Source organism: Telopea speciosissima, chromosome 4, assembly GCF_018873765.1.
Source record: "Telopea speciosissima isolate NSW1024214 ecotype Mountain lineage chromosome 4, Tspe_v1, whole genome shotgun sequence".
Taxonomy (NCBI): Eukaryota; Viridiplantae; Streptophyta; class Magnoliopsida; order Proteales; family Proteaceae; genus Telopea; species Telopea speciosissima.
In genome coordinates, this window is record NC_057919.1 from 27163884 (window position 1) to 27288633 (window position 124750).

Here is a 124750-nt window from a genome sequence, read left to right on the forward strand (position 1 = left end):
GAGACCGATTGTGTGTGCTAGTAGATGATGAGCTAAGGAATGCTATATTGAGTGAGGTACACTGCTCCCTATTCTATACATTCCAGTAGCACCAAGATGTATAAAGACTTGAAGAAGTTCTACTGGTGGAGGAGAATGAAAACAGATGTAGTCACTCACATGTCAAGATGCCTTACTTGTCAGAAGGTTAAAGCAAAAAGGCAGAGGCCGCATGGCTTATTACAATTATTATCTATTCCAGAATGGAAATGGGTGCATATTACCATGGACTTTGTCACTGGATTGCCTCAAACAGTTAAAGGTATGGATGCCATTTGGGTGATGAAGACAACTCATTTCATCCCTAAGAGAGTGACCTTTTCTATGGATAAGCTAGCAAATTTGTATATGGACAATGTAGTTCATCTCCATGGTGTTCCAGTCAACATTATATTTGATCAAAATCCCAGGTTCACATCAAAATTCTAGGGAGGTTTTCAGAAAGCCATGGGGACATTGCTAAACTTTAGCACAACTTTCCCCCCAGACCGATGGACAGCCTGAAAGGACAATTCAAACCTTAGAGGACATGCTCAGGGCTTGTGTCTTTGACCTGAGAGGCTGCTGGGATGGGCATCTTTCCTTTATCGAGTTTGCCTACAACAACAGCCATTAGGCAATCATCGGTATGGCACCTTTGAGGCATAGTATGGTAGGAAATGTCATATGCCATTATATTGGGATGAAGTTGGTGAGCACCATATTTTGGGTCCGAAATTGATTCAGGCCACATGTGAGAAGGTGGATATGATCAGGGAATGGATCAAGCCGGCATAGTCCAGATAAAAGAGCTTTAATGACTCGAGACCTAAGGATCTGGAGTTTCTTGTGGACAAAAAAGGTGTTCCTTCAAGTTTCTCCAACCAAGGGTGTGATGCGGTTCAACAATAAGAGCAAGTTGAGCCCCAGGTTTATTGGATCATATGATATTTTAACCCGGATCAGACCAGTGGCATATAAATTGGCATTGCTCCCAACTTTGGCAGGAGTTCATAATGTGTTCCATGTATAGATGTTGCGGAAGTACATTCACGACTAACGCATATCTCAACTCAGGAGCCACCTGACTTTGCTGCTAAAATGATGTATGAGGAACGAACTGAGGAGATTGTTGATTGTAAGGATCATATCCTCTGTAACCGTACTGTCTCCTTCATCAAAGTAGGGTGGAGTAATCATTCAACTGAGGAAGCATCTTGGGAACGAGAAGAGGAAATGAGGTTGAAGTATCCTCATCTATTTGACATCAAGTACGCTAAATTTTGAGGATGAGATTTCTTATAAGGTGGGGGGAAATGTTATACTCGTTCCCAAATCCATCATAATTTGAACTTAATGCATAGGTACTAACTCTAACATAATGTTGAGGTACCTGGAAGGCATTTGGACTATGGTAGATGGGTGAACTACTCCATAGCTGAGTGAATGGTCTGAAGAAAGCAGAAAGAGATATCTGAATACACTTGCGGGTGTCTGATCGTAGGTAATCATTCTCACTTAAAAGGTATAGTAGAGTATTGACAATATACGGTGCATAAACTCTCTCCCATGTGTCTAACTCATTCCGAGACCCACCTTTACCTTCGTACTCAATATGAAGCCATGGTGGTGGGCCCAGGAGGTCTAAATGGGAAATTAATCAGTTTAGACTGATTTAGGTGTGCAGGCAAACAGGCCTTAGTGGCCTAAAGGTATAAATGAGGTTTTGAACTTTTAAAGCTAGTAACCTCTCGACCAAAAACTGTGGAAGGGAGAAAAGAAAGGAAAATAAAGGAAAGGAAGAAGAAGAAGAAAGAGGAGACTGGACCCGCACCTGCTGTTGTCCCTGCTCAATCTCAAGTAAGGGTATTTGCTCCTAGGTTTAGGATTTTTCATTGGGTTTCAGTTGAAACCCAATGCTATGCATTGAGGCCAGCTGGAGTGTGGTTGTGTGAGGGTATTGCACCCTCTTGCATACTCCCAATCCCATTAAAATTTGTTTCTGTGAGGTTTGGGTGAAAGTAGCCCAAACCCTAACTTTAGGGTTTCAATTGGAGAATTGATCGTATGTCTGGTTTCTACCGATGAAACCCGATGTCGTTAGGCTCAAAGTGTAGGTAGAGTTATCCACTACAATCTATATGGAACATAAATGACCCCGACACGATGTTGGATGGAACCTGCACTGAAATCCAATTCTCCGACTGACTACAGATTGATCACTATCAACAAGAGTCCAAATCCATCGATGGGTTCTGCAGGTTGACAAGTTTATAGATCAGGAGCTACTGACTTGGTTACTGGTTGATCATTCAAGGATCCACCGATCAATCATGATCACCCGGTGGGTTTCTACTGATGAACAAGTTTGGGAAGTGAAACCACTGACTCAGGTATCGGCTGATCATTACTAAACCACCGGTCAATCAATTGATCAACCTATTACTTCTACCTGTGGGTTCCCCGAGTTGATTATTGCTCTTCCCTTTTAGGAATTCTTTAATCATTCCTTCTGCACTTTGATTGTTGTCAGAGACAAGTGTAACGGTGAGGCATATCGGGGATTTGATCGACTTTGATTTTGGGATTGAATCACCTAATCATTCGATAAGGTGAGTGGGTGTGGTTTGACCTATTTTTGGAGTATTTTACATTTAAATGTTGTATGATACATGCATAATATATCTCATTTTGTTTATAATCTTAATTATGCATGCTTCAGTTTCATAACTTCACTATGTATGCTTTAACTATTTTGAATCTTATGTGAACTATGATTGGGAAATAAGATCCGGTGTGGCTGAGGTGCATTCCGATACTGTGATCGCCACATTAATGATATGATTATGTGCATCATGTGCGTCATGTGCATTAGACATAGGCTTGGAAATGGGTTGCGGTGTGGCCTATGTATGATTCTTGTACAGTGTTTGCCATACTAACTATATTTAGAATTAAGACTATTGTACTAGAAATATGTGATGCACTAGGAATGAAAATGGGTTGCGGTATGGCCGAGGAATGATTTTGGTACCGTATTCGCCATATTTGTTGTATGTGTATGTCTATGCTTGAAGAAACGGGAGAACAGTGTGGCCGAGGTGGATTCCGGAACAGTGATCGTCGGCCTCAAGCATATGTATAATGCTACTTATACTGTACATGTAGAATGATTGGTTGTTAGGATGACCAACCCAATTGCTACAACACCTAGTCAACAAGGGGTTATGTGTTGGATGGACTTTTGTGGTATGTCTAACGAAGATTTTCCCGAATACCGCTTCCATGGTACAATGTGATCATTACTGGAGGCGGACCGAGCTGGGTGATCAATGGTAATTTTGAGACTGGCGGGGTCTAATCAGGGTTTGCTGGGAGACCCCGGACGCATTCAGGGACTAGCAAGCTCCCTTTCGCAACTAGGGTTGTATCGTTGGGTGACCTGTGTCGCATTCAAGGACTAGGGATACATCTAAATGTGTTTTGTAGTAGCATCTTACCTGAGACCTAGTTTTGTTGTTAGGTTATTGTAATAAAATGAACTCATGCACCGCATCATATATGGTTTGTGTATGCTTGCATGCCCCCATCCCTCATTGAGCTTAGTGAAGCTCACACCACGTGCGTGTTCCTTTTTAGCTATTGATGCAGATGACGATTTATTGATGGGTACGGATACCTCATTCTATGGCGATGTTGGTGAGATGGTCTAGTGGAACCCTAATGCTACAGAGCATGATTCAGGTTACGCTTGCAATGACTATGCCTACAATGTGTAGTGATTGTCTGATTGAGGACTCGGCTTCCCCATTCTCTTTTGATTATTTTGGTGTTACTAGGAATGTTTAAATGATATATTATTTATGTTTTGAGTACATATTGGAGAACAAAAATAAAACACAATTATGTAATAATTTTATCATTTTAGAATCCCAATACATGGATTGAATATGTATTATGTTCCACTGCTCTAATTTATTATTGTTTGAGTATGATTGTGATGATAAGATATTACGTCAGAGATCCTGGAAAGGCTGAGTAGGATGATGGTAAGCACCCTAGTCACATCTCCTAGGCTATAAGGAGCGGGGTATGACACACATCCTTTAATGCCCGACCACTGAAGAGGACTTATAGCCATTCGTCAAGGAACCATTTTTATTTATAAATCTTGCACGGAAGAAATAGCTCATGATGGAGTCGCCATTTTTTATTTGCCAAACCAGCTTGTTGAGGCAAGCTTTGTTGATGTCACACATCTGACGGATGCCGAGGTCACCCTTAGAAAAAGGCTGGTAGACATCATCCCACTTGACTGGGATCTTCTTGTTAGAGTCAACATCCCCGATCAAGATAAAATTCCTCATCCACATCTCAATGATTTAAACCATGGAATCAGGCCACCAGTAATCAAAAAATATGAATAGGCATACCTGAAATAACTGGTTCAACCAGCTACACCCTTCAAGAAATAGAAACCAACTTCCCTTTCCAACCCGACAAAGGACCTTTAATTGTATTCATCATGGGGAGAGGACACTGACTAGAGACCTGGCCTTTACAGATTTCAACCCCCAAGTAACGAGTAGGAAGAGAATAAGTAGGAACCTCTAACACAAATGATAGACGATGTCTTCAGGCAGGTGAAATGATCCAAAGAAAATGTTACTCTTCTCCAAATTTATACGTTGACCAAAGTAGTCATGGTACAGAGATAGAAAGTTCTATAAATTTTTCACATATCTAACTGATGCATTCATAAAAATAAAAATATCATCAGCGAAAAGTAAATGAGAAGGAACTCGCACACCTCTAGGGCCATGGAGGACTTTAATTTTATTGTCTCTGATTAGTTGGTTCAAACCTTAGCACAGAATTTCTTCAGCCAGGATGAAAAAGATTGGAGATAAGGGATCTACTTGCCATAATTCCCTTTCCACCCACAAGACCTTCGTTTAGAAGCATAGAAATTTTTGAAGAGGCTAGGATTTGATTTAACCATGAGATCTACTAGAGAGACCAAAGTTGTGAAGAACATCCAAAAGAAAAGACCAAGTGTGGGTACCGCAGTATGAATGGAGGATCGATTTTCGCTTGGTCCCTTAGCGAAAAGGAGGGTTGTTGATGTGGAGGGTTAGGATAATGCTTTATTGATCAAAATAAATGTAGTCACCACCTAGGATTCGGGCTTAGGACCCAATGGGTGTAGACCCATCCTAGGTTAGCGGAAAGGTCTACATGATTCCATATAGTCTAATCAAATATTCTAGGTAAGTGGTTAGGTTACGAGCATGGAAAGGTATTAGCACCCCATCTCGCCCGATTAAATTGATCCTTCTACTAGATGCTTGATGTTGAACATTTTCCCTTAATGATGTGTCCTATACCAACATGCAAGGCTAACTTGTGATGCATCAAACACATGAAAAATGTTCTAATCATAATGCTTGTAGTTAAAAATGTTGATATGCATATTAACATGAGTTGCTTTAATGGATGCAAAGTATACTAAAATGCTTTATGGAAACTAACACAAGAAGAGAAAAATTACATTTTGTAAATAAAACTTACTATTTACACTAAAGCAAGCTGCTTTAAGGATCTATATCATACCAAAAATAATAAGAAAGAGACGGATGTCTGTCACGAAATAAAAAGAAATAAAGGAAAATGTACCAAATACGAAATATACAATGTTCCACAGCTCAGGTGGAGATGAACAATCGGCTTGCCTCTCTTTTTTCGGATAGAGTAACAACTATATAAAATACATTCAAACTTAGGGCAGAATAACGGCTGAAAACAGGCTCAAATCTGGTCAAGAATGGTGAAAAGTGGGGTTTCGGGTGACTCAGGTTACAGACAGGGTAATGGGAGTGCAGGCTTTGAACCAAGATGAATGGGGGCTTAGAAGAAGGATCAAAAAGGGATTTTGGACACCAAAAACCAAGAAAACAGGGTAGAGGATGTGTTTCCTCGAGGCTGGGGTCTCCTCTTCTCCTCCTTACAAATGGGGGGCATCCCTATTTATAGGGGGATCCCGATCGTCCACAAAGCTATAGATGCAACCGTGGTGCCACGGTAAAAATCCTATGGCACCACGAATATATCAATATGATGACGATTAAGGTATGATACCCCTTAATTGTGGCACCATGGATGTCTCCTGCAATTTTTGCTTGGATTATGTCATTTTTTGGGATTTTCTCATTCTTCACCTATTATACTTCATACAAAATTTCTATTTTATTGTAGACGCTTAATTTTATCACCCCCCATTGATGATGACAACAAGACATGGGTAGACAGCAACATCTCTCTCAAAGAGGACTCTTGCACTTGCACTCAAGCCATATCATCCTCATATACCTAAACATGATTCAAAAGCCCTTTTCCAAATGTTATAGGAGGTATTATTCACCTTCCCAACCACGACATCGCAGTATCTCAACTGCAATGCCACAATATCCTCCCCGTGGTGTCGCAGAAAGTGGGGACTACACCGCAGACGTCAGCATAAGGACAAACCCGCGATGTCGCAATATTTTTATTACGACGTTTTAGCTTCCATTCAACATTTGAAAAAAAAAAAAAAAAGAGCTTTTGAATCATTTTTAGGGATGTGAGGATGATATGGCTTGGTTGCAAATGCAAGAGTTCTCTTTGAGAGAGATGCTGATGTCTATTCATGTCATGTTATCGTCATCATCGGGGGGTGACAAAATCTAGCATCTACACCATCGCGAAAGGGACTCGGCTCCTATCCAGCACCCTGCCCGGGTTGCACGTGTAGCACTGGACACAGTGAGGCATAAAAGACCACCTCACCCCTGCCTGAGCGCCTTGCCCGAGCAGGGGTGAGGCGGTCTTTTCACGCTTCACCAAGTCCGACACTGCACATGCAACCCGGGAATGGTGCTGGACAAAATCCTTTTGGATCACGAAAGGGCATGCAAAGAGGACATGATCAATTGTTTCCATAGTCTCTAGACATTGTATACCTTCCGTCTCCCATGGAATTTTTTGATGGGATATAGCTTCCGTCATTATTAGTCCATCCACACATGCACTCCAAAAGAATGATCTAATTTTTGGAAGAGTATGATTGGACCATATTTGATTCCACACATCCGATGGCATTGCTTTTCTTGAAGATGAAGATGATTCTAGAGAGATAAAGTATCAATCATATTTTTAGCACATTGAACATTATAAGCGGACTTCATACTATAGCAACCATTTGGGGCTCCTCCCCAAATTAAGGTATCATCCCTTCGAAATAAGAGTAGATGAATTTCAATGATTGCCTTAACGTCATTTGGGTGAAGGTAGGATTCCATAAAATGGTCCTTCCAACAGATATTATCCTCATCAATAAGATCAGATACAAAATGCAATGGATATGTATCCGGCCGAGGGTGTTGTACTTGAAGTTGAGTAGGCTTGGAACCCATTAATCATTTGGTCCCATTTCCCCCTTCACACTATAACTTTGTTTATATGCTTGAATCAATATATAATTTCTCATGGATATTGTGGAGTATTTTTGGGTAGATTTTGTTTCATTTGTTATGGGAAATAAAGGTTAGTATGAAAGGGCAGACTAAGTGGGTGGCATGTAGAACATTTTTTTAAAGTATAATACCACATATGATAAGAGTTCTGAGTAAGTTACACAGTCATAGTTAAAAACTTTCATTTTTCTTCTCAAACTTGATTTCACTTTCCTATCCTTTTAGTTGCAACCAGACAGAAGCTACAAGTATGTTGATTTTATCTGAGAAAATTATAAAATTGAACATTCTTCTTATCCATCAAATTTTCCAATTGATCAAACACTCTTATCGATCAAAGATTGAAAATCAAGCCTTCTTACGGAACATTCTTAATTGTTGATCAATCTTACATAGTCGATTAATTAGCGGACTGAATAAGATGTTTTGTACAATGTACATTAAAAAGGGAGTACTTAGTGCACTGGGGGATCAGGGGAGGGTCATAACGTACACAACCTTACCCATGCTTTTGTAGAGAGGCTGTTTTCATACTTGAACCCGTAACCACTTGGTCACAATGGAGCAACCTTACCATTGCACCAAGGCCCACCTTTTAATGTAAAAAATGAATTTAAAATGTACCCAAATTGGAGATCTTTTAAGAATATCATTAAAGGCTCCTACGCCAAACTTCCGAAATAAAGAAAATTTACCAAATAGATAGTAACACCTAAAGTAAATTTACGTATACCTTATTCACTTTAACTCCTACATACTAAAACCAAAAGTATATTTATTACACCCTCGTTAATACCATGGCCGCACTGTTATATATGTTAGAGAATGTTCAGATGTTTGAACAATGAAAAAAAGCCCCAAACAAGAGTTTGTGTACTATGCCTGCATGAGAAATTATGCAGCAAACCTTGGTGGCTATGTTGAGAATTCACCTAGAGGGGGGGTGAATAGGTGAATCTAGAGAATTATAAAAACTTATGCGAAAATTAAAATAAATCACCAAAGTAAAGACAAGCAATAAATAAAAGTGACACAAAGGATTTATAGTGGTTCGGCCAACACTTGCCTACATCCACTCCTCTCACCGTAGAGAGAATTTCACTATGTCAAATCTTGAGTAAGAGCAAGAGGACTCGTATAACTCTTGAAAAATGAGCAAGAGGACTCAACAACAACCAATCTTGATTATTGAGCAAGAGGACACATCCTACTCTTGATTCCGAGCAAGAGGACTCAAAACAACATATAAAATATAAATAAATACTAAGATTAAAGTTACCTCAACCTTAGTGAAGCTTTACTATCTTTCAAACTATGAAGCTTTATGCAAAATGAGTGAAGGAAGCTAAGTGAGACTTGAATGCTTTGAATGAGTGCTTAAATTCTCACTTGAGATTGACTTATGTTTGGAGGCTCTTAATTATGATTAGCAGTGATGTTTAGAGCCTTAAACAAGTGGGTATTTATAGGCTAAGTGGTTTGAATTAATTAGGAATCCAAGTAAGGATCGGATTCTACAAGCCATATATAATCCGGTATGCCGGATCACCTAATTTCTTTTTTTAAATAGAGGAATAACGGTCAAATAAAGCTCAGTAATACACTGATCCGGTATGCTGGATAGCCATCCGGTATGCCGGATCAGGATAATATATAGGCAGGCAGGATCTGGTATACTGGATCCTTATCCAGCTTGCTTAGGAGAGCTACTGTGACCATTTTCCTGAGATTCCCATTAATCTAATATGGTGGATGAGAATCCGATATGCCGGATTGGGCATTTTCAGGTAAAAAGTCCAATGTTAAAAAAGGGTTTGGTTTGGGAGGGTTCCAACACCAAAAAGTCAAATGTCTAAAGGGTCAATTTACCACCTAAGAACATTCTAAATGGATGTATGCATGCGTGTGTGCATTACATCAATTGTGACTTAAATATTACACATGTTTAATTACAAAGTCTTCAAATCTGCAATCTTCAAAAAGCTTAAAGCCTTTTAGTCTTCAAGGTTTGACTTCCATGTCTTTGAGATGTCTTTGAGCAATGTTCTTGTAATGTATACAATCTTGTGTATGTTCTTGTAATGTATTTGTATACGCTCCCCCTCACTTGGTGCTATGCTTCAAATCTAAATAACTTAAACACAAGCATTAGTCCAAGGATGGTCTTATTTGTTATCATCAAAACATCTATGTCATCGTGGAGATGACTTGGAGTGTATAGGGCCATTTTCATTTCCCTAAAACATGCCACAGACGGCTACCTAGCATTTTTTCTGATTTTTGATGGCTCCCATTGTGGGGCATGTAATTGCCACTAAAACTTCCACCAAAAGATAGTTGCGGTAAGAAGAGGTTGTGGTAATGATAGGAAGGGAGAGAGTAGCAGTCACACTGAGAAGGTTAAAACAGACAAGGTGGAAGTGAGTGAGGACAATGAAGAAGAGGAAGAATTGCAGGAGCTCATGGTAGCAAATCACCAATGGCAGCAACAATAGCATCAAGTGGTGCTACAAATGAGAAAGGGGAAGAGGCCAAGGACGAATTTCATGGAAGAGCATAGGCATTGGATTTTTTGCATTTGTAACAAGTCTTGGGTGGAGAATGAACAGAAATAGGTGGATGAGATCAACCAGTTCTGTCACACCCCATCCCTAGATCAGGGTAATGTGACGGGATTACCCATGTATTCCACACCGAACTACAGGATCGACACTTTGCTATGTCATGTACACCACCCGGGTTCTTATTCAAGAAATAAGAACAAAATTTAGAGTTACCGTGGAATTAAATACAGATGATAAATCCGAATACTGTAAGAATTTTAGATGATAATATATTTACATAATTAACAATTTTGATTCCATTCCATTGGTTAATCATCACATATATCAAGTACTAAATATCCAAAGTAAGAGAAGTAATAAGGTACCAAGAGTTATCGATTACAGTCATCCATAATGTTAACCAATAAAAGTGAAATAAAGTTCAAGTCACAAGGCCCCTAGCCTGGACTACTGTGCTTCATGAGGCACACTCTCCACAAAGATACTCAGATGCCGGCTCCATCTCTGGCTGGGCTCCACAAGCCTCATAGTCCTCGCTACCAAGGTACACTGGATCAACCCCAACTGGATCCCTTATCCCTGTATCCATATCTAAAACAAAGATTCTCGAGGGATGAGCTTATACAAGCCCAGCGAGCGATCAAACCATACACAATCATACAATAATAAATACACCATCAATACATGCTAAAATATGCACATCACATATGATCCATGGATGCATTTGTTCATTTTCCCCCTAACAAAGAGATTCTAAGTCGGGTCAAGTACTATAATAACATAGGTAGCATCGTCGGCAATGGTGCCATAAATCGGATGGCATTCCGACCATGTTAACCCCATGCTACGATGGAAACCTGCGAGATTGGACTCCCTCACCGAGTTGTCCGCAAGCCCCCGATTCAAACCTCGTCCTGGTGTTTAACCCAAAATATGATCAGTGACTTCTCAGTGGGCTACCCCAAAATACGGTCGAGACCCATGGGTTTGTCCGACACCTAAACCCCTGTCGGTGAGGGTCGTACTACTGGGTGAGTTACATCCTAACCAGCAAACAACTATTGAATGTATATATATATATATATATAATCTCACATGTGCGGGGGTAGCCTAGAGATCGAGTCCATAGTGCCTTAATCAGAGGCCAACTATCCTCTCGTCTCTCTAGCTTACACCCACACCAAGTATCATTACGGCCAGTGTGATACCGAAATAACGGTCGGCCGGTCACCACCCGAATCAAATCCATCAATCAAACATCATAAAGAATTTCACATTTAAAGTACCCTATACTAACCACTTCTCAGTCTCATATATAACATCATGCATAACTGATCATGTTTCATCGAGCTCAATATCAATTTATATTAATGGACAGAAATAAAGATGAATCAACATGCATATTACTCATACACATCAATATGCACAGCTTAGCTTGATGCCTAATGAGAAACACGCTGTAAAATAATTCAAATGCTCAATCCACTCACAAAGTCAAAGTATAGGTATCCCTAGCTCCCGCATGGTGCAAGCTCCTCCCATATGTGTACGCTAGCCTAACATGTCAATATACAAGTGTACAATAGGTGAGAAGGGGTCTGGTCAAAGGTCTAGAGCTCAAACTCCAAATCAGCAACAATTTGCATTAGACAGCTCATGACATCAGCCGCCAGCTGCATCAGCCGCTAGAGCCCGAAAACACAGGAAATAGCTTGGATTGCTCCAAAACTTTTATCAATGGCCAAGGGGCCTTCAAGGTCAATGTGAGTGGTATCAATGGCCTCTAGTGAAGCCATTAAACCAATGAGTTTGACCCCAATTAGGATCCAATAGGTTAGGACTTGATTCTTAAACCCAAAAACCTCTAAGATTGAAGATCTACAATGGGGTTTCATGGCATCTAAGCTAAAGGGCTGGGGATGGTCTGTCCTAGGGTTTCAATTGATGCTCTAGGCACCCAATTAAATAGATAAATCATTTAGAAAGAAAATCCCTAAGATTTGGTGTAAGATTGGATGGATTCCAATCCATTCCAAGTAGGAATAAGCTTAGAAATCACATAGGCCTGAGAGCTTACCAAAGGATTAGCTAGGACAGCCAAGGGAAGGTAATCTATGGTTGAAATGGAGCTCCAATCAGCTATTCCCACGTGCTCCAAGGTCCAAGAATGGAGGCAGCCAGCTAGGAGAATAAGGTGAGCTCAAATAGGTCTTCAATGGAGGTGGAACCTCACTTCTTCTCTCTCCCTTCTTCCTTCTTGCTCCTTCTCTCTTCCTTTCTTGCTCTCCACGTTTTTCTCCTTCCTTAGTGTTGTGAAATGAGAGAAATGAAGAGAGAGTAGGGTTTTGGCTGGGTTTAGCTAATTGTCTTAGGTCTTGTTTGGCATGGGGTAGATTTAAGGTCCATAAATGGGTTTGAGTCAAGGTGGAACCCAAATAGACCATAGGTCCATTGGCTTAGGGTTTAGTTAAGTCATTTGGGTCCCATGTGGTCTAATTCAAGTGAGGGTTAAACCCTAGGTTGGGTTTAGGTCAAGCCAAGCCAAATTTACCATCATAGAGACACCCTTCGTACCTAGCGGCTCATGTACTGGCGGCTCATGACATCAGCCGCCAGGCTTAGAGAGGGGCTTTTGAGGGTCTAAAAGGGGTGGGGCTTCTTTGAGGGGTCTAAACAAGTGAGGGGGTACTAATAGGCATTGAAAGTATACAATTGACTCCCGAGGGATACATCAAGTGTTGGTCATTCATCCATACAAGGGAGGACAAGTAATTAGATGAATTACATAAATTAGTGTTGCTACTCACCAGTCATGAGGTCTCGTACGAAGGTGGTCCAGTACGACTTGCTCGCACCCTCTCATACCCTTGACAGGTGCACGGGGGAAGGTCAAGTACTCTCCACCCGGCCACGAACCTCCCTCTATCTAGATCTAAGAATCTATCCTCAACAGGTATGCCAAAAGTACGATCGAAGATCCTGTATGTTGGTTTCATGGTGATAGCCCATAAGTCATGGACATTCTCGAACTCCGCACCTACATACAAATCTAACAATAGTAGGGTTTAGGCTATAGGTGTAACAAGTTCTGTCAGTAGATTGGGATGTCCAGGCATATTTTCAAGGTCTGGCTCCATAACCATAAGAATAACTGATGATTTTCAGTTGGGTAGGTGATCAGAGTAGTTGGGGATAGGATACCTTTGTTTTTCCAAGTTGACAATCGTATCAATAGTCTGTTATGTGGTAGATATGGCCTCTTGTATTTAACTTTTTTCATTTTTTTATGGAGAGTTAGTTTTTGCTTTGTTTGGTAGTCTACATGTAGGCTTGTATAGCCATGTCTTGTTTCTTCCCATTTTAGGTTCTTCTATGCAAAAAAAAAAAAATTTCCTTCCCATTTTAGCTTCATCTTTTAAAGTGGATTTCCACCATGTGTTTAACATTTTCTATTGAGAAGATCTGTTTGTAACCAAGCTAGTTACAATAGATTTCGAACCACTTTTTTTTTTTTTTTTATCGTTATCTATGAGACTACAATTTTTTTAAATGAGGATAATTTTGTAATTGGACTTGAAAGTTTGAGAGCCCTTCCAAAAAGTCAGATTCTATCTTAAAATCAAGCCAAAGTTAATTATGTAAATTCTCATTTGCAATTGCATAAGACAAACCCTGTGCTTTCGTTCAATTCTTCCGCAAATTACAATAAGAGTGACATGTTTGTGTCTTCATGACCATGGAGGAAGGAGATGGAGATCGATTCCAATAGCTAAACAAGGTATTACTTTTTTTTACTGGGAAGAATCAAACCATGGGAATGAATCTACATGGCTATTACCTTCTTTGGCGAGATCTTCCAACCTTTTCATAATTACAATTCACTACCCGCATAGGCTCTGAAATTAGCTAAAAAAGCTTAGCACGCATAGCAAAGAAAAACAAAACCTTTTCTATTAGGAAAAAAGTTTTCTTCTAACGTGCGTAATGGAAACACACTTCTCTAGGGCATTATTACTCCCACCTCTATTGTATGAAGTCGATAATAAACCCCTCCCCCTCCCCCCAGTGCTCTCCAGCACCCTTTGGACACCATCGGAACTCCTTGGTCAAAAGATTTTCCCTTGACCATGGGTGTGGGAAAACTTGACTACTAACTAGGATCTGAAGACTAGCTATCAACTGCTTGATCGTCTGTGATTGTTACAGATTTATCCCTAATAAGGGTATAGAATACACATGCTAACCCAATCATTTTGAGTCGAGAGGCTGTAGACCAAATGTACTACCTTGTGTTTGCTCTCATTCAGCAAAAGTACCACCCTACCCCCATGAAATTAAAAAGTACTTCTAAGTTGAAGCCCTTGACTACGCTCTCATTGGCCCCGTGTTGTAGGCGCTACACAACCAGACATTGATATCTTGCCCTATATTATAATTAAGTTGAGAGTAGAAATGTAAACAAATATTCAAAAATCCATATTCGATCCAAGTTCGTATCTATTTAGGAGAATCCGAATCCGTCCGAAACCAATCGGATACGAATATGATAATCCCCCTATCCGACTAATTATTATCCGATTTGTTTAGCAATCCAACGGTAATAAAATATCTGAAATATATCTCTATATCCGTCTATCCTTTTAAGTTAGCTTATTGGATTTTTTTGTCTTATTTTTATGATTTTATAAGTTAAGATAATGCGATTCTTTTTCTATATTTTCTTGGTTTATATATATTGTTTTATGCAATGTGATACCTGGAATCACATATCTATGTGAGAAAATCAATGACTAAGAATAGTAGAAGAAAGGGTAGTTGTTGAACTCTCAAGTCTCAACCCTAACCCTCACCATAACAACAATCAAAATGTCAAAGGATAGTTGAATATTCGTATTCGATCCACATTCATATCCATTTAAGAGAATCCATATTCAAAAAATCACTATCCGAAAACTATTCAAATCCATCCATAAAACGGTAGAATATTATTTGAATCCATCCATAAAACGGTAGAATATTATCTAAATCCGTCCGAATATAAATGGATACGACTATGATACTGCCACTATCCCACCGAATTCGATCTATTTACATCTCTAGTCGAGAGAAATAACTGTTACTATGGAAGACATGGCTTGATCAAGTTTGGTTCAATTCAAATGATACTGATTGAAACCACCCCTTCAAAAAGGCCTCCTTCCAAGTAACTGCTTTGATTTGAATCATTACAATCTTCCAGCATACCTAGGGTCTCTTTCGTTGCCCTTTATTCCAAAACAGAGCTTTTGAGAACCACTTTGAAAATGGTGCCCAAGACCATCGCTAAATTTTTAATGGGCCATCCTATAGCTCCTTCATGAGTTTGCTAATGAAAACCCTATTTGTTTAAGCTCCACGAAACAAATAAAGAAGTTTGTCAAGCTAATTTGATTCAAAAGATTATAATTTGGCCACCTATTACAGGTAAGCTGCATATGAGGACTACCGTGGATATCTATAAATACTTGGCACGACATAAGTGGTTCTAATGGAATCTGGTTCATCTATGTTTTGCCCCCAACAAATAAATCCGGTTTAGTTGCCAGGTTCCAATAACAGGATTAATACAAGCATCACAGCAGATCCAGGTTTTACAGACTAATACAAGCTCCCAGTTTCATTATCATGTGAAATGTGCAACACAGCATGCACTCATAATGAAGCTATAATCACTTACCGATCTCATTCACAATATTTCTCTACCATTTCAATTTTCTTTCCCCTTTAAAATCAGAAAACATCAAAAGACTCATGTGCAGTTCTATCGCTGGAATGAGATGGAATAGGATCCGGTGTTTGGATCTTGAACAGTTTTGAAGTTGTCGACGCTCATACCGAAGCGCCCTAATATGGAGTTCCCCACTTCTTTTAGCTTACCTGCTCACGAATTACAGACAAGTTAAAAACAATTGCCGTTTACTGAAGCAGTTTAGTTAAGTCAACAAGCATACAGTAACATGTACTCGGTACTCTGCAGACTAAAGAACATTTTCAACTACAATGTCTGTGCTTCATATAAAAATGATATGAATGTGTATATAGAAAAATGAACAAAGTTTCACTCCACCCATAGAGGACGGTTCACCTACCATCCTGTGGTTCACAAACCCCTCCAAGGGTTTGAGTATGTTCCAAAATATCCCCCCAATACCCATTCCTACCCTCTCCCGCCCCCCGGTGAATGGGATCCCATTCACCATGGGTGGAGGGAAACTCGGTCCTAGAAAAATGGTCAATTTTATGATTAAAATTACTTAACATAATAACATGTGGATATCATACAGCAATAACGAAGTAATTAAAGATGAAGGGTTGGGCCCACATATAAACAAATTCAAGGAACACAATGGTATTGTCAGAATGAGGGTACAGAAAAATGAGATTTGATTACTTTCAGGGAGGGATGTGTGAACCAGTAAAGAGGCCAGGGATCATAATGGACTAAAATAAACTGTAATAATTGTTGGGGAATTCTACCCCTACCTCCATAAGTGTTTTGATGATAACAAACATATTAGACATGATCTTGTATGCATCTTTATGTCAACAGGCCAATAAGTCACAAAACTAGAAGGCACAAAAGCAAGACAATCAAGACAAATCATTGAAGTTCGAGACCTTGAAGACGTGACAAAGCTTATCAAGTAAAGAAGATCTCAAAAGGATCTTTTGAAGATTGAAGAACGTCATGTGAAGAAAGAAAGACAAGATGCTCGTGTGCACATAGACACACGAACTGCATACTTGTAATTGCATTTGCATAAATTAAAATGAAAAATCATTTGCATCATTTAGAGACCTTAGGAGGTTGAAATTGAACCCCCCTTTTTACCATAAAATATGTTGGAATTTGTTGGAAAAAGTCCCGGACCAATCCCTGCAGTCAAACTGTCGAAATCATGCCTTGACTGGGATCCAATTTGTGATCCGGTCGACCGGATCACAGGATATGGATCGATCGGGAGACACAATGGCCTCACTGGTACATTCCCATAAATGATTCGATCGACCGGATCAAGTGGGACGATGATCCGATCGACCGGCCATCGACCGGATGCCACTTATGCCTTCAAACGGCTAGTTTATCCAATGGCTATGCTTCGGTCGACCGGATCAATCTTCAGGTCGACCGGATTGGTGAAAAATAGATCTGTTAGAACACATTTTGCACATGTTCTAAAGGCCATTAATGAGCCTATAAATAGAGAACATGTCAGACATTTTCACCTATCCACTACAGTCCAAAATCCAACTTTTGTGAAAGATGAAAAGTGAATTATTGCTCTCATTATTGAAGTCTACTTGTCCACATCTACATCACTCAAGGTTTGACTTCAAAGCTCAAAGGATCTTCACATGCTTGCACTCTAAAGAATAGTCTTAAAGAAGGTTTTCATTTGCAAGTATTCATTTGCATCATTTGGCACTTGCAAGGAGTACACATCACACTCCTTGCCTAGGTAATCTTTACCTTTACTCTCTTTTGTATTAGTTTATGCTTTTAAATTAATAAAGCATTGTTGCATTAGCCTAGACTGTACTTAGGTTTTGCAAGGATCCTCTTATCCTTAAAAGATTTGGATTCTCTTATCCTTAAAAGATTGGGATCCTCTTATCCCGTAAAAAAAATATTGTAAAGGTGTTCTTCCCACCTATTGTACTAAAAGGAAGTAACTAGTGAAATTCTCTCAAGATTGAGAGGAGTGGACGTAGGCTAAGTTTAGCCGAACCCCTATAAATTTTGTGTGTCCTCTATTTGCGCATTTTATCTCTCTCTATCTTATTTAATTTAAAGAAATTTTAAACATGAACAACATTTCACTAGTGATAACCTATTCACCCCCCCTCTAGGTTATCCCACAATAGCTGCCATTCCTGAACCATAATCACAAATCTCTATAACTTGAAGGGCAGATTAAAGAACGACAAGATCCTGACTACCAAACATTAAAATGAGAGAATCATGGTTGATCAGTTTGGGCTATGGATTGTCTCTATCTCCATCAGCTCATCAACACAGACCTTAAACGTTCAAATCTGGTAGATTGGGCAGTTGTTCTCCACTAGAAGCACATTTAGCGCTTATTTCTGTCTATAACAAGACAACACCTAATCAAATGACAGCTATACATTATATATGATAGATAGTGCATCCGAAACACTTTGTAGGTAGAAGGAGAAAAACTAAACTAAGACTAACATCCGATAAGGGATTAGTTGAGAATAAGATAATTAGAGAATGATTTTGGCTTGTCTAATATGACAGACGCCTTTCTTATTTTTAATGTAGAGACAGATTACAAAGGGAACAAATACGGTATGTAGTACCGTATGCAGTACAACTCCATACATGTTATGAAGTACTAGGCTAAGTAGTACACGACATGCTATCCTTATCCTATGATGTGGCATTCTTACCCTCAACACTCCCCCTCAAGTTGATGCATAGATATCTCTCATACCCAACTTGCATACAATAAGATGGAACACCTTACCATTTAAACCTTTTGTAAACACATCAGCTATCTGATTTTCAGAATTGACAAAGGGAATACAAATCGAGCCTTGATCAAGCTTCTCTTTGATGAAGTGTTTTTCAATCTCAATGTGCTTGGTCTTGTCATGTTGAACTGAGTAATGAGCTATACTAATTGATGCTTGCTGTCACAGTAGAGCCTCATAGGTTCTTCAGATATCACCCCTAGATCACCAAGTAATACTCTAAGCCATATAAGCTCACAAACACCTTGAGTCATTGCTCGATATTCTGCTTCTGCACTAGATCTAGATACCACTAGTTGCTTCTTGCTTCTTTCGGTAACCAGATTCCCTCCAAGGAGAGTACAATACGCGGAAGTAGACCGTCGATCATCTATAGAGACAGCCCAATCTACACCAATGAAGGCTTCTAACTTCAGATTGTTGTTGTTAGAGAATAAAAAATTCTCTTTCCAAGGGTGGATTTCAAGTATCTCAGAATTCGATTACCTCAAGATGTGGTCTGTGGATCATGTAGAAATCGGCTAACAACCCCTACAGCATAGGCAATATCTGTCCGAGTATGGAAGAGATATATCAAAATCATCTAACAAGCCTCTGATATCTCTACCTATCTACCTGAGCACCACCCTTACTGATAAGTTGATGATTGACTTCGATAAGGGAACCCGCAGGTTTAGATCTAGATACCACTGGTTACTTCTTGCTTCTCTAGGTAACCAGATTCCCTCCAAGGAGAGTACAATATGCGGAAGTAGACCGTCGATCATCTATAGAGACAGCCCAATCTACACCAATGAAGGCGCTTCTAACTTCAGATTGTTATTGTTAGAGAATAAAAAATTCTCTTTCCAAGGGTGGATTTCAAGTATCTCATAATTCGATTACCTCAAGATGTGTAGTCTGCGGATCATGTAGAAATCGGCTAACAACCCCCTACAGCATAGGCAATATCTGTCCGAGTACGGAAGAGATATATCAAAATCATCCAACAAGCCTCTGATATCTCTACCTATCTGCCTGAGCACCACCCTTACTGATAAGTTGATGATTGACTTCAATAGGGGAACCCGCAGGTTTACATCCGAGCATACTAGTCTCACTAAGAAGGTCAAGAACATACTTTCCTTGGGAAATAAAGATACCAATGTTGGATCTTGCTACCTCTAATCCCAGGAAGTATCTAAGAGGTCCCAAATCCTTGATTCGGCAACTGAGCTTTCAACTTGGATATTTGTGCCATCACTACCTATCATTATTATATCATCAATACAGACAATAAGAGCAGTAACCTTACTGTCATTTTTCTTTATGAACAAGGTATGATCGGAGTGCTTTCACCAAAAAAAGGTATGATCGGAGTGACTTTGTTGGTATTCTAACCTTTGCATGGCTTTCAGAAATTGGCCGAACCAAGCCCATGGTGACTATTTGAGGCCATATAAAGATTTCCTCAACTTGCACACCTTACCAGTTGTTGTAGGAGAGGAAAAACCCAGAGGGAAGAATTTTTTAACATCCAATTGTTGGAGACTCCATCCAAGATTGTCAGCACATAATAATAGTGCTTGAACCGAATTCATCTTGGCTACGGGAGCAAATGTATCTTGATAGTCGATACCAAAAGTCTGGGTAAAACCTTTTGCAGCCAACCTGGCTTTGTACCTTTCAATATTGGCATTTGCCTTCTGCTTTACGGTAAACACTCATTTACATCCACTGGTCTTTTTCTTGTTGAAGAGAAACAAGGTCCCAAGTGCCATTTTTCACTAGAACCTGCATTTCCTCTACTAAGCTTCCTTCTAGTTAGGATTAGAGATAGCGTCTTTCCAGCCCTTTGAAATAGACATAACTGGACATAGAAGAAACAAAGGCACGATAGGATGGGGACAGAGACTCATGGGAAACAAAGTTAGAAATAGGATGTTGAGTGTAAGCTCTTACTCCTTTCCTAACAACAATAGGAACACAAGAGTCATCAGTATCAATGGGAGGAACCTCAGTACTTGATTGGGATGAAGGAGGAAGATCAGGAAGTACTGATTGACATGGTAGGTCGGCAGTGCGCAGCCTTGTCTGTGTCTTCCACCGTGAGTATGTGAACAAGTCCAGTTTATGCGATTCCGGTATTGAAATGTCAGAACTCTCCCCCTCAATGCAATTCACTGATGTTCTCTCCCCCCCCCCCCTCCCCCAAATATAAACATTGTCAAATGTCAATGACGAAAGGAATTTCTGCCACAACACTCTCCCCTTGAAAAGATGACTAGAAGTAGGACTCAAACTCATGGAAAGTGACATCCATGATGATGAGTCGTCAGCGGGAAGGAGGGTGATAAAACTTGTAACCCTTCTGAAAGACAGGATGTCCAAGGAAGATACAACAGAATGATCTTGTATTGAGCTTAGATTTGGAAGGGGTGGAGTTGTGAGCAAAACAAACACAAATAAACACACTTGGAGGAAGATCGAAGGCAAGGGATGGTTCCAAAAGAAGACTAACAAGGGTCTGAAAATCAAGAATACTAGAAGGGACCCTGTTGAAGAGATAGGGCACAATTAGGAGAACATTCCCCCCCCCCCTCCCCAACCAATAAAATTTAGGATCATTCATAGAGAATAAAATAGAGCAGGTAACCTGAAGAAGATGGTGATTCTTCCGCTCAGGAATACCATTCTATTCCTAGGTGCGAACACAAGATGTTTGAGATATGATACCGTGATGATCTAGATATTGATGAAAGCTATTGTCAATATATTCGGTACCATTATCACTATGAAGAATCCAAATTTGGGCATTGAATTGTGTTAGGATCATGGCAAGAAATGAGCGGAAACAAGTAAAGGCCTCGGATTTAGTAAGGAGGAGATAAACCCAGGTTAGGCGAGTGCAGTTACCAATAAATGAAATAAAACACATTTGAAACCACCCGGAGCTATAGTGTGAGAGGGTCCCCACATATTTGAGTGAATAACAAAAAAGGAACATCACTTTTACTTGAACTTGGGGAATAAGAAGAACGAGTATGTTTGACCAACTCACAAGTGTCACAAACTTGTCCGGACTACATTGCTTTCCAAAGAAGGTAACACTAAACCCAAAGTACGAAAGCAAGGATGACCAAAACGTTGGCACCACCGATGCAATTGCTGAAGAGCACTATCTATCAAAAAGAGTATGAGAAAAAAACTTTGGAGGCATAGTAGTGAGATGTTGATCCAGATAGTACAACCCATCACATACCCCACCATATCCAATCATAGTTGTCGTCACCAGATCCTAAAAAACACAATGAGTGAAATAAAACAAGATGCAACAATATAGTTCAACTATGAGACGATATATAGAAAGTAAATTAGCACAGAGATTAGTCACATGGAGAAAAGAGGACAGGGATATAGTAGGAGAAAAACTAACATAACCTTTTCCAGAAATGGACGATAAGGTCCAAATGCAACTTGAACTTTATCCTTACCCGAACAAGGTATGAACATAACGAGTCTGCGGAACTAGTCATGTGATCTGAAGCTCCTGAATCGAAGAGCCAGGAAGGACTAGAACTAAAAGAGACATGGAAAATACCTGACTAGGCAAGATGAGAGGCAAGTGTAGTGGAAGTAGCCGAAGGAGAGGGAACCATACAAAGCTGAGACATCATGCCCTGGAGAGAAGCATGCTGATCCGACAAAAAAGGAGTCGTAGAGGCGGGGATAGGTGGTTGGGAACTGTCGGCGGCCTCAGAAAGATGTACATGGTAGCATAAACAGTCTTGTTTCCCACCACAGCCTCCTTTAGGACAACCATGAAGTTTCCAACATGTCTCCCGAGTATGGCGGGGCATGCCAATAATAGTAACACTTAACCGGTTCGCATGTCAGAGGACCAGGCTTAGTGGAAGAACCAGAATGATCTATGCTGGCAGTAGTGGTAAGAGCTGAACGATCAGGTACAATGGTAGGCAACATAACAGAGCGGCAACATTCTTTATGCTGAACCAAGTTATAGGCCTATAGTAGAGTAGGAAACTTATCTCTACCAAAGAACTGAACTCTGATCATATTCCGGATTCAACCCAGTAAGAATCTCATATGCCCATTCCATCTCACGCTCTAACTGAAAGATATACTAGCATCTGCAATACAGGCCATAGGAACAGGATGATAAAAATAGAACTATTGCCAGAGAGTATTAAGAGCAGAGTAGTATGCAATAAGCGACAAATCTTTCTGAGTTTTCTCACAAACTTGTCGACAGAGCTCATAGATGTGAGCATTAATGCTAGGTTGTGCATAAGTCTGCTAAACCACATCCCATAATTCTTTTACAGAGTTCAGAAGAACAAAGCTGGGTCTGATTGCAGGCTCCATAGAATTGAGAAGAAAGGACATAATAAGAGCATCATTGGCTAACCAAGTGCTTTTAGTGGTGCCCTCAATAGGCATCGGTGTGTCACCAATTAGATATTCCAAAAAATTATTTCCTCAAATAGTAAGGAGACAAGCTCTAGACTAGACCAAGTCAAGTAATTGGCCCCATTTAATTTACTAGGACTCGGCTGGAGGGATGGGTTATGGCCATGAGTCCCGATATGACTCACCACACGACCCTCAATTCCTCCTATGGAGATAACTATTGCTACTCTCCACCATAAAGCTGTTGGGTAACTACAACCAAAAAGAATGGTTTTTTAGGATTGATGACAAATGACTAGTGCTCAATAAAAAAAATAGTAGTTGGACGAATCCCTTTTCACCAAGCACTCACAGGTGAAGAGCTAGGCAAGGCAAGCAAGAGCATCAAGGGGCCAAGCAGTGCAGGAAGGGGCCTAAGCAAGGCCAGCAAACGGCGACAAGGGTGTCTTGGGCTGGTGGTAACCAACGGCAAGCAATAGGGGACTAGACAGACCAGGCGAGGCTTGCGGTGGTCGGCAGAGACATCATGGACTTGGTGGAGGTCGGCGATAGGGTAAGACGATGCTCGCAGAAGGCGTTGGGGCCAAGTGGAGGTCGATGGAGGGTATTGAGGCCAAGCGGGCCAGTGAGCTTAGGAGTTGGTAAGTGGTCAGGCATGGAGCGACATACCTCAAGGCATGTTCAGTCTACCATTGTTGCCAAGGTGGCAAGGTGACCCAAAGGCCAAGGCAGTGGAGGGGTGCCTAAGCGCTTAAGCGACCAAGGTGCACAAGTGTTGTCAACTCATCAAAATTCAACATTAAGTCACATCAAGTCATCAAAAATCATTATTAAGCCACATCAAGTCATCAAAAATCAACATAGAACTAGAAGATAGAAGACAGAAGAATTGAAGAAGCTAGCTATTGGAAGTTTAAAACAATCCAAACATACATTAGGTTAATACTATTCTTGGAATTGGTCATTGTCCTGGTATAGCTAGTCTCACATTTGGTTTATATTGTTCTTAGAAAATATGAAATTGCTCTTGATTTAGAGAAATATTTTTGTTCTCTAAGAAGTTTAACTTGTCATATGATTTGCCTATTTATGGATAATATCTTAATTAGATAAAACATTTGCCTAAATGATATTTTGGCATAAATAAGGATCGATAACACTAAGACGTTCAATACCACTAAGGCGGCAGTCGCCTAGTCCCCCAAAATTCCACCTGGACGCCTAGGCATGGCCTTGACAACTATGCAGTCTATCATGCTTGACCAAGTGAGGGAGGCCAAAGCCTTGATTGCTTAAGAGGTTGATCCCACTGGCAGTGGATTCAAAAGAACACCCGAAGTATTGGGCTCTGATACCAAGTTGAGAATAAGATGATTAGAGAATGATTTGGCTTGTCTAACATAACAGAGGTATTTCTTATTTATAATGTAGATACGGAGTACAAAGGGAACAAATATGGTATGTAGTACAACTCCATACATAGCATGGAGTACTAGGCTAGCTAGTACACGACATGCTATCCTTCTCCTATGATGTGGCATTCTTATCCTTAATAGGATTGAATCCCAACTAGTAGTACCTTGTAAAGTACTACTATATATGACTGATGAAAACCAAGAAATACAAAGTAATTTTCCCTACTCTTTTTCCCCATTCCAACCAGCAGGTTTTGACTAGGAGTTTTTCCAACCAGCAGATTTGGACTTGGGGAAGCCAGGACCAATTCTACACAGATTCAATTCAGTTTAGGCTCACATAAGTAAATCTCTGCAATAACTAACCAACCAAAGAACTTGGCGTACACTTTTGGTCCTGGAATATATTCAGTCATGCCAAACTACCTTAACTCAGAAACAAAAACATGAAAACCAAGACAAGTGATGTACTCTAGCAGCCAAGGATAAACAAAGTGCAATATATTGTATTAGCTATAAAACAATTCAATAACTTTGTAATCACTTTTAATCTTAGTTTAAAATAAGAGAAAAAACAGTGTAAATATGTTGAAAAGATTATTTTTCAGCCAAAATAACCAAAAGAAACAATATAAGAACAAATATTTAAACCAATGAGTCTTGATGACTTGGTTGTTCTCACTAAAATAGAACCCCAAAAAAATGAATTCTACAAGGCCTAATCTGATCCTTATCCAGGGCAAGCCTTCCGGATCAGGACCAGCAATCCCCATAAACCTGGCAAGCCCATATCTCTGCAGTCAATAATCCAAGCAAAGCAGAGCCAATCATGAGTCAATCCTGGTTTCTGTGCTGTGTCAATAAACCAACCAAAGCTGACCCAACCATGAGTCAATCCTGGCTTCAACTAAGCGGGCTGCTGGCTGAGCCCAAGCATGCTCATCATAGTTATCAAGGCGGGAAAGCGAGCATGGCGTTTTAGAGGGGCAAAATTCAAGGCGACACCGCCATGGCGGCAAGGCGCCCGCCATGGTGCCCAAAGCGTCCAAGGCGACCAAGGAGCCTGGATGCCATGGCGACGCCATGGCATTGCCTTGGCAACGCCTTGATAACTATGATGCTCATTCAGCTACAGAAGCTTAGGGGCAGCAATAGGCCTCTTTTTCTCACAAAATAAGATAAATTTTATTTGCATTCATAACTATAGCAATGTTGAAATGTTTTGGTGGTTCAGCTATGAGACACACCGTAACACAAAAAATCTGACAAAAGCTTCAGCAATCAAGAAAGATCAACCATATGATTGCTGATATGCGAGATATTGCAATTTGCATGTGACCAAAATATATTTGAAATGCCTTCAAATAACAAATCAATGATAGGATCCTTCAATCATGGAGTTCAGCTCATATCCATTAATGCTCTAAACAAATCTTTTTACTTCATAAAAATATTGTAAAAATACATGGGAAAAGAAATAAATAAATAAAAATGTTCTGTCGTATGAAATAAATCTTTGAAAAATAATGATTCAAAAAGAGGGGAACAAGAGGGGAAACTATTGTTTTACTCATTTCCCACCAACTAAATCAAATGACCAAAGACAATAATTTATTTAAAAATAAACAAAGATAAAATTAAGAAGAATATCCACCAAGAGAAAAAGTATTATGAAAATCAATAATGCAGCAAAAATTGCACAACAAAAAGCATACTCAGAACTTACCAATCATCTCTTCCTTCATTTTTTCTCGCTTCTCCACTGCCAATGGCTCCAAACGCCTTATGACTCTTCTAGCTTGATCATTTGAAGGATCCAATTCCAAGATTTTTTTCATGTCTACAGGGACAAATAAAAAAACATAAAAGTAAATATTATTACTATGACTGTACAAGAACTGACTCCCACATATAAGCACATGAAAATAACCCAATAAAAAAGAAAATAAAAAAAACTTGAAAAGATTGTGCAAAAACAGGTTTATATAACTTCAAGAAATGTTTTTGATAATTTCATTAAATAAAAGCTCTCCAAGATCATGGAAAGAGAACTCGGTCAAAACCAACCGAAACCAACGAGATATCTCGGTTTCGCAAGAAATGGAGACGAATTAAGGTGGGAGTTTAAAAAGTACAAGGTTTCTGTTGGTTTCGACTGGTTGCAGTCGAAACCAGTTGAACCAACCCAAACCGGCACTTTAAAATGACAAGTTTTGATCGAAACATACAGAGTCTCGGTGGTTTCGACACAGGGAGTGGGAGTTCGGCTCAAAAGAGTGGATTTCTTTGAGAGGTTTCTTCGTTTGGTGCATCTACAAGCTACATCAACTCTCTTAATCCAGTGTTTAAACCTCTCTTCTCAAAGGTAATAGTGTTTTCTAACTAAAAATCAAAATTTTAGTACAACACTGTTGAATAGATGGTAGAATTTGTTGAAATTTATATATGTTAGCATCAATGGCCTGATCTACGACTCTAAGGAGTCAGATTTTTTTTTATTTTGTAGGCCAATTATTTTTTTTATTTTCTGATTTATAAAAACCATTTCCATACAACATAATTTTGAAAAAAATATGATTTACATATGATGGATGAACACCAATTTAATATAAGTTGGACACTATTGGATCAACATCATATGCTGGGTATGGACCGTATGGTGGATATGTTGGTGGACCATCCTTCGAGAGCACCTGTTCATTTGTATGGAGTGGTCATACTACATCTGTTGCTACATATGGATATAAGGATGGATCAGGTGCTAGGTCATCCTTTGTCGACAGTATCTTCAAGTATCCATCCCAGCCATGTGTGTCGGCTCTAACTTCTTACAGTCACGGTGAGCCCTTCACTAGGTTGGGATATCTTATACAAGTTGATGATGGGCTTATAGATGGGCAGTTATGGACTATCAAGACAATTGGGCCCAAAGCATGTCATGGGATACATATGTGGTACATTCAGAGCAACTGCTCCGAAATATTCAGTGGTACGTAGCTCGTGGATTGGAGGCAAGAAACTCCACATGGAATTGAGAAAGGAGCACCTTAATGTTTTATTTGGATAACATGTATCATTCAGTGTTCTTGTACTTTAACTTTATGTGAACTAAGTATTTATAATACCATGTTTAGTTTATCCTTCAGCGTACACTAGTAAACTTGGGTCAATAACCACGAGTACCATTTTAAGGTGGGGTTTTTTTTTTTGTGTGAAAATAGTTCATGCATTGTGTTTAGAATGTCAAAAATAGGCTATGCATAAAAATCAGACCTGAAAAACCATTTTTGGGCCTCGAAACCATAGTCTCGACTTGGCTGAGAAAATGTACCAGGTTTCGATCTGTTTCGACCATATCTCGGTTTCGGGCTGGTCGAAACCCAAGATTTAGAACCTTGTCCAAGATTACCTTCAGTCTATCATAACAATGCATGGGTGTTGTCAAGATCTACTTTGAAAGGAAGCAATTCAAGTGGTAGAATCATGAGAACTAGTTTCAGGATATTAGAACAACAAAAAAATTCAGCCTTATCCCAACTACATGGGATCAGCTACATGGATCCTTACCCTCCAGTCAGCTCTATTCAAAGCCATACATGAACAAGGCCTAAGCTATGCATGTCTTTCCTCACCACTTCTCCCAGAGTTATTTTAGGTCTGCCCCTAGCTCTTTTGGGTCCTTCAATATGAATCATATCACTCCTCCATACTAGAGGCATCTAAAGGCCTCCGTTGTATATGGCCATGCCACCTTAAACGACTTTCTCACAGCTTATCATGTATCGGAGCTATTCCCAAATCATCTCTAATTTGATCATTCATTACTTTATCCTTCATAGTTTTACTACACATCCATCTCAGCTACACTCAGTTTATCTATATGATGTTTCTTAACTGCCCAACATTCACTGCCCAACATTCTGCACAATATATCATAGTCAATCGTATGACTATTCTATAAAATATTCTTTTAATTTTAAAAGAATCCATTGATCACACAACACTCCGGACGTACCTCTCCACTTCATCCATCTTATTTTAATTCTTTATGAAACATCATCCTCAATTTCTCCTTTTTTATTTATGATTGAGCCTAGATACCTAAAATAATCACTTTGTGGGATCTACCTATCATCAAAATCCATCACCTCGTTATCCATCCTAGTGTAACTAAAGTTACACACCATATACTCTGTTTTCATTCTACTTATCTTTAAACTATTTGATTCCAAGGTTGATCTCTATAGGTTCCAACTTGGCATTAATCCATGCTTTTGTTTCATCCACCAAAACAATATCATCAGCAAAAAGTATACACCAACAGACCTGATCTTGAATATCTCTAGTTATATCATCTATGCTAGGCGCAAATAAATAAGGGCTTAAAGTGATCCTTGATGTAACCCAATTGTAATTGGGAATTCACTATCTTCACCACCACCCCCAACCATTCTTACTCTAATCACCACACCATTATACATATCTTTAACTATGTCCACATATTTAATTGAAACACACATGTTCTCTAGTACATGCCAAATTAACTCTCCAAGGACTCTATCATAAGCTTTTTCTAGGTCAATAAAGACCATATAGAGATCCTTCTTTCAATCTCTAAATCTCTCCATGAGTACCCTAAGTAAATAGCTTATGTCATGGATCTTCTTAGCATAAAATCTATTTGGTTTTCCATTAGAAGAGTTTCTTGTCTCAGATGAGTTTCAATAACTCTCTCCCATAACTTCATAGTTGACTCATTAGTTTTATGCCTCTATATAGTTTTATGCCTCTAGAGTTATTACAACAATTGAGTATCACCTTTATTTTTATAAATCAAAACTACAATGCTTCTCCTCCATTCATCTAGCACCATAGTTGTAGCACCATAGTTGTCAAGGCGTCGCCTTGGCATCCAGGCACTTTTCTGGCACCTGGGCACCCACCATAGTTGTCATGGCGTCGCCATGGCGTCCTGGCGCTGGAGAAACTGGCATATCGACCTTCGACATGGCTCATGTATAAATATCGCCCGATATGGCGTACATGGCGTCGCCATGGACGCCATATCACAATATATGGGCATATCGGTTGATATAAGTGTAAAAAACTCAGGTTTTAAATTTTTTTTTTTAAAAGCTTAAATGCTTTTTCCTTCATTTGTATTGGTCACTTTAACATTAAAAATTAAAACCATTAAAGATTAAACAGTACACTTTAGTAGTATTCCCTAAATCCCTAATTGGAATTGCAATTTGGGGATTTTAGAAATCGCAAAGTTTGTCAAGACAGAAGAGAGACTTCGTGAGACGTCTGGAGACTGAAGGAGTCAAGAAGACGAAGAAGTGAGAAGAAGAAGAAGAAGAAGAAGAAGAAGAACTGAAGCTGCAAGTCTGCAACTCTCGGCAAGTTCGAACCCCTTCGGCAACCTCCAGGTAAGTAATTTTTTATTTTTTATTTATTTGGTTCTTCTTCTTCTTCTCCAATCTCCTCCCAGTCCTCCGTGAGTGCGACTCGATCCTTCTTCTTGATTCTTCTTCTTCTTCTTCTTCTTCTTCTTCTTCTTGATTCTTCTCACTTCTTCGTCTTCTTCACTTCCAGCAACTTTCTCCGTCGGTTCTTCTTCTTCTTCTTAACTTCTTCTTCTTACCTTGCAGTTGCGAGTTTGCACACTGATGGAGACCTCTCGTTTTTTTTTTTTTTTCCTTTTTTCTTCTTCTTGCCTTGTAGTTGCAGGCTTGCTTACGATCATGAGACCTCTCGTTTTTTTACTTTTTTCTTCTTCTTGCCTTGCGATTGCGAGGCTTCCACAATCATAGACCTCTCGGTTTTTTGTTTCTTCTTCTTGCCTTGTAGTTGCAGGCTTGCACATAGAAAGAGAAGGTGTTTTTTTTTTTATCTTCTTCTTGCCCTGCACACAGCCACACATACACAATTACACACACAGAGACAGGGAGAGAGTCGAGAGACAGAATGGGGGGGGGGGGGTGGAGGGATTTATTACAGCCAGTAGTTCTCTCAGGTTTTTTTTTTCCCCTTCTTGTTGCCTTGCAGTTGCAGGCTTGCACAGTCACAGAGATGGTGTTTTTTTATATTTCTTCTTCTTCTTACCTTGCACACAGGCACACAGGCACACATACACTGTTATTTGATAGGCTAATCTATGTTTTCATACTTTCATGTATACTAATGGATATTACACTTTCATGAATTAAACCATAGTATATTAGTAGTACACTTTCATACTGATTTTTTATGTTATAGGATATATACTATAGCATACTAAATGATATTAAAAATAGAGAAAATAAAAAACAAAACATGGTCGACATGATCGCCATGGCGGGCGACATGTCGATATATCGACGTGACACCCCTCCACCGACTTGGATCGCCGTGACGCCGTGACAACTATGGCACCCACTGCCATGTGTTAACTTAGAAAGCGCCTGCCTTGTTGGTCTGGGTAGCACCTAGGATGCCTATCTCAACTGGTCAGATGCCATATATGGCTAATGTCTTTTTTTTTTATGTATGTTATAAATAATGTTGTTACTAACAATGCTATTGGCTTGTGTACGCACTGTACAACATGTGAGAAGCATTAGGTCATCAAGTTGTTTGCTTTTTTTATAGATTTTATAAATAATGTTGTTGCTAACAATGTTATTGGCTTGTGTACACACAATACAATACATGAGAAGCATTAGATCATTAAGTTTTACTAATTTTTTTTTTAAAACAATCGTACAAGAGAAAGTGATGAGAGAAATCAATGTGAGAAAGAAAACCCTACCTGCGAAGAGACCTAAACCTGAACTGATGCAGAGCCTGATCTCTCCATTGGATTCTTCCTCTGAGAAAGATCTCTCTGGTGGCACCCTGTTGAATAATGTACACCAAAATACCATGGGGGTATTCTGGTCTTTTTGGGTGTTTATTTTATGTTCCATGTACTCCCTAGTAATGTCGGCTAAGCTAGGGGTACTTATGTCGTTTCCATGTAATTCTGATTTTATAAATACAAGGCTTGCTTGATCTCATTGATCATTCAAGCCATTCACTCAAATCGTGTTTTGCTAACATGGCATCAGACCCAATTCTGATCTAAGTTACAAAAACTTTCCCCCCTCCCACCCCATCGTTTCTCTCTTCTCCTCTTTCTCTCAGCTTCTTCTTCTTCTCCTTTTTTCTGTTTTTCTTCACTGCTGAAGGGGCAGCACTAATGAGGTGATGAAATGATATAGTTGCTGCCCACCATCTACCTCAATCGATGATATAAGGATTTTTTCTTCTCGGCAGTAGCTGCTGCCCTCTTTTATTTCTGCGATTTTTGGAGGCTCTCCCCCTTGAAGATCAAGTCTCATTCCTACTGGAGATTGGTTGTTCGCATTGGAGGTTCCATTCTAGCAGCTCTGGACAGCATCTATTGAAAGTCTACAACAACTACTGAAGCCCCCTTTCCTATATCGATCTCAATTTCAGGGTTTTCCAAAACCCTGACACTCATCGATTTTAGGGTTAGGGTTATCCTCCTTTGCTGATTTTTTTAGGGGAGTCTTATACATACCAAAGGAGTACTCGACCAGAATATCAGCCTCATCCTTGGAGTTTTTCTGCAAAAATTCAGGTTTCCAATTTCTGGGTTTTTTAAGACCCCAACTCCTATCGATATTTGGGTCTTCTCTTGTTGGATCGATTTTTTTTCTGGCTCTTCCATGGTCGATTGCTTCAATTTTTTGCGGAATTTATCTGTTGATTACCTGCAAGTATGACTGGGTCTGATATTACCACGGCTACCTCTGGAGGTGAAGGTCAGTCTAGGACTGAGTTCCTCCCTGACGTTGCTGCAATTAAATTGGATGGTACCAATTACTTAATGTGGGCCAGATCCCTCTCTCTCTCTCTGAGTGTGGCTGGAAGAGGACTCACTGGCCATCTTACTGGCACCTCTGTCCAGCCCCCTGAGGAAGGCCCTCTTCGGGATCGTTGGACTGCTAATGATGCGATGGTTATGTCATTCGTATTGAACTCTATGCAATCTGATCTCTCTAGTCAGTATCTTCTCCTTGACACAGCTACACAAATTTGGAATGCTGCCAAGGAAACGTATGGACAGTTGGGGAATGATGCTAAAGTTTATGAGATTCATAAGACTCTCCATACCACTACACAGAATGAGTTGTCTGTCTCTAAGTACTATGTTGCCTGCAAGAGTCTATGGCAACAATTGGATCACTACTCTCGTTTTCAGCCCTCTACTGCTGCGGACATTGCTGCCTATCGCAAATCTGTGGACCAGATTCGTACCTATGATTTTTTGTCTAGACTTAATGCTGAATATGATCCAATTTGGATTCAAGTTCTTGGTCGGGTACCTTTTCCAACCTTGGGGCAGGCCTTTGCTTTTGTTCACTCTGAACAGACCCATAGGGCTGCAATGTTACTTACTCCTACGGTTGAAAGATCAGCCTTACAAGCTGCTGGTTCTAGCCCTATTCCTCCATTTGAGGGTAATGCTTCGGCTCTTTCAGCAAAAAAGCCTGTCAAGTGTGAGCATTGCAACAAAAAAGGCTACTTGCTGGAAATTACATGGAAAGCCTGCTGATTTTAAGGCCAAACATGGTCGTGGTAAAACTAGAAACAAGGCTAATCACACGGAAAGTGTAGCTACTGCCCCCCACTGCTGAAAGTGGCCTCTCCCTGGAAGAATTACAAGCTTTCCGACGTACTTCCGCTGCCTCTACTACATCTCTTCCTGCCAATTACTCCACTCCGTCAGGTTCCCACTTTGTCCGTTCAGGTATTTTCTTTGCTGGTCATTGTGCATCGGTTGTCTTTACTCCATGTATCATAGACTCCGGTGCCACTGATCATATGACAGGTTCATCTAGCTTTTTTTATACTTATTCCCCTACTTCAAGCAAGGATAAAGTCAAAGTGGCTGATGGATCCCTCTCATCAATATTCGGGAAAGGATCCATTATATTTTATGACATATAATGTCTGTCCATCAAACCCAATTTAATTTGATTGAAATAATTAATTGCAGTTCATGATTATATGCTAGTTATGATTATCATTTCATATGCAACAGCCCAAAAGTTACCGTTTACAGTACTGGTTCACAACTATGGACAGAATTGGGCAGTCTATTCTAGGGTTGTTAAATTGTACATTCTCCCAATGGGGATTGGCAAGGAAATATAGATATGGGCACATTTGTGTGTCGCACATTGATCAGTTGATATTCCTGAATGGTTCACCACCAATTGTATTTGGCGACAGGTATGTCTTGTATTTGTTTTGTTCCTTCACCTGGGATCATAGTTATCAAGGCGGCAAGGTGTTGGAGAGAGTCCAAAATCAAGGCGAACCAAGGCGGACAAGGCACCTGCCTAAGGCAACCAAGGAGCCTGGACGCCTAGGCGTCGCCAAGGCATCACCCAGGCAACACCTTGATAACTATGCCTGAGATGCATTTACAATTGCATTTATGAGTTGTGTATATGTGGTGTACTCATGGTTGATGCCTACCGACAAGACTGGCAATATATTGGTCCACTTGTGTCCAAAGTATGAATGTGAATGGGGTTGACACTCAATATGGTTACCAATGCCCTTTTAGGGAAAACATCCAAGTGAGTTGTTTGACTGTGACTAGTCAAAATCCAAGGCCCAGTACATGTTTTGTAAAGAGCTTGCAAAAAGATTTTATTTTATATTATATTAAATAAATATTATTTGAAATGTGATTTTCAAACTTTTTGTGTCCACTGACTGGTCCTGATACTCATTTATTAATGTGCAATGGATCATGGTTTATGGCGGTGACTTAATTCCATACCTACAAGGTCCACCATGGATGTTGGTTGTATGGAGGAGAAAACGTCATGAAACTATGAAAGTTTTCAACCATTGGGTGTTTTCAAGTTACGTCATTGTAGTATTGCCCTTTTGTGCAATTAAGGATAATTTATTGACTACCCTTTAGGATCACACTTGGGATGATCGTGCCCATTAGAGTGTAATCTCTATCATTGGTTTTTGTTTAAAAGGCTAAGACTAAAACCCTAATTGCAGAACACAATAGAATTTTGTATTTGGAAAATAGAGAGTCTCTTCGTCTTCAAGCTTTTGGGTTAAGATCATTGGAGAAGGAGCAATCGATGAGGATCGTCTCCAAGTATTATTTTCCTTTGGAGGAACTCACCATTAATGAGTTCTAGGTAACCTTCTCTCCAAGTTATTGGATTACATTGGTAGTGTTTGTCTAGATCCGTTTGCTGGAAAAAAAATTATCCGGCACCAATAATGGCAAATCGCTTACGCAACCATCAGTAAATTGTAGAAATAATTTTCCATCTCTCTTTAATGTCCCCATCGCTTACTAGTACTTTATCATCCTCATTTTTAATGCATCTAACATGGTCAAAATCTCTACTCTTCTTTTCCCTCATTTAGCTATTGTATAGATACCTTTTTCTCCTTCCATTGTGCTCAAATTGTTATAGAGGCCATACCCAATGCACAAGACTCCCGCCACTGCGGGGTCTAAGGAGGATCATAATGTACGCAGCCTTACCCCCGCTTTATGGAGAGGCAGTTTCCCAACTCGAACCCACTACCACTTTGTCCTCAAATTCTTATAGAGATCCTACTATTTCTTCGCCCTTACTTTTCCTATAATCTTCTTAGCTTCATTTCTAGCAGTTTTATACCTTTTTAAATTACCTACAAGTCTACAACCTTAGTCCTTTGTCAAGTCTTAAAACTAACTCTCTTGGCCTTGATGGCTACTCGAACATCATCATCCTACCCCCCAGTCTCTCTATATGAACGACGTTTTCCTTCCGATTCACCTAGGACATCTTTAGCAACCTTCTTAATATAAGTAGTCATCTCGTTCCACATCGTATTAGTGTCTCCATCAAAGTCCCGTCTTCCTTGTTTGACCAATTACTCAATAAATGATTTCAAGCATGGTTTAAAGTATCGACCAATACGATACGATATGGACTGATACATATTGGTATTGATCGATACCGATACGATACATACCGGTACGTCTCCCTTTTTTTTAAAAAATGAACTATCTCGAATTGTATCGAAATGTATCGACCGATACAGGCTGATACGATACGATACGATCGATACGTCCAGTAAAGGGTTCTATGGGTGGTTTAATACGTATGTATCGATATGTATCTGTCGATATGGCTCGATACATACCGATACATTACTGATACATACCGATACATACCGATACGTACCGATACCATCGATACATTCCATAAAAAAAAACCATTTTCACTCACAAACTCTATACAACTCCTAATCTAACAAAAAAATGAAAGAAAACTCTCAACCAAGAGTCTAAAATCTTGCATTTAATCTTGGTTTTTCACACTTTTAAACTAAAAAAACGAATCAAAGAGTGCTACAACATCATCCAATACTCTTCATGGCTATAGACGATTACAACATGTAAGAAACATCATCTCTTATAACAATTTCAATTTAATGCACTTGTTTGGTTATACATTATTCACCATTTTAGGTTTTATGCATGGCACTTATTATATTGTTTTTTGTTCCAAAAGTGTATTTCCATGTGTATTTTGATCATTTTTATGCATAATTGTATTGTACGATACGTCTCTTAAAATCACCCGACCGATACGATACCCGATACCGATACTTTAAACCTTGATTTCAGGTTTCTCCTTTTAAGCTCCACCACCTTATCATAGGGAAAATAATCTCAACTTTCTTCCGGCTCGGCATAATGAGACACATATCCATGACCACTATTCTATGTTGAGTGGTTAGGCTCTCCTCGGTATAACCTTACACTCTTTCTATAACAAACTATCGGTCCTTTTAGTTAGAAAGAAATCTGTTTGGCTCCTATAACGCCAACTTTTGAAAGATACTAAATGATCTTCTCTTTTCAAAGTATATGTTTACTTAAATCATAAGCCACAGCAAAATCCAAAACTGAAGTCCTCTTCTCATTACTCTCCAAAATCATATCCTCCATGTACTCATTCATAGCCTCTATGATCTCTCCCAACATGTCCATTCAGTGATTCAGATCTTCCAACATATTCAGAAGCGTTAAATGTAAATTTGTAGCCACCTCTTTTAAGTTTTTTTGGGAATACTCTCCTCTACCCTTTTTTATTTTACTTAGTATATTTTCAAATACAATTTTTGCTGTCATCATATAGAGCTTTTTAGTGATCAAAGAAAAAAAAAATCAAGAGATGAAAGTCACTCTACAAATACAAAACTACATTATGCACTGGGAATACCGTAATTAGAGGAAAAGTAGATCCTTTTCTTTTCTTTTTTTCTTTTTTTTTCCTGGTTAAAATTCTGCATCTTGAACAGTGCATTGAATTTAAACTTAGATAAATCTTTAAAGTTCCAAACTACCTGCAATAGCCTCTTCAAAGTGTTCAAGCTTTTCGTGTGCCTCTGCCCTTCTAAGCAAAGCTTTCAGGTACGAAGGATTTAGCTCCAATGCTTTTGTGCATTCCTTGATTGTCTCATCATATTTACCCTGAAATATGCTAAATTTCAAATTCCAAGATCTAAAGAGTATTCAAAAAACCAATGTCATCAAATGCACAAAAGGACAGTTAAAAGGTTCTTTTAGATGGTAGGAATATTAAAAAATAAGGGGAGTGTGGCCCCTGCGCGTGTGGGGTCCAATGGGAGTGCGAGTGGAAGCATCTTGGGGGGTGGGATTTCCACCTTTCATAGGGGGCAGGGGCAGTCATTCCCCCTACCCCCCCCCCCCCAAAAAACTGTCTGGGTGTGGGCGGTCAACTCCCCCACAGACCAAAAAATAAATAAAGGGAATCGTAAGAGAGTTGAAACAAAAAAAAAAAAAAAAAGGTGCATTAAAGGATCATGACAGTCAACTGCAAGATTCTATACCATAACTCAAAAATGTGGCTAACAAACAGCCTAAAGGTTATGCAAGCATATAAAGGGAGAAAACATCAACCCACCATCTCTTAAAAGTTCAAATGCAAATTTCATTTAAAAGAAGCTACAGTGATAAGGCAGACTAATGCTGCTTTGGGATTTTAAATTTCATTTAGCCTCCATCAATTTTTATTTATAAACTTATATTGTGTTATTCTTTGGTACTTTCCATTATTTAACTCTACATAACAGAGAAGCACATTTTCATTTTGGCATGGTTGAGCAAGGGAATTAATCCAGCTATATGAGGGAGGTGGTGTTCCTCATTGGTGAAAATGGTATCATTGACCAAGAAGCTACCTTTTGTTTCTTTTTTTTGGGGGGGGGTGGACAACATCCAGAGTAATAAATTGAAGTAGCTTTCTAACCAGGATTGTTTTTGCCTTACTTCAATTGCATTTAGATAAGACAATTCGGTTTTTTCTAGGATTAACAATTTCCTCTTTGCTTTTAAGATGAATCATGCAAAATTGGAGCCAGAGAAAACAGTTCATGTGCACTGAAGCAGAAGTATAAGACATGCAGACATAATTGAATTACATATATTTTACATCTTTATTTTTCTTGTACGTAAAAGCCAATTTTATTATATGTCAAATGATGTCCATCAACAATATTGGAAGGCAATCCCAATACAGATTGGTCAATCCAGCCACATATCAGTTGATATTTGCAAAGTTGGACAAAGATCGGTGTATAGGCTGGATCAGTGGCCACCAATCCTGTTTTTGGGAATCTTGTGAAGGATAGACAATCAAAAGGTCATGTCATTATCTACAATTCAACACTCCTCCCCCTTGGGGGGGGGGGGCACCTAATTTCTCAACAAGAAACCCTATACTCCTATAGCTTCACATTCGGAAGCAATTAATGATGCAGTATCACTTGGCTGGTTGGACCAGCATGATAGGCTTTGGAGACCCAAACCCAGACAGAATTGGTCCAATGGTTTTTGGTCCAACAAGGGCTGGAAGTACTATATTAGTTTATTTATTTCACTCTTTTATTTGTTTTGGATTGACTATGTAGGAGTTAGATAGAATTTGAGTTTGAATTGCAAGTTATTTCAGTTTTGTAGTTAGAATTGCAGTCCTGTTACTTTCCCCTTTAAATACTTGCATTGTAACCAACGTGAGAACAGATTGAATAGTGAATTGAATAGAAATTTATAGGGTCTACTCTGCGAGGGTGTGTGATTGTGTGACCTTTTTCCCCTTCCCCTGCAACTTTTCCCTTCTCCTATCCAGCCCTCCACCAATTTGGTATCAAAGCCGAAGTATCCACCTCCTTTCCTGTCCATCTCTCTCATCTCATCTCATCTCATTCTCCTTCTTCCCTATTCTCCCTTTCTACTACAGTTCAACCAACACCAGCAAAATAAAACCCTGCGTATCACTGAAACCCAACACGCGGCAACCCCACCTTCTTTTTCCCTTCTACCGCAACCTTCTTCTCCCTTTGACTAACAAAAGAAAAAAAGAAAACCCCACTGTCGATTTCTAACGACAGTTCCCACTGCCCCTTTTTTCCCTCTGAAACTTCGATCGACCCCTTCTAGGATTCGACCCAATGAAAATAAAAAAGGTGAAGAAAAAAAAATTCGAGAAATAGAGAACCAAAGCAAGCAACGAAGGAATCATACCTAGTTTCAGAAGACCCCAACGCTGCTGGTTCGAATCTCCTTCGCTGGCGAACAGATTCTCTTTTGCGACCAGAACTCCTCAGTCAATCTTGATTATCGCTTGGCTCATTGTTGAAGACGAACTTTCCCAACCACTGGTTCGACTTGAGACCAAGGCCACTTGGACCATCGAATATTTGAAAAAAGATTGGCCCCGTATCCCAGCTCAAATGCAGCCCAAGGCCTAGCACTTAAGCTTGGCCCATAATGCAAAGCAAGCCCAAGACTAATATTTCTTAATCCTTAATATGCAATGCAAAGCTTTAGTCTCAGCCATAGAAGCTCAATGGGAATCAATGGTTGAGATATCGTAGGAACTTTTAGGATTTGATATGTGGAAAACTTTATAGTGGAAGATGATGTGGCATCCTCCTTGGTAATGATTTCAACTATTCTAGTGGAAAAATGATGTGGGAAGAAAAGAAGATGATGTAAACTCTTCACATTATTCGTGCTTGATGATGTGGCAGCTCTTCTCCCAAAGATTCTCTTGGTCCAAGCTCCTTCAACTACTTCTCCCAAGAGTCTTCTTCGAAGATTACAAAGAAGGCTACTCCCAAGAGTCTTCCTTGAAAACTACAAAGCTAGAAGCATCTTTTTCAGAAAAATCTATTTTCTTGTTTTGCAAGCTTATCATTTCAGCCCTTGGATTGTAAGGGCATGATTGTCTATTTATATGCTTTGTAAGCCCTATACATAGTGACCAATTCTCATTGTAATGGTAGCTATGAAATGATATTTTGTTGAAGGTTGCTAAAAGCACTTCTCTTGAACCAAGATGTATTCTTCCCCTTGAACCTAGAAGAGTTCAACATTGAAACCTTGAAGAGTTCCACTCCTTCCTTGAAGAGTAGGAGATTTGTCACCCTTTTGCATCCTAGAAGAGTTGCAAGACCCTTGGAGCTCCAAACACATCCTAGAAGAGTTAAGTTTTAGCCCATAACAATTCTATCTCTATCCTTCTTTTTTTGTTTTAATTTTATTTTCCAGAATTCGTGCGCTAACTTCATTAGAAATTTCAAGTACCCTACAGTGATATTCTGAGAAAACATTCTTAATAAACATTGGAGGAATGTGAGTCCTTGATACATAGGATTTGGAATCAGGTCAATACGACCTATATTGAGCAAGTGTGCTTATTTTACTAAGCTTGCGCGTTTCTGAAAATTCCTGTCCGAATTTTGCTTTCTTTGTTGTTTGTTCTATCACTCTCCCGATCCTTGTTCAAGTAGCCTAGTTAAGGTTACATCACTTGTGGGAGTAGAACTCTTGTTCTAGCATCATTCTCACCCTCCAGAAGTCGAATATGACCCAGAACCTACCAACGAGAGATAAGTTCTCTTTTTAAAACTCCATTTTCCCCATAATATCCCTCATTCTTTACGTCGTACTTATATCTCTTAAATTTTTTATTTTCCACAATTAACCTTCTCATCAACTCTTTTTCTATTTATCCTACTTTTATCTTGTTCCAAGTTTACCTTTTTTCCATTCGTTATACTCTATTTTGTGAACTTACCATAATTACGATACTGCCATCACCTTCTAAACTACCCTTTATTTACTGTTTTACCATCACCCTTTAAGTGTTCTCTTGTCTATCTTAATCATGGTAGCCAATAGAGAAATTTTCCAACAGTTTAATTCCTATAAGGCTGAAACCGATGCAAAATTTAATACTCTCACTACCGCTGTCAATTCCATTCAGACAATGATGGAATCTAAGCAAGCTTCTATTGATCGCATGGTGGCTTCAGATAAAGGAAAGAGTCTCGTACTATTTGGGGATTCTTCCAACTCTGTCCCAAAAGACCCGTCTCATGATGCGCCGCCACTCCCACTACCACCACCACAGCATACACCACCACCGCCACCTTATGGAGTTGGTCGCCATGATGGTTATGGAGCTGAAAGCAGCAAAGTTGTACGTCCTTGATTTTTATGGGGATTATAATCCAGAACAGTAGCTTGACTGGATTCACATTTTGGAGACTCTTTCAGATAGTATGGATTGACTGAGGCTTGAAAATTATTATTTGCAAAGGCTAAACTGAAAGGTACAGCTCGAGTTTGGTGGATCAAGCAACAACAACAGAATCAGACACAGGGCATTGGTTTAGTTACCACTTGGGCTAAAATGCATGAAGTTATGAACCGGAGATTCTTACCTACTGACTACAAGCAGAGCATGCACCTCCGGTTTGCACAATTGAAACAGGAAAACCTAACAGTTGAGGAGTTTGTTGCAAGATCCTATTATTATGTCACTCGATCTGATTTTGAATGGGATGAAATATTGGTGGCACAATTCCACAATGGTTTGCACCCGTAGATTAGTGCTGCACTCGCATCCAATCGACTGCCTACAATGGAGTATGTACTATGTAGTACAGGTTGCATATCAGGTAGAAGAAAGTCTGGCCTTACACTCGAAAGAATTTCCCACACACATTTCCTAGGGGTAACAGTTACAGTCAGAAGCAGTCTCCCCCCCCCCCCCAAGGAAAAGTCATTTAGCAAACCACAGGCTACTAGTTCATCTATGGCAACTTCACGGCCTAACCAGCCATATTCTCTACCTCGACATGATTTCGACATGGTATCTTCATGACTTGCACGACCGTATTCTCCGTCTCGACGTGGTTTCGACAAATCTTCTATGATGCCAAAGGCTGTCATTCAATGTTTTACATGCAAAGGAGACAAACATGTCAGTGCTCAAAGTCCCAACCATTTGGTGGCTTATATTGAAAAAGATTCATTTATCCCTCATGTTCCAGAAACACACCTGGGTTATGAGACAGTTAATTTAGAGCCAGAGCGTGAACTAGGTGAAGTCAAGTTAGTCAACGGCAATAATAGTCATGAGGAGTGACACCCTTGTTATCTTCTTCATCCTGTTTTGACTACTCACAAGGTTACTAAGGATGAAGATTGGTGCCGCAGCAGTATCTTTCAAACCCATGTGAAGTGTAACGACCAGTTATGTACTCTGTTAATCGATGGAGGTAGTTGCACTAATGTCATCTCTGAAGACATTCGTAAACTGAGATTTTAGATAGAGCTACATCCAACTCCTTACAAAGTTGCATGGGTGAACAACACAAATCTCAAGGTTACAAATGAGAATTTACTCAGCTACTCTATTGGTGGATTCGTGGATACAGTACAATGTAATGTCCTGCCTCTGAAGGTATGTCATATTCTTCTTGGTCAATCGTGGTTGTTTGATAAGGCACAACATTGTGGGTATGCGAATACCTACTCCTTCAAGCAAGGCAACAAAATCATGAAGTTTCTTCCCGCTAAGGATCTCCCTAACATTAAACTCAAAAAAGTAGCGGGATCGTTCCTCCTCCAACGTGTTGCTTCAAACGGCCTTCTTGGTCCTTTTCCAAACTCGACAAAGTCGAGTTTTAGTCAAAGGCATGACAGGATTTGGAGACCCAAACCCAAACAGAACTAGTCCAATGGTTTTTGGTCCAACAAGGATTGGAAATAGTTTATTTATTTCAGTCTTTTATTTGTTTTGGATTGACCACATAGGATTTAGATAGAGTTTAAGTTTGACTTTGAGTTGCAAGTTATTTCAGTTTTGTAGTTAGAATAGGAGTCTTGTTATTTTTCCCTTTAAATATTTGCATTATAACCAACGTGAGAACAGATTGAATAGAAATCTATTGAGTTTACTCTTTGCAAGTGTGTGATTGTGCGATCTTTTCCCCTCTCATATCCGGCCCTCCACCAATTAACTTCTCTAAACAGTGGAAGGCAAGACATCCAACCTGCCACACCCTATTGAAGCTTAAAACCAGCCCTTGGTATTGCAGTGAATCGTAAAAACTCTCAAATTTCAAGCCACTACAGACACCAAAACAGAAAAAGACAGCATCCTCCAAATACACTTTAATAGTGATGCAGAAATAATCCTGAACCAGGAGAATTCCAGCAGGAGATTAGCATGCGACAGGATCGCAGAAGGAACAAACTAGCAAATAGAAAACTTTAAGTCTTTAACAACTTAATTAGAACAGATCAATGTGCTTGAAATTGCATTCACATGGTTATTCCAACAAGTAAAACTGGTAAACAAAGTTTGGTTCAAATCCACCCACTAGATCTCAAGATATGGAGCAATCCTACTGGAGCTAGGAAACTTAACAGCAACCAGAACAGTAAAATCAACCAGGGAGTGTCAGAACTCAGTTCGGAAATAAAGTAGGGTTCAAACTAATGATTAATCAGTAAATAGTGATCAGACACAGCAGAAAAATAATTGAATTTCAGAACAGATATCAGAATTTGAAAGAAAGTGTGTGGAACTAGGAAACCAGAATTCGATTTGAATTTTACAGTTCTATAACAGAATTCTAAATCTTAGAATCTGTACATAAATTAAAAATTACGATATCGCAGGAAATCCGTAAACAAATCAGCAGCTAGAAACAAAGACAAGAACGAATCCGAAACCCAAAATTTCAGGTAACTGATGTAGGGGATTACCTAGAAAGTAGAAGCTAGGGGTCCTACAAGGGCTGGCTAGGATAGGGTATGGGAGACTATTCAAACCCTAAAGTTGGACTAAAGTCAGGGAATGGCAGCAGCATACATGATGAACATAGAGACTAGAACATAGACTTAAAGTAACAATGAACAATATAGTCTAGCTGAATGCAATGAACTTAACAGGGCATCAATTGGAACATGGGGGTTGGGAAGCATGGGCAGCAGCAAGATATCAAATTGAATGCATGAACTTTCAATACTCCAAAAAAATGATGGGTGCCTTGTTAATGACTTAACCACCCAACTAACAAATGGAATCAGCAAAACATTCAATATAAGGAACTAAAGAAGTAGAAACTGACAAAGCTAGCAGTGTACTAACAGGGGTTAACAATAACAAAATGTAAAAAAACAAAACAGGAAATCGTTCTAGAAGCTCCTTCATGGTCCTGATCTCATGTCGTTGTGCCAGGTCTTTGATCAAATCCAAGTCTCGATGCCTCCAGCCAAGGCTACATGTTAGGTCTGGTCGCCCAAGTCTCGGACCTCTAAGGACTCCTTGGTGAACCTCGGTGACGTACTCCCTAAGGGACTCCCTAGGGTTCTGTACCATGTTCAATAGATTGACCGTGGTCTTCTTCCGCTTGATGCTGCTCGGAAGCAAGTGACAAATTGTTTACACAGCCCGCAAATGATCCTATCGACCTTGGTCGTAGCCTAGAAAACCATGAGGTAGCTGCACCTCGAGGGATGTAGGGAATGCTCGGCAGAGACCACGTTCGATCCCCATAGAGGGTCATCATCCCATTGAAGTAGTTGATATGGTCATTAGGGTCCGAGGTAGCATCGTAGAGTTCAAAGGTAGGTAGCCCGAATCGGGAGGGGAGTGCGATCGCCATGATCTCTAGCGGGAATGGATGCTGTCCAGCTACCGAGTGTCTCTTGCCCTTAGTCTCGCTTCTTCACCTTCCAACTTCTCGTCCAAATATTGGAGTCTTTTGTCGAGCTCTTCTTCTTCTGTGATCGCCCCTCACGCTCGGTAAGGCGCTCGCCGCGACCTCGCTCTCGACCTCTCCTTAAGTTTCCTCCCATCGTGAGTTTTGATGGGATGGTGTATGGTCAAGGTGCAATGAACCTTGGCTCCGAACGTGAGGGACTCTCTTCTGTGAGGTCTCCGGCTCCGCCTGGTGTGTGACTTCCTCCTAGTCGACCTTGGAACACCGACTTCCCGATCGAACCTTCTAGGCTAGGTTCCATGGACATGTGTATTTGTGTCCTCCCACGCCCGAACGTACATGGGAGGTCCGTTGTTCTCCGGGATGCCGGGAAAGATCCCTTGCTAGTGAATGGGACTTGCACGCCTAGTGAACTCTCTCTTCGACCTTTCACCCCGGGAGGTGACCTCCTAGGGTTCTACCTCCTCGAAGGATAGGTTCTCGCCTGGTGGTGGCAACGCCTACGATGGTGGGACGCGTCGTCCGCCTCGTAGTCTCGAAAGAGTCATTGGTCATCGAGGATCTATCGCTACAAGTCATTGATCGACCCATAGTTGTCTTTGGTGCGTTAGGGTCGTACTAGCTCCACGACTACTTTAGGGCCGAGGTTGACTACCTCAACTCGCTCGTTTTCTCGGGACCTCCCTCTCTTAAGAGACATGGTCGGTGGCTCGCGACGCGAGCTCTCGGAGGAGGTGATCCCTTCCCCTCCCTCGCAGCATTGTTGGTGGAGGGAGCAGCCTTCTTACCCGTGGTGCCATTAAGTCGAGGAATCTAGCTAGTAGATATGATGGCTAGCGTCGTTCCCAGAGCACAATGCCAATCTAATGTGTCAAGAAATCGTCCGATGGTCCCTTTGAGCGTCAGAACCCGCAAAAGGACTGGGTGACAAAGGAGAACCGGTATGGTTCCCGCCTAGACTCTCCGATGCCTAAGTTAGATCTGTTTGAGAAAATAAATGAATAGTAGAATTCAAGATGGGATGATGGGCTAGAATACCTTCGCATTTATAGTGGAATGTGGTGGTGTGGAGAGTCCCAATCAATGACAAGTAGTCCTCGTAGTTGATAGAGTCCCTAGGTAGCGGTGGTTCTTCCTTGGTTGGTTGTCTCCCACGGAGGTAGAGTCCCGTGAGGGTTTATGTTCTTAATAGATAGACGCTTATACGTGTTGGACAAGGTTCTCGGTGTTTGAGTCCGTTTGGGACTATGTGGGCCGGTAGCGCGGCCCAGTGTCCCCGAGATGGTGTATGTCTTGTTGATGGCGGTGGTAATAACTCGTAGTACTCGTACTTGGATCTCGGTAGCGCTTATGCCCCCGGCATGGTCTACACCCGAGGTCCAGCCTTTGTGCCCGAAGTTCCGCGCCCGAGTCCACACTCCTATGCTTGAGTCCGTGCCCCATGCTCGGTCCGAGCGTATGCCTGGTCCGCGCTTATGCTCGAAGCCAAGCACTCATGCCGCTCGAAGCCTCAGTGTTTGCTCGAGTTCACGCTGTTTTGGTCCGCACACGTGTTTCTCTTGGTCCACGCCTGGTCTCAAGGCCGCTGTAGCGCCATACTTGGTCCGTGCCCATGGCCACGCCCGCCTCGGGTCCCACACCCATCATCGCGCTTGTGGTTTCGATCCTCGAGTTTGTTCTCCGTCGGGCTTGGGATGGCTCACTCTCGGGCCGGGACACATGGCGGCTCCCAATTGGTCGGGCAGGGAAGTTTTGCCCCCTTTTATGTCGCAAGGTACACACTCCTCCACAAAGAACTTTTTCCCTTTTTTATAGAGAAAAGTTCTCCGTGGGGAGTGTGCTAGCTGCCATACCCACACACAAGGCGAGGGAGGCAAAATGATCGCCTCTACCTCCATGAAAGGAGGAAATCCCACCCCCTATGTTGCCAATGCACGTGCATGTGCAAGGGCCACACTCCTCCATAGAGAACATGGACCCATTTTTTATTCAAAAATGCTAATCTCGAAAGATAGTGAGTCCCATGGCTAGTCGGATGTTGAGAAAAAAAATTATTTCCCTATTTTGTAGACCTTGATGCCAAGAGATCTTTTATGATGTGCTTGCATAAAAAATGTGAGGCAGAGTAACTCACACTTCGTAAGCTCTGCTTCTAGATCCGTGGGATTTGGCGGATTACCGTTATGCAATTCAGTCACCTACCCAATCCTCCTAGGGGGTGGTTTGGGGTGTGACATTACCTCATAAGTCTAATCACGAGGGGCGGCCGGGCTGACTCGGGTAGGGAGATGGGGCCGACTGGTTCTCTCCGATAACTCAATGGGTCTATCGCGGGAAGGGGTAACCAAGCCCACACCAAGGATACATGTATTGGGGACTCGTAGTAGCACTTACCGCCTTAGTGTATTGATAATTTGGACTTGCATATCATGTAGGATCACGTGGATTTTGGTTGCATATGCATGCATGATGATATGTTTTACTCACGGCTCGAGGGCTCACACTGCTATATATGTTTTCTTCTATTAGATGATTGTTAGATAGAATACTATGGCGTGGAGGCTTGTTTCGTGGAGGAGAGTCGTGATGGTTATGATGATATTAGTATGGACCCGAACGGAGGTCGTGCCGATGATGCAAGCGTTCACGAGTCCTTGAAGATGCCCGTAAGGGTGCTCTTGATGCTTTCGCCTTGGGGATCACATTTTGTTTTTGTTAGGAGTTTATCCCCTGCTTTTGTTTCTGCTTTAGTATCTTCTTTTCTTTTTGGGGTTGAGTTATCTCGCCCGCCACATATTTACTTTTACTTCAGCCTATGTCTATATCAGTCCTCATGCTTCTGTTTTGTGGGTTGTAATGGGGAATGGAACAATCTTTAGTTATGTAAATATATCACAATCATTTCCCGTATTGCTACGCTTTCTCTTACTTGTTTTAAATTGTAGATTATCTGCAACACTCTGATATTATTTGTGATAATGCTTTGGATGTGTGTCCGTGAGTGTATTAACTGCTTCTAGATCCGTGGGATTTGGTGGATTGCCGTTATGTCCTTTGTTTTATTGAATGAAGGCACCCTTCTATTTTCATTCCCCCTTCATAACTTCACTTCTGTCCATCAAAATTACACCAAACGTGCTGCAGTTCATCTACTCCACAAGGCTTACACCCGATCCAGACTAGAGCCCAAACTGATGGCTGGTTTGGCCTACAGGGCTTAACTTTCTAATTTGGTGTTGCTTCCTATCTCCCAATTCTCCATCAGAATTGATTGAAACTTTCGGCGATGTTTCTCACGGCTGGTTTGGTTTGAAATCCTAACTTTCTAATTCTGCCCGTCGTTACTATTTTGGTTTGTGGGTTTATTTGGGGCTAGGCTAACCCTAACCTAGTCTTACATTAGTATGAGATCATACTTTGAAGGTAGCAATGTTGAACATCATTAACACTTTGATGATTCCCAAAGGGTTCAACTAGAGCTGAAGAATATAGTGGAAACTTCAACAAACAAATTTTCTATGATTGTCTGAATGCACTGTTAGATTATTTTGAGAAGAATGAGTTGATAGAACCAAGGAAAATGAAGTTAGCTTGCGCAAAACGTATCGGGATTCAAGCCAGCAAGGAACTAGTGGAATAATCAAGAACGAAGGTTACACATACAAGATAGAACACCTATTACTTGGGATGAGATGAAAGAAAAGTTAAAAGGCAAGTACCTTCCACAAACTTTCTGGGCACGATTGCATGATCAATTAAACTCCTTGAGGCATGGCACACTTTATGTCACTGAGTACATGCAACAGTTTGACTCGCTTAATTCGCAGACGGCGGACAGTGATTGAGGAGAATGATACACAACTTTTGTCTCGATTCAAGTTAGGGTTACGACCAGAGATTCAGTGAGAGTTTTGCGTGGTTGACATCTATGAAATACAAGATTGCTTTCGGAAGGCTCTATGGGCCGAGGAATTGTTGAAAACACCTATGAGAAAACTTGGTTTCTAAGCTGGGAAGTACACTAGGACACCTAAAAATGTTGCTTCAGATGGTCCTCCAGTTCGACAGACACGTACTCCTACTGCTACAGATAAAAGAACAGCTCCCATGAGTGGTGGAGAAGAGGTCAAGTGCTCTCAGACATGCAGTAGGGAAACCTTGATGGGATGCCAAGGCTGGAGTTGATGGGATTCCTTCTCCACAGTTAGGTGAGAAGCCTAACTTATCTGTTGGGCACACCAGCAGGTGTTGTTGGCATTGTTGTCCACACACTGTTGACAGAGCAAGAGATGCCATGTGGAATATCTAATGTTGTGAGCAGCAATCTGTTTGAGCAGATGATATGGCAGCAGACAGTGTCAGAGCAGTGGAAACAAGCAGATGGCAGAGTCAATGAGATGAGGTAGATGAGGCTGGACCTTAGTAAGTTTGGGAATGGCAATAAAACGGGTACAGATCTGTACGACATTAAATGGACCAAACGGTAATAATACATTTCAAAAATCTGGTGCAATCATAGTTGCCACGGTGTCTAAGCGACCCAAAGCGTTGGAGAGGGTCCAAAATCAAGGTGACACCAACAAGGCGACCAAGGTGTTCAAGGTGCCTTGGCGACACCTTGACAACTACGGGCGTAATAAAACAAGTACAGTATGATATGGTACGTGTTTAATACATGTGTGATACGATACAGCCACTCTATAAGCAAAAATACGGACGTATATTCACTATGTGAAAGACACGTACAACACCTAATAAACACAATAATAGCAAATACACAAGGATTTTATCATAAGGAAGCCTCACAACTAAAATAAACATAATATAATATCCCCTATTACATCCCATAAGATTATCATAGTATGGTAAATTTCATGGGCAGCCATGCATAAGTATATATGGTCTTTATACATCAAGGTACGACGGTAAATGCAAAGAGACAAAGACACACAATCACGCCGTCTCAAATTGTTGGGACGTATGAACAGCAATTTGAGGTGATGTGGTACAAAGGCCAGACCAGGAATGCAAGCTGCACAAAGGAGGAAAGAAAATGAAACTAAAGTGACCCGGTTCAAACCCAATCCACTCCTGGTGGCAAGATTTGGAAAGTAAAACTTACTAATCAAGTTTCCCTATTTGCTTGTAAGTGTGCTCTCAAAGGTATTCGCATAAGAAATTCCCTTCCAAATGGAAACCACCATCCTCATCTGAAACCCTCCGTCGTCCCTACAGTTCCCCTGCCCATCCCTATCTAAAACCCCCCCCCGCCCTCCCTGTAATTCCCCTACCCATCCTAATCTAAAACCCTCTGTGAAGAAGAAGAATGGAGTGTGATTGAAAGAGAACAAAGGCTTTCTCCGATTCCATCACATAATGGCTTTGGCCAAGTGCCCCATGTCTTCAGAGGGCCTGAGGACGGTGAATCTCCGGGAGAAGATTCAGGTACGGCATTGGTGGAGGGAGTGCTAGGGGGTTCTACTGATGCGATGTTACCTAAGCCTTGTTTGGGCCCTACAGTCGCTGCTGGCCGAATGGAGACGGAGAAGAAGAAGAGTATTTGAGCACTATTAAACGTATAATAAGTTGATACCAAGGTGAGGTGTAGGAGTAGAGGGGAGAAGGTAGTGAAAGAGATATAGTTATAAGCAAAGCCAAACCCAAGCTGAATATTGATTACTCAAAACGCTCCTTACATCCTGATCTTACAAACATAGCAACCAACTATTTATAGACACCTACGGACTTAATAGACTCTGGAATCCGCTTATGGACTTAACAGACTCTGGAATCCGCTGAGACAGCTTAAAGATACAAAGCAACCACACAAAACGAAAGCAGAATCAAAGCAATTACAACCATAACTTTTACAAAGGAACTCCTCATACAACCACAACTTTTATAAAGGCTGAAGCTGATTTGACTAGTCTGATTCAGAAGAGACCACTTGATCCTGGTGATATGCATCAACCTCATGCTCCACGTGTTGCATCATAATTTGGTGGATGATGGGATGATGAAGAACATTTGTATTGACATCCCATGCTGTGAGAGTAGTATTGATGAGGATGGGGGTAAAGTGGTAGGGTCCACGTGATTCTCAGTGCACATGGTCTGCATGAATTGTCTCCATCGCGCTCTGGTAGAATCATTGGCATCTTGCTGGGAGAAAAGATCATCATCTGAAGTGCCAAGGATGGAAAAGGAAGGACTGTATGCAATAAGATGGCGCTCTAAGATGGGGGGTTCCACAAGGGCAGGATGAATGTGATCCACTGGGCGGTGAAAGAGGATGGTAACAAAAAGATGATCCCAAGGTAAACTAGATAGGAGGTTAATCCAATGTGGAATGGGAGCAAACAGCTGGAGGAATTTAGCAAAATGGGATGGAACGGCCAGGCGAAACAGAATGTTAGTCCTGGATGGAACACGATATACCGAAGAAGTTTGCCTGAGATAGTGGATAAGGGCATGAACAGAAAAACACATAGCAATCTTATGAACCACTAAAAGGTGCCAGAAGAAAACTACGAATTCTTTTTCAAAACTGAAATAGTGGGTGATGGTGAACAAGGTAAGAAAAGGGTAATCGGGGTGACAAACTTGCCAATCATAAGTAAGGCCATATTTATGGGCAAGAACAGCTAGGAGGGACTGGTAGGTTTGGGTACTGTAACTGACCATGGTTCGTCCTGAAATATCAGAATAAATTTCAGCGGGAAGAGTTGGCAAAAGGGTGGTAAGGTCTGTTGTGGACTGGTCTGGGGAAGGGGGCGGCGGCTGGGAGGGACCAGGGTCCTGAGGGTTGGACCTAGAGGATGAAGGTTTTGACGATGGCCAAAGGGGCATGCATAAAATAGGGATTGAGGACTGAATTGGGATTTTGGTGCGAGACAAGAAGTCTGCAAGCACATTTACCTTTCCTTTGATGTGCTTCACTTCGAAGGACCATTGAGAGAACCAATCCGCCCATCGGAAGAGCTGAGGTTCAGGGAGAACCTTTTGCCTGAACTGAAGCATGCGTGGAAAAGAGGACATATCCATTTGTACCTGGAAGGTATGGCCAATAAGGTAAAATTGGAATTTCTCAATACCTCGTCGTACTGCCAAAATTTCTTTAAAAGTGGAATGGTAATGTTGTTCAGCAGGCTTAAACTGAGCACTCCTATATCCGCAAACCTTGCGAGTCCCATCAAAAGTTTCTTCAATCAAAACTGCAGCCCATTGTTCATCACTAGCATCAGTCTGAAGAATCCGAAGACCATCAGATGGAATCTGTAGAGAAGGTAATTTCTAGGCAATTTGCTTGAGGGCCTGGACTGCCTGAGTATGTTCTTTTGACCACAGAGGAGGATCTTTCTTGAGAAGCTTATTCAGGGGTCCATTGTACCGCCGAGGTATGAATTCAGTCATGTAGTTGACAATGCCAAGAAACTGCTGTAGTTGGGGGACAGTAAACAGTCCATCAGAAAATTGCAAGAGGGATTTGCCAATATGAGATTGCAGCTCGTATCTGCCTTTGTTGATGGTTACGCCAAGGAAATCAATGCTGGGAACTCCAATTTCCATCTTTTTAGCAGAGAGCATAATTCCATGTTGCATGGTGATGTCATAGAACTCAGAAAGAAGCTGCTGGTGTTCTTCAGCTGTTTTGGAAAAAAGGAGGATATCATCAATGTAGATGAGGGCATGCTTCTGAATTGGGGCATAGATTTTCATCATCGCCTTTTGAAAAAGGGATGGGGCAACTTTGAGATCGAAAGGCATGACATTCCACTGGAAATGAGATCCTGGAATACAAAATCCCGTTTTAGGGCGATCTTCTGGATGGATGCCCAGCTGCCAAAATCCTGCTTTAAGATCGAATTTGCTGAAGACCATTGCATTCGCCAGTTGTAGCATGAGGGCTGGTCTTGTGGGGAGAGGAAACTTATCATCAGCCAAACAAGCATTGAGAGGCTGGTAATTGATGACAAGCCTGAGCTTTTCTCGAGTTTGTTCAGATCTCTTGTTAACATAAAAAGCTTCACATGCCCATGGGGATGAAGTTGGTGCAATAAGACCTTGAGCTTGTAAAAGATTAACTTCTTCCTGGGCAAGGGCAAGATGTTCTGGATTCATTCCAGCATGGCTAGCTTTGGTGGAATTAGCATCTTCATTCTTCTTAAAGGGGAGCCTTATGAAGAACTACGGGTTTTGCCATAATGGATGGTCACACTTAGCAAGAAACTCAGTGTGAGAGTCAGCACAACATTGGGAGATCAATTATTGTTTGATATCTACAAAAGGAACTGTTAGAAAAAGATTGAGGACAGTGGTCCAGGGGAGGAAATGTTTTTTATATGTTAGACCTCGGGCACTCCATTGGAGAGAGGGAAATTTACTGAGGAGGTCAAAACCAATAAGAGCATCTCGGCCAGGGAGTGAGGATCCTAAGACTCTATGGCGGACTGTCAAAGTAGGGAAAATCTTGAAGGCAATGGGAGTTTTGGAAATAAGATCCACAGCAAAGGTTTTGCCATCTGCAGTAGTAAAATATTGCTTATGGGGTTTCCAACAACTGGGGGGTAACACATGCGGTGCTAAAATGGTCATGGTGGCTCCTGTGTCAAAATAGCCTATGATTTTGACTGGACGGTCCCAAGTGGAAGGGACTATGTACAGCGGGGCTAATGGGAGAAGGACTTTGGTTGCTAGAAGGGTTGGGAAGGATGTGAAAGGGTGGGGAGAGAGGGTAGACGGGGTCTGATCCGTCGGACTCAGTAACAATGTCTGATTCATCTTCTGAAAATTGTTCTTCCAAAGCAAAAAGCATATCAAGAGAGAATTCTTCATCAATGGAGTAGAGGGATTCTACATCAGCATCTCTGTCAGCGAGGGCATCAAACTGTGTTATCATATGCATAAGTTTGGCCTTTTTCTGCTTATCGGGGCAATTTTTTGCAAAGTGGCCTTTCTTTCCACAAGAAAAACATTTATCCGTGGTTTTGCCACGAAACTTTTTTCGCTTGAAATATTTATACCTTTTGCCCTTCTGTGGCCTATTGGATAGACGAGAACGCCTGTGATGATGGGAAGTCGACCTGTGCCTGGGAAACCGAGTATAATGAGATTTCTTCTTTGTGGGGCAGGTGCAACTCTGGCCTTTGCATTTGATTTTCAGAAAAGAAGTATCACAGTTATCTTTCAACTTCTCAGTAGTACGTTCCTAGGTTTTAAAGAATTGTTGTTGATCACACAATTTTTGGAGAGCTGTCTGAACTTCTTGGTACAGGCGGCCAAGAGAGGTCTGGTGCAGTTGAAGGCCCTGAATGTGCAGATTTTTTAGAGCATCTTTACCCAAAGGTTCTAGGAAGGAATTTAGGAAGACTTGCTTCATATTAACATCATCAATTCCTCCAAGGACATAAAAACGATCCATCATCTGGGTGAAATGTTTCTCAAGATCAGATTTTTGGAAGGAACAACATTTCATCTGGAAGTACTCTTCTCTGGCTTTGACCCTGTTACTTTCAAGGGGACTAATGAATTCACTATACAGTTACAAGACGAATTCATCTACTCCGAGTTGTACCCATTGTTATTGTCGGTATGGACCAAGGGACATGTACCATTCTCGGAGAGTGCCATGAGTGCGAGCTAGGAACTTTGTAATAGCAGCATGGGGGGTCATTCCTTCTGGAGGAGTTCAGCAGTGAGCCATGCATGAAATTCCGAAATCTTATGAGGCCATTTGTGAAGTGGAATTCCATCAAAAGTAAATAGCTGTTTGGGATCCTGGTTTTGGTAGGGCTGAAAATCTGGAAGAGGGACTTGGGGATTGCCCTGGGGAATATTTTCTCCTTCATCTGAGAGTGGTTCAGTGGTGACTCCAGTATGGGCATTGGGGTCGTCCTGGTGCTGGTCCTGCTGGTCTTGTTGTGTGACAAAGATCAGGGGGAAATCGTCTTCTGAATCAAAAGACCCAGATACGACCGTACTAGAATCGACTGGTTCTTGTATGGAAAGAACAGGGACCTGGGCCTTGGAGGTGTTGTACAGCTGTTTGAGGAAGGTACTCAAAGAGTTAGGGTGCTTAGCTGGGAGTAAAGGAGAGCAAGCAGGCTGAGTAGACGGTGGTTTGGTTGGGGGTACATAAGGTACAAAAGGAGGTGGTCTGGATGACCTTGGATGTACCGGTTGGAAGGTGGGTTGAGAATAAGACTGGTATGGTTGATACGGAGCCTGAAATGGCTGATAGGACATTGAAGATCCTTGGGATAGCTGACGCTGGGGAGAAGGATGAGATCCTGATCTCAAAGAGGAGGATGACCTTGATGACTTACGCTGGCTCTGGCGCCGCTGCTGTTGTTGCAATTCTTTGCGTATTTCTGTCGGGAAACTATGGTGCCTTGGAGAAGCTTCATATTTAATGACAGGAGGAAAATCATAGTAATAGTGTTCCTGAGACGGCTGTAATGGAGCCTGCGCCCAACTGAGTTGGTCTTCTAACCTCTTCTTTTCTCTTTCTCTTGCAAAGATTAGGCTAGATGCATAAGCGACATCTTTCACTGCAAATTAAAAAAGGGGTATTTCTAAACTAGAAATCATGTATACCTATTTATGCACAAATTGCTAATGAACAATGTACATATATAGATGGATTTAATTTAAACAAGGGTAAATTGATCATTTCTATCTTAAGCAATCATATCAAAACAGCGATAAAGTGCCTATACTCATCTGAAATCGTAGAGATGAACCCCAGCACAAAGAGAAAAAAAAGTCTTTATTTATTCATTGTGAACAGATGAGATTCTCTTTATATCTATCCTTATCTATTCTATTTTCTTTTTGAATCCATTCATTGAAATCTTTTTCGTTTATGTCTTAGTAGATGCCATCATTCAAGGTGGCCTGAACATTTGTGATGGTAGCATGTTGGTAATGCTTGAATCAGGTATCCAAGAGATCGAGCTTCATAACCATGGGCAGGCCTTTTCGTCCATGCAAGGTAATGGTCATCTTGACCGCTCCTAGATGGAGATGAGTGTAACCCAGATGTAGCCATTGACGGATAAGGTTCGGGGGGAATTCAATAGGAAAATATTGTTCTTTGCCAGAAGCAGTTATCTGGTTTTGGGAGAAAAGGGATGCCTGAACATATTCCTTTAAGCCAGGGGATTTCTTTGGGGAGAAAAGAGTCCAAACCTTTTTCGTGAAAGATGAAGCATCCTTAGGGAAAACATCATAGGGGTTGAGAATAGGAAAGTTGGTCGGATGAATCTGCTGGTCAGCGGGAGTGTAGCTGAGTTCGTACAGGTAATCAACCTTAGTAGCATGAGTTTGGGGGAAAGTCACAGAGGAAGAACTGGAAGAAGACATTCGAGAGGACGAAGAACGAGGTGGGTCTAGAGCCATAATATGAAGGGGTGGTAGGTTCACTTACTTAGAGAAGGTGCTCCCTCCGAGGGTGTAAAATGAGGTATGGAAATTAGAACGTTGTCTAACAAAAAACTGAATACGTGTACACAGAAGGTATTCCGAGCTTATAACAAGGATTATAACAGCCATCATGCCTGGATCCCACACCATGCTTAAGGACTCTTATCTGGGTACAAGCACTCAGAAATCTGGAGACCGGTAGGCTTATCCTGTTCTGATGGAGAAGGTCTGCTTAAAACGGCGACTCCAGAGTATACTTAGGCGAAGCCTGAAACAGGGCCTCATTCGAACCAAGCAGAGCGGAGAAGGAGCAGGGCTCCCCCAAGTAAGTGGAAAGGAAATTTAGAACATACCTACTGGCTCTGATACCAAGGTGAGGTGTAGAGGAGTGTAGAGGGGAAAAGGTAGTGAAAGAGATATAGTTATAAGCAAAGCCAAACCCAAGCTGAATGGTGGCCTTTCTTTCAACAAGAAAAACATTTATCCGTGGTTTTTCCACGAAACTTTTTCCGCTTGAAATATTTATACCTTTTGCCCTTCTGTGGCCTATTGGATAGACGAGAACGCCTGTGATGATCGGAAGTCGACCTGTGCCTGGGAAGCCGAGTATAATGAGATTTCTTCTTTGTGGGGCAGCTGCAGCTCTAGTCTTTGCATTTGATTTTCAGAAAAGAAGTATCACAGGTATCTTTCAACTTCTCAGTAGTACGTTCCCATGTTTTAAAGAATTGCTGTTGATCACACAATTTTTGGAGAGCTGTCTGAACTTCTTGGTACAGGCAGCCAAGAGAGGTCTGGTGCAGTTGAAGGCCCTGAATGTGCAGATTTTTTAGAGCATCTTTACCCAAAGGTTCCTTCCAAAAATCTGATCTTGAGAAACATTTCACCCGGATGATGGATCGTTTTTATGTCCTTGGAGGAATTGATGATGTTAATATGAAGCAAGTCTTCCTAAATTCAGGTATAATACGTGTATAATATGCTACTCCTTAAAACCGTGGATTTTTTCGTATGAGTGCATTTATACATAAAAAAACGTACTATTTCCTCAAACGTTCGGATACACGTATTATACACATATAATACACATTTACTAACTAAAGGCTGGACTGTCATCTTGGCAATGAGAAGAACCTTCATGTGAGTTTTGAGTTGTCTCAGATTGAGAATTAGTTGAATCTCAAAACTAGAAGACTCTAGCACTATAAGTAAGCTTCACATGCATCAAGAATCAGGTTAATCCAAGTTCAGACGAGGAAATTATAACAAGCCTTCAGTTATCTATTTTTTATTTATTTTTTAGATAATTCATGTGCTTGGGAGTGCCTGATGAATAAATAAACCAAGATTTTACCATGGCTGCAATTTTAGAGAGTCCAAACTAAAGTTTCAATCAATTCCTGCTAATATCCACGCCAGGAAATTAAGAACATAAATCCAGTAACCCAAACAAGATGTCCAAATAGGAACATCTACGCCCAGACTGATAAACTATTCATACCAAAAGGGCTATATCCTTTTCTTTTTTTTTTGGATAAGTCAAAAGGGCTATATCCATTGATAAGTTTTCAATAAGAAATCCTTTTCCATTTCAATTATAATAATTATGTGCATATGTAAACCCCAGTACAGAGATTGTTACACAGATACCCAATCAGGTATCTTATCTATATATTAAATATTAATTAGTTTGCTTAAATTTTTATTGAATTCAGATCTCAAAGGCAATTGTCGCGCATGGTGCCCAGAATCCTGTTTCTGCACAAAATGTGACTTTATGAGAGTTTCAAGCTGACCTTCACTTGGAATTTGTGGAACTCAAAACATAATAGATGTAGACCTTTGAGTCCTCTTTCCAATGGTGCTGGAATCAGATCAATCCAACATCGGGAGAATGAGATATGGTAATTTTCCCATCAGTGTGCAGAGCAGTAGAAGATCGTTCCCAGAGAAGAGTGAACAGTATTCTATTTCAGCATGAAAGATATCTTTCAAGGATTTTTCTGCATCCTTCAGGCAAAATCAGAGGAATATTTTAAACATAAAAACGTAGTACTTCGATTCTTCTTTCAAGCGACTCAAGTCGCGTGTCAATCGGACTCTGATGGAGAGAGATATCAAAGTTTTGGCAACGCTGTGCAGAGAACCAGTCTGAATCGGGTGGTTGCACCATGCACGAGATTAGGGCTTATTGTTAGCCTATTTTGTGAGTCATTAGGGCTTGAATTCCTTTTATTTCCTGTGCAAGAAGAGAGAAAAGAGAGGAGAGAGCCATTTCAAGGAGAGAAGAGTAGAAAAGAGAAGAAAGAGAGATTTTGCAGAGTCTGACGGTTGATACCTGCGTCTCTCAAAGAATTTCAGTAAGAACTTGATTTCGTCATTCGTTGCTGCAAAACAGTGAACCGTTGAGAGGAACAAAGCTTGCAATGTTTTTCTCAATTGTGTTTACCTCAAGGGAGTAACATGACATCTCACAAACCCTAGTTTTATATTGTTCTAGGATTGTTAATTGTTGAAATTCCTAGATCAATGATGTGTTAAGGGGTTGGGTTTGTTATTTTATTTTACATTATCCATGTACTAAACATCAAGTGGGTGCTTGATGATTCTTGGGTTATATAACCCTTAAAGTTTCTTGTAGGTGCAAGAACTTTAGTAAAAGGGGTCGGTGCTCCTGGGTCGTCATAGAGACTAAAACATTAGTAGTGTATTGAGCAAAATACGAAGCCTCATTTGGGACATTGCTCAATGGACATAAGCACTCTTGCCAAACCCCATAAAAACTTATGTCATGGTGTGGTCGTCCTTGTTTATTTTGTTGGATATTGGGAGTGTGTTTTTTATAGAGTGGGTGTGCACACCTGGTTGACCTTACATGTGACTCTGTGAGGTGGGATGTTGCACACAATTGTGTGTGAGATTGGCCAAAACGGTCAGTTCCAGACAATTTGTTGGATGATACGTCGAATGTTTTGAGGATTTGCTACTGTAACGGCAAAGTTTTAACAGTCAACAATTCACCCCCTCTCAGTGGCGCACTGTAACTAACAATATCCTTCAATTATTAAGGCCAGCTTTCTGAACTCCAGATCATTCTACTGGTAAGATCAACCATTCCTTGGTCAGTTTAATTATTAAAATCTATTCAGTATCCTTCACTGAAATCACTTCTTCAGACCTGATGTTTCAGATTTCTCTGTCGATTCTGATCCTTTTATTGACTGAGTCCTAACCTAAGGTCCTAAACTATCAGGACTCCATTAAAAAGACAACTGAGAAAGTCCTGTACCTCCAAACCTCCATAATCTCATTGCTTCCGCAACCCAGAAAATTACCTCCAATTTAACAAGTTGCTATATAATGAGCTCCAGCCTCCAATTCCTAATGTGGAGATTGAGATTCTGATACATATGTGGGTTCCATACTCCATGGAACTAAATCTCGGTCGAGACTGACCGAAATCTCCAAGTTGTCTCGGTTTCGGGCCAAGCCAAAACAAACCCCATGGTCGAAACCCAAGTTTCGACTTTGGGTTTCAACCCAGGGAGGCCCAGGGTAAAAACCTACTGTGGAAACCTAGAAACAAGATCTGGCACATCTGGATTTCGAGCCTGACAGAAACCAGGTCGGAAACCGAGGTCTCGATCCTCGCCACACTCTAGCCCTCCCTCCATTCATAAAGGTCTTATCCAAACCTGCTTGTCATGATAAATTGGAAAAAGCTTTGTATATAGCCCTTTTAATCCAAAACTGTGCCAAATTGTGGTATGCATACTGTGATTCCTCATTTTGTCGATAAAGAACAGTTTTGATGAAGTTGAATCAGAAAAGTGAGGCTTGGATTACACGTGTTGGTCCTTTGGTCCAAGTAATGGGCCACTTTAATGGGTCCAAAATAAGTGTTAAGAGTTAAATTGGGATACATTAGTTAAGTTGGGATCATCAAGTTTGTTTTCTTTTAAATTTTGTTACTATTGTTTTATATTAGCTTAGCTGGATTAAGTGAGATGTTAGATTTCTAGCTTATCTCAAACTCCTAGTAGTAGTCTTTTAGTTAAATAAGTTGATGTTTTTTATCATTTTCTTTTGAGTAAGGCTATCTGTAAATAATCTCTATGCTATCGTACTATGGTCTATGGGTAAGCAAGCTCTATAAATACATGTAAAGGCCAATGGCCTCCCCATCGATTTGAGAAGTAATACAGTTCAGTTTTTCTGAAATTATGTCATTGTGGATTCAGTAGTTGCTTGGGGGGATTCCCATGTGTACTTTGTGAATTCCAAGTGAAGGCTAAGGTAGATTCCTTAGTGGAAGAGTGGATTCTCTTCACAGGTTTGTTGGATTCCTACCCTTTCCTATCAATTCTTAGATTTTCTATTTAATTTCTTCCATTCCCAGATCTAGTTTTGCATTTTGTTCTTTTAGTTCCATATCCTATATTCTTTGTTCTACGATCCTATTTGTACTAGTCTATAGCTGGAATTTTCTGGTTTGAGATTAGTCTACATTAGGTTTCTTCATTTGCGTTACTAGGACCTAATATCTGCTAGATGGCAGCTTATTTGGCACTCAACTTTTGTGGACATGTTCATGTCATCTTTCATTATCTGGTAAGTTTAATCCAAAACCATTACACCATGTGGCACGACCAAGAGGTCAGACATGCTAAGATTTGGACTGCTAGGAAAAGGTTCAATATAAGCTATTTGAATAAATTTGACTATCCAATTCGAAAAATGACCAATTCACAAGGTCCCCTATCTATCAAATCATTAGAATTGCCAGGTACACCTTCCACTGATTTGATGGTTGATAGTTGGCCTTATTGTTAAGATTGACAATCCAAGGGTGCTCCATTTACCATATCAGCCCTCAATGTGGCTCAAACAAGGCCGCCAAACAAGAAATTCTTCTTCTTCTTCCTTTATTGTTATTGCTGTTGTTGTTATTGTTGTTGTTAGTGGTAGTATTACTATTTCTCTGTGAACAAAAGAAAAGGTTTTTATTGGTCTATTATAGTGCACATTTGAAACTGGCCTAGCTAAACATCATAATTACGTCCATTTTACGTCTTAGAAACTTATCTAATAGTAAACAGTAAAGGAGAAATCATTGGCATGGTATTCCATGCAACTCAAGACTGCATAGATAGCTATCTTCCCAAAAAAAAATTGTAGATCGGTTTTTTGGCTTGTAGTTTGTTCAACAACTTTTACATCATTAATTCAACTACTACATTTTATAAATTAGCACAATGCCATGAAGGATTATATCAATTTCCATCAACTCATCTGAAAGTTCATTTCAAAGCGATGGAAAGAAGCAGAAGCAGAAAGGTCCAAGATAACAGTTATCTTATTTTGTGTAAACATATTAATAAAGACATACCATTTTTGAGAAACAAACAGCACGGTTTGCATGACTCATGGAACGTATTTCTGTGGCTGAAGGAATCTCAGCAGCCAGCTGTAATGCAAGTTCATACTTTGACAATGCATCTTCATACTGCCCAGCCCCAAAAAGTTGATTGCCTTCAGCCTTCGCATCATTGGCTTGAGATAAAGCTCTCTGCTCGAAAAGAAAACAGAAGACTATAACTTACATAGATTAACTGATTTTAAGAAAGTTCTAGAAATACATCCCATGAAACCACAGATCCACAATGAAAGTTCACACTCCACAGTAGTCCCTCCATCCAGCAAAGATAGTCTCGTTTCAGGTTTTCCACTGTCCCAAAATGTTTGTTCGTTGTAGATATGAAGCTGTTTTAGATTTCCCATCATGCTCCTCATTTAATCATCTACACATTTAGTTATGATACTCATGTAGATCGAATAAGGAGAAAGAGAATAAAGGTCCAGCAAGCCAGCCAGCCAGACCTTAGGTCCATCTTTTGGTCCGATGCCGTGGGCCAGGTTTAGGCCCACCACTACAGCAGTTCATCCCTTGCATGGGGGGATTATTAGAAGATCTTCTTTCTTATTTCTTTATATTTTAACCAACTATTTATCCACTTATCTAATGGAAAGATGCATTTTGGCTAACACTAAAGAATTCCTCAGTTTACATCTGTTTACATTGTCAAGTTTTGAGCTGAGGTTTATCTGAATATCTCATACCACAGTTCATCGTACTATCTGTAGCAAGGACTCCAGGCCATTCATTTTGTGACAGTAAAACAATCATTTCAATTATTACTGAGACTGCTCATACCATAGTGATTGCATATACGCTTTGAAGTTAAAACAGGCAACCTACCCTTAGCACCAGTACCAACAATCAGCTGTCAGCATAGGCAAAATATGTTTATGCTAATAAGGTAAGGTAAATCATTGGTCCCTTAAGGTATGAAGCATTGTTATAAACGCCATTGGTTTGCCAGAAAGAGCTTGACTTGAAATAAAATGAGACCGAAAACAAGGAATGGAGTTGCTAACAATTAACGTGTCTAGTATGAATCTTCGACTTAGGGTTCCATCAAATAATCCAAATATAAATTCATACAAATCAGCGTGAGAACAGATGAATTCTTGCCAAAACACGGCTCATTCTAAACGAAAAGACGCAATATGAGTAAGGATTTCCTATTTAGTCAGAAGGAAAAAAAAATCCGTATTTTGTGTATCTAAGATCAAATGTATAAAGAGATGAAACTTTACAGAAGGAAAAGCATTCAAATATCCACCTGTTGCAACTGCTCATCAGTCAAGGCATCTTCGTAAGAGTCATCTTTAGGAGGTGCAGGTTGTTCTTCGGTTTCGCCATCGCCTTCACCTTCACCTTCACTTGCTGTTTCAAAGCCTTCCGCTTCCCTACCAGTTGCCTCTTCAGTAGCATCTGCGGAAACCTCTGGAGCAGTTCTTGTATTTACTTGATCGTTTTGGCTTTCCTCTTCAATGACCACCATTTCCTTATAATCGAAGCTCGACTAAGATAGCTGGAATCGAATTAGCGATTCAAATTCAAGAAAAGTAAGGCTTTTTAATATGCAGAGAGAGAAATTACGGTTATAAGAAGATCTAAAGTAATAAAAATCCGTATATATATAGGGCGTGTTGCAGAGCATTCGAGACTCATCGAGAGAGGGAGAAACACAGAGAGAAAGAAGGAAAGAAGCAACATACCTCATTTCCGTATTCAGTTTTCACTTCGAAGGAAATGCAGTCATGGAAGCCGTCGGATTGGAACATTTTGTGTGAGAATTGGATAAGGTCACGGTGAGATCTTGAGCTAGATGTAATATTCCAATCTAACAATGCGGGAATTGATGTAGAATATTAGTATATCTTATTCTGATCCAATGGTTTGGATTTTAGACTGGTAAAACAACCGGTATCTCCTCAGTTTTCACTTGCCGCCCCTCCCACTCTCCCAGGCTTGAATCCCTCTTGGATCAATAGGGTTCAGCTGTACGCTCTTGGGCTGTTTCATCGGAAACATTTTAGCCCAACCCAAATATAAATAGGTGGTCGGGTTGGGCTTTGTCTATAAAAAGTGAGGAGAAATTTCTTCCTCACCCATATGAGAAATTTGGAGAACCGGGCGAAGTCCAAGACTTCCCTACAACTAGAAGTCCCCAATGAGTCCGTTGAAGGTGGTGAGAGAAGATATTCTTGGTTAGCTGTGGATGATGGAAATTTGGTCCAAAACATAATTAGATATTGGAGTAATTATTAGCTGTATATGTAGTCGAAATTTGGAGAATTGGGCGTAACTGTCCTTGAAGTCCCCAAGGAGTTCCATTAAAGGTGGTGAGTGAAGATATTCTTGGTATATTGTGGATGATGGAGACTTGGTCCAAAAAATAAGTAGAGAAAAAGAAATGTCACCCGATTGCGCAGCACGGAATGTCGCTTCACCACTATAGACTTGACATGTAAGATACCAAATAAGCAGCAATGCAACATGTAGATCCTTCTCCTATAAAAATTTACAATAGATGTTATTAGCTAAAAATTGTGGAAGTCTCGGAAATTGGTTGTAGCTTGTGATTATAGGTTCTAATGTAGGGATTTAGTTCATAGTATTGAGATCAATATCGATCGTCGATGAAACGATATTGATACGGATTGGCATATCTATCTGATACTGAATCAAAACACCGTTTTTTCATTAAAAATCCACATTCATACCTTATGCACCTATCGATTCCTAGACCTCCGCTCTGATGGTTTAATAATTTTATAAAGATGATAAGTTATGAAACAAATCAAATATGTGAAAATATTTTTAATAAATTTTATTTCCCACACCCAATTTAGTGGGAATAGCAATGACCAAAAACACATTTGTATTCGGTAAAGTTTCTCCTAACCTTCGCAAAGCCCATGTTCAATATTATTAAATAATGTTCACATTTTTTTACCCTTGCATTAAGTAACTTTTGAGAATAAGACAAGAGACAATTAAAAGAAGGTTACAACATCTTAGCTCACTGTTTTGGTGACAATTGCAACCATATACAATAGCAGTAAAGATATCTCTAGACCAGCACATCAAAAAGTTTGTGGCACTCTAACTTCTGAGGTTAGGTCTGATGGGATCAGACCCGATCATCTGGATCTGTGGAATGTGAACAGATCATTGCTGTAGAGAGATCTGTAACCAAAAAGAAATTTTGAAACAAAAAACCTATGGAGCAGGTGGTGACTAATTGGTCCATGTAAGCTAGCTCAGGATAAAATAGGGTGCATCAATATATGAATGCTTGTATGCGTAAGAGTAAGGCCATGGAACCCATAGGGAAGAACAATTACTGAAATTCCAACTAGTGCTGTTAGCATATCAAATAATATTGTTCTTTCCCTCCCCTCTCCCCTCTCAGCTTGTGCAACAATGGAATTGCAACAATGTAATCACAAACAACAACGTAAATGGTAATGCAGCATTAAGGGCAAATATCAAGGCCTCAGGTGCCATCAACCACAAGATTTTGTACATGGTGTAATGTCAAAAAGGTTGACATGATTCGCTACTAATTGGAATATCTAATGAAAAGTAACAAAAAAAAAAAAAAAAAAGGGTCAGATGTACATGGTGTGAATACAGGTGAATTTTTCAAGATTGCAAGAAATCATACATCAAAAACTGACTCCAAATTGGCAGACCCAAAACTGACTCCAAATTGCTGATTATCTACAAGTACAAAAAAATGCTACCATGTTCCATCATAGATCTGGCAGTCACATTTCCGATTCCCACTCTCCTTGGACTGTGGTAACATCAATCAAGTAGGATGATGATGAGAGCCAACATCTCTTTAATGACATAGAGGCTCAATAGGCTTCCAGTCTAGAATGTTATGTAGAGAAGAAATTGGGAAGCATTTCTCAATTTTGCCAACGATCAGTGAAAGTTCGTCAAGCAAACATCGAATAACAGGGAATTCCTACAATGACAAATAGGGAAAATCAAGGATCAAATAAATCAAGTTAAAGAACAAAGAAACAGAGAGCTATGACTGGGCATTTGGAAGAACAGAAGAGAATTCACAACCATTAGTTTCAATATAAGTTACCTCCAACATGTCCTGGAATGAACCATCCACGATCTGAACTGGAAGATTGTCCATCACAATATTATATCCCCTGAGACATAGAAGTGTGTTAAACAATGACAGATAACCAGACAAATAATATTAGCTGCATTTAGCTGGGAGCTGTCCAGTAGTAGCTCCTAGTTTCAGCACAAATCATATCAATAAGCATATAAAAAAAATAAGCTGAAAATAACAAGAAAATTTGAAGATGTATTTTTCTTCTTCCTTGTTTGCTATGTGCATTTGGTGGTTAGCAGAAAAACAGAGCTTAAGCACAAAATTCAATTCAACGTCACTAGAGTGGGTTACCTCCTATGCTGACAGAGAAGAAAAGAGCATCTCATAATGTGAAAAAGAAGTCTTGGAGAGAAATCTTGATCCTCAGCCAAATAAGCAACCTTGGTCAAAGCAGTAAAATAGAAAGTATAGTTAGACTAGAAGCTTTGCACTCAATAAATGTTTTGCAGCTATGAATAATTTATGGGAGAACTTTAGAAAGTTAGGCATACCAGACGTCCCCACGTTTGCATTAATCCTTTAACAAGATTATCACTTGTTGGACTACAAACATAAGATATGCCTGACCAATCTTGTAGTATGGCTTCAAGAATGTGCATTGCAATCTGTGTGAACATAAATTGCAGCAAACAGCACAAGATCCATTCTTTTTCAAAACAAAAGAAAAATAATTAAACAGAAGAAGCCTACTGAACTGAATCAAAGGTCTCAACTCAACTAATTACATTGGGCGCTGAGTTGTACCAGTCCACTGAGATTTGATTCATATAAAAGAATTTCAGCATTTTATACTTAAGTCCATGACAAACTCTATCAATTTTCCAATTGGAAAAGGACATCATAACTATATTAAACTAGGTTCCTAAATTGGTAGAATCACTGGACGAAAAGAAGAAAGCAAGAATACCATGGCAAGAAAGCCATACCACTTTGGAAAGTTCATTCCCAATCTGTATTGAAACCCGACATATTTCCACCATAGCATTGTTGATAGCCCATTGAATGATCTTCGATTCTCTAGCCTTCAAAGGAAAAGGAGAAAAGCAGTGGACAAATACTTTACTACAATTAATCCCAGGGATCTCCACCAAATAATGAAGCCACACAAAAATAAATACCTGGCATAAGATCCCAACAACAGACAGTGCCATTGCTCGGACAATCTCATATATCTCCAATGGGGTCTCAAAGAGTATTAAAGGAATCAAGTAGTTGGGCATAAAAGCTACAATAATTAGGAAAATGAAATACATTATATAAATCCAAATGTGATAAAAGATGGGAGCTAAATATTTCACTTGCAAATGAAAGCCCTGAAGTAGACTCACAATTTACAAAGTTATGCCTTGTTTCAGGATTAGCTGCAATACTCTGCAATATAGAAGCTAGTGGAAGTAAGACAAGCAAACGCAAACAAACATGGTAAACAAGACAAACAATATGCACACCTGAAATAGGGTAAGAACATTAGCAAGCCGCTTGGCAGATCTAACATTGAGACTCCCATCCGTCATCTTTCCATAGAACATAATCACCTCCTATTTCAAAGAACCCATACCCCTCTTAAGTCCTTATCTTGATTTACTTAACAAATAAAAACAAGAGTCTTATTACAAATAACCTGTAATAATATGGCCATTGTGCCACAAGAGTTGTACAAGAAGTACCCAGTTCTGTTGTAGTTCTCTGGATCTTCTTCCCTTTTCTGCCTCCAAATGAACCCAAACCATCAGAAACCCATTTCATGCAAAAAATAATCAAAGAGCCAAATCACATTCCAAGCAAAACCCAATTAAGATAGCCCAACTTACAACCCACATATGCGTAGTGCACAGAAGTCCAATCCTTAGATAAAATTGAATGAATGAAATAAAGAGAGACTAATAAAATGAAGAGAAACCAACAAGCCAAACAATATGAACACCCCCCCCCCTAAATCCTAATTTAGGAAGAGAATTAATACGTGGACCATCAAATCATTAATGAAGTTAAAGTTCGGATGAAGCACAAGAACAATAAATTCCAACTGAAAAGCCAGACGGAGTTTGGGTAATCTTGATATAGTAACTTCTGATCCTTTCAATGAAAATGGGTACAACCCCAAATACGTCAACAGAGAAGACAAGCCACGAAACCCTGAAACTGACATATGGTGAAGATGAACAGCACGAATCAAGAAGCCACACACGTGCAGAATTCTCATTTTTTACACACATACGGTTAGAGATTATACGGAGAAATCAAAACAGAAGACTTCCAAGAACTCAGACATAATAAATCTAAAAGAAGACTGAAGAAGAAGAAAACCTCTACGAGGAATGAACTGAGACATCTAAGGGCGGTCTCTCGGAGTTCTTGATCTTGAAGCTCCACAATGACTTCAGGGATGGCCATTGGGGTTTTCATCCATTTCATACTGTGTTTCTTTCGTCCCCTTTTGCGGGATTTCGACGCAGAAAGCTCTGTAAAATGAAAGAATCTATCAATAACAAAACCCAGAAACAAAACTGGAAGAAACCACTAATCAGAAAGAACCCAGAAACAATGGGCTTCTACTGAGAGAGAAAACACAGATATACACAAACAAAAAGAGAGACAGGGGTGAGACCTTGGTCAATTTTGGAGTCGTGAAGGAGATTGAGGGTTCGTTCTTCCCATGGCTCCTCTTGGAGTTCTTCGTTGTCAGCCATTTTGGGTTTCTGCTTTTCTGGTTCCTGTTTTAGAGCAGTAAAGAGGTGAATTAGGGATTTGACAAGCCTCTTCGAAGCCTTAATGGTTGTTAGTTCTCGATGCAACCTTGGGTTCGGAGGTTTAAGGCTCGGTGAGGAGAGGAATTAGGGGTTTCAGATTTTGAGAAAGAAAACGAGAGAACAGTTCTGAACTTATGATTTCTTCTTCAGCAGCTATTAAAAAGCACTTCTGTAATTGCGAAGCCTCAAGAAACGCGCTAATGCCGCCACGGACGATTCCGATCTGTTTGTTAGTACTTGGTAGACCTTGGGGTGTTTGGCGGGAAAACTGAGACTTAAAAAAGTGGGCCATGATATGGAGCGGTTTGGATCCGACCCACAAAAGTATTGTAAAATTTTAAGGAAAAAGAACGCTGATTGGGCACGTGTAGTATGCTGCCTCTGCACCTAGACATAGGGGCAGGCCAAATGACGGTCGCACCCCATGGAAGGGCAGAATTTCCCAAGGGCACGACTATCATCTTGCGTGCCCCTGTGTTTGGGTGCAAGCATAATGTACTGCACGCGCCCAGGTAACATACTCTTTCCTAAGTTTTTTTTTTTAAATTTTATTTTCCTTATATGGTCCCATCCATCGTATGGTGATGTTTTCAATATCGCAGTCCGGACACAGCATCTCATTCTAAGTCAATTGCAAATGATGTCGAAGGTGTGACGCCCTGATTTGCAAGATGATCCGCCATAACATTGATCTCATGATAGCAATGAGAAATCTTCCACAAACAAAACTAAAAAAATATAATCTAAGATTTTCACTACTATTGAATAAATTTCAAGGAAATGTTTGTGATTTTACTACTGAAATCAAGGCTGAAGTATTTGTTTCAAATCATAATTCGCAAAATCTTATTTGTTGTGTAATTTTCAGTGTATTCAAGAAAGCTGCGATCTTTGCTGAATATTTAGCAGAGGCAATCTCATAATACATGGCAAAGGAACAAAGAGGCCTACAATCATAATCTCTAAAAATGCCTCCAATACTGGAATGACCTAGATTCCCTTAAGAAGCCCCATCAATATCGATTTTAATCAAATTGGAATCTAGCAGGGACCACACAATCTCCAAATTTCTAAGTGTTCCCCCCCTCCCCATGGTCGATTGGTACCTTGTTCTGGAGCAACAAGCCCACATTCTGCATCAAAAGATGAATGCTTTCAATAACTATACGAGAGAGCATAATCACAGGCTCCGTTTGGTGGCAAGGGGAATTAAAGGGAAGAGAAGGAAAAATTTTCAAACCTAAAAAAGAAATTTTTATAATCATTACCCCATGTGATTGTATAAACTATTTAAATTTCTTACCATATCTAGTAAAGATACATTTTACATGTAATATTTATTTTACATTTTAAACAAAAAATAAAAATAGATGCAAAATAAAGTGAAATTTAATAACCAAATATGGAATGATTTGGAGTAAGATATATTGTCACATGGTGTCACATGGGGTAATGATTAAAAAAATTCCTATTTTAAGTATGAAAATTTCACTTTCCTTCCCTTTAATTTCCCTTGCAATCAAACGGAGCCTGTGATTATGCTCTCTCCATATCTCAAAAAGGGAAAGAGTCATTGATCATCCCCATAACTTCTCCAACGCTCCATGAAAATGGATCTCTTGTAATAAGTACTACAAATTACAAAAAAAAACAAAAAACAAAAAACAAAAAACAAAACCAACAAGACCAAAAAGCTTGAAAATAGATCTCCAAACTTTGTTAGTGAATGAGCATGAACAAAAAATATAATTAAGATTCTTCACTTTGCATATGACATAATGAACATCTAAACACATATAGAACACCATTCTACCAAATAATGTCATCAATTGGTGATTTCACATGAAGCATACACCAATTCAAGATAGAATATTTCAATGGCATGCAAATAGACCAAATGTATTTATGCCAGGTAATCGACATATACCTGATTAAATTTCATGTGGATTCAATGGTAAATTTTCTTTGAAGAGAATGCTTCCAAATAAGCAAGTCATCATGATCCAGAGCAGAAAGAACCAGCTTTTTTTAAGCCAAAAATGTGACTTAACCTACTTCGCTAAGATGAGAGACAAGGGAAAGATAGACGTCAAACTACAATCCTTCCAACCAGCCAACCCGTGGAGTTGAACATTGAAAAGAGCTTTGTCATTTGTTATTATCTTATAAGTTCGACCACCTTAGTTTTAGATTTGACATTATATTTATTGATGACTTTAGCCGTACATGTGGTTTTATCTTTTGTAGTCTAAATCTAACGTCTTTGGTTTTTTTATTTTTTTTAATTGAAAAATCTCGTGTACCATGGTGAAAAACAATTCCGTAAATATGTAGAGACCCATAAGCATATCTTGAGTTGGTATAGAAATGAGATCTCCAATACCTGAAGACAAGATATTCACATGAGAAAACATAAGTAAGTGAACCTCCGCACAAACACTGTAGGTAAGTTGATGCTACCTTCAGTAGGACAACAATGACATACCAATTTCATGAGTGTAAAATAGGAATCCAATTTGTATAAAAGGTGACTCATCAACTTTTATTTTTTATTTTACCATATCTTTTTACTAACCTTTATACCTTAAATTTTTGTGATTAATGTACTTTTTTCATGATTTTATGTTGTTTTTTATTTGGATTTGTTTTATTGTTTTTCCTTAATTCATAAGATTCTTTGTTAATGGAAAGCCATGTTCTCGAATGATTTTATTTTTTATTTTTTTGTAACATAAAGGTTTACTGATAATCATGTGAGGGGCCTTGAACTCCAAACAAGTCTTGGAGCCAGGGAGTGGAAATGGGCCAATCTGTCATACATACGCTAGACAAGGCCCTCCTGGCCAGGTATCTCCAATAGTATTCAGATACCTGTGAAATAAAAGAAAACGAAACAGCAGTAAAAGAATTACATAGGCGCTTAACATCATCCATAATTACAGTTGCTTCAAGGGGAGGTTGCATAAAAGAACCCTAAAGGTAAAGTATAGCCTCTCTGCAATCAGATTCTATGGCAAGATGCGAACCAGAGTGGCCGCTTTGGCCATGGCCATTCTTATGGCAAGAGCTTCACCTTGAAATGTAGAAGTGAAATGAAGGGGAGCAAATAATGCATGTAAGGGCCTTCCCACATCTAATTGAAACACTAAGCCAATACCTCCCTCCAAGCTACCCTATTTCAATGTCGCATCACAATTTACCTTTACAAAACTGGTTGGAGGTGGGAACCAATGAATGACATGAGAGGGCTACGAAGGAGCTGATGCTATTACCGATGAATACTGCAAACCTTTTCAATGAAGCTTTGTAGTATTCCAGGAATGCACTCTCCGCAACCAAAATGACTTCTTGAGGGGTCCATTCCTTTGTGCCAAAGACATAGTCGTTACGCGTTCGCCAAATATACCAACATATAAATGCTGCTCTTGCTAATGATTTTGTGGATAACTTTTTGTCCCTCCTAAATAGATCCTCCAAGCTTTGTAACCAAAGCAGAATAGAGAGATTATGGCCCGTTGGAGGAATGTATGACATAGAGCTCCCAAACAAACGGCTCTTGCAAAACAGCAGCTCAGAAGAATGTGGTCCACCATCTCCATCATGCCCCCGCATCTTCGACAATTTGGGTCTACTGGAATTTTCTAGAATGAAAACTTTCACCTGTTGCAAGACCGTCCGCTCAGGCCCTCCATAGAAAGGCTTTAATCTTTGGTAAGGTATCAATATTCCGAATATGATTCCAAACCTTGTCTAGAACCAGATCCCATTTGTGCGGGCATGAATTAGGAGCATGGTTTGCAGCAGATGCCTGAGCCATATTAGACAGCATATGTATGGTATGCTGATTTCACACTAAACAAGCCATTCTTTGCAGCACCCCAAACCAATTTATCGTCTCTTGGGAACATACTAAGGCTAATAGATTGAATAGCCTTCCTCTCCTCTAGCTGAAATAGAAGTTGAAGTAAATTCCCACGCCAGATGTGAGTTAGAGGGTCAATTAAATATGAAACCGCATGAGCTTGACAACTGGTTGACATCATACTTTGGATCTTATAACTGGGTAAGGTTGGAACCCAATTGTCGTTCCATATACTGATTGAATCACCACTACCCAATTGCCAAATCAAACCCAATTGGAGAATAGCTCTTCCTTCCAAAAGACTTCGACATCCCCACGATGGCCAATTACCCACCCTGGCATGAAGGAAATCCGTGAAGCTAAGTTTTGAAGCTTTGAGTTCTTGAAACCAAGTCCACCTTTTGATTTTGAGAGGCACATTCTTGATCAGGAAATCCAGTGCATTTTTGGGCCCTTCTCTGACATATCCCAATAGAAATTTGTAGCTACTTTATTGTTAGAATCATGATGTGGGACCGAAATTTTAGAGTGAGATCCTGCGAAATTTGACATAGGAGAGATTGCCGCTTGAATGATTAACAACATATTTGATGGTTCTTCCATGAACTTGTTTTAGGTATTTTATTTCTATTCCTTTGTAGTATTCCATGCATAATATGGTTTTCTTGTACACAAATTTTTCATATTTATTGTAATGTTTTTTTAACATTTTTAATGGATTTCTTGGGATAAGTCATGTCATGGTAGGTTAGGATACCTTCGTCTTATTTCTCTTGCAAATTAGGCTAAATTTTACATGCAAGGATATTTAGGTAAGTTTCTACCTATTGCAAATACAAATTTGAAGTATTTTTGTTATTTTTATTCAATTTTATTCTTCATTTCCGAGCATGATAATCATCATGAAATGATTTTGGTCTAATGGATTTATTTTTTCATTGATTGAGGATATACTTCATGCTTAGAGTGATATTTCTGTAATTTATTGGATCAGTTATCGGTGTACCAACGTCTTCATTCGCATACGGTTTATGTAACTAAGCAATAGTTTAACATAGTTAAATGCATTTGTTTTTATAGGAAAAAAAACGTTGCCAGGCTGCGTAGCATACGCTAGCACCTCTTTGTGTCTATCTCTCTCCTCCCTCCTATGAAATGACGTATCTACCCCCTTATTATGTGCGAAGAGAAATAGCTACATGGAGGCACTAGCTTACGCGATGTAGCCAAATAGGGAACTCAATCCCTTACTTTTACGTATACTAATCCGTGTGTTATAGCAAAGTTGGATAGAGCTAAGTTTCCTAGTCTCTCCTTTATCTTCTTGTATATTATTTTTTGGGAAGGGGTTTGCTACCAGGCTGCATAGCTGCGCACACATGGGCATCCGAGGGGAGGGGTGGGGTAGTCATATCACTATCCTATGTGAGAGGGCATGGGGGTGTTACACATCATTCTTTTTCCCATATTTTTTTTTTATAAAACATATATAGCATTATATATATATATATATATCCAGTTTAATTGGATAGACCGAGGTGCCTAACACAATCCTTGATCCCCAGCCTAACATGAACTTGATTTTTTGTTGGATCAGTTCGGATTGTAGTCATAGTTTTATATGTGGGTCCTAAATCCTAATCTAGGAGACGACTATTTGTCACTAAGACCAAACATATTTCTTGGTATGCTGCTTGCACATTGAGTTAAATGAAGAAGATGAACATTTGATCTTAGATCTCAATAGGGTGAAAAGATGGGATACAATTTCTGTAGCTGCCCTGATTTGTTAATAAGGGAGGGCAGACCTTATGACAACAGTAACATTGCTCCATTGCGACCTAGTGATTGCGGGTTTAAGTCGGGAAACAGTCTCCCCGCAAAGTGGAGGTAAGGCTGTGTACATTATGACCCTTCTCAGACCCCGCAGTGGTGGTAGCCTCGTGCACTGGGTATGCCCTATTCCTAATTTGACAATAAAATTGAATTGAGTTGAGTTACCTTTTGTTCTAAATACTAACCCTAAGCATTTTTCCTTCACTGTGAGAAAGGCAATGATCCCATTTATTCTCTCTTATTTTGTACAAATCATCTCAACTATATCTTTCAAGCCAACAAAAAGCAATAATTACAATGAAATCGACAGGAAATAGCAACAAGGAGGAATTACATCATAAGCACATCTAATATATATTAGGCAGCAATCTCTAACAGCTTGTGTAATTTCTTTTTCCTCAGCCTCTCTGTATAGGTCACACTTTCTTGGCATTGATACCTATAAGCAACAAAAATTCCAATCAGAACAAATGGGAATATTATTAATTGTTGCAAATCTCAACCATTCAATCTATTAATTGTTGCAAATCCATTTCTCCATATATATAAAAGTTAGGAGGGGATGGTTCTTCCCTCTTTTACTTGTTCATAGTCAGATCTTTAGTTTCTAAAACAGTGATTATCATCATTGCATTGGCTTTAAGACCAAAATATACTCAGTTAAATAAGGAAGGAACCCTTAACATTACCTTGGTGGTAATGAGATAATAGGGCTCAAGGCTTGTGCAAGTTTCATAGCCTCTTCGTCGGTGTTAATGACCTGATTGAAGCAGAGGTACCGTCCGCATGTTGACTGATCTTCGAAAGCTCGAATATGGACATCAGCAAGAAAGTTCACATCAACAAATGCTAGGACTCCATTTTCATACATCTCAGCCACTCCTGTTGGAGATATGAATTAAGATAAAGAGGACAACAATTTAACATTCAAAACATGCTTGAGGTGCTAATTAATTAGATAACCAAATGCATTTTCTTCTGCACCAATGTGATTGATTGATTACCTTTAAGATAGGACATTGTGGGTAGAGAATTTTGTTGAGCAACACCAGACCCAAGAACTACTCCAGCATTAATGGAAACCATGTTCAACATTCTATCCATTGCTAGTGCCCAAGCAGCCTGTTCGGATAGTGTCTTTGCTAAAGCATACCATAACTGCATAGTACCAAAAACTATCACTAGAGTTCATGTGAGGATCAAAAAAATAAAATAAAACTAATGCCCATAAATTTAAGACTGGAATTCATGAATTATTTAGTCATTGTTGGCTCATTGATCAAGATCAACTTCAGTCAGCAATTACAAAAAGAATGGGGATCAAGTTTGGTCACATGACTCTGTTCATCTTATTGATGGATTCCATCAATTGGACAAAAAATAAATCAAGAGTTTGTGAGTAATCTGATTGCTTTTGGTGGAAAACAATCACAAATCTCTTAGAAGTTAAATTTGGTAAGGAAATAGATTTGGAATATTAAGGTCGATAGAAAACAAAAGAGCAAGGATCCATGTCGCCGACACTATTTAGTTGGGATAAGGCTATAATGTTGTTGTGATGAGAGAGAGAGAGAGAGGGGAGGGATAAAATGGGGAAGGGGCTTGGAGGGGGGAAATGGGTTCAAACCTTCATTTTCCTGCAGAACTCTGGATCACTCCATGACCTCTCATCTACATCCTTCTCCAAGCAAATATTCTCCCTCCAAATTGCTGCAGTTATAGAAGAACTGAAGACAATCTTCTCTATAGTCTCTGTTTGTGCACATGCCTCTACCACATTGATTGTTCCTCTCACCTCCAAATCCACCATTACATCCTGTCCACACAGGCCCAAGGGAAGGAAACCACATCAAAACAAAAGAAAATGTAAAGAAGCAGATGACTTTATATGATGGGTTTTCTCTATTTCCTAACTAACAACTTACATCATATCCATCTGGATTATCCAAAGAACAGAACAAAGCAGAACAACCCTTCAAAGCAACAAGAATGCTATGGTAATCAAGAACATCTACAGTACTAGCTTCTCCTTCTCCATCTTTTCCATCTCTCTAATTTTCCTTACTATCTCTGTCTCTCCTGATACAAAACCATTAACACCCATCCTTTAAACTTCAAGAGTAGACCCAAAAGAACCAAAAATTTAACCTCAGAACAGAACTCCCAGGAAGAGAGAAAACAGATAATAAAATAGCAGAATCTATATTACCATTGTTTTGGATGGCTGCATGTACTTTATAACCCCTACTTAAAAGCCCTTTTAGTATCCAAAAGCCTGCATATGAAGAAGCATCAAGAATGCACACTGTTGCCTTCTTGTGATCCATTTTTGTTCTTTTCAGCTCTTCCTCTTCTTCTTCTTCTTCTAATTGCTTTTCCTCCCTATTTTCTTTATAAATAGTTTCTCTTATCTAAAAACTTGTGAGAGAAATCCATAATTGGGTTGAGGAGGGGTTGTTGAATGTGGTTCACGCTTTCATCTACCACTCTCCTTGCATGATGAGTTGGCTGATTTAATGCTTAATTATTTCTTGTGGGAGAGGTTAGTTCCTACTTCCCATTTTTCCATTACATAGTTGTAGTATGTACTGTTCCACCTCCCCACGCATGTGATATTGGTTGAGTTTTCTTCTATTGGAAAGTAAAGTTTGCTTTCTTTGAACAAAGGGTTTCTTAAGTAAGGATGGGGGTGGTCACGGGGGGGCGAAAATTGGCTGCTGCCCGGGTTGCAGCTATGTTGCTGCTGCCTCAATTGTACGCATCGATTTAGAATCCAGAAGGGTATTTTTTTGAAAATACTAAAATCTAAGAGGGTATTACGAGACACCTCACAATCTTAGAAAACAGAATATAAAGATTTGATAATCAAATTTTGTGGGCAGCAGGCCCAAGTAAGGGAGTAAAATTCAAATCGAAATTATTTACCAAAATCGACATAAACCATTTAAATTGAATCCAGCAAACTGTCGGTTAAATGGTTCGATTCTAGTTTTAAAATGAAGCCATTTTTAAACGGTTCAATTAGGTTCAAACCATTTAAATCAATGGTTTGAAACCAATTATGAACCTATTCAACTGGCTAATATGTATATATATATGGTTTTCTTCCCGGTTACTATGCCTAGTGAAATATAACACTTCACTATTTGCCACATGGCAGTCCATGTGATAGAAGACCATGCATGTATCTCATTACTACAGTTTCAGCTTAAAATGAATAGAGGAAGTAGCTAAAATTACAAAAGATGCAATTTTATATTTATATTCTTGGAATTAGAGTTTGAGCAACTTTCCTTGCTTACTTAAAATTTGGCCATTGAAATATGTATGTTGGATCCTCTGTCATATGGATAACACATGTATTGTTAAGTAGAAAATAATGAAGCATTATATTTTACTAGGCATGGTGACGCTTAGAAGAACCAGGGTTTAAAGTATCTGTATCGAGTAACGTATCGGAAGGTGATTTTAATAGATGTACCATATCAAATCGTATCAGAGAGAAGCAAGATACGCTAGATACGTGTGGAAATGGTCAAGAAACATATAGAATTGCTTAGGATATATACCAAAAACAGTTTTAAGGCATAAACACTATAAATAAAGTAATATGTGATATATATGATGTATAAAAAAGAGAACAAAGTACGATGAGACAAGTGCATTCAATTGATTATATATATAGAACAAGATTTCTTACATGTACTAATACCAAACAAATTTTAATTATCGAATTAATATTATAGTGTATCAATACCTTAAAGATATGATACATATTGATTAATATCGAGGAGGATACTTACAACCTTGAGAAGAACCCCTTTTTTAATTTTTAGTTGAAATGATTACTAAAAAGGTTAAGAACGTAACTAGATAGATTATTGGCTCACGTGGGATTGGATGAAATACTGAATAACTGAATAAGCTGGTTTCCTACTTGTTCAGTTTTTTTTTTTTTTGGTAAATACCTACTTGTTCAGTTAAAGAAGATAAGATCCCATTTGCCATTCTTGCTACATGTCATTGTATGGTTGGGGAATCTGAAACTCTTACGTGGAAGGCAACGGTAGTTCACTGCAAAAGAATAAAAAATTGGTCTAACGTGGCAAATAGATGGAGAATATATCCTTTCTTGGCTAAAGTTGAGAAATCTAGTGAATCAAAGAGAGAGAAGTCATGAAGATGATTACTAAAACTAAGAAGGCTGCAAGAGAAGAACCCAGATCAAGAAATCTAGTAAGAAACTTAAATCAATTATTTAATAGAATTTTTTTTTTGGGGTAAAATTTAATAGAACTTGGGGTAGCTGAACAAAGAACTGCGGTGGAAGAGGCTTGTACGGTTACCATTTTATGATTATGTCTGACCCTAAAAATTTATTTTACAATCAACTATTATTAAATCTTTCTTTTTTGCCATTTTCTCCTATTCAATAAAATAGCAGAAAATCAATGACACTTATATATTATTGTTAGATCTACAAGATTTTTTAATCAAACTCTTAGACCCCGTTTGTTTAGAGGGGTTTATGGGATGGGAGAATTATGGGATTAGTGACGGGTGAGTTCCATGTGTTTAAAAAAGTAAAGAGTTGATGGATTATTATAGCATTCCATGGAAAAGTTGCAAAATCCCACTTATTTCGTGGGACTTTGTAAAGCTAAAGGGTGGGAAAATTATGAGATTTACAATGCCATGTCAACAGACAATGGTAATGATTATGTTTTCTACATCATCCCAACATTTTCACCCCTTGCAAACAAACAGCCTAGGGTGGGATTGTTGCAATGCCATGTTAGCATTTTACCACAATTTTCCCAACCCGTGCAAGCTATTCCGCTAAACAAACGGGGCCTTAAAAAAAATTCAAATATACGTGAAAATCTTTGCTTTTCTTCTCTTATATATAAGGTTCATTGGGTCGGATTTGGACCACTTATACAGAAGTCAGGTGTCCACTAGATCAGTGGGCTCATCAAGCACTCTTTGAGTTTTGTGAGATCACCAAACCTGATCAGCTTCCCAGGGTATGGGTTAAACTATTTTCCACCGCAGTTTAGTCAAAGAGCATCTTACCCAGTTTGGCAATGCCAACCCAATTCCATCTCAATCCATGAATCAGAGTGAAATCAACTGAAATCCTTAAACTATGTTTTGAAGCCACATGGATTTGAAACCATTTCATTTAGGTTTTCCATATCGTTTGATCGTCGATCAAACGGTAGTCGGAGATAATTAGGAGTTTGGTTGATTTCATTCATATCCTGAAACAATAGATAACAAGATAAAATGTTATCTATTTTTTACACCTTAATTTTTAAGCATTAGGTAAGATTAGAGCACCCTGAATTTTGGTCCTACTTCTATCTTATGGAAATTCCCTGAAACCATGTTTGTTTGGCTTGAAAAGGAAAGAAGAAAAGAGAAGTCCAAAGTGAACTTTTTCTAGCCAAATCTTGCAGTTTTGGTATAAGAAAATTTGAGAGGGAGAAAGGAGAGTTCACTACTCCCAAGGCAATTTCAAATTTCAAAGAAGAATATTCCGTATTTTTCTGCCTTTCAATTAACAACCGAACAGCCAGAAAAATATAATATTTACTAATTTTCTTGCCAAACAAAAAGAGCATAGATACATAGCACCCCCCCCCCCCCCCCTTTTTTTTTTTCTGCTTAAGGTACTTACAATTTGTAACAAGGTCGCTCCACTTTAAACAAGAACAGATTCATAGAAGTACAAAAGAAAATTTCCATTTTTTTCTTCTAGAGGAATATAGAACAAAGAGGTTGTTGCAAGTTCTACTTACAATGAATGGGTTGGGTATATCTTATTTAGGATCCCATTCTTGAATACAAGACATCTTATCATGGTGCTTCTTGTAGAAACTCTTTAAAAGAATGAGCCGCTTCGGTTGGCGAAGACCCAAGCCATAAAAATTTGTGAATCCCCTCCTTAAATATGAGATACAAGGATACGTAGTGACCCAAGCCATCAAAAGAATGAGCTGTTTCTTGATCAAGCATTTCTCATCACTGATGCACTTTGAACAAGCTTGATGGAACCTGCATGTATAATGAAGTTCAGTAGAAGAGCTAAGCTGATGATTATAATTCATCACGCTTCACATACATCAAATAACTCATGATTCCACTGGTGCAAATTCTTCCATTCATAAAAGAATTTGAATAAAGTCAAGAATGTATGTGCACATTGTTTTCTTAAAATGAATGCATGAACTTTCTTGATCATGCACTTCTTATTACATGATTTTGCATTTTAAGGATCTGAAAATACCATGAACAGTTGAAATTCACATACTTAAGCTGCTTTTGAACACCAAAAAACTGGTAAGAGTTCCTCCCCTTGGACAGCAAGGACAGAATCAAACAAGCTACAGAGACTTCTGAATTTCATTCTTAATACAGTGAAACCAGCCTTCACACTTGTTGCTTCTTTTTGAATTGGCAGTGATGAAATTCTATCCAATCCTGATGATTTTCTCCCCGCTTAACTTTCCTAGTATACTGATGATACTTGTCAATAAGTGTGTGTGTGTGTGAAAGAAGAATGGCCAATCTATTCAGGCTCAAGTGCTCAACCTCTATAAGCTCCCACAATAGCAGGGCCCATCTAAATTCAGAAATTTACAAAACAATACAGAACTTTCAAGCCTTACAAACAACTAAAGGTTGGCAGAACAAAGCCCGCACCCCAATCCAACTGCATCTAGTGCCATATGCACTGTTAAATCTACGTCTGCTGTCATCACTCCCTATCTTGACCTATGTTCATTTTGTCCTTTCTTTTCCCTTTGACATGTGGACGTGTATATTTATTAAATGCATGCAAAAATAATGTGAGGTCTAGGTGAAAATTAGATTATTTATGGGGGAATATAAAAGCTCATTCTTCTGGACCCTGCAAAAACTGAGACCAACATTATAGATAAAAAAAAATCAACCTAATAAAATGGCTCTAGCCAGGGAATGAATTGGATCATAGGCATTAATACATGTTCATGAACAAGTGAGCTCAATCTGACAAACCACCCACTGCACAATTCAATACACTTGGGCCCAAGCCAAAACCAAACCCAAACCGCGAGCAGGGTCTGACCAGTATTTTTATTATTATTATTACCTCATATATAGAAGCTCATGTACCCCCCGGGGGGATGGGGGACTTGATAGTAATCCACAGTTGTAACATATTCACAGGAGGCATCAACTCACCTTTACATGATGAGGCATGATCTTGATATCAAAGGGCACATGGAGCCAAGCATCAAGTGGATGCAACAAGAAATTCTCCAGCTTACTGGTATACACATCTGCATATTGATGAATGTTGTATGCAAAAGCTGATTCCCGACCCTTGTCAGTGAGAAATGTAGCACCAAAAGAGCTATTAAACATGTTCTTCATAGTGGAGCGCGCCATCTGCCTCTCTTCATTCAGCTCCTTCAAAAGTTTATCATATGCTTTTCCTCTGTGACACCCAGACACGGTTGCATGAAATCTCTCAAGCAATTCTTCTATTATGTGAAATTTAGCCTGGATTTAGCAATTAGTGTGTTAAACAAAAAATAACATTCTAATTTCAAATTTCAAAATAAAATAGAAATCTAGGAATCTGCAAGTTAAGAAACAAGAGCACAGAAAATCTGGAAAATAATAATGACTTAGAAACAGGAAAAGTAACTTTAGACCAGAAACAAAACCCTACTCAGACTCTAATAAGAGCCAAATCAAGGAACTTACAAACTCCAATGATTGCAAATCTTCCTTGATTACCAACATACTACTAGGATCCGATTCAATTCCTAAGCTCCAATTTATTAAAGTGAGCACACGAAGCACAGAGAAGATCAGCTGGTGTCAATATGGAAAGGTCTAACTACACACATTTACTTTCCTAAGAAATTGGTTATATATTTTATCAGCTCTACACGAACACAACTAAGCTTTTTCCAACTAAATGGGGTCAGCTACATGAATTCTATTCCTCCATTCAACCCTATTGAAGGTCATGTTAGTTCTGAAGCCTAGGCTATTCATATCTTTCTTTACTACTTCCCAAATTACCTTTGATCTTTCAATCCCTCTAATGTGTAATGTATCACTCCTTACTGTTGCATTCTGAACTCTGCTGCAAAATTATATCACACACAAAAACACAGAGGACATGTCAAGACCCCAAGAGCATATGTCCAAAAAACAAAAAGATAGAAACTGAAAATTGCAGCATTTTGGGGCTTCTTCACAGTTTTAAACTCTTAGAAATAAGCTGAACACAGCTTGTTCTTGACCTAAACTAAAAAAATATCTTACCATCTTGTTTAGACAGTTGGTAAGTTGGATCCAAAGATCAGCCAATGTGATCAACTTCCTAACTGAGAAAAGGGTGTATAGAACAGGATTAGTAACCAGACAGCAACTATCTTAACCTTCTCTTCAGACTCCTCTTTCTCTTTCATGTTTCAGCATTTGTCCAAACCTGGGTGGTATTTTTCTTTTTTATCTTTTCTTTCTAGGGTGGTATAGTTATGCATCCATCTTATTGCACACACACCTTAATCTAATAAAACTCCATCTCCATTAACCAAAGGAGGAAAGAAACAGCTTATGGGTGAAAATTGGGAAAGACTTCTATTCCTTTTTACCTAGATAATACATCTTAAATGGCTGATCATTCTTGCAACTGACAAAATCAACAACAACAAAAACTCATCCTTATCTCAACTAAATGGGGTCGGCTACATGGATCCTTGTGAAGACAAGATAAAAAGATAAAGGAAAAGAAAAGGAACACACCAGCAACAACAACAACAAATCAGTCTTATACACAGTAACCGGGGTCAACAATGCGGATCCTTTCCCTCCAATCAGCTCTATTCGACGTCATACTTGGAACAAGACCTAAACTATGCATGCCTTTCCTTAACACTTCTACTAGGGTCATTTGAGGCCTACCCCTAGTTCTTTTAGAACCTTCAATCAAAATCGACTCACTTCTCCGAACTAAGGCATCTGAAGGTCTCCGTTGAACATGGCCATGCCACCTCAGCCTCGATAACTATGATCATTCCGTATTTTATCCTTCCTAGTTCCACACATCCATCTCAACATCCTTATCTCCGCTACACTTATCTTATCTATATGACACTTCTTGACAGCCCAACACTCCGCACCATACATCATAGCCAGTCTTATGACTATCTCATAAAATTTTCCTTTAAGCTTTAAAGGGATCCATTGATCACATAACACTCCGGATTTACCTCTCCACTTCATCCAACCTACTCTAATCCTCTAAGAAACATCATCATCTATATCATCTTTCTTACTGATGATTGATTCCTAGACACCAGAAATGGTTACTTTGCGGAATCTCCATCTCATCAACTTTTACCCCCTCATTATCCATCCCGGAGTTGCTGAAGTTGCAAACCATATACTCCATCTTCGTTCTACTTATCTTAAAACCTTTTGATTCCAAAGTTGATCTCCATAGCTCCAGTTTTGTATTAATTCCAGCCTAACTCTCATCCACCAAAACAATGTCATCAGCAAAAAGCATGCACCAAGGAACCTTACCTTGGATGCCTCTTCTTAACTCATCCATGATAAGCACAAACAGGTAAGGGCTCAAGGCTAATCTTTGGTGTAACTTCATTACCTTGACCCCTTACAGTTCTAACACTAGTCACCACACCATCATACATATCTTTAATTAAGTCCACAATCCACATACTTAATTGAAACATTTCTAATCTTAAGCACATGGCACATTAAATTCATGGGAACTCTGTCATGATCTTTCTCTAGAACAATAAAGGCCATGTGAAGATCCTTTTTGCTCTCTAAATCTTTCCATGAGTCTCCCAAGTAGATAGATAGCTTCTGTTGTGGATCTTCCCGGCATAAAACCAAATTGGTTCTCTGAAATAATGGTCTCTTTTCTCAGGTGTATTTCAATAATCCTCTCCATAATTTCATAGTATGACTCATTAGTTTTATACTTCTATAACAGTTACAACTTGGATATCGCCTTTATTTTTGTAAATCGGGACCAGGACCGTTGGCTAGTTTCATCCTTTTTAGTGCTTCTTTTACTTCAGAAACCCTAATTTTACGTGTACACCTCCAACAGGTGACTTGACGTATAGCGCCTTCTCCCGGTCCACTATAACTTGAATTGGTTTCCTTAAGTAGGCTGTAGAAGTAATGATTCAATCTCTCCTCAATGTCCTCATCCCTTACTAGGACTCTACCATCATCCCTTTTAATGCATCTAACATGGGAGAAGTCTCTATTCATCCCTTTTTCTCATTCTAGCTATCTTATAGATAGTCTTTCCCCTCCTTGGTGTTCAGGTTGTTATAGAGATCGTCATATTTCTTCGCCCTTGCATTCCCCACAGCTTTCTTAGCATCATTTCTAGCAGATTTATATCTTTTTATATCTTCTACATCTTTAGTCTTTTTCCATGTCATGAAACTAGCTTTCTTAGTCTTGATGGCGGCTTGGACCTCATCATCCCACCACCAGGCACCAAGTCTCCCTAGGAGAATGATGTTTTCCTTTTGATTCCCCTAGGACCTCTTTAGCCACCTTCTTTTTAGACGTAGACATCTCGTTCCACATCAAATTAGCATCTCCCTCCAAAGTCCCACTTTCCTAGTTTGACCACCTTGTCAGTAAATGACTTTAAGGATTCTCCTTTCAAGTTCCATCATGTACCTTGGGACAAAAAGATTTATATCATTCATGCAACTGAAACTTCTCTAATTGTTTTGTAGGGATAGAATATAGGTTTAGGGTTTGTGTAGTATAAATAGATACAAGATCGGAAAGTAACAATGTGGATCATAGTGTACTATTTAATCTATATAGTTTTTACCCTTACCAATATTAGGAAGAAATATAGCATAAAGCATTTTGAATTTTATCTCAGATATTGCCAACCAACCTATGGCTAAGTATGAATAAATTAGTAGAAGAAGCATACCTGTTGGAAACGGTAACCATCTTCATTTTGCAATTGTATTTCATTCTGTAATAATTAAGAAAACCTTCATAAGAACATAAATTTCAGTAGGGACAGATACTACTTAAAAAAGAATACACAAAAGTAAATATATGAAAAACTGCATTAAAATAACCTTTTTCTAGTCATAAAAATATTTTTTCCGCAAAACCATACCTTTCAATTTAACTAATCTGTATTCCAGTGTAAATTAATTTTATGAGAATGACATACTAACTATTTTTTCCCCAATGATGCCACAAGCTTGATGCAGATCAGAGATTCAGAGCATAGTTTCAAAAATCGGAATCAGATCGGTTGGCTGTGACCGTTTGCGATTCCAGCCGATTCTTGGTCAAAAGCCCTAGAATCATCGAGTTCTCAGATCTGAGGGCCAATTCTAGGGTTTTCTGGGACCAATTCCGATCTGATCCCAGATCGGAATTGGCAGGGACTGATCCAATCTCCGATTCCACGTTTTGGAACCTTGATAAGAGGAGCTCCTTGAAGTACCATTGCAGAAGGAACCAGGTTAAGTCCAAAAAGCCTGTGGTTCCATCTTGAACCAGCCTTGGTTCAACTGGAGCGGTTTCTTTTTCAGGCCAAGCAAACCTTGTGGCTGGATGTTACTGGTTCACTCAAAACCAGATTGTGGGGATTACTTAGGACTTTAATTTCAGTATTTTATTCTTATCAAGTTTCCTAGTAAGGGATCTTTATTATTAATTCCAACCTTGTTTGAAGTTTATTAGTAAGAGTCCTGGTCAGGATATGATCCTTCGTAAAGCTTACGGATGGGAGAGTTTGTCCTAGTTTATTTTTGTTATTTTATTTCCTGTTTTGGGAAGGTTTGTTTCCTATTGGCTTAGCCGTATAAGGAGCCTCCTCCCACCGATTTTACAAGATGAATGAATATCGCTTTTGCCCTTATGTTCTATGAGATTTAAAATTTTTTTGGGAGATGCAGCAGGCCTCTGGTGAGATTCCCATTTAATTCTAGGTGAGAAGCTTGGTTCATATCCTTTTGATGCAGTTCAGAAGAACAAGAAGGCCAGCAGCAAACCAGGCCATTGCACTGGACCAAGTAATGTAGACCCAGTTCAACTAAGAACCAACTCTACATGTTCGTCTTATAAATTAGAGGTGCAGTCAAGTATCAAGAGCGTAGAGTCCTTAACTTTGGGAATTTGCTCATGAAAGATTTGAGATACGTACTCCATCTCTTCAAGGACAGCATCAGACTCATTGATGATTTCCTATGGAGTGTTCTCGACCATTACCTTATCTTCCACTTTTTCAGCTTTGTTTCCTTTGATTTTTCAATATAAACCTTTTCAGTGCAATCTTCTAATTAATGATCTTCTGTCTTTGAAGCTTCAAGCACTGTCTCTTCTTTATCATCACAGTTCGCTACGATCACTTCAGCTTTAGCTTCAACATCAGGCTCCTTTTCTTTGACTGATGCTCTATCAATATCCTTTGACAATGTAAATTTGAGTTCAGTCTTCCCCTTAACATTGTTGATGTTGGACTTCCACCACTCTCTGGCTTGCGAACTGAACATTATAGATGGTTCCGTCAATTTCTCTTCAACGTTAAATGTCTAACGGTGGTAATCTTGTCAAAGGAAGAGCTTTCTTTGGATATGTTCTGGTAGGTAATCGTTCTTCAACTCGTGCTTCATCTCTTCTCAAGTCCTAGGCTCATGTCTTCTAGCTCTGAGCCTCTCTTCATGGAAACTCCACCATTCTCTATCACGACCAGTCAAATGCAAGTATAATAAATCGAAGCTTCCGCTCTTCTGTGAAGTTGTACCAATCAAAATATTCCTCCAAAGAATCTAACTAATCAAGGAATAGGCATGGGTTCATCTGTCCAGCAAATTAAGGAACTTCTGGCTCTATCTTCTTTAGAGTAATACAGGTTCTGATACCAAATAATGTAGCACCAGTTTCAATTTAATGGAGCTGGCTGGAAACGGAAGAAAATCACGTTGTGATGTGCCGTCTGGGCCAGAGGAAGCAGACATAACCTCGGAATTGTCAAGCATGGTTGCCGGTTCAAAAAACTCAATCACGAATGAGAGAAAAAAAAAACTTCAAATAGTCTTCAATGCATATGGGGGCAAAAAAAGGCCCTTGGTGGGAGACAACTCACCACCAAGGGTGGGAAAGAAAAACCGACAAAAGCCGAAGGATACAAGACTCCTGCAAGAGGGAAAGGGAGTCGCGAGAGGTGGCGGAAAGGTGGAGAGGGAAGCGGAAGGGTGGCGGTAGGTTGGCGGAAGGTGGTGGGAGGAGGCGGAAGGCAGTGGTGCTAGGGCGAAATCACGAGAGAGAGAGAAAAGAAACAATTTACTTCCCAGATTCTCGGATTGATTTTGGCTCGGATGCCATGTTGAATTCCGTGAATACTGGCTTAGTCAAAGTGACTATGGCCATTCTTTATTTATAATATGAGATGGAACAATCTAGAATAGGTACAAGGATAATATTACCCTTGAACCCACATTACAACAGTAGTATACGTGGCACACTTTTTTTTTTGGGGTGAATAAATAATTCATTACCAAAAAAAGAAAGAGAAACAGGGGGCAGGTGGGAAAGAAAGAAACAAAAACAAATACAACTGAACAAAACCCCACCCACACTAGAACGAGTGGTGGAGGTCCCAAGAAGAAACTATAAGCCTATTTCTAGGAGTATCAACACATCTAGAGGGAACCACAGACATCTTGCTTTTAACATCAAAGAGGATAGTGTCTCAGATCTGCTGGAAGGATCTGAACTTGGAAGTCCATCTTCTAAGGTTGCGCTCCATCTAAATATGATAAACAGCAGCACCTAAAGCAAGCCTACCCACATGATCAAAAACTGAGTTGTCTCCAAAGGACATGTCAACCCAAATCCATTCGCGCTCGTAGGGCAAATTCTTCTTCTCCGTGGCCAACACCTAGAAAGAAGGCTAGACCAAATCTTAGCGGAGAGAGGACAGCCGGAAAAGAGATGCTCTACATCTTCATTAGCTTTCCAACAGAGACAACAAAAAGGAGGGACGAGGCTCAGCCTCTGAATAAGAAAGGACTGCATTGGAAGGTAATAAGAGAGGGCCCGCCAAGTAGTAAAGCTGTGGCGATGGATGTGAGATTTGAACCAAATCAAATTGTGCCAAGTGTAACAACACTATATCATGTAACAATACTAAACTTTGAACAGCCATACATCTTGGATAACTTCGATATTTATAGACCTACACAGACTTAACACTCTTACAAATCCATGCGGACTTAACACACTTACAAATCCACACAGACTTAACACTCTTACAAATCCACTCGGACTTGACAGACATCCACACGGACTTAACCGTATCACGAAAACGAATGAGATCCCAAATGAACTAGGAGCTGAAGAGCCCCAAAGAAGAGGCAAATCAACAAGATCAAAATTTGCCTTCCTACTATGCCAGAGAAGGATGAATGCAAGTGGTCGTTGACCCAGTCTGGAGCTTTTTCAATTAAGTCTACACGGAATTAAGAATGTATCCGTTCCTTGGGCAACATATGTGTGGGCCAATTGCTTTCAACTGTGCCAATCAATCTTTGCTTGGAGATGGTTTCATTCAAAACTCTCAACAGACGATCAAGTTAAGAAAAGGATGATCCCTCTTCCTTCAAGGTGTGATTTATGTTCTGTTGATTGTGAATCTTTTGATCATATTTTCCTGTTTTGTTCTTTCTCAATTGCTATTTAGAAAAATAGCTTGGATTTATTTTCCATGGTCTGGCTGGGATGCATTTCGATCATGGAGATGTTCTCATGGTGGAAATGATAGGATGTGGCTTTTCCTTTAAAGGTGTGGAAAGCTTTCTTTGCGATTATTCCTTGCCACATTTGGAGGGAACGTAATAACAGACGATTTGAGGGAGTAAAGAAATCAATCTCAACCCCACCCTATCTATGGACATCAATAATGATATTAAATTAATATCCTTGAGCATGTCTTGCCATATCAGTTCAGTGGCGGATTTGGTTCTAACTCAGAAGCTTGATGTAGATTTCCCTCCTTCCAAACCTCCATTGATATTAAAGGTGTTATGGATAAATCCAAAAGTGAGGTGGACTCATAGTTGTCAAGGCGGCAAGGAAACCTAAGGCAGTGGAGGGGTGCCTAAGTGCTTAGGCAACAAGGCGCCAAAGTGTTATTTTTTGTTTCCTCTATTTTCTAACATTATTTATGCTACAATATGTACCTTATATCAACATTAAGCCACATCTAGTCATAAAATATCAATATTAAGCAACATCAAGTCATAAAAAATCAACATTAAGTCACATCAAGTAATCAAAAACCAATATTAAGCCACATAAAGTCATCAAAAATCAACATAGAACTAGTAGACAACAGATTTGAAGAAGCAAACTATTGGAAGTTTGAAACAATCAAAATATACATTTGATTTATATAGTTCTTCGAAAATATGATCTTATCAATAACTAATTAAACTGCTCTCGATTTAGAGAAATGTTATTGTTCTCTAAGAAGTTTGACTGATCAAATGATTTTATTTTTACATGAGACTTTTTATATTAGGTAGAACACAAAACCAGTTTTCCAACAAATCCAAGATTGCTTAAATCTGATTTATATTGAAAGAGTTATGTTCCGATCAAACCTTATTTGGTGGGCACGAATGCTGTCAAAATCGCTCTGAATGAAAATATTTTTTAAATATCAAAACAAATGAATATTTTACCGCACTTTGGATTTTTAGCAATGTTTTACCATATTAAGATTTGGAATTTTTAGATTTGAGAAAAAACTCAGCATTAGAAAGTTGAAAATTTCACCTACTGCCGAAAATCCAGGTTTTGTTCTTGAACTGGGTGTTGACTTTTTATCCTTTTGGAATTTGATGTTTTAAACTATTTTTATTGGATTTAAATAGGGGGGGTATTTGCTTATTTATGAATAATATCTAAAGTAAATGAAATCCAAATATATTTCATTTACTTAAATGATATTTGACATAAATAAGTGCCATAACCTGATCCGATACCAATTAAACCAGTGCAAGGCTCCCTGCACTAAGGCAACAGTAGCCCCTAGAGATCCGCCTGGACGCCTAGGCGGCACCTAGGCGACGCCTTGACAACAATGGAGCAGGTATGGTTGTGTGGCTCAGAGAAGGGATAGATTAGGGAAAGAGGACTAATAGAGGGAAGCCAATCGGTGAGGCAATCGGTGAGTGGGGTGGTAGTGGCAGGGGTGAGCAGAGAGGTGGGAGGTTAGGGTACGCATGGTTCAGAGAGTTTTTGATAGTGATGCTAGTGACAGGGGGTGAGAAAGAGTAGGGTTCAAGTGGCTCAGAGAATGGGGTCTATGAGAGGAGAAATTGATTAGGTCGAATGTGGCTGTGAAGTCTGTGCTGGGGATACTCGTGAGGAGGTCGTGGTAGGGGGTGAGAGAAGTTGGACAGTCTGAGGAAAGTAGAGAATCGAAGAGGAAGAGGCAGGGGCAGAATCGTGGTAAAGGGTTGGAGAAGGACGTCGGTCAGAGATACAAAGAGGATTGAATCGTCAGGGCTTCGGCGAGGAGCATAGTTATCACGTCGTCACGGCGATCCAAGTCGATGGAGGGGTTTCATGCCGATATATCGACATGTCGCCCGCCATGGCGATCATATCGACCATGTCATATTTTTATTTTATCTATTTTTAATGTGAAATCTGCGATAAATTTGAGCTTTTTGGAACTTGTGTGATTTCAGGTTCCAGCTCTATGTCCATGATTGCTTCAATGATTTGGGCCGCATCGGTCAAGAACACAGATGAAATACTCGACACACCTATGGAGGATTCCAGGGATTCTTCCCAGCTTGCCCTTCTGGAGTCAGAGGACCCCGATGGAACCCCGCACCAGAGTTACCTGTGTCGGATTTGCTGCCTGGAGGCTATGCAGAAGCTCTCCCTTAATTAGAATTATTGTAAGTATAATTTAAATGTATTTATATAATGTTTTGTACGACCAAATAGGGTTAGAAGGGTATTTTAGTCAAATTGCCTCTGTGGGACTCACATCCCCAGTGGAAAATCCTGTTCTTAACAATTACCCGTATTCGGATTACCCCTGACGTCGCATGACATCACTCTATGGTTAGAATAGATGAATAAATACAAAATTCAAGTTAAAAACAATTTAAGAATTAGCTTTAAAACTAATTTCTCCCAAAATGACCAGATTGCCCTTAGTGCTTAATTTATATATATACATTCCATCTCTACTATTCAAAATTACAATACCAAGCTAAGGGGAACAGAAATTTCGTTCCAGCCTTGGAGAAGGAAGAAAGAAAGAGGAAAAGAGAGAAGAAAGAAGGGAGAAGAGGGAACTGTTCTTGAAGACTTGGATTCCATACCTGAAATTGAGCTTTGGAACCTCCAATTGAGACTGAGCTGCATAATTAGAGGCTGCCTGCATCTTACTTTCAATTCTGATCTCAGGTAAGCCATAAACCTATGCTGCGCTCTTCCTCATCTTCTCTAATCTCTGTCCTTACATGACCTCTATGGCAAAATCTGCCATTAAACCTTAGTAATTATAGGTTTTATTGGTCAAAAGCCATCTTGTGACCATTAATTTGCACCCAATGATGTTCAGACCTGGGTTTCAACTGTGAATTTCATGCTGCTATTCATTACAGCTGGGCCATGAGTTCTAATGGAGCCTAAAATACTAAATCAAGTTAATTATCCAAAAATCCCTAATTTAATTTAGGTTTTTACAAAATAAACTATGAAATCAGGTTAACTCACTTTAAATTTACTTCAAAACCTGCAATTAGGGCCATGCATGTTAAGATCTGACCCTAAGAAGCAAAACCCCCAATTTTGGCCTTAGGGCCGGATGCTGTTGCAGGCCCAGGGGCGGTCGACCGGCTCCCTAGAAGTCTGCATCCGGCTTCCCCTTTTTGGTGCCCTTATGACCCTGCTCTTATGGGACTTGACCTTGGGCCGTCTCAGGACCTAATGGATGATGTTTTGCATGTTGTATTAGGTCTGTCTCTGCTGTTTCTTGTCTGTTTTGCTGGGTTCTTAGAAGGTTAATTGGTTTAGGCTAAGCTACATTACAAGTAAGGGAACCTTGAATTTAATTTGAGTGTGTTTGTTATTTTAATTTACCATTATGTTGGATGTCATATCATGCATCATTGAAAATATTCCGTTGCATATAATTTCTTAGCTTGTGTTTTAATGCACTAGAATGCATATGATTTAGGCAGCATTTGCCATCTTGCACTGCATTGCATTGATGTTATTGCTATTGTTAAGTAGTTGATGTGGAATACTGTACTCTATAATCCAGCTATTCATACTTGTATCATCATGAATAGATTGCATTGGGCTAGGTTATTGATCATTACCCAGTACTACATCCCTTACCAACAAGGGAAGAGGTGTTGGACAACCCGTGGTACAGCCGAAGGGAAAATGCCGGGGTGCCATCTTCTGTCCCATGTTAGAGTGTGTACTCCGCTGTGGGAATAAACAGTCAGGGTTGGTCTTTGGGGGTCTGTTGGGGTCCGATGTGTTAGTTCCCGAACTGGCGGGTCCTCACCGTGGTAGAATGGTTTCACTCGGGTGACCGATGTGTTAGTTCCAGGACCGAGGTTAGCATCTACCACAGTAGTACTTAAACCTCATGAGACTTAGCATCTGTGTTAGGAGCATGATCAGACTAGGACATGCATAATGAATTATTGTGTTTATATGCATGCATTCCCTTACTGGGCTCAGTGGAGAGCTCACCCTCGTGGATATCCTTATTTTTTTTCAGATGAAACTGCTCCCGTTACTGCTGTTGGTTCTTTGGGGACTACTCCTGCTCAGGATGCTCCTCCTGTTCTTGGAGTTGATACTCCTCTCTTTGTTGAACACGATGCTTCGTGCTCCTGCGACGACTGCGCGTTCTCCTGATCTTCCACACTGATCAGGCTACATCTTTCTCTTTTTGGTTATAACACTTTTGTAGTAGTTATAGAATATAACTTTTTAGGCTTTGGAGTTACTCTTTTGTGAATCACCGATGTAACTCTTTGTACATAAATGTTCATATAAATATAATGTTATCACTAGTTCTTCTTTATTATTGTCTTATTGCTTTATTTAACTGCTTCCGTTGCATTTAATTTTTGATTATTGTGAATGAAATTACGAATAGAACACTGCACTTGCGATCCTGGTGGGTTGATTGGGTGTTTGAGACATCCAGTCACACTTGGCCCTTATTAACCGGGCCGGGGTGTGACATTTAATGTCATTTAGTATGCTATAATATATACCCTATAACATCAAAAATTAACATGAAAGTATACTACTAATCTACTATGGTTTAATTCATGAAAGTGTAATATCCATTAGTGTATATGAAATCATGAATTATCAAATAATTGATAGCAATAGTCTTGCTGATAATAAAGTTGAAAAATCATGAGAGTTGAGATATGATTCATATGAAAGTGACTACAAAAATAACAAAACAAAAAAACAATTACAAGAACGTAATTTATATTGAGTGAATAATGCTAATAAAGAACCCATCTAAATAAATAAAAAAAATTTGCTGATGTGAATATGTGATTGTGTATTAGTCAATAGTGTATTAGTGTTTTTTGTTTGATGTTTTTTTTAATTTTTTTTATGTTAAGGAAAAAGCATTAAAATAAAAAATGGTTAAAAAAAATTATTGTTAAAAAATTAAGTTTAATAATTTGAAACAACCATGTCACCCGATATGGCCATATGTCGTGGTATGGCGTCCATGGCGGCGCCATGGCGACGACATGGAGGCCATATCGGTCGATATTCTTACATCATCCATATCGGTGGTCGATATGCTCACTTCTCCAACGATATGACGCCATGGTGCCGCCATGGCGTCGATATGGCGACGCCAAGACAACTATGGCGAGGAGGGAGAATTGAAGGGGGAGGGGGATTCTTTACCTGATCAGGGAAGGTTGAGGGCTTTACCAGCTCGCATTGTAGAGGTCGATGGTCGCACGGTGAGATTGCCTGGTTAGCCACCTGTGGTAAGAGCGAGAGATAGGAGAACAAGGGGCTCATGGGTCTCTCTAGTCTCGCTGGGAGACCCTGCTAGTGAATGTTACCGTTGAAGTGAGAGAGAGCATTGTGAGAGAGAGAGCTCCCATCAAACAACACATCCCTAAATTTTAATCACATACATTTTGAGGTTGGATTATGACCAAGATACGAAGTAAAAAACAACAATATCAAACGTTGCTATCAAAGTACAGCAAGGGTCACACCAAAACCCAACTTATTGAACAAATAAAAGAGCAGAACTCCAAAATGTACAATTGATTACTAAAAGCATACTACAAGCAAACAACCATGAAAACAAGTTAAATCCCATGCATACTTCCAATTCATGAATGATAGCAGCAGTGCGCCAACCAGCCTTTGAAGGTCCTCGTAGATCACTAAAAAGATGATCCCCAAAATATATCACCTAACAAAGCAAACAATATTTTGAGCTCGTAAGTTTTAAGACGCATTTGTCGTCCACTATTCAAACCAGCATTTGCAAAAATTAAAATCAAAAGATAAACATGTAACGTTGCCTAAAGTCTTCATTGTGGAAATAAAAGACAGCAAAGCAAAGGGTGAACCTCAGGACCATGCCACTTTGTGATTTGGAGGAAGGATTTGAGGCACCCATGGTAGTAGATTTGGTCTGGACGAAAGGCATCAACTTTTGAGAAAGCCAAGGTATCCTTCTCGATGTCATAGCAGCTGCAAGAATATAAACAAGTGAAACAATGAATGAAAGGTCAATAAACAATGAATTGATATCTTTAAAGTTATCTTGCCAAAAAAAATACGTCTCTGAAAGTTAATGATAAAAACCGGAATGGGTGTTCAGAAGTGTAAAATTCTGGCTTGTTAGCTTTTGCAATCACAACATCAAACAGCTCCCTCCAAGAGTCAGAATTACCCGGTGAATCCTATTGATCATTTGAAAGCAACAATGTCAGAAAACAAATAAAGTATCACGGCTCCAATGGGAAACACAAAAAGAAATTTCTAAAACAAATGGAAAAATCCAAACATGTCAGATATGAGATAACAGACGCCCCTTTCATATGATTACAACAAATGCTATTTTATTAAGATGAAAAGAAAGGAGAAAGAGGATCCCGTTGCCTGCTTCATCTCCAAGTCTTCTAAGGAGTTCATAGATTTCCGTCTACAAGAATAAAAATATATAAGATGAATAAACAAATATATGTATTTCCAATCCACAGCCCAAAAAATGGGTCAAATTTCAAACGCTGGGCACCTCCCACCTAAATTACTTCTCTAATTGTTGTAATTTGGGTAATTAGATCCTAGTATAGGTATATTCTGTTCTGAGGGTATTCTCGTAATTTTTCTCTTTTCTCCTTTATTATAATAAATAAAGATTGCTGTGATCCCTAGGGACACAAGCCATTATTCTCCAATCTTTTTCATCATGGTATCAGAGCGGGAACCAGTCTTGGGATCGCTGGCCTAGTTCTTACCCTAAAATCTATGTCGTCGCCGCCATCACTTGTCTTGCCCGTTCGACCACACCCGCTACTAGGGATCTCTTACCCATGTCCTTAAGCATGAGGTCAATGCAATTGGCGTGTTGACTTATGTAGCCCACAGGGGCATTATGGAGTTTTCCCCCACAGTCGACTCATTAGTTAGAGTCGGCTATGAGGAGGGTATTACTGTAATCTTTTGTTCTCCTCTTTTATTATAAATAAAGAGGCTTGGTGATCCTATTGATCACTCAAGCATTCATTCCTAAAGGCTGCTAACATGGTATCGGAGCAGGAATTCTGATCTAGGTTGCTGTCTCCAGTTTTTTTTTTTCTTTATTCTTTCTCCTTCCCCTTCTCTGCCTTCCACGATTTTACCCTAGACCATTTTTTTTTTCCTACCGCAAAACTTTTACAACCTTCTCTCTCACTCTCGGCTCTTTTCAACCCTTAAGGGCGACACTATGAGGTGATCTCCTGCAGATCTAGATGCTGCACTCCATCCTACCTCATTGCAGATTATGATTGAAGACTACAGGTGCTGACCAGATTCTGTCGGCAGGTCTCCTCCTCCTTTGAAGATTGATTTCTCCCATTATTGAAGATCGATTTTTGCCTTTTTTTGGAGTTTTTTTCCTGCTGATTATTGGTCAACATCCATTCCTGTTCGAAGACTGCAGATTTGAATCAAGAAGAACTCAGATTCAGCAATGCGATTTCTCCAAAAACATGTTTTTCACCTAATTTGACTCAAAAGTAGGGTTTTTTTATTGGCTCATCAGAAGGTGCTGATTTTTGGAGGACATATTGGCCACTACCCGAGGGAGACTCGGTCCAATTTTTAGCCTCTTCTGACAGTTAAATTTGTGGAAATCTAAAACCCGTCTACCCCACTCTCTTGCCACTATGTCTGATCTCACTATAGCCTCGTCTGCATCTGTTCATACTGAGTACCTTCCTTTCGCTGCCACTACTATCAAGTTAGATGGGACTAATTACCTGATGTGGTCTCGATATACTTATCTTACCATTGCTGGTTGTGGCTTTACAGGTAACCTTGTCAAACCTAATGAAGAAGGTCTTGCCCAAGATCGATGGCTCTCCCACGATTCCATGGTGATGTCTTATCTTCTTAGTTCTACGCATCCTACTGTGGCACCAGGTTATCTTCTCTTGGACACTGCTGCTCAAATATGGAAAGCTGCAAAAGACACTTACTCCCAAGTTGGGAATGATGCTCAAGTATATGAACTACGGAAGAAAATTCATGATACAAAACAAAACGAATTATCTGTCTCCCAATATTATACAAAGATTCATAAGTGCTGGCAGGAACTTGATCAGTACTCGTTTATCAGCCCACTAATGCCATTTATATTGCTGCCTATCGCAAACATGTTGATAAAATTCGAGTTTCTGATTTTTTGGCACCTTGCACCGGTAGACTGATCAGCTTTACATATTGAGTACACCGCCAATGCTGTTACGGAGACTGCCAAATGTGAAAATTGTGGTAAACTTTGGCACACTAGGGCCACTTGTTGGAAGTTACATGGGAAGCCTGCTGAGTTTGAAGCAAATCGGAAAAAAAGTGGTAGCAAGGGCCGGTCAGCCTACAGCTAAGGTAAATCAGACTGAAACCATTGCAACACCTCCTATAGACTCTGGTCTATCTCTAGAAGAACTTCAAGCTTTCCGTCGGATGTTAAACGCCTCTTCTGCCTCTGCTGTCCGGTCTTCTACACCTGCTGCCACTTCTGGTTTTGTTTCTAACTTTGCTTCAGGTATTTCTATTGGTAGTCATTGTGCATCAGCAGTTTCCAATCCATGGAACGTAGACTCCGGTGCATTGACCATGTGACAGGTTCTTCTACCCTTTTCATCAGTACACTACTTCATCCAGGAAAGATACTGTCCAAGTGGCAAATGGGTCTCTTTCATCTATATCTGGAAAGGGGTCTATTTGTTGCTCCTCTAGTCTTACTCTAAAATCTGTTTTACATGTCCCTTCTTTCTCTACTAATTTATTGTCGATTAGTAGTCTTACTAAGGACCTAAATTGCAAAGTAACATTTTTTCCCTCTCATTGTGCCTTACAAGATCTAGTGACAGGGAAGACAATTGGGGTTGGTAAAGTGCATGGGGGTCTCTACTTGCTTGATGGTGGTTCATAGCCTTCCGCTACCGTTTCCTCTCAAAGTCATCAGTTACTTTCTGTTTCCTCTGACTTGTATCAGTGGCACCGTAGGCTAGGACATCATCCCATTGGGACTTTATCTTATTTGTTTCCCCCAGTTAGTTAAAAACTGTAATAAGGATGCGTTTTTTTGTGAAGCCTGTGTTTTGGCTAAACAGACTCGTTCTAGTTATCCTTCATTAAATAAAAGCAGTCTTTCTCCTTTTCATATTGTTCATTCTGATGTATGGGGTCCTGCCCGGAAAGCATCTATTTCTGGTCACAGATGGTTTGTCACTTTTATTGCTTCTCATAGTCATACAACCTGGGTGTATATGATGTAGCACAAGAGTGTAGTATTTCGATGTTTTCAGATTTTCCATAAGTTAGTTCAGACTCAATTCAATGCCACCTTGAAAATTCTCAGCAGTGACAATGGCAAAGAATACATGGAAGGGCAATTTAAAAAATATATGGCTGATCATGGGATCCTTCATCAAACCAGTTGTGTCGACACACCTCTGGTGTGGGTGTGGTTGAAAGGAAAAACCGCCACCTTCTTGAAATCGTATGTGCCTTGATGTTTGACTGCAATGCCCTTCCCAGTACTTGATCAATCGTTTGCCTACTCGGGTTATGGGCTCTCGTGCTCCGGCTGATGTCCTCCAGGGTTCCTCCTCCTTTCTTACTTCCACAAAGGTTTTTGGTTGTGATTGCTATGCTCGCAATCATCATTCTCATAGGAAGCTGAATCCTTGTGGTGTCAAGTGTATTTTTATTGGGTTATTCTGCAACTCAAAAAGGGTACAAGTGCTACCATCCTCCAACTCGACGTATGATGGTTTCCATGGACATCATCTTTAATGAGTCCTTACCGTACTATTCATTGTCACATCTTCAAGGGGAGTTTGGCATAGCTTGTGAAGATGTGCCGACATTACCTCCAGGGTTCCTCCTCCTTTTTTACTCCCACAAAGGTTTTCGGTTTTGATTGCTATGCTTGCAATCATCATTCTCATGGGAAGCTAGATCCTCATGGTGTCAAGTGTATTATTATTTGGTTGTTCTGCAACTCAAAAAAGGTACAAGTGCTACCATCCTCCAACTCGACGTATGCTAGTTTCCATGGACATCATCTTTAATGAGTCCTTACCGTAATATTCATTGGCACATCTTCAAGGGGAGTTTGACATAGCTTGTGAAGATGTACCGACATTACCTGCACCTGTTATACATGCTGCCACACTACATGTTGTACCTACTGCCATACCACCTGTTCTACCTGCTGCTCCTTCCCATGTTCCTCTTCAGGGGGAGAGCTGCTGGATCAAGGGCCTTCTTTTGATACAATTCAGGGGGAGCAGCCTACTCCTGGTTCTATTAGACAACAGGTTGAAAAAATTCAGGGATGACTTGATTGCCTAAATCTTCATGTTTTTACTCGAACCCCTAAAAAGCAAGTTGAAACCACCACCACTGCGGCTCCCTAGTTATCAAGACATCGCCTAGGCGACGCCATGGCATCCAGGCTTCTTGGTCGCCTTGGGCGGGCGCCTTGCCACCTAGGCAATGTCGCCTTGATGTTAGACCCTCTCCAACGCCATGGTCGCCTTCCCGCCTTGATAACTATGTGTGGCGCCTTTACTCATCCCATCGCAATCCTTTGAGCCAGAGCCTACTACTTCGTCTGGTAAGGACTCCTCTTCTCTTGAATTACCTATTGCTGTCTATAAAAGTGTTCAGACATGTCCCCAACATCCCATATCTCATGTTGTTCCACGGCTAAAGTTGCAAAAATAAGAGCTTGAATACCACTTGTAAATAGTCCAAGGAGCATAACAAGTATAGGAACCACCGAAGGTACTAAAGAAACAAGAACAACAACTACTAACTCATCTGCCAATATATTCTCGAAAAGTCGAAAACTAAGTGATAAAGGTTTTGTGAAATCTTCTAGGATGTTAATTGGTAAAAGGATTGGGGTTGGTTAAATGTATTTACATAAATAACCCAATCCTTTTTTGGTAAGACATGTGTAGAAATATGCCATGACGTAAGTAAAGCTAAAGCAACTGTAGTATTTATATCATTTGTAGGTGCGGCTTTTCTATGATTCTCTTACTCCCTCCTATCATGTTTTTGTGTCTTCTCTTTCTTCTGTTTCGATTCCACAGAAGTGGCAGGAAGCCTTTGCAGATACAAAATGGAAAGCAGCTATGGTAGAAGAGATGAAAGCCTTGGAAAAAAATAATATTTGGGATCTTGTTGTTCTTCCTCCAGGGAAAAAGCCAGTTGGATGTAAATGGGTGTTTGTAGTCAAGCAGAAGATGGATGGCATGGTTGATAGATACAAGACAAGACTTGTGGCCAAAGGTTTCACCCAAACTTATGGAATCAACTACCAAGAGACCTTTGCTCTTGTTGCGAAATTCAGTATTGTTCGTATTCTATTATCCTATGCTGTGAATTTAGGGTGGGATTTGCAGCAACTTAATGTTAAGAATGCTTTCCTTTATGGAGAGCTTGAGGAGGAAGTCTATATGGAGATTCCTCTAGGATTTTCATCTGAAAAAACTCATGGGAAAGTCTGCAAACTGAAGTGTGCACTCTATAGGCTGAAGCAGTCTCCACTGGCTTATTTGGTAGACTTCACAAGGCCATGATTTCAGTGGGATACAAACAGAGTAATGCTGATCATACTCTGTTCAACAAACGGTCTGATGACAAGGTCACTATTTGCATAGTTCATGTCGATGACATAGTGGTGGCAGGGAATGATGGTGCAGAAATCTCTCGTCTGAAGAGCTTCCTAGGACGTGAGTTTGAAATAAAAGATCAAGGGAAATTAAGGTACTTTCTTGGGATTGAAGTTGCTCGTTCCTCAAAAGGCATCTTTCTCTCTCAAAGGAAGTATATGCTGGATCTTTTATCTGAGACTGGTTTGTTGGGTTGCCATCCCTGTGATACTCCAATGGAAGCTTGTACTCGACTGAAGGATAAAGATGGTGAACCTGTTGACAAAGACCATTATCAAAGATTACTGGGAAAATTAATTTACCTCTCACATACTAGACCAGACATTACGTTTGCTGTGAGTTTGGTTAGTTAGTTCATGCATGATCTCTATTCGACACATATGGTTGTTGTTCTTCACATTCTTCATTACTTGAAATCAGCTCCAAGAAAAGGGGTTCTTTTGTCTCCGTATGATCACCTTCGTATTGAGGCATATACCGATGTTGATTAGGGTGGATCTCTTGACCAGAAGTCTACTTCAGGTTATTGTTCTTTTGTGGGAGGGAACCTTGTCACTTAGCGCAGCAAGAAACAAAATGTTGTGGCAAGGTTCAGTGCTGAAGCAGAGTTCCTTTCATGCTATGGCACAAGGAATATGTGAGTTGTTGTGGATTCAAGGTTTACTTTACGACCTTGGTGTTGTTGTTCGTCTCCCAATGATGTTATATTGTGATAACAAAGCCGCAATTAGTATTGCCCATAATCCAGTGTAGCATGACCATACGAAGCATGTGGAGATCGATAGACACTTCATCAAAGAGAAGCTGGAAGTGGAGATTTGTATGCCTTTTTTAAGACCGATGATCAATTGGTTGATGTCTTAACTAAGGGCTTGGGTGGGAAATTATTTCATCCTATTTTGTCCAAGTTGGGCATTTGGGATATCTATGCACCAACTTGAGGGGGAGTGTTGAGTTATGTAGCCCACAGGGGCATTATGGGGTTTTTCCCCCCATAGTCGACTCATTAGTTAGAGTCGGTTATGAGGGGGTATTATTATAATTTTTTGTTCTCTTTTATTATAAATAAAGCGGCTTGGTGATCCTATTGATCATTCAAGCATTCATTCCTAAAGGCTGCTAACAGGGCTGCACATGGCGTCCAAAAAAGGCGGACCCTACTGCTGCGACTATTCGTCAATCTTTTCCCTAACTTCTTGAAGTTACTTCCGTTGTCTGTCACCACTTGGACAACGTTATGTGGCCTTACCTCCTCCACAATTTTGTTCAACTTGTGTATACACACACACACTGCATCCTTTGTTTACTTGGATGCATACATTGATTTTAGGAAGATAGTCCTCCCATTACAATAGACCATGAAGTTGATGATGGACTGTCTAGTGGGTCCAGTCCAACCATCACACATCACAGCAACCCCATTTGTCCCGCAATTGAGGCTTCAATGTGTCTATATACTCATCTAGTTCCTTCTTTCGTTGGGGCAAATAGACATTCATCAATTCCCATGGAGTGGGCCTCTTCACTCTTGGCCCAGCTGATGCAGCACCATGTGCCCACACCCGAAGGAAGAAAAAGAAGAAGCAGCCCTGAAAGTTTGGGAGCCGTAGCTTAGGTTTACAATTTAGTATTTCCCACACTTAGTTTTATTTCAGCTTATTTGTAAACTTAAATTGAACCAGTTCAAACCATGGTTCAATTTAAGTGATTTAATTAAGTGTCTTTTATTTTAAGTTATTAGGGACAAATAGGTATTTTTATCTTTATGTTTTAAGTTGTTTTATTAGGTCCCAACCCTTCCACGATTTAAGGGGGAAGTGTTTAGATTGTATTAGGATTTGGCTATTAGCCTTTTATTATAACTATTAAATCGTGGGAGGCACCCCCACAGTTTATGAATTAAAAAAATACAGAATTGTGCTGCTGCCATCGTTGCTGTTGCTACTCCTTGTGAGATTGTATCCTTGTGGTTCTATTAAGGTGGAAAGGGTAGGTGGATTTCCTACGACTCCTTGCTCCGTGATGGCCAGGAGGATCTCTAAGTTTGAAGGTGGTTCTATCCTTCTAAGTTCTATGTTGCTGCCATTGAAGAACCTGCAATTCCAGTAAGTTCTTTAATATTTTCAGTCATTCCCTTCTTCTTCTAATCCTCCAACCCAAACCTACCCCATCCCAATCGATTCCCATAAACCCTAGGTCATCTAAGCTTCACCCAACCTTCATCCATTATCAGATTTCAACCAAATTCAGACAATCAGACCACAGCTCCCTCATAACATCTCTTATACTCGACCTAGCCCACAGCGCTTCCCTCCATTAAGGCCCTACAAACCCTAAAATTTCCACAGCCTAATCCAGCCTTCAAAACCAGCCCAAACTTGGTTCGAACCTCCCTCCCACTGTCCCCTATACTCGATCCAAAGCCCTGCCCCAAAATCCCATTCCAAACCCTAATTTCTTTCCCTTTTCAATTTCCCAAAACCTGAAACCTTAACCTAAATTTTCTGAAATTTAAAATCTTACTCAAACCTAACCAAACCTAGCTCATTAAACTCCCTAAAGCCTGCCTAGTTTTATTATATAAACTACATTCTCATTACCCTACCCTAAACCCTAGATTTTGACCTAAAACCCTAATTCTGCCCATTCGAACCAGCAGCCCCCTTTTAGATCCTGTTGCTTGGCCTCTAGTAGGATCATCTCCTATCTAGAGCTACATTACCAGCCCTCCCCGTAGTGTCAAGCATGGCCTAGTAGTGTGTTCCCTGAGCAGCATTAGCTGGTCTGCTGTGGTAGAATAAGAACTTGGAAACAACATCACCAAGTTTTTGATTTCATATTATCCCAGACTTGCTTTACTCTATTGTGTCTAACACAAGGCATGTTTGAACTTTGAAATGAGCATAGATAAAAAACTTCAGAGATGTTGTTGGGTGTTTTAGTCGTGCAGTTGCAGTTCGTGCTAGAGATTCCCCAGACCTTGGTAGGTCCACGTGCATTGTTCATTTATTTGTCATCTTCTCTCAATCTCTCCATTGAATTCATATACCTTTAAGGAATCCTAATATTCCAAATTTGTAATGCAGCTAAATGGTGGGTTCTCTATGGGAAAGAGTCATGAAACTTGAGAAAGATAGCAATCAGGCTGCTTTCTCAAACTTGTTGCGCCTCCGGATGCGAGTGCAACTAGAGTACATTCTCACTGATCCACTCCAAGAGGTGGAACGATTGGGTCACAAATGACTGAAGCAGTCGGTGTATGTGCATTTAACATGAGAATGAGCATCCAGCACATACACCAAGCCACAGAAGATAATAATGATCCAATCGAGCTTGCCCACATTTTTCAGATTGACTCAAATGAGGATCCCCTATATCAGTGGTTGAAGGATCGAGGTGAGCCAGTCTTAGATCAAGCTGGGGGTAGGCCCGACCCCGAGATAGCTAGTCAAATGGGTACCAACATAGACGAGTTTATGTCATCTCGTGTACATTCATAGACATCTAGACCTTTTGAGTCTTAGGCTAGCAGGGATAACGCAAGGGACCCCAAGTGGTAGCATTCTAGTGAAGGTGGTGATGGCAGTGATGGGGATGATGATAGTGATGGGGGTGATCATGGGGGGTTGCGTGAGAGGTACCAATACCAGCTTGAGTCAAGGTCGGAGCCGATGTGCTTTACAGGCAAGACTCAGTATACTAATACCACACAGGATGACGAACACAGTGCACGTGCCGCCACACATCCAGGGATTGCAGGCTACTTAAGAGGCTCGGATCATCGATTCATACCAACACCTGATCAGGAGAGTGATACACTGAAGTCCTTGGACATCAGTGTCAGGAGCTTGACTGATAGTCTCGGAGGCATAAGTATGAAGGGTGGTACGTATGGGGAGCAGTGGCGTGCATCATCATATGGATATGGCACGGGGAGTATCGGCTCCAACTTTAGTCAATATACTGGGTATGGTGAGTTTGGCCAGGCTGGCTCTTCATTATCATTACCCTCTCTGTAAGTATAGGGTCAGTCACACACCGGGTTAGGTTTTGTGGACAGCATCTTCAGGTTCCCGGTCCCCAGCCATTCATGCCGGTTCCAGTTCCCATGCACCATCAAGTAGTAGTGGCTCTCGCTCGAGTTCTGCACAGTTCAGAGATATATACCCTAGGTTAGGATACCTCGAGTACGTTGATGATTCCATCTATAGGGCTGTTGGGGAAGATTTCGAGTGTTTCTTTCGCCTCACTATGGCATGGCCAGCTTTTGTGATTCAGTCGGAGGAAAACTTGATTCGGCATCAGAAATAGTCTAGTAGTTTTGGTCTGGCCTGGCACTTGTTCCAATACTAGGTGACTCACTAACTAGTTGTTGCTTGTAGTGTTTAGTGTTCACTCTGATAGTCATGTATATGTCACTCTTTGACTCTTCATAACAAATAATGTTTGATGTATGATTTACTCAAAGGTTTATAATTTCCTGTCTTTTCATTCCTGATGCTTATTTAGGTTTTTTTCTTGAGATGGGCCATATCACTGTATATATGCAGCATAAACAACCAACCATAGGTCCAAAGTCAAACTACCATTTTGAGTTGGTTTTTTAAAAATTTTAAGGGTTCCATTATGTTTATAGGACCTAAAATAGGCTGTCATGCAACCTTCATGGGTTCCATTATGTTTATAGGACCTAAAATTGGCTGTCATGGAACTTTCATGGCCTAATTTGGTCATATGTCCATCAAAACTAGGGGCCAAAAAAAAATATAAACCAACTCGGCCAAGATCTCGGCATCTCGGTGAGACAACTGGGTTTCGGGCCTGATCGAAACCAGGTTCGTAACCGAGACCTCGGACCTTGTTCCTCTAACATTAGAAATATTAAAAGATCTACACTCAGAAGTGGAAGAGCCCTACCAAAAGATCATCTGGTAACCACCAATGAACTGGAGCGGCATGGCTGTTGAAGAGATACCATTGCACCATGGCTTTCCAGAAACAGCAGATTATAACCGCCCCATTGAATTCCATAACCTTTCAACATTGCCGACTATACGAACCAAGTCAACCAACAATCTCACGCCACAATAAAGGACCGTATCTTCACAGGGTAACCCTTGGCCCATATCAGACCAGCCAGAAAATCTCCTTGGCCACAGGGTAAGTCCTACCACTATATCATTTCTAGATTCTCTTGTCTTCCTCCTCTACATTACACCTGCAACTGTCAAGCCATTTCCAGACACAGCATACTTCAAATCTTATTCTTACCAACCCTACAGGAAGTCAGGAACCCATGCCTCTACAATGATCTTTTTCTTCCTCAAAATGTCATTTAGGAATAAGAGTCTTGCGTTTAATCATTCCAAGAAATCAACCATATAATTATACGTCTATAAATGCTTCCTCTTAGAAAAATTCAATCAATTAGTCATGTTATAGCGTCGTGCACCTTCACTTTTTGAGATGTACAAATATTTGCTAAGGTGCTTTATAGACAGCCTGGTAATATTTACCAATGCTTAGGCTGCAGTTGCCTTTTTGTCAGGGAGGTTGCCTCAGATTTACTGCAAATTTGCCTCAACTGTATGACTTGGAAAGAAAGAAACACCAGAATTTCTGAAGCCAACTATAGTTCAGGCAGCAGAGAAATTGATAGGATCTTTGGCTTCCGTGATTTTGGCCATCACTATGAATGAGTTCAGATGACAACAATCATAGACATCTTTTTTTTTTTAAATTGGATTGATTTACTTTCTCTACATAACTTCCTGCATCAGGCCACATCACCAGTCTTTCAGTTGCAGATGATCCTGACATACATGTAAAAGCTTTTGGGGTCTTCCTCTTTACTCAAATAAATTTTTTGTTAGCCGAAATTAATTATGTCAATACTTTCCATTTCCTAATAATATTAAGTCCTAAGTAATTTATCCAAATATCCATATGAATCCCAACATTTTTCATCTCAAGACTAAAGCTTTGCTATTCAGACAATGATGCACAAAATAACTACATAAGTTATTTTCATCTCCTTCTACACATATATCTTTCTGTAGGAAAGATAATTATTTTGCAGATTTTGTCATTGGATATATTCCATGTGAATGGAAATATTTTCATTTCCATTTACTAATAACTCAACAAGGATACTCTACTGTGTTTGGAGGATTTCATTCAGTGATTCACATGTCAATGTGAGCCATAAGAAATGGTTTGCATTTGATTTTGTCATAAGTAACTGGCAATGAACAAGTGAAATGTAATCCAGTAGAACTTAAATTCATTGCCAAAAACAAAATTTTTAATGCAATCTGCCCCATCTGCTAAATCCCAAGTTCTAGCAGGTCTTACACTGTAACAATTTTTTTCAAAAAAATAAGATAAAATAAACCAAATTACAACTTAGTGAATGACTATAATTCAAAAAGCAATGCTTAAGACAGAAATTATTATCCAGTCAAGCAAGATCATCATGCATTTACAAAAATTGCAAAAACAATTGTGGATACTTGCTAAGATATGACAATCACCTCCAGCATGAAACGCATCCCCCCATCCACAAAATAGTAAGGAGAATTAGTTAGCAGGAAAAGTTTCTTCCCATTCTCCTTGAGCGTCTTAAGGAAACGCAGCAACAGGCCCTGGAGTACAAAAGAAAAGGTTTTCACATGAAGAAGTAAAGCATCTTCGGGTACCAAATTAGAAAGAAAATATATAAAAATGAAGCCAAGTGATAATGCCAATATTAAATTCTATCAGAATTAACAGATGAAATCCTGTATCACTCACATTTTTTACGAGGTACCGCTGAGGATCAGAAATAATTCCTCTATGAGCCACGCCACTTCGGTGAACATGCTGAATTGCACGATTTACATCTTGGTAGACATAGGAAGGATCAAATTCTAACTTAGCATCTACAAAGTGTTGTACAATATCCGCAATAAGGCAAGCCTACAAAAGGAATAAAAATAAGCATAAAAATTAGGTAAAAAAGAAATGAATTGCATGCCGTCAAGAAAGCATATTGAGGGTCCATTACCACATAAAAGAAGCGCATCAGGTGTGAGATCCACTAAGGACATACCCAAGGTCTGGAATCATGTCGAGCTATTTGAAATCCAATCCATATTTAGGTCATTTCTATTGTAGGCTGAATAAGCATCTAAGTACATGCTTCTGAGTTGAATGTTTCATATGAATGAGATCTGGATGGGATACGCATTGGTCCAACCCATTAAATGCCTTAAGGTTCAAGAAGATTTATCTTTCCTATAAAAGACCAAATTTTATGTTTGTGCCACGCACAAAACAGTGAAAGCACATCCCCCAATACATCCATCTTAGTATTCAATAAGGCTCGACCTCTTTGTTTCACTTATGAAGAATGGCATTTCTCTGCAAAATGTCCCAGAGAAAGAAGGTTTTACTTATCTCTCAACAAGACAAAGGAAATATGCACTATGGAGATACCTAAAAATGAGAGTGACGATGGAAGTGACTTGCCTTTCCACTCGACAAAGATAGATGAAGTACACTTTCCTGTCAATGCCATTACTCCTAATACCAATACGAGGCCTTGTAAAGCAACTCAGCGGTAAATTTTGAAACATTAAGAGGGAACAGGGGGGAAGTCACTGCCCAGTGCCCATGTTTTTGTCAATGTTGATGTCTTAGTGAATCTCATCTCTGAGTGAATGTCTAAACTATCTTTGAAACTTTTGGCATACCAAAGTACCATTCCAATAAGTCATCATTCCTAGTTGGTTCAAACATGGCTACATAAAACAACTTTACAATTTGTCAGTGTTACTCCTAAATTTGGTGATTCCCATCACATTACTTATTATCATGCAACTGACATGGCCACTATAGACACCTCATTTTGTTGCCCTAAAGCCGTGCATACTGATTATGAACGGATGCCTTAGGATTTGGCATGGGACCCCTTTTTTGGCTTTAGAGATCTTGTGTAACCCCCAACTAATGTTTTGAACCATCCCGTAGTGACCAGGAAGAAGTGCCCTAGAAACTACCAAAATGATCCTAGGAAGGTTGACTGATCAAAAAAACTTGAAACTGGGCCAAACTTCAGGATTAGGCGTGTTTTGTCATAAAAACTCTAGTATTTGAAAATGGGTAGAAAGCAAACCGATTTGATCATTATTTTATGCAAGATTCTATTTTTGACCTGGTGGACCCACTTTTAAAAGGATTTTACAACTCATTTTTGGCCAAATTAGATTAAAAGTTTTACACCATTGAAAAGTACTCAGAAAGACCTTTCCAACACATAAAAATAATGAAATTTATACTTCAGGATTAGAAGATATGAACATTTCAAAATTTCAAGGGAAATACAAAATTAATACTGAAAAAATAATAAATCAGGTCCAGGATCGACCCGACCAGACGACCAGTGTCCAGACCCACACCAACACGCAGACAACAGCACACCTACACGCACCCACACTCAGGCTAGCCATACCCCGCCACACTAACCGGCGTGCAGATACAAAGCCTTGCACATCTGAGGCTGTGAGATGGCACAAGCGCACATGGCATGCTACGTGCGTCGCATACTGTGTCACGGCCTCCCCATACCGACAAATGCGGTATTTCTTCCATTTTGGACTATTTTTCCCTATCGTTTTGAGCTAGATTTTATCCCAAATTCTAAGATTTGGCCCTAAAAACGTCTAGATGCATTTTTTTCATTTATGGACTCTTTTAAACTTACGAAAACATGAGAAAAAGGGATTAAATTCTAGTCTTATTGTCAGGCCACATGCCCACATAACCCCCTCTCTTGACACTATTGGATTATTTTAACCATATCTTACTCAATATCCAACGGATTTGAGTGATTCAAATTGCAAAATGTTCCTCAGAGGATAACATACCTACTAAGCTATAAATAGTACCTCACATCTGTGATACCCAAGACACAGCATAGTACCGGCCCGTCTAGGGGATCATTGAGGGGTCCCCACCAAAAGACGGCTTGGTACCAGGAGGTTTTGGGAGATCGGTGAGGGAGTGCAAACTTAATCCCACATCGGCAAGGGAGGGAGATCTTGAGCTATTGATAAAGAGTAGCCTCCTCTACTTGGTATGACACGTTTTAAAATCATGAGGCCCAATAGGCCAAAGCGGACAATATCATGCCAAGGGAGGGGTTGAATCGTTACAGTGGTATCAGAGCAAACTCCCGATACTGGTGGTGGGGCCACAGTGGGGACGTTATGCCTATAAAGGGGAGAATATGACACCCAAGAGACGGCATAGTACCGGCCCACCTGGGAGATCGTTGAGGGGTCCCCAACAAGAGACAGCTTAGTACCAAGGGATTTTGGGAGATCGGTGAGGGAATGCAAACTTAGTCCCACATCGACTAGGGAGGGAGATCCTGAGCTATTGATAAAAAGTAGCCTCCTCTACTTGGTATGACACGTTTTAAAGCCGTGAGACCCATTGGACCAAAGTGGACAATATCATGCCAAGGGAGGGGTTGAGTCATTACAACATCCACATCTAAAAGGATCCAAAGAGTTGAGGAAGAGATTCCCTTTGCCGAAACTGAGTGCAGTCTAATAGAGTAACTTGCCGACTCTCTAGCCTTAGTTGCGCACATCCCCAAACCCTACTTCTTGATTCGCTTGAATCCTTAGTAAGTTTACTTTAACATACTCAAGTTTCAGCTTCATTTATTTTATCTTTTGTTAGTTATAAGGCTGGAGGCAAGGGTATATCCTTGATACCCTAAACTGGGTAGCAGTGATATACCCAACAACTTGATTCCTTTGCTTGATGTTATACTTTCTACTTTTGAGGCTTAATAACATTTTAGGGCATCCCTGAAGAGATCTACTCTTGCTTCTAGTTCTAACAGAGATTGGCATGGAAAGGGGAGAGGCCAAGGGCTACCCCCGTGGAGATAACAGAGAAAGGTTCAAGTGTGATCATTGTGGAAAACTGGGGCACACCATATACAGGTGTTGGGTTCTTCATGGCCGATCCCCTGGCACACGTGGTGGGTCCATTGGTATGCGTAGTAGTAGGAGAGGGGGAGCTTGAGCTCATACTGTGACAGTTGAGACAGAGTCACCTGGACTACAGGCCGATCCTGACTCCCTTACTAGGGAGGATATTGCAGCACTACGCAAGATGATGTCTCGCCTAGGCCACTCTTCTACAACTCCTGCAGAGTCAAACACTTCAGTCTCAGCCTTGCAGGTCTCGACATCTGCACCCTCCACTGCTACCTTTTGGGTCATTGACTCTAGTACACTGACCACACGACTGGTATGTCTCAGTGTAATGATTCCTACTCTATTTGCTCAGGTAGGGATAAGATTAGAGTTGCAAATAGGTCTCTTTCTTCTATTTCTGGTAAGAGTAGTGTTTGGGTCACCCCTGCTATTTCTCTTGACTCTGTTCTTCATGTCCTTAATTTTGCTACTAACCTATTATCTGTTAGCCATCTAACCGAATCCCTGAATTGCTGTGTCACTTTCTTTCCTTCTCATTGTCTTTTTCATTATTTGGTGACGAAGAAGATTACTGGCAGTGGACATGAAGAGAAAGGACTCCACCTTCTAAAGCCCCGGACACCTGTTTTGCCTACTACTCAGTCCTATGTGTGTGGCCGAAGTGAATATAGTACCCCTAATACATAAACACTAACATTTCAATCCTTGTACCTATTCTAGAATGTTCCTACACTAATTATAAATAAAGAGGGGCTGCGATCATAATGTCACAAGCCATTATTCCATTCTCAACATATATATAGGGAAAATTTCACGAACACCCCTATAAGTTTATCGTATATCACAGACACCCCAAAAACTATCAAAATATCACAGACACCCCCTATAGTATGACTTTATTTCGACTTAGTCCACTCCGTTAGGTCTGTGTAGTTAAGTCGCTTTTAAGTCTTTTATAATGGCGAAATTACTCTTACCATAGGGTGAACTTCCCATAATACCCTTAACAGTAAAACCCTAAATACAAACCATTCTCTTCATCATCTTTGTTGGTTTGAAGGTGGAAGAAGAAAGAACAAGGAAGGAGACTGCTCTGCAAGGTGCCATTTTTGCTTCGATTTCCATGCTCTGAAGGCGGAAGAAACAACAGCAAGACCGGTATGTTTTCCCCCCCTTCAATCTGTCCTATTCGTTTCATCTACTTCAAAAAATTCTAATCTCTAGGGTTTTGAATAGGTATGAAGTCTCAGACATAATCAATGAAGTCCATAAGACTAGTTCCAGTTGGGATGCTTGATAAATATTTTTATTCTACTTCTCCATTCTTCTAATCTTCTTCTTCATTGTTTATTCCATCAATCAGGTCAGTAATTCCTTGTTGTTGTTCAATTATACCTTATATTTTCTGTTGAAAATCCCTGTTTTCTAATTAATAATGTTAACAGTATAGTCCTATCACTATTAGGATTTCTGATTTCTCAGATTTGCTTACCTAACATCAGCTGGTTGCTGTTATTGAATATCCTCTCATGTTGTCTTCATTTTTCACAGCTCTTGTAATATATGCTAGTGTCAATTGTGATATCTGTAGTGAAGACGTTGATAACCCCCCCCCCAAAAAAAATAAAAAACAAACCCAGGCAAGTGTGCGTTGAGTTCCTGATTGGAGTTCCCTTGGTCAATGCACTTTCTTCGAGAGACTTTATTCCTTGGTTATGAACTTGAGCAGATACTTTATGTATGCAATTAGAGATGAAACATACATAGCAGACATCCATCTTAATTGCAATGCCACCACTGTCAATCATCCATATAAAATCATGAAGAATGAGATATTTATTAGTGAACCCCACTATATGCATCAAGACTTCGCTTCAGGTTTTAATATTCTGTTCTTTAATCTGAATAGAGTATTTAACCAGTTTTGGACCATATATAAACCCATTGATCCCTGAAGTCCCCCCAATTACTGCTATCAGTTTTTTGTTTAGAAAGTCCTATCCCAAATAGCATTGTTCTGTAACTTTGAATCAGACCACTGAATTAACTTCAGTTTTTGAAAATATTAGAGTGTTGTCTACTATTTTGTTTATGTTTCCTTTTGCAAACTGTTTCAGTGTAAAAGAAACTTTAAGAAATGAGTCAAGCACAATGTACAACGATAATATACTATTATGACGGGAGAACAAGTGAAAAGTTAATAGACCCAGGCAAGTATGGGTACCTGGATATGGTTTCGGATATATACAACACAGTTGTCAAGGATGATGCGCCGGTTGGATATGATGTAAGTTTTTCTATTAAATATATATATTACCAGATGGCATAGAAGAGATGGAGATTGAATTTGACCAGAATATATTGACAAATGGTTAGTCCGTGTGAGCTTGTGGATGTGCTCAGATTGTTTGTCTATGATGTGCAAGTAGGCACAAGCACTACAAGAATGTATGTAATTAATGAATTCCCAAGTGAAGTGGTTCCAAAAACAAGTGAGCCTAGGACAAGGGGGACAGCTGGATCTAGTAGAGTTGGGAAACAACCTATTAATGGATTCCCAAGTGAAGTGGTTCCAAAAACAAGTGAGCCTAGGACAAGGGGGACAGCTGGATCTAGTAGAGCTGGGAAACAACCTATTAGAAGGGGTAAAGGTAATTGTGGTGGTAGGGCTTCTGGTAGGGTTATTGATAATACTACTAAAAATGCAAGGAGTGCTACTCAAAGCAATACCGATGCATGAGGAAGTAGTAGAAACGTTGTTGGTGATGGGAGTAGTAGGAGTGTTTTCTCTGCAAGGGCTACCAGTAGCTATGTCAGGGCTGGTACTGGTAATCAAAACACTGCCAATATGACAACTTCAGCTAATGTGAGGGCAACTACCAACACTGGTCCTAACACTACTCCCAATGAAAGGATGACATTAGATTCATTTAGACCAGCTACCAAATACTAATGATGAAAAAACTGATTTTGAGTATGATGATGATGACATTGACTTTGAATACAATGGAGAGCATGGAAAGGACAACTCAGATGATGATACTTCAGATGAGTATGATGAACATGAAACACTCAATAATGAAGGGAATGAAGGTTGGAATATAGATGAGGAATTATATGAAAACTTAAATGACTGGGACTTGCCAGATGAAGAGATAGGTAATGTTGATGCAGCAACTGATTTTAAGTTACATTCAGTTTTTTAAAATATAAAAAATTTCATATCTGCCCTTCAAGATTTTGCTATACAAGGAGGCTTTGATATTTTGAGATTAAAAAATGAGAGCAAGAGGATAACAACCATATGTGCTTTGAAAGGGTGCCCATGGAGGGTACATGCATCACCTACTAGTGATGGTGTAACTTTCATGATCAAATCAATAGGACCATCTCATACATGTGAGAGGATATCAAAAAACTCCAATGCAACATCTCCTTGGATAGCAAAGGTACTTTCTTTCAGGCTATACTAGGAGTATGATTTCTAACATACAAGAACAAAATGAAATTGTAGCATAGTTCGAGAACTCGTGAGATCTCGGCAAGTTTCTCAGTTTTTTGAGAAACCGGGACGAGTTGGCATACGAGTTGCAAAAGTGCAACAACTCGACCGAGATCTCGCCGAGTTCTCGAAATCTCGAGAATCTCGACCCAAACTCCTTTATATGAGTGCCAGATCTCGAGATCTTGGTGGAAAATCTTGGTATACAGACACCTATATGCAAACCTTGGTATACAAACACTTATTTAGGCCAGGAACTAAGACAGACACTTATTTATGCCTAATATCATTCAAGTAAATGTTTTAATATACTTAAGATATTTTTCATAAATAAGCAAATACCCTCCTATTTGAATCCAATAAAAATAATTAAAAAATCAAATTCCAAAAAGAAAAAAAGTCAAGCCCCCAGTTCAAGAACAAAAACTAGATTTTCGGCGATAGGTGCAATTTTCAACTTTCTAATGCTGGGGTTTTTCCAAATCTAAAAATTCCATAAATCTTAATATGGTAAAACATTGCTAAAAATCAAAAGTGAGGTAAAATATTCATTTGTTTTGATGTCCAAGAAAATATTTTCATTCAGAGCGATTTTGACAGCATTCGTGCATACCAAATTAAGTTTGACCGGTACATAACTCCTATTTGGACTTTGTTTTTGCAAAATCTGATAGTGTCATTGTGTTTAAATGGCCTAAATTAGGCTGAATATCAAGTTTCACACCCAAACTAGGTCTAAAACCCACCAAGTTGAGGCTTCAAGTCGGAAAAAAAAAAATGCACCAACTCGGTGAGATCTCGACTAAACTCAGTTTTTCAAGGGACCGAGTTGGTACCGAGTTCCGAGTTTTAGTACCTTAAATTGTAGTAAACAAGTTGCAGTGTTACAAAGCCAAGCTAATTGCCAAAGGAGAGCATTCAGGCAAACATATAGATGCATATGCCAAATTGCCATCATATTGTGAGATGTTTCTAAACAAAAATCTTGGCTCAGTGGTTTTGCTGAAACCAAAAGCAAAGCATGACCTTACTAGAAAACCAAGTTTCTAGAGATTTTTGTTTATTTTGATGTTTGTAAGAAGGGATTTTTTTAATGGATATAGACCTTTTATAAGTCTAGATGGATGTCATCTTAAGGGAAAATTTGGTGAAATATTGTTGTCTAGCGTTTCTTTTGATGGGAACAATTGTTTGTTTCCTCTTGCATTTAGTATTGTTGAAGTGGAGAACATAGAAACTTAGGAGTTTTTTCTGTATCGTTTAGCTGATGCACTCCAGAGCGATGTGGATTACATGAACTTGACATTTATGACAGACAAGCAGAAGGTATAGGTTTCATGACATATATTTCCTTTTTATATTTAATCTTACATTGCATGTACAAATGAATCATACATATAGTCTAAATTGTGTTATATCATGTCTTTGGTAGGGACTTATACATGCTATTAACACCATATTTCCAGGTGCTCACCACCGAACTTGTTGTAGACATCTCTACAAAAATTTCAAAGCCTCTTTTCCTAGCCTTTTATTGAAGTCACAATTTTGGGTTTTCATTGGTGTCCACTATGAAAACCATATAGATGAAAGTGGAGTTTTCCCGTAATATAGTCATTAATTTCACCCTAATACCATGTATTAGGGCTTGAACAATCTTGTTTCTCAATGGTCCTACCCAATTGTTGAATGACTCTGTCATGTTATTAGTAAAATGATCACATTTCGCCCTACTGTCAAACGCATGTCTGGACCATGTACAAAGGGGATTCCTCAACAACCAATAATGTCCATCTACATTGGTGTCCTTCATCTTTTCAATTGCTTTTTTACACACAAATTCATTGTTTGCTTGTGTTGCTTTCCAAAATTGTAACTTCAATAAAAGGCCAGGAAAAGAGGCTTTGAAATTATTGTGGAGATGTCTACAATAAGTTCTGTGGTGAGCACCTAGAAATATGGAGCTAATAGCATGTATAAGTCCCTACAAAAGACATGATATAACATAATTCAGACTATATGTATGATTTATTTGTACATGAAATGTAAGATTAAATATAAAAAGGAAATATATGTCATGAAACCATACCTTCTACTTGTCTGTCATAAATGTCAAGTTCATATAATCCACATCGCTTTAGAATACATCAGCTAAACTATACAGAAAAAAACTCCCAAATTTCTATGTTCTCCACTTCAACAATACTAAATGCAAGAGGAACAAAAAATTGTTCCCATCATAGTTCAAACACCCGTTTCGTCTCGGTCGAAATCTCGAATATTTCGAGAATTTCAGTTGAGTCGAAACGAAACACAAGTTTGAATTGAAAATATGCAATATTTCGGAAATTTTAGCCATCTCGTTTTGGAAATTTCGGTAATCTCAGTAATTTCAGTCATCTCGTTTCAGAAATTTCGGTCATTTCCGCATTTTACACCCACAAACAGCTAAGCAAAACTCATAGAAAAAATACAATATTTTGACGAAATTTCGGTCAAACCAAAACACCGAAACGAAAAGAGATTTTAAACCTTGGTTCCCATCAAGAGAAACGATAGACAGCAATATTACATCAAATTTGCCCTAAAGATTACATCCATCTAGACCTATAAAAGGTCTACATCCATTCAAAAATCCCTTCTTACAAGCATCAAAACAAACAAAAAATCTCTGAAAACTTATGTTTTCACTAAGGTCATGCCATGCCTCCAGTTTCAGCAAAACCACTGAGCAAGGATTTTTGGTCAAAAGCATCTCACAATATGATGGCACTTTGACATATGCATCTATATAGCTGCCTGAATGCTCTCCCTTAGCAATAAGCTTGGCTCCGTAGCACTACAACTTATTTACTACAATTCCATATTGTTCTTGTATGTTAGAAAGAATACTCTTAGTATTCATGTCAGGCTCTTCCCTAAGCCTGGAAGAAAGAACATTTGCTATCCAAGCAGATGTTGCATTGGAATTTTTTTATATCCTCTCACATGTATGAGATGGTCCTATTGATTTGATCATGAAATTTACACCATCACTGAGGTGATGCATGTACCCTCCATGGGCACCTATCCGAAGCACATATGGTTGTTACCCTCTTGCTCTCATTTTTTAATCTCAAAATATCAAAGCCCACTTGTATAGCAAAATCTTGAAGGGCAGATTTGAACTTTTTTACATTTTAAAAAACCGAATGTAACTGAAAATCAGCTGCTGCATCAACATTACCTACCACTTCATCTGGCAAGTCCCAGTTATCCAAGCCCATCATATTCATCTAATGTATCATCATCTGAGTTGTCCTGTCCATGCTCTCCACTGTATTCAAAGTCAATGTCATCATCATCATACTCAAAATCAGTTTCTTCATCAACAGTGTTGTTAGCTGGCCTAAATGAATCTGATGTCATCCTCTCATTACGAACAATGTTAGGAGCAATGTTAGGACCAGTGTTGGTAGTTGCCCTCACATTAGCTGAAGTTGCCATATTGGCAGTGTTTTGATTACCAATACCAGCCCTGACATAGCTACTGGTAGCCCTTGCAGAGAAAACACTCCTACTACTCCCATCACCAACAACGTTTCTACTACTTCCTCGTGCATTGGCAGTGCTTTGAGTAGCACTCCTTGCATTTTTAGTAGTATCATCAATAACCCTACCAGAAACCCTACCACCACACCTTCTAATAGGTTGTTTCCCAGCTGTATTTGAACCAATTGTACCCCTTGTCCTAGGCTCACTTGTTCTTAGAACCATTTCACTAGGGAATCCATTAATTACATACATTCTTGTAGGGCTTGTGCCTACTTGCACATCATAGACAAACAATCTGACCACATCCACAAACTCACACGGACTAAAAATTGTCAATATATTCTGGTCAGATTCAATCTCCATCTCTTCTATGCCATCTGGTAATATATATATATATATATATATAACAAAAAATCTTACATCATATCCAACCGGTGCATCATCCTTAACAACTGTGTTGTATATATCTGAAACCACATCCAGGTACCCATAGTTGTCTGGGTCTACTAACTTTTCACTTGTTCTCCCGTCATAACAGTATATTATCGTTGATTCGTTGTACACTATGCTTGACTCATTTCTTAAAGTCTTTTTTACCCTAAAACAGTTTGCAAAAGGAAACAAAGAAAATATAAACAAAATAGCAGACAAGACTCTAATATTTTAAAAAACTGAAGTTAATTCAATGGTCTGATTCAAAGTTACAGAACAATGCTATTTGGGATAGGACTTTCAAAAACTAAAAACTGATAGCAGTAATTGGGGTGACTTCAGGGATCAATGGGCTTATATATGGTCCAAAAACTGGTGAAATACTCTATTCAGATTAAAGAACAGAATATCAAAACCTGAAGTGAAGTCTTGATGCATATGGTGGGGTTCACCAATAAATATCATGGATGCTTGACAGTGGTGGCATTGCAATTAAGATGGATACTTGACAGTCTGCTATGTTTCATCTCTAATTGCATACATAAAGTATCTGCTCAAGTTCATAACCAAGGAATAAAGTCTCCAGAAGAAAGTACATTGACCGAGGGAACTCCAATCAGGAACTCAGCACGCACTTGGCTGCCTGGGTTTTTTTTTTTTTTGGGTGGGGGTTATCAGCCTCTTCACTATAGATATCACAACTGACAATAGCATATATTACAAGAGCTGTGAAAAATGAAGACAACAGGAAAGGGCATTCAATAACAGCAACCGAATGTTAGGCAACCAAACCTGAGAAATCAGAAATCCTAGTAGTGATAAGACTATAATGTTAGCATTATTAACTAAAAATAGGGATTTTCAACAGAAAAATATAAGGTATAATTGAACAAAAACAAGGAGTTACTGACCTGATTGATGGAATAAACAGTGAAGAAGAAGATTAGAAGGGGAGAAGTAGAATAAAAATATGGATCAAACATCCCAACTGGAAATAGTCTTATGGACTTCACTGATTATGTCTGGGATTTCATACCTATTCAAAACCCTAGAGATTAGAATTTTTTGATGTAGATGAAACGAATAGGACAAATTGAAGGGGGGGGGGGGGGGGAACATACCGGTCTTGCTATTGTTACTTCTTCCGCCTTCAGAGCATGGAAATCGAAGCAAAAATGGTGCCTTGCAGAGCAATCCCCTTCCCTGTTCTTGCTTCTTCCGCCTTCAGACCAACAAAGACAATGAAGAGAATGGTTTGTATTTGGGGTTTTACTGTTAAGGGTATTATGGGAAGTTCACCCTGTGGTAAGGGTAAATTCGCCATTATAAAAGACTTAACGACTTAACTGCACAAACCTAACGGAGTGGACTAAGTCGAAATAAAGCCATACTATAGGGGGGTATCTGTGATATACGATAAACTTATTGGAGGTGTCCGTGAAATTTTCCCATATAATATATATATATTTATACACACACTAATATAACCGATTCCAAACAACCTTTAATATTAGAATATATAATTCAAATAAAACAGCTTAGATAAGTAATAGGAATGAAATTTCTATAATTCAAGTAAAACCCTTAGTTTTTAAAAAATTCACTTGTTCCAAGCTTGGTTGTGTAAGACTTGGTCAAAAGATCAGCATTTAGGGGGTTTTGTGATTTCAAAGTCGAAACCCACCAAGACAAACGAGACAGGTCGAAATTTTGACCAAGTCTTGTCGAAGTGAGGCTTTATATCAAGTGGATGGTACCAAGCTAACAGCTTTGACCAATACAAGATTTCAGACTAAAATCTTGGCAAGATGTCAAAATTTCAACTGAAACCTTGTTGATTCCCTAACTCGCCTGTGGTTTCAACTCAATAACACACACAGACACTCCCCCCCCCCCCCCCAAAAAAAAAAAACAAGATAAAACCTGAGATCTCGCGAGATCCCAGTGAGACCTCGAACCAGGGTCCTAGTTATGTATTGTTTGGCTTTTTTATATTCACTGTTTTAGTTATTTCTTTTAGACTTGCTAGTTCTATTTGTATCTTCTATGGTTTAAGAAATATTTATTATTTATGCCAAGCAAACATAGGAAGACCGGTTAAACTGGGGCATGTTGAATTACTATAACCATAAGTTGTCCTACAAAAATTGTGCTAATAAAAGTACTTTAATGAGGTACTACTACATTCTTAGCCAGTGAACTAGATATCATAAAGAAGAAGAAAGCCCCTAGTGAATAGTCTGCACAATAGTTGGAACCATGCTTCCCCATCAAGATCAAGGGCAATCCTTTCTTCCCCAAATCCCAACGAATTGGTGTTCACAAAGAATTTTTGTGTTACAATAAGATCGCCCGTTAAGGCCTTAGAAGACCAATCTTTCATTAACTCTAGCCTATTTTCATTAAAAATATATAGAATTATATCCCCAACCCTGGAGTCTATTATTCTAGAGATTCTCCCGTTCGTAGGACACAAACCTAAATAAACAGTGGTTTTTCTCTCATGTGTTTCCCATACCCAAGTGCTAGTTTGTGTCGACTATCTGTTCACTTTCATTATTCAAGGATGCAACTTTGAGTTGCCATTGGGCGTGAACTTCTCCAAAGCAACACGTACCATCACCATATCGCCTGGCTTGAACTCAACGAAATGGTGATGTCGATCAACTGCTGCCTTGTATGCATCATTGTTGATTGCAATGCTTCATCACACATCGGTGTGTACCTCGTTGATGTGTTCAAGGAACTCATCAGCTTCAATGCTAACTTGAACATGAGAAAGTTTTGGGGCAAGTCAATAGGTCTCTTAGGCTATAACCAACAAGAAGCAAGGGGTGCAAGGGGCTTGGGCGATGGCATGTGGGTGGGCTGGGGCCTGGGGTGGGTTTGGAGGTGGTGGTTGTTGGGAGTGCAGGGCAAGGGTGGCGGGGATGGAAGGGGGAGGGGTGGAGAGGAGGACGGCAGCAGAGTGGCATGAAGTTCAGGGGCTAGGGGTGGGTTGCAGCAGGAGGTGTGGTTGCAGGAGGTAGTAGTAGTAGTAGCAGTAGCAGTAGTTAAATGGTAAGCTGGTCATTTTAACTTCATAAGTTTCAGTTAAATAACTCTAAAGGGTAGTTTGGACAATTATAATTTTCTAACCCATGACGTCAACACTAAATGGTGACTAACTAACGGATAAGGGCTAGTTCTAAGAAATCTTCAAATGCAGGGGGTGTTCAAGTAATTGTTTGAAAAGTTGGGGTGATCAAGCAATCGGGCCATAGTACAGGGGTGTACAAGTAATTTTCCCTATATAATATTTAATATAATATATAACATCAAAAGGAAGGCTTTGTTCTATATTGTTTATATATGTATGTTAAGAGAAAGGGTGGGGTTGGGGAGAGAGAGAGGGGGCAAAAGAGAGGCTTTGTTGTAATTTTCGTTGATTTTACCCTTTTACCCCACTTAAATAGAAATTATGCAGATGTTCATTAATGGTACCCGCATAAACAAACATTTACAGTTTATGATGATAAATCATAAACAACACTTGAGCTGTTTACGAATTTATGCTTATATTGATTTCTTTTAATGAGAAATAGGGGTCATAAATCATATCAATGACATCTATTTATGTTAATATGTTAGATAAACAGAAATTTAAACTATACCAAAGACAGCCTAGATTTCGGTCGAAATTCGACCGAAATTCTAAACCTTGAGTTAGACCTGTCTAACCATGAAGTACCAAAGGAAGTTATATCAACAAAACTTCAGCTATCAGATATTTCGTTCCCAATGAAGTCAATATACTATCACATGTATACATAAAAGAGGCAACCAAGCAAGTTTATTCTGTCCCTACCAAAAACACATAAAGATACTAAGTTATCCATACATTGAACATATTAAGTGAAGATAGCTTGAAAAATACTCACATTTGAACAAATTTATGCATAGGGGTATAAGATATAACACCATTTCATAAGATTAGAAGAAGGAAAACATTACGTAGATTTTACTGTGCCACATTGTATATAGCAGAAACTTGAAAACTTTTACTCAGAAATGGCCCTTTGGACTTCCCATGCATAAGTGTGCAAATAATTGACAAACAAGCAATAGACATATTGAAGATAATGGATATAGAAACAACAGAGATCATTAGATAACTGTACCTCGCTAAAACAAAAGAAATCCATCAGGCCCACAAGTGCTCGTGCTTGGTCTCGACCAATATGACATGTCCCATATAACTCTTTTATTTCCTCCCTGCTAAGCTGTATGTCAATATGGAAAGATAATGGTATGAAAGAGTGGCTTCTTAATTTAAATTATTCCTCACTACAATTTATGAATATCACATCATATGATCTCCTTTGCTTTTATTTTGGAGTGTTGTCGGGAAAAGAAAACTAAACCAATAGATCTCATGAAACTTTTACATGTTAAAGAAAGGAAAAGGGAACAGTTCTGAAACTCTCCACGACAATTAAAAAAATTATTTAAGAATTTACATGATTTAAAGTAACCACAGTTTTTTTTTCCCTTCTTGTTCACATCTACAACTCCTTCACCTTTTATCATCAATGGTGCAAGGTATATGACATGGAATCTACAAAGCCCAAAAGGAAAACACTTCCACAGTGTTTAATTTTTTCATCATTAGATATTTTTCTCAACTTCTACTTCATGCAAGCACCACATACAAAATGAATGTAATATGATATACTATGCCATACATGAAGAACTATAAAAATAAATCAACCGACCAACTAGTAGGTGAATGAAAGAAAAAAACATGTGCCAGATTAAGTTTCTTTTTTTTATTATTTTTAATAGGTTAGATTAAGATTCATCTAACTGTGTTGGTCCATGACTGCATAGAGGCATTTGTCTATGTTTGTGCATTCAAGACATAACTACATAAGAATACTCTGCATGCAACATGGCCAAATTTGAGCAAATGGAGTATTTATAACATAGAATCTCAACTCCCCAGAAAGAGAGGGAAAGTTTTTGTCATCAAAAAAGATGTTCTCTCCAACAAAAATAGAAAATTAAGAAGTATCCTTTTCTCAGCTTTCCTAGTTAGCAATGGAACAGACTATGTGGAAAAGGAGATTCTACTTCTACCATACAACTAATTTATGGTAGAAGGATAAGCACATGATATCCAAACATCTTCAATTAAATAAGGGGGCAGGGAAGCACCCACCAAACGCTATACAAGGATAAGCACATGATATCCAAACAACTTCAATTAAAAGTACCTTGCGACGGCCAAAGAAGCATCCATCAGATTCGATGGAACCAAAGAAATCCAACTTCAATAGACATCCTTTCTGCTTATCATAACATAGGCCTCTAATGGGGAATGCAGGATCATATTTAAAACTAAGGCAACTCTCCGGATACCTAAGCTGACAAAGCTCAAAAGAGAAAAATTCAATCAAATGAGCAAAAGATGGGGGAGGGGAAAAAAATATAATGTACTTCAGATAACCCACTGGCTAACCTCATTAACCATGTGCTCTTTCGCAAGGTCGTATATTAAACTCTGTAAGTTAGAAGAGTAATGAGCCAATGTGTAGTCATAATCAAAGCCGTAAACTTGTATTTTGTCCAATCTTAGATTTTTATTAACATATATGCCTAATCCCACAGCAAAACAAACAATCAGAAGCAAGAATACTTGGCTCGAAATATCAAACAAAACTAAGTTAAGGAATTTGATGAAGCAAAAACAACCAAAGAAAAGGTGTAAAAAAAAAACAACCTTTAGGATTCATTTTTGGCATTTGCTTGAGTGCCTCCGGAATCTTAAGGAAGCTATGTTTAGCAACATCGAATTCGTGACTTATCTTTGCAATCTCATCTTCAATCAAATTTCGTTCAGCTTGCCGATACTCGTCTTCACACTTTAGAACCGTTTCCTCAGACGCAAATGTTGCACAAAATCTCCTACAAACTGCTCCGACTCTTAAGCCTACAATAAATAAACTGCAATGTGCTCAAGCGTTCTTCGCATTCTTCACAATCGATAAAAGATAATAAGAAGATGATGGAAGTAAACAAAGGACCTTCTTGTACTCCTGTACGTGTAAAGCTCGTCCTCTGCAAGAGAAATCACAGTTAAAACCGTAAGAACATCAATGAGTACGAAGTCTAAACAAGTGATCAAAATCTGAAAAAGAAATGAAAGAGCAAGCGAAGTTGGAGAGAGAGAGACGTCTGAGGGTGAGTAGAAACGAAGAAGCCTGCGTATTGAAGCCATGGCCATGGAGCACTGGCGGAATCCCTGGATATTCGTACTGGTAGTAATAGGGCTGTGTTGTAATATATTCTGAATTTCAGATAATTGAGCCGTTCGATTGATTCTTTCATGATGGACGGACGCGGGATATACAGAGCCTCTAACGAGTAACGACCCCGTGTGTTTTTCTGTGGGCCCTAGTTAAACTCTATAAAGAAATTCATTTTTTTGGGGGAGAAATTTCTTAAATCTACTCGATAAAAAAATTAAATACAAGATAAGTAAATTTAAAATTTGTTTTACATTTATTAGTTTTAATTTTGAAAAAAAATTACTTAATTTCCAAAATTAGTTATTGTTCATGGATTTCAAGGAAAAACAAGATTGAACTTTCTAAAATGGCCAAACACTTCAACTTCTCTCTACATTTTTATTTTTTAAATTTTATTTAATTCATTTTTAATTACATA

The 124750-nt window shown here is 39.5% G+C and overlaps 4 protein-coding genes across 5 annotated transcripts; all 4 read right to left on the reverse strand.

Moving 5' to 3' along the window:
• Positions 1 to 15708: 15708 nt before the first annotated feature.
• Positions 15709 to 63006, reverse strand: LOC122660044 (tetratricopeptide repeat protein 1). The gene is made up of 5 exons (XM_043855218.1): positions 62712 to 63006; positions 61415 to 61594; positions 36901 to 37027; positions 26189 to 26302; positions 15709 to 16012 (listed from the first exon to the last, which is right to left on the reverse strand). The coding sequence occupies exons 1-5, from the start codon at positions 62931 to 62933 to the stop codon at positions 15897 to 15899; spliced, it is 759 nt and encodes a 252-aa protein (XP_043711153.1). The 5' UTR covers positions 62934 to 63006; the 3' UTR covers positions 15709 to 15896.
• A 2245-nt stretch (positions 63007 to 65251) lies between these two features.
• LOC122657809 (CCR4-NOT transcription complex subunit 9-like) lies at positions 65252 to 68352 on the reverse strand. Of its 2 annotated transcripts, none has more exons than XM_043852602.1 (11): positions 68191 to 68352; positions 67890 to 68044; positions 67204 to 67287; positions 67031 to 67120; positions 66911 to 66953; positions 66701 to 66807; positions 66509 to 66604; positions 66074 to 66187; positions 65874 to 65962; positions 65544 to 65613; positions 65252 to 65414 (listed from the first exon to the last, which is right to left on the reverse strand). In XM_043852602.1, the coding sequence occupies exons 1-11, from the start codon at positions 68270 to 68272 to the stop codon at positions 65286 to 65288; spliced, it is 1059 nt and encodes a 352-aa protein (XP_043708537.1). In that variant the 5' UTR covers positions 68273 to 68352; the 3' UTR covers positions 65252 to 65285. The 2 variants fall into 2 exon arrangements, with proteins under 2 accessions (XP_043708537.1, XP_043708538.1); XM_043852603.1 differs by having other exon boundaries at positions 65357 to 65472; positions 65504 to 65613.
• A 5950-nt stretch (positions 68353 to 74302) lies between these two features.
• Positions 74303 to 76393, reverse strand: LOC122658943 (cinnamoyl-CoA reductase-like SNL6). Its single transcript, XM_043854109.1, is given in 7 exon segments — positions 74303 to 74469; positions 74720 to 74912; positions 75035 to 75188; positions 75658 to 75846; positions 75956 to 76047; positions 76050 to 76109; positions 76240 to 76393. Coding segments are annotated over 7 exon segments (888 nt in total). The 5' UTR covers positions 76358 to 76393; the 3' UTR covers positions 74303 to 74387.
• A 3363-nt stretch (positions 76394 to 79756) lies between these two features.
• Positions 79757 to 124492, reverse strand: LOC122660410 (5'-nucleotidase domain-containing protein DDB_G0275467). The gene is made up of 15 exons (XM_043855713.1): positions 124257 to 124492; positions 124108 to 124141; positions 123804 to 124013; positions 123543 to 123679; positions 123298 to 123447; positions 122203 to 122304; positions 107372 to 107536; positions 107113 to 107223; positions 94986 to 95083; positions 94748 to 94871; positions 94498 to 94587; positions 85039 to 85083; positions 81261 to 81581; positions 80054 to 80090; positions 79757 to 80013 (listed from the first exon to the last, which is right to left on the reverse strand). Exons 1-14 carry the CDS (start codon positions 124305 to 124307, stop codon positions 80058 to 80060), a joined length of 1671 nt encoding a protein of 556 aa, XP_043711648.1. The 5' UTR covers positions 124308 to 124492; the 3' UTR covers positions 79757 to 80013; positions 80054 to 80057.
• Positions 124493 to 124750: the final 258 nt, after the last annotated feature.

Coding starts and splice junctions, on each gene's coding strand:
- LOC122660044 (XM_043855218.1), bottom strand. CDS start 62,933: ATGGTGGTCATTGAAGAGGAAAGCCAAAACGATCAAGTAAATACAAGA. Junction 37,028..61,414: donor CTGTTTGTTTCTCAAAAATG/GTATGTCTTTAT, acceptor AGCATATTTCAG/GGTAAATATGATGAGACAAT. Junction 16,013..26,188: donor AATGAAGGAAGAGATGATTG/GTAAGTTCTGAG, acceptor ATTCGTGAGCAG/GTAAGCTAAAAGAAGTGGGG.
- LOC122657809 (XM_043852602.1), bottom strand. CDS start 68,272: ATGGCTGACAACGAAGAACTCCAAGAGGAGCCATGGGAAGAACGAACC. Junction 66,188..66,508: donor GGAATGAACTTTCCAAAGTG/GTATGGCTTTCT, acceptor ATGTTCACACAG/ATTGCAATGCACATTCTTGA. Junction 65,415..65,543: donor CATTCCAGGACATGTTGGAG/GTAACTTATATT, acceptor TTGTCATTGTAG/GAATTCCCTGTTATTCGATG.
- LOC122660410 (XM_043855713.1), bottom strand. CDS start 124,307: ATGGCCATGGCTTCAATACGCAGGCTTCTTCGTTTCTACTCACCCTCA. Junction 124,142..124,256: donor GTTTCTACTCACCCTCAGAC/GTCTCTCTCTCT, acceptor TTTCTCTTGCAG/AGGACGAGCTTTACACGTAC. Junction 107,537..122,202: donor ATTTCTTTTGTTTTAGCGAG/GTACAGTTATCT, acceptor TTCCTTTTGTAG/GCTTGCCTTATTGCGGATAT.